Source organism: Mobula hypostoma, chromosome 9 (genome assembly GCF_963921235.1).
Source record: "Mobula hypostoma chromosome 9, sMobHyp1.1, whole genome shotgun sequence".
Taxonomy (NCBI): Eukaryota; Metazoa; Chordata; class Chondrichthyes; order Myliobatiformes; family Myliobatidae; genus Mobula; species Mobula hypostoma.
Window position 1 is genome coordinate 92,155,421 of NC_086105.1, and position 116,006 is coordinate 92,271,426.

Here is a 116,006-nt window from a genome sequence, read left to right on the forward strand (position 1 = left end):
TTCCTGTCAACACGCACGATTGAATAAAATGATTAATCACTTGTTGTTGCGCAACATGCACCGTCATTCTAACAAAGCATTTATTACCGTTGCTAATATTGAATGAAATATACTCATGTGATCTGGTCATGAGACTGATATGTTTGAGAGCAGTATTGATGACGCAGGCTCCAAACAAATCACCCCGTGCCCATTTGCCTGGCATGTAGCACACCATAAACAAACCACGCACAAGAATTTTCTGTTCAACAATATGAGGGTAATGCGCTAGGGAAATTCTAGGCGGTCTCTAGAGTAGGTTACATCGTCAGCACAACATTGTGGGCCGAAGGGCCTTTAATGTGCTGTAAATTTCTATGTTCTGTGAGGCTTTGGACTTGGTAGATCAGAATCGTTGCTGGGGACCTCAGCCTTAAGGCCCCACACTGAGTCATGCCAGGCAGAATATAGCCAGTTTAAAGAACAAAGCAGGTTCACAGAACCATCATCTTCGTGAAATGAGCTTTGCCAGCAGAATGAATTAATCCACTACCTCACCCTTCCCAGCACATGCTGACTGGCCTGAGAAGTATTTCAGTCATTTATATTTACCCTTGCTAATTTCTGTCAATGCATCACAGCGAGCATCCTAACTGGATGTATCACGGCCTGGTATGGCAACTGCGTGGCCCATGACACGGGAAATTCATCACATCACTATATCAAGGAAGTACAAGACAAGAGTATTAACTAAATGTATAATATAATATTGAAACTACAGAGAAAGAGCAGTGCAGGGAGACAATAAGGTACATGACAACGAGGTTATTATTGAAGATAAGAGTCTATTTTAATGTACAAGAAGTCCATTTAGTAGTCTCATAACTGTAAGATAGAAACTGTCTTTGAGCCAGGTGTTATGTGAATCAGGCTTTTATTTCTTCTGCCTGAGAGGAGGAGGAAAGAAGAGAATGTCCAGGGTGAGGGGTCTTTGATTAGGGTGGTTGCTTTACAATGCAGCAAGAGTTGTGAGCAGGGCACTAGGAGGAGGCTGTAAACATATCTGGGTTTCTGGACTGGATGTTTCACCTCCTCTCATGGGAAAAAGAACCACCCAAAAGGCTCTGAAGTGATTGGTTCAGCAAAAGATCCAAATACCAAAAGAATGAATCGAGAAAATACATGTGACTCAGCACACCCTGACAAGGTTCATGTCCCAGTTCAATATTAACAAGGCCTCAATAGCTCCAGTGAAATCGTTAAACTCAGTCAATAATCTACAACCTTGGTGTTCATATCTGGAAAGAGGAGGATAGTCCAGGGACCTAAAAAAAAACCACACTTGTGAATCAGAATCAGGTTATTATCAGGCATGTGTTGTGAAATTTGTTAACTTAGCAGCAGCAGTTCAATGCAATACATAATCTTGAAGAGAAAAAAATAATAATATTAAATAAAATAATAATAATAAATAAACAAGTAAATCAATTACAGTATACGTATTATGAATAGATTTTTAAAAATGCAAAAAAAACAGAAATACTGTACATTAAAAAAAGTGAGGTAGTGTCCAAGGATTCAATGTCCATTTAGGAATCAGGTGGCAGAGGGGAAGAAGCTGTTCCTGAATCGCTGAGTGTGTGCCTTCAGGCTTCTGTATCTCCTACCTGATGGTAACAGTGAGAAAAGTGCATGCCCTGGGTGCTGGAGATCCTTAATAATGGACGCTGCCTTTCTGAGACACCGCTTCCTAAAGATGTCCTGGGTACTTTGTAAGCTAGTATCCACAATGGAGCTAACTAGATTTACAACCTTCTGCAACTTCTTTCAGTCCTGTGCAGTAGCCCCTCCATACCAGACAGTGATGCAGCCTGTCAGAATGCTCTCCACGGTACATCTATAGAAGTTTTTGAGTGTATATCTTGACATGCCAAATCGCTTCAAACTCCTAAGAAAGTATAGCTGCTGTCTTGCCTTCTTTATAACTGCATCGATACGTTGGCACCAGGTTAGATCCTCAGAGATCTTGACACCCAGGAACTTGAAATTGCTCACTCTCTCCACTTCCGATCCCTCTGTGAGGATTGGTATGTGTTCCTTCATCCTACCCTTCCTGAAGTCCACAATCAGCTCTTCATCTTACTGACGTTGAGTGCCAAGTTGTTGCTGTGACACCACTCCACAAGTTGGCATATCTCACTCCTGTACGCCCTCTCGTCACCACCTGAGATTCTACCAACAATGGTTGTACCATCAGCAAATATATAGATGGTATTTGAGCTATGCCTAGCCACACAGTCATGTGTATATAGAGAGTAGAGCAGTGGGCTAAGCACACTTCCCTGAGGTGCGCCAGTGTTGATCGTCAGCGAGGAGGATATGTTATCACCAATCCGCACAGATTGTGGTCTTCTGGTTAGGAAGTTGAGGATCCAGTTGCAAAGGGAGGTACAGAGGCCCAGGTTCTGAGAATCAGGATTGTGGGAATGATGGTATTAAATGCTGAGCTATAGTCGATGAACAGCACCCTGACGTAGGTATTTGTGTTGTCTAGGTGCTCTAAAGCCATGTGGAGAGCCATTGAGATTGCATCTGCCATTGACATATTGTGGCAATAGGCAAATTGCAATGGGTCCAGGTCCTTGCTGAGGCAGGAGTTCAGTCTAGTCATGACCAACCTCTCAAAGCGTTTCATCACTATCAATGCGAATGCTACCACTAAGGCAGCTCACATTATTCTTCTTAGGCACTGGTATAATTGTTGCCTTTTTGAAACAAGTGGGAACTTCCGCCCATAGCAATGAGAGGTTGAATACCCCGACTAGTTGGTTGGCAAATGTTTTCAGAGCCTTACCAGGTACACAATCAGGACCTTCTGCCTTGCAAGGGTTCACTCTCTTTAAAGACAGCCTAACATTGGCCTCTGAGACGGAGATCACAGGGTCATCAGGTGCAGCAGAGATCTTCACAGCTGCAGTTGTGTCCTCTCTTTCAAAGCGGGCGTAGCAGGCGTTGAGTTCATCTGGTAGTGAAGCATCGCTGCTGTTCATGCGATTGGGTTTTGCTTTGTAGGAAGCATTGTCTTGCAAACCCTGCCAGAGTTGTCATGCATCCGATGTCGCCTCCAACCTCATTTGAGGTTGAATTCTTGTTCTTGTCCAAGGGGCAAGAATTGGAGAAGACTTGGCCCAATTGTAGTAAAAAACTTCTATTATCATAGCACTACTGGAATCCCCTGGCAACAGTAAATAACCCTTACTACGATTCATGACCATAATTCAAAATGGAAGTTCATTCAATCTATCCAATAAACAAAAAGATCTCATGCAAAACAGCGTCCCCATATTCCTTCTGCTGTTCTGAGCTTAGCAACAGCAAATGTAAGAATGTCATACACAGAATGCTGGAGAAATGAAGATTTTATGCCCATCCACCCAAAAGTGAAGACGTTGCAAATACAGTGCTCACAACACTCTACTAATGTTGCCAATATTAGATGCCCAACTTTATGTTCTCTTGCGTTAACCGACTAAACCTTTGCTAATGGTAACCTACGTAGATACCTCACACATTTCTACCAGTGATGCTGAAGTTGGGGATGATTTAAAACACCACAACATAATCTCAATGCCTGAGTTTGATCTTTATCCAGAGGATTTAAGACCGCTGGTGAGGCTGACCCATAAGCAACACGCCCACAATCAAAGAAAATTTAAACTCCCACTGATGTCCCCACTCCTCTACTTCATTAATAATGTAGCTGCCTGCATTTTCCTAACTATATAATTAAAAAGGAGTGAGCTACACATATTTCCCTGCGAAATCCCATCCTCTAACTCATACTCCTTAGAAAATAGTGTTCCCACCCTCTTGAATCTTCCTATCACATAAAAAAATCTTAAATCCAATTAAATATGCCACCATCTGTTCCCATCTTTTTCAGTTTAAGTAGCAATCCTTACATCTATAACATATCATAAGCTTACTGTATATCAAAGAAAACTGCTACCAGAGATTCTTTATTAACTTGGGCCTCATGGGTATCAGACTCCAAACTTAACACCAGGTCCATGGTCATCCGCTCTTTATCAAATCCAGGTTGGTGTACAACTAATTTTTCACTACTTTCCACAAAGTAAAAAAAAACTGTGCTATAACCATTCATTCCATATCTTACATACATATGAAGTTAGCAAAATAGGTCTATAACTGGAAGGAATTGATTGATCCTTACCAGGTTTCAATATAGGGATAACAACCGCTAATTTCCAGGAAGCAGGAAGTCGCTGTTCAATCCATATTGTATTAAATAATTTCAAAACCAACAAAGGTTTTGAATCAGATAACCATGTAAATATACTATAACAAATATTATCTTCCCCAGGCGATGTCTGACCAGCACCATTAATAACACTTTTACATACAGATAATATAAATCCAGTATCCAGACAGGAACTGGAACATACTTTCTTGCTCAGCAAACTGAGGATTGCTTGCCAAAACTGTTTCTCTATAAGACCTCTCTTCTTTACTTAAATTCACCCAATAAGCTTTTGCTAATAATTTGACTTATATTTTTGCTAATACTTCTGCAATTTTGTTAGTAACTGCAACTTTTTCTCCACCATGCAAAACCGATAATTCGTCAAGTTTTCTAATAGCCCCCATTTTCTATATCGTACCCCTAACTTCCCCTCTCTGGACCTGTTTCCCAATGCTATCACAGTGCATCCTCCAACAGATTTTCTTTGCCCCCTCACTATTTTTCTAACTAGAGCTTGAGACCTTTAAACTGTATGAAAGATGAACTTAGCACTGCGTAACTTTCCTAGAAGTTTTATTCTGTTCCTTCACAGCACTTTTAGATACGTTATCTGATCCACCTCCATCATAAAACCCTTTTAAATGTTTAGCATTCACAACTTTTCCTCCAACTAAATTATTTTTAATTTGGTTAACCAGAGATTTCTCCCAAAACCACTCTATTTAGTACAATTCCTTAGTGTTACTTTCCTTCCTCCCTCAGCTTTTAACCCCAAAGTTTTCTCACGTTGATTATCATCTTTACAAAGTACTAAGAGTGCCTCATCTCTTAAAGGTTTTGCTTCTACAATATCTCCTAATACTTTTTTCAAATCTTTAGTTGAATCAGATTGATATCAGAAACAGGTCCACATTCAAAACACAACAAAACATAAATTCTTCCTTCCTTCTTTTATTTAAATCCTGTCTACTGCCTTCATCGCTGGATGATAAGCCACTACAATCCTCAATCAAATGCTTATTTTTCCATTTCCCAGAAACCTGCCATTCGCCTTCCTCTATATAACACCCAATACCACCTCCTGTTCGCTACCTTTGTCTTCCCTGGTGCTTCCTGCATTCTAACCTCTTTCCTGCATGAGAGCAACTCCCAAAAGTAGGTTCAGTCCTTTGCTTCAACCAATAACTCATTGAGCGAGCCACCAACCCCAAAGGGGAGTTCCTCTCTCACAGTTTAAAATTTTTATGCACACGATCAAACAACTTCCTGTCACAAGACAAATCTTTTCTGTCACAGAACAAACCAAATTTAATTAAGCTGTTTAATACATTATCACATCAATGGTTTCTAACAGTGTTAGTGGCACATATCACAAAGTGTTATTAAACTATGCATGATGTAAAATATCATTTTAAGCTGATTTTTCTCCTATCACTTTAAACCTATGCCTCAAGGGATGAGTTCCCCTTCTAAGAAAAAAGACTCCGTGTATTCTCCTCTCTACGCTCATTGTAATTTTTTACGCGTCTATAAGATCACCCTTCAATCTCCTATGCTCCAAAGAATAAAGTCCTGGCCTGTCCAAAGCTTCCCCATAACTCAGACCCCTGTCCTGGCAGCATCACTGGAAATTTTCTCTGTGGTCTTTCCAGTTTAATGATGTCCCTCCTGTAACAAGACAACCAAACTGCACCCAATACCCCCAGTGCGGTCTCTCCAATATCTTGTACAACTGTAATGTAAAGTCCCAGCTCCCATTCTCAGTGCCCTGACTGTAGAAGGCCCGTGTACCAAAAGCCTTTTTATGCACCATGCCTATCAATGACACTGCTTTCAGCTATATATTGTACTTATACTTCTAGTTCCCTCTGATTCAAAACACTCCCCAAGGTCCAGCCATTGACTGTTTAAGTCCTGCCCTGATTTACCCCAAGTCTGACTTTTGGTAAATTGGTTTTTGTTGTCACATGAATTGAGGTACAGCAAAAAAGAAAACTTTGACTTGCATACTATCTACACATCACATTTCATCACAACAGTGTCCTGAGCTAGTGCAAGGGAAAACAATAACAGAATGCAGAATAAAGTGTTATTGAAAGGTACAATGCTGGAAGCCAATAAAGTGCAAATCTATAATGAGGTGGATTTTGAAAGCAAGAGCCCATCCTTATGTTAGGGGACCATTGAATATTTGGGACTGATACTGTCTTTGAGCCTGGTGGTATGTGCTTTCTGGCTTTTTTATCTTCTGCCGATGTTAGAGGGTGAAAGAGAGAATGTTCGGGCGAGGGGGGTCTTTGATTATGTTGGCTGCTTTAGAAAGATTCTTGATTAGTCAGGGCATGAAGGGATACGGGGAGAAGGCAGGAGACTGAGGCTGAGAGGGAAAATGGATCAGTCATGAGAAAATCACAGAGCAGACACGATCAGCCAAATGGCCTAATTCTGCTGATATATCTTATGGTCTTTACCAAAGCAATGAGAAGGTTTGACAGATACTTTGGAGCTAGGTTGATTTCAATGATGTGTTGAGCTGAATCCACAACTCTCTGCAGTTTATTGCAGTCTCAGGAAGTCCAGTTGCTGGAATGCATCTAGGTAGGGTGCTTTCAATGGCACATCGTGAAAAATTGATGACGGTCAAAGCGGAGATGCTATACTTCCAACACAGTCATGAATTCATTAAATATATTGTTACTGCCCTGAAAGAAACATTCAGAATCAAATAATGTATATCATCTGGAATAACAAGTGCTAAAATGAAGAGGAAATTTGTCGGTGACGATGAGTGGGATGCATAGAATCACTACGTGCTCCATGGGCCATGTTGTCCTGAACAGTCTTCATCCCATCAGTGTGAAGGTCCTCCTAGAAACCCATCTGCTCTAGAGCACTAGGGATGTAGTTTTCATCGCCTGTCAGATCAAGGAAAATGGCCAGAACAAAACAGTTCTGTGCTTTCATTGACCTGACAAAGTAATTTGACTTTTTAAATTGTGCAACTTTTCAGATCGTCTTCCACGCCTTGGTTGCCGTTGGACCGAAACTTTTGCACGAAGACATCATCACCATTGTCTTCAGACTGAGTACTTTGTTAGTCACTCCTTTTCTGGTAAACAATCACCGCAATCAATAGCCTGTAACTCCCTTTTGGACTTGGAGGCAATTCAATGCGGCAGAACTGAGGTGAGGTGAGGCAGTGCGCCCATCATTAGGTAATATATTTATTTTGATATGTTAATTTGATCAATCAGCAATAACGAAAGAGGCGACCAATTTAATAGTATCCTTTTTACATGATTCAATAGGGTGAGAAAATTTTCTTTAAACAGACACTTATAGTTTTTAGTGATTGTTACACCTAAGTAGGTAAATTGGTTTCTTACAATTTTAAAAGGAAGGTTAGAAATTGGTGGTATCAAATTGTTCAAAGGGAGAAGTTCACTGTTATGTAGGTTTAATTTATAACCTGAGAACTGGCTGAAACAGGAGAGTAAAGAAAGCGCATGGGGTAATGAAGTCTCAACATTAGAAATAAATAGCAACAGGTCATCAGCGTACAGCGAGACTTCATGAATAGTATCTCTCCTTAAAATACTGGTGATATCATTAGATTCTCGAAAGGCAATGGCTAAGGCCAGATCGAAAAGCAAAGGGCTCAACGGACAGCCTTGTCTAGTGCCACGTTGAAGCTTAAATGGTTTGGAATTATGAGAATTAGTGATAACTCTAGCCGAAGGAGCTAGATAAAGTAATTTAATCCATTGAATGAAAACGGGTCCAAAATTGAATTTTTCTAAAGTTTTAAATAACTGATTCCATTCAACTCTGTCCAAAGCTTTCTCAGCATCTAGGGATACCACACATTCCGATATCATGTTAGAAGGAGAATAAATAAGATTTGATAACCGACGAATATTAAAGTGAGAATATCGATTATTGATAAATCCAGTTTGGTTATCCGAAATGACAGATGGTAAAATAGTTTCAATCCAATGGGCCAAAACTTTAGATAGGATCTGAGTATCAACATTAAGTAAAGAAATTGGTCTATAGGAAGAGCATTCTTTTTAAGAATAAGTGAAATGGAAGCCTTATAAAAAGATTGAGCGAATCTGCCTGACTTAAATTAATCCAAAAAAAACTGAACATAAATGAGGTATAAGCAGTGAGGAAAAGGTCTTGTAAAATTCTCCAGAAAATCCATCTGGACCCAGAGCTTTCCTCAAACGTAATGAGCGCACAGCCTCAACAATTTCCTTAAAAGAAATAGGTTGTTCCAACAACTTTCTGTTGAGAGCAGAAATTGTAGGAATGTTTAGTTGATCTAAAAAAAATTGTTCATTACAGTGTTATCCTTAAAAGATCAGAACTATAGAGTTTAGAGTAAAATTCTCTAAAGGTATCATTAATTTCTAAATAATCAGTTGTCCTATCACCATTAGCTTTGCATATTTCTTTAATCTGCTGTTTAACTATAAAGGTTTTAATTTGATTAGCCAATAATTTACCTGCTTTATCTCCATCATTATAAAATTGACTCTTATCTTTTAGAATTTGGGTTTCAATTGGATAAGTTAAAAGGAGATCATATTTAGTTTCAGTATCAACATGTCTTTTATATAAGGCAGGTTCTGGAGCCGAGGCATACTCTTGGTCTAACTGTTTCAGCTGATTGGCTAAATCACTTCTCTTTTTATTAGCTTTTATCTTAATACTTACAGTATAAGAAACAATTTGTCCTCTAATATACGCCTTAAAGGCATCACATCCGATAAGACTAGAATTCTCCTCTAACATATTCTCTTCAAAAAAAAGTAACTTGTCTCTTCATAAACTTTAAAAATTTTTTATCAGAGTTAACAAAGTTAGATTAAATGGCCAAAATCTATTTGTTTGAAGAAGACCAGGGAGATTTAAAGATAGAAACACAGGAGCATGATCTGAAACAGCAATCTCTTTATGCTCACAGGATCAAATTGATGGAATCATTCGGCTATCAATAAAAAAAAATCAATCCTAGAATATGTATGATGGGCATGAGAGAAAAACGAATATTCCTTGTCTATTCGATTTTAAAAATGCCAAGCATCAACAATACCACATTTCATTAAAAAAGATTTAATAAACATAGCTGATTTATTTGGTATCATTGGTTTAGAAGATGAACGATCTAAAACTGGATCTAAGCAACAATTAAAGTCTCCACCCATCACCAATGAGTACAGATTTAGATCTGGCAAAAATGAAAAAAAACGCTCAAAGAAACCTGGGTCATCTATATTCAGAGCATACACATTGGAAAATACCATTAATTTGTTATTTAGTTTCCCCGATACTTTACCAAAATGCCCATTAGTATCAGGAATCACTGTATGTTGAACAAAGGGAACCTTATTAACTATAAGGATCAAAACTTCTCTAGCTTTGGCTTGAAACAAGGAATGGTAATGAGATCCTCTCCACTGATTGAAAAGGCATTAATTGTCACACTTATGGAAATGGGTTTCTTGAAGCAAAACAATTGGTACTTTAAGTTTTTTAATACAGGCAAAAATCTTATTTCTTTTCATGGGGTGATTTAGCCCTTTCATGTTAAAATTAAGTAAATTAATACTTTGATCCTGTCATTGTCCGGATCGAGGTCCCTTTAAATTTACCTTGTTTATGTTACGATCCAGACTGTTGATTCCCTGTTTTCCCGTGTCCCTCGACTTTGGTGATTAGAGGCAATTAACACTCGGATGAACCGGTAGTTTATAGTCTCCGGCTTTCAGCCGTTCAGCACCAGAGCATCTGCAAAGTCATCAAAGGTACGGTGTGCCGATGTCATCTGGCCGGAGCAAGCTTAGTCTCTGCCAAAGTGAATGCCGGTAATTTGCCCTTCCTCACCAGAGCAACCCTGTCCAGTTACCTCGCCAAAGCGAGCCCGCAAAGTTTCCTCACCGAGGCGGGTCCGTTAGTTAACCCGCCGGAGGGAATCAAGAACCACTGTCTACTGTGGCTCCGGTGGCATTCAAGCTCCAAGTCAAGTCCTGTCCCTGGCGGCATTCAAGCACCAAGTCAAGTCCTGGTCCTGGCGGCATTCAAGCACCAGATCAAGTCCTGGCCCTGGCAGCTTCCCAGTTCTGAGTCAAGTCCTGGCCCGGGCGGTCTGTGATTCCTGTCCTACCCCCTGTCTGAATCCCTTCTCTGCCCCTCTCACCTCTAGCCCTCGTCTGCAGCCCCCGCCTGCACTTCGGTCTAGTTCCGTCACCGGAGCTAGATAGGTACTGTCTGGTGTTCATTCGTGTTGATCTTGTCTTGCCTTGTCCTCGCCTCCGTGGGGGTATATCTGCTCGTCTTGTCATTGCCCCGCGGGGGGTCATGTCTTGTCGTGTCTTGTCCTTGCCTCCGTTGGGTAGGTCAGGCTGTCTTGCCGTTGCCCCGCGGGGGGGTCATGTTCTGTCTTGTCTTGTCCTCGCCTCTATGAGGTAAGTCAGGCCGTCTTGCCTTTGCCCCGCAGAGGGTCATAAGTCCCGGCCCTATGTCCTGTTCCCAAGGAGGGGTCCCGGCTCGCTGTTCTGTGTGTGAGTCCTGGCCCTATGTCCTGTACCCAAGGAGGGGTCCCGACTCTCTGTTCTGTGTACGTGTCCATGGTTCCATGTACCTGCTCCCCGAGACCAAGGCTCTGTGTTCCCATGTTCCTCCTCTCCCTAGCCCATGTCATGTCCTTGCCTGGTTCTGGGGTCCGAGCCCGAGGCAAGACCCAGGTACTGGGTCCTTGCCCAGTTTCTGGCTCGGAGTCCATACCCTAGCCTCTTCATGTCTCCTCTAGTTCTGGGAGCCGATTCCGAGTCCAAGCCCAGACCCTTGGTCCCAGTCTAGTCGTAGTCCTGAGTCCTTGTCCAGTTCGCTACTCCTGCTCCTGCTTTCCTCTCCTGGTATCGAACAATAAACTAAATCTAATTAACCTCACAAGATGTGTCTTGCATTTGGGTCCACCCTTGCTCCCAATGCCCTGCCAGTGTGACAGATCCATTTTAAAACTGTTTATAAGAAAGGTTAAAGTAGCAATCAGAAAAAAATGTATATTAAACCCAAATAATAAACCTTGAGATATATTAGCTAAGCAAAAAAATTGACTAGATTCCCAAATCAGCTTCAAGAAAAAAGAACTGCCCATCCCCCTCCTTCTTCCCAAGGAGTGAAACTCGGTCAAAGAACAATCGCTATCGACCTCCCCTGAACACATTCCCTTAGAAAGCCCATTGGAACCGCTCGAAAGAATTCAAGGTTATTTACTGTTCCAACCAAGACTAAATAATATACAGAGAAAAACAGGCTTAGACAGGTTTCTCGAACAGAAGTAGTAATTATTCATACTGAAAAATACTAAACAGTCATTTTTTTAATATTTCTGTTTTTGCAAGATTTTTAATCTATTCAATAAGTATACAGTCATTTTATTGTCTAAAAATTCTTGCGCCTGCTCCTTCGTATGAAACCATTTAAATGATCCATCTTCCATTGTAATTTTCAGTCGAGCCATAGAACGAACAGAGGGTTTAAAATATTGGCTGTATAGCTCTGCCATAACTTTTTTAAACTTAGCATATTCTGCCATAACTTCTGACGAAAATTCTTCAACAATACAAATCTTTTGAACTTGGTAGTCAACCATACCTTTTCCATGGGCAACACAAATCGGACGATCTTTTATTTGAAATCCATGGAAACATATAATGACTGATCTTGGTTTCGATTTTGAAGTCAATCCGTAGATAGGCAACCTGTGCGCATGATCAATTAAAGGCAGAGACTTTTTAATATCAGGGAATAATTCCATCAAAAGGTTTGTGAAGAATTCTTTAGGATTATCTCCTTCTGTTTGTTCTTTAAGTCCCAAGATTCATAAGTTGTTCCTCCTACTTCTGTTTTCCAGTTCAATAATCTTCTGTCTCATTACTTCATTGGACTTGAACTGTTTTTTGTACAGCTTTTGCATATCATCCATTCTCTCGTCTAGTAAAGTAATAACATCTTCATGTTCCTTTATCTTCTTATCATACTCGGTTAGAATTGCTTGAATATCTTCTAGTTTCATACCTATTTGTTTAATTTCAGCGCTGATTTCTTTTCTGAACTGTTGAAACTCCTTGGTAAGTTTCTGAATTGAGCCTGTAATAGCTTCGAAAGCTGCTTTGGTAGTCATAGTAATATAATAACCCATCTAACAATAGCATTTCAAAAGGTTGGAGAGAAAAGTAAGTAAATTAAGAGCACCAGCAGAGAGCTGTTACTCCATCAGCGACCAGCAGGCAAATCCCCTTGTGATCTTTTAATCCTTATCTCACTCCAAAGAGCAGCTGCTCAGACACGCTGCAGCCATTCTCAAACCAGAATACACAGACTCAAACTTAACCGTTATTTACAGGCATCTGAGAATCCCCTTAAAATTTATCATTCCCTCCCTTTTATCATTTGATGATAAACTAAAGTAGTGCTGAGAATGGATCAGAGAGCTTGTTCATACAGGTGTTAAATCAAGTCAGCAATATGCAGCATGTTATGATAATTACTATCAGTATTATTGCTGTGTATAGCAAATAAGATGTCCAAGATCCTCCTAATAACCAGCCTAACCACCCACCCCCTCCAGTGGGTCTTTGTCTTGTTACATACCTCGTGGGTATCTTGTGACTGTCTTATGACCATGATGTAATTGAGTATCTTGTGAGCATGATGAAATGGTCTTGTGATGGTGGGGTGCTGTAATTTTCCCGCCAGTGTGAGGTCACGTGATGACATGTTCTCAACAGGTATATAATGAGAAACCCCTGTTGCTATGCAGTTGATTCGTTGTTTAATTCGTCAGTTACTCTGTTATGCTGCGTATTCATCTCAGGATGCAGATTCATTTTAAAGTGGAGGTTTACTTTCTATTGTAAGTCTAGTATTGGAGAGTGAAGACCTTACTAAAGTACGGGAACCTGAAGGATTGAGTAAATTTCATGTCGTTCGGCGGTTCAATACAGGATCGAACTTATTGAATCTTCATTCAGAAATAGTGGCCTGCATCTGAGATAACCCCCTGTAAGATCCGGAAGGTTTGTGCAGTGTTCATTTGCCAGGGAAAAGGTCAGATCCTTTAAGCTGTTTTATTTCCTTCGTCATGATACCTTTGGACAGAATTGGCAGTAACATGGCGTCTTAGAAGAAATCCATTTCCAGAGAAGTCTCTCCTTATTAACTGTGTAAATCACTTGAAATTTTGAATTTACCATTTTAAGACTGTGTTTGAATTTAATACTTTAAGACTGTGTTCAAATTTACCACCTTAAGAACTGTTCCAGAGTTGCCGTATAGCAGTTAACTTCCAGTTAAGTTAGTCATTTAAATACTTTTCGCTATTGTTGAGCAGAGTTTAATAAATGTTTATGTTTGTTTATAAAACCTGACTCAATTCTATATTCATTGTTGCTGGTCACAAAATTGGGGGCTCATCTGGATTGTTCCGATTTTGAGCTTAAGTGCTTGTTTAATTATCAATCTGATTTGGAAAAGGAAAATACCCTGATTCTTTTGTTTGATTGCTCTGTGGGTGGTATTCGGCAGCAATGAATATTGATGAGTTTATGACAACACCAGACCCGGAGTTATTAGCGAAGGCGAAAAAGGATGATGTATCTGAGATTGCTAGAAGGTTGGGCCATAAAGGCATTTCGAAGGTTACAACAAAGCCAGTAATTCAGAGGAAAATAGTGTAATATTATATAAATTTGGGTGATTATGATAAAGAAGTTTTAGATATGTTTCCAGTGAGTAATCTAGAGATGCAATTACTTATTGAACAGATAAAGCTGGAATTATTTAAAGCAGAGGTGGCCGAAAGAAAAGCCAAGAAGATAAGGGAATTTGAAGCTAGAGAAGCAAATAAACAGAAGGAATTCGCAGCTAGAGAAGCAGATAAAAAGAGGGAATTTGAGCTAATGATGGAGAAATTAAAAATAGAGAATCAGTCCTCTGACCTAGGAAACAGTTTGTTGCTAGTCGGGAAGTTATATTGGCTCCTCCATTTAATGAAACAGAAGTGGACAAATATTGCCAACATTTTGAGACTATTGCTCTGATTTCAGAGTGGCCGAAAGAGAAATGGCCAGTGATGTTACAATGTGTAATTAAAGGTAAGGCACAACAAGTTTATACAGCTTTCACTGCTGACCAAGCACTTGATTATGATATTGTGAAGCAGCATAAACTGAAAGCGTATGAACTGGTTCCAGAAGTTTATAGAGAAAGATTCAGAAATTTGAAGAAATCCGTGGAAAAAACTTACATGGAATTTGCCTATGATAAATCTGTGTGATTTGAGCGATGGATTTCCTCTAAAAATGTGAATGGGGGTATAGTAAATTAAGAGAGTTGATTTTAATGGAGGAATTTAAAAGGAGCATCTCTGTTGAAGCAAGGACATACTTAAATGAGAGGGACACTGCTACATTGCAGGAGTCTGCTAAATTAGTAGATGAGTATGCTTTAATCCACAAGAGTAAATTTCCTCCGGGAAGAACTTTTAAAAGGAAAAATAGCACAGAGAGTCAAGGTAAACCAGAAATTAAATCAGAAGTTAGTGAGAAAGGTAAGGATGAAGGGAACCATGTGAAGGAAAGACATTTTGGTCCTATTTGTAATTATTGTAAGAAACCTGGTCACATAATAGCTAACTGTTTACGATTGAAGAAGAAGGAGAAGGAGGCAGTCCCAGATGCTTGTGTGCAACATATTGAAACACCTGTAAATCCACAGGGTTCGATAAATACAAACGAAGCTTTGTCAGAGTCTGACCAAGTTAAGAGGGGATATTATCATTTTATAACCAAAGGATTTGTATCCTTGAAAGAGGAGTCCACTCTAGTGCCAATAAAAATCCTTAGGGATACTGGAGCTTCTCAGTCACTTATGTTCGACAGTGTTCTAAAGGTTAGTGATAAGTCTGACATTGGTGAGGTAAACTATATACGAGGTGTTGGGAGTGCCCTTATGCCTGTACATTTGCACAGAGTAAATGTAAGGTCAGGGTTAGTTACAGGACCTGTTAAAGTAGGACTACAATCCAGTTTCTCCGTAAATGATGTCTCTCTATTGTTAGGAAATGACTTAGCAGATGGACAAGTTTTTCCTGAAATGCATTTGACAATAAAGCCTATCTCTGAGAAACCAAAGATGGATTCTAACATGGATTCCTCCAGTGTTGTAACCCGAGCTATGGCTAAAAAGATTGATGTGCAGGATGGGTCTGTTACCCATGACTGTTCAGCTTGGGATTCGAATTTTGAGGATGTGTCAGAAACTTTCTTACCTTCATTGTTTGATCAAGATTCTTGTAATAAGTCTGACCATAAAGATTTGTCTCTGTTTCAGAAGGAGATGATAGCAGTGCAGAGTAGAGACCCTGAGATTATCAAATTAAAGGAACAAGCTCTTCCAGATAGTGAAATTGAGAAGGTGCCAGTAGGATATTATTTTGAGAAGGGATGAATGAGGAAGTGGAGATGAATCACAATTCCTTCAACTGAGGAATGGAAGGTTTTTCACCAGGTAGTAGTTCCTAAAGTTTATCGGAATGAGATTTTAACTATGGCTCATAGTATGCCCTTGGGTGGCCATCAAGGTGTGAAAAAACTGTGAACAAGGTTTTTAAACATTTTTACTGGCCTAGTTTAAGAAAAGATATAGCGACATTTTGCAGAACGCGTCATACTTGCCAAATTGTGGGTAAACATAATCAAGTTACTCCAGTGGCCCCACTGCACCCTATTCCTGCATTTGGTGAACTGTTTTCCAAAATTATTGTAGATTGTGTAGGCCCATTGCCAAAAACCAAAACTGGACATCAATATTTGCTGACCATTATGTGCACAGCATTTAGGTTTCCAGAGGCAATACCACTCAGGAATATAACAGCTAAAACTGTAATAAAAGCTCTTACAAAATTCTTCACATACTTTGGGTTGCCTAAGGAAATACAATCTGATCAAGGTAGTAATTTTATGTCTGGATTGTCCAGCAGATAGTTTATAATCTGGGAGTAAAACAGATGACACTCGTTTGCATACCATCCAGAATCGCAAGGAGCCTTGGAGAGGTACCATTCTACCCTCAAAGCTATGAATAGGACGTATTGTGTGGAAAATGAAAATAATTGGGATGAGAGCATACATTTACCTCTATTTGCAGTACAGGAGTCAGTGCAGGAATCCCTAGGTTTTAGTCCTTTTGAACTTGTGTTTGGGCATAGAGGTAGAGGACCTTTGGCCTTGTTAAAACTGTGGATTAATAAAGAGGTGCATACTAGTTTGCTGGATTATGTTTTAAAATTCCAGGAAAGATTGCATAAAGCTTGTAGTTTAGCTAGGGAAAAGTTAAAATCAGTTCAGGAGAAAATGAAAACTTGGTATGATAAGGAAGCTAGAATGAGGTCATTTAAGCCTGGAGATAAGGTGTCGGTTCTTTTCCCGATGCAAACAAACCCTTTTTCAATCTAAATTTCATGGTCCTTATGAGGTTATATCTAAAGTTAATGATGTGGATTATGTGATAAAAACACCAGATCAAAGAAGGCCATCACAGCTTTGTCATATAAATATGATAAAACCATATTATGAGAAACAGTCTGCTATGACTGTTGTAGTCAATAATAATGAGTCTGATCCCACTAGGAACTTAATGGATGATTCATCTGAAACTCATTTTAGACCCAACACTGTTTCTGCCAGGTTACCAAACTCAACAATTCTGGAAAATATTGTTGAGAAATTAGTTCATTTACAGCCAGAGCAGAGGCAGCAGATGAAGCAGTTAATTTTTAAATATAGGTATTTATTTCCAGACATTCCTAAAAGAACCACAGTAGCTTCACATGATGTAGATATTGGAGATACCAAACCCGTAAAGCAACATCCATATTGGATGAACATGGAAAAAAGTGAACTTTCTGAACAAGAAATTAAGTATATGTTAGAGAATAATATTATTAGACCCTCTAATTCAAATTGGAGTTCACCGTGTGTTATGGTGCCTAAGCCAGACAATAGTATTAGGTTTTGTACTGTTTACAGGAAGGTGAATGCTGTGACAAAAACTGATGCATATCCAATCCTTAGAGTGGATGATTGTGTGGATGAAGTGGGAAAAGCAAAGTTCCTTTCAAGGATTGATTTATTAAAAGGTTATTGGTGTGTTCCATTGACGGACAGAGGTAGGGAGATTTCTACATTTGTAACCCCATCTGGGTTATATGAATATAATGTTCTTCCCTTTTGGATGAAGAATGCACCAAGTACTTTCCAGCGCATGATTAATTCTGTGATTCATGGGTTAAAAGATACAGATGCCTATATTGATGATTTAGTTACAGGAAGTGATACTTCGGAAGCACAAATTACTGTGGTGGAGAAACTATTTGAAAGGCTTTCTAAGCTATCTTAACTATTAACTTTGCTAAAAGTGAATTTGGTCATGCCACTGTGACTTACCTTGGTTATATTGTGGGTCAGGGTAAGTTAGCTCCTGTTCAAGCAAAAGTTCGGGCAATTTTAGAGGTACGCACTCCAACTGGTAAAAAGACTCTCAGAAGATTCTTGGGAATGGTAGTATATTACCGTAAATTTTGTAAGAATTTTGCTGACATTGCCCTTCCATTAACTAATCTCTTGAAGAAAAGTGAAAAGTTTGTTTCGACAGAGCCTTGTCAGGAGGCATCTGATAAATTGAAAACTATGCTATGTCAACAACCTGTGCTCAGGTCCCTTACTTTGACAAACCATTTTCATTAGCTGTAGATACTAGTGGTGAGGCTGCAGGAGCAGTGTTACTTCAAAGGGATGAGGATGATCAGGTTGATCGTCCAGTAGCTTACTTTTCTAAGAAATTTAAGCATCAAAGAAATTATTCAACCATAGAAGAGGAATTATTATCTCTTGTTTTGGCTTTACAACATTTTGATATGTATGTTGGTACAACTCAGAAACCACTCATAGTTTACACGGATCATAATCTGTTAGTGTTTTTGAGTAAGATGAAAAACAAATATAGAAGGTTACTGAATTGGAGTTTGATGTTACAGGAGTATAATATTTTGGTAACTCATATTAAAGATACAGGTTTCCCCCGCCATCCGAAGGTAGAGCATTCCTATGAAACGGTTTGTAAGCTGAAATGTCATAAAGCAAAGAAGCAATTACCATTTACTTACATGGGAAAATTTTGTGAGCATTCGCAGACCCAAAAATAACCTACCAAATCATGCCAAATAACACATAAAACCTAAAATAACAGTAACATATAGTAAAAGCAGGAATGATATAAATACACCGCCTATATAAGGTAGAAATACTTTTCCACAATCATTGCCTGCACAGATCTCCGTAGCGAAAATCTCATGCAAGCGCTGTTGGCAAAAACACAGCGCAAGCGCTCTCCAGTAATCTTTAAACTATGAAGCTGCCAAATCATACCAAATAACACGTAAAAATACACAGCCTATATAAAGCAGAAATAATGTATGTACAGCGTAGTATCACTTAAGGGAATCAGGAAGACAGCTAGCACACTGATGATGGTGTGTTCGACTGAGTCGTCGCAGGCTGGGGTGGTACAGTGGCGCCCCGACCCTCCGGGCTGCCGACCGATACATTGCCTCGAAGAACGCAGTGGTCCAGCGGTAGCCGGGAGGTACACAGCACACCTTTAAGAAAGAAGCCGAAACAAACATGCTAATTAAAAAGGTGCCGCCCATAATTGTCGGCCCAGATCAGTGCTGATTTCTGATTGCGTCGCCTCTGATCTAGGCCAACAATTACGTGTCGGTGGCACCTAATTAATTAGCATGTTTATTTCGGCTTTTTTCTTGAAGGTGTGCTGTGTGCCTCCCGGCTACCTTTGCATTCTCCGCGAATCAGTATCTGTCCGTGGCCTGGTGGTTGGGGTGGTGGGACACTGGGGTGTCATCTCGTCGCCTGTTTCCATTAGAGCAGGCAGCTCATCTTCTTCTATCTCTGCCCACCTCGATGTCGAAGGTGGAGGTTCGTCGTCTGCTGTGGCTGATGTGGAAGGCTTGCTTGACTGCTGAGCCTCGCGCATTTTTCTATCACACAGTTCTTTAATAAGGACTCAAACCATCCTGCAAATATCCCCTAAACCGATGTACCCTTTCAAAATTAAAGTCGTACTTTATCATTACTCATTTGGTTTCGATTGTTATCCTTTTTTCTTCCAATTTCATCAGCTCTTCATCTGTCAGTTCTTGGTAATGGGATGCCAAAACCTCTTCAACATCATGTTCGTCAGCTTCCACAAGCCAAACTAACGTTGTCCTTACTTCGTTCACTACGATCAAAACGCTGAATTATGTCTAGTTTTACCGTAAGTGTAACACCCTTTCGAGCTCTTTCAGGCTTTTCCGATACCACAGAACTCATCTTGCAAACGGCTGCTCACAGGCACATGTTAAAGCAAAGCAGTTTCAAATCCGGGGGAGAGCGGCTGCCTTTTTTCGCACGCTGAATTTTTTTTTCGTAACAATGAAAACACCTTCTGAAAGCGAAAATAGGGTACTAATGTAGGTCTTTCATAACAGTGAGGTTTCGTAAAGCGAACGTTCGAAAAATGGGGGACACCTGTAAAGATAATGTGATTGCTGACTGTCTATCTAGATGTTGAATGTACAATGTAAAAAAAAGTTCTTTTTGATGGAGTGATATTTTAACATTTGTAATACTCCTACTGTATATTAGTTTGCAAGGTTCTGTATGATAATACTGTGTATATTGTGTATGTTGTAGATTTTACAAATTTGTATTTGTTTTTGTAAATAGTTGTTAAATTTTTCCTCATAAAAGACCAAATTTTTCCCTTTTTGGTGGGAGGTGTTACATACCTCATGTATATCTTGTGACTGTCTTATGACCATGATGTACTTGAGTATCTTTTGAGCATGATGTAATGGTCTTGTGATGGTGGGGTGATGTAATTTTCCCACCAGTGTGAGGTCACGTGATGACATGTCCTCAACAGGTATATAATGGGAAACCCCCATTGTTATGTAGTTGACTCGTTTAATTTGTCAGTTATTCCATTACGCTGCATATTCGTCTCATGACGCAGTTTTGTTTTAAAGTGGAGTTTTACTTTCTATTGTAAGTCTAGTATTGGAGAGTGAAGACCTTACTAAAGTATGGGAACCTGAAGGATTGAGTAAAGTTGGTGTCGTTCGGTGGTTTAATACAGGATAAACCTTATTGAATCTTATTGAATCTTCATTCAGAAATAGTGACCTGCATCTGAGATAACCCCTGTAAGATCAGGAAGGTTTGTGCAGTGTTCATTCTCCAGGGAAAAGGTCAGATCCTTTAAGCTGTTTTATTTCCTTCGTCATGATTCCTTTGGACAGAATTGGGTAAGGAGGAAGGCCAGCAGAGGGATAACAGGCTGGATAGGTTACCATCTATCCTGTCGTCACAATGTGACACGGATGTAGGGAGAATAAGAACAGCCAGTCCGGTAGAAATAAAGCTGAAAAAGGGAGCAGTTCCACCCAGGAGACCACAATATCCCTTGAAACCAGAGGCAGAAGAGGGAATAGCGCCAACGATACAGGGGCTACTGGAGGCAGGAGTACTCAAAAGGACAGACAGCCCATGTAATAACCCACTGTTACCTGTCCTTAAAGCAGATAAATCTAAATGGAGACTGGTACATGACTTGCGAGCGGTGAATGAGGTAGTGGAGGACTGGCCAGTGGTAGTTCCCAACCCACACACGCTCTTGACTAACGTTCCACCAGAGGCAGACTATTTTTCAGTGATTGATTTGTGTTCGGCCTTTTCAGCATTCCCCTGGTAGATCAGTGTCAGTACCTATTTGCATTTACATACACAGACAACCAGTATACCTACACTAGAATGCCGCAAGGATTTGTACCTTCACCACACGTATTTAATCAAGTGTTAAAGGCGGCCCTAGAGGGCATATCGCTGGAAAGTACATTGATACAGTATGTGAATGATTTGTTGATTTGCTCCGAAACTGAGTGACAGTGTGAACAGGATACCATAACCCTTTTAGAGAGACTGGCACATGGAGGGCATAAGGTATCTGGAAAGAAGCTGCAATTTTGCAAGCGACAGGTAGAATACCTAGGTAGAGTGATATCCAAGGGAGTGAGGGCGATAGCTATAACTAAATTGAGGCTATAACTAAAGCTCCCAAGCCCCAGACAGTGAGACAGATGATGACATTTCTGGGACTGACAGGATATAGTTCAGATTGGATTGGGGAATATGCTGAAATTGTAACGCCACTAAGGAAAATAATGAAGGAAGCAGGACATACAAGCTTGAGGAGTAGTCTACAGTGGAATGAGGAGGCGGAAGTGGCTTTCAATACTATAAAGCAGGAATTGCAGTCAGCCCCAGCATTAGCTTTGCCTGACTACGAGAAGGCCTTTCATCTGTACGTATCCAACCGACAGGAAGGTTATGCCACGGCAGTTCTAACGCAGGAGACTGTCACAGGTAAAGCAAAGCAACCGACAGCATACTACAGTGCGAAACTGGATGAGGTGGCTCAGGGGTACCCACCCTGTTATCAGGGATTAGCAGCACTATACTATGCATATGAAAAGGCATCATCCATAACCATGGGCTATCCTGTGATTCTGTACACACACCACAAGGTAGCAGAACTACTGGAAAGAGGGAAATTCGTGATGACACCAGCCAGGATAGCAGCATATCAGATGCTACTGACATTTCCAGATATAACTATACAGAGATGCACCACCAGTAACATAGCTGATTATGTCCCTTTAGGGTATGAAGGAGAACCCCATGATTGTGTAGGGAAAACAATGACATTCGCTAAATTGAGAGCAGATTTACGACCAGAACCATTAGAGGACGAAGATAAAAAGGTCCTGTTCATAGATGGCTCTTGTTACAGGGATCACGATGGGAATCACGCAGGGTTCTCAGTAGTGCAACAGGATCAGGCAGACTTCAAGGTCATCAGAATAGAGGCACGTCCCCAACAGTGCTCCGCCCAGCTAGCGGAAATCAGAGATTTGACAGCAGCATGTGAAATGATGGAAGGAGAGAAAGTAGATATCTATACAGATTCAGCATATGCTCATGGAGTGTGTCATTTGTTTGGGGCCGTGTGGAAACAGAGAGGTTTTAAAAAGAGCAATGGAGATCCCATACAGCACTGATGAAACCTAAAGCACTGGCTATAGTAAAATGCCAGGCACATGAAAAAGGAAACGATGCAGTAACAAAGGGAAATCAAGCTGCAGATGAAGCAGCCAGGAAAGCGTCCGGGTGTACATCCGCTGTTATCGCACCCCAGGTAAGTCTAGAGCCGGAACCTATGGTAGAGGACCTGATTGAAATACAGGGAAAGGCAACTTTGGCAGAACAAACACTGTGGAGACGAAGGGGGGCCAAGCAGAACCCAGAAGGCCTATGGACCACGGAAGATGGCCTACTGGTAGCTCCCACTCCTTTACTGACTATCCTGATCTCAGAAGCACATGGGATGGATCATTGTGCAAGGGGGGAAGTAATAAGGAAAATAAAAAAGGATGGGTTTTGGTCGCCTTATTTACAGGCTTTAGTAGACCATGTATTGTCATGGTGCGAGGTATGCGCGCAGAATAATGTTCGGAAAGGAATTACAACCCCAATAGGTCATATACCCGTACCTGAAGGGCCATTTGAACACCTAGTGATTGACCACATAGACATGATAAAAACAGTAAAAGGGAAAAGATACATGTTGGTGGTAATCGACAGATTCAGCAGATGGGTAGAGGCAGTACCTGCGAAAGATCAAGGGGCAATAACAGTGGTGAAATTTCTGACAAACCAAGTGATCCCAAGGTTTGGGATACCGACAGAAATTAGCTCAGACAATGGTTCAGCTTTCATCCAAAAAGTGGTCAAGTTAGTACTGCGAGCACTGAGAATAAAGCAAAGATTTGGATGTGTGTATCACCCTCAGTCGCAGGGTATGGTGGAAAGAATTAACGGGACCTTAAAAACCAAACTAAACAAAATCTGTGCAGATACTAAACTCAACTGGGTCGATGCACTACCATTAGCATTAGTGCGTTACCGCATGCAGACTAATCAGATGACATGTCTAACACCGCATGAAATGCTAACCGGAAGGCCCATGCCAGTGCCCCAGTGGAGAGACCATATAAAGGGCCTAGTCTGGAAGAATTGGAATTGGAATTAAAACAATACATACGGCAATTAACTATGATACATAAGTCTATTCATAAACAGGAAAAACAGAAAGAGCCAGAGATCGATCAAGGGGAAGGACCAATCAAGCCAGGCGATCAGGTCTACGTGCAAGCGTTTCAAAGAAGGTGCAACGAACTCAGAAGGGAAGGGCCCTTTACAGTAACCAAAGCATCACCCACCGCAGTTCAAGTAGAAGGATGCTCCACCTGGTATCATCTCAATCACTGCACTAGAGCAATCCCGCAGTCACTTGTAGTGCGTGCTGCAACAAAACGGTTTCCGATGCTCCTGGAAATGATTGGGTCGAGCTCTACGGAGAAAGAAGCACCAATGATGTATTCGTACAGTCTACCAGACACGCAAGATGAACAGGAGAGAGATGAAATATGTGGGGATTAGACTGTGAAGGCTCCTGAGTCTTTTTCCCTGTCTCAGATACGAAGGGATGGGTTTTTGGCTCAGCGGCCTAGGGAGGTAGGGAGAGAACACTTTGAGTCCTAAGTGCAGGAAAGTATAGTTTAACCCAAATTTGGGAGTAAATGCAGGGCTTTATTTGAGCTTTTGTGCATAGACTCTCAGTCCTCTCTCTCTCTCTGTATGAGACCCTCTGGGAATAGAAGGTATTCACTATGTAGCCATGACTTTTGACCTAATCACTATTAATTCATGAAGAGAACTAGAATGAAACCAAGTAGAAAGATAACGGTGGCGAGTAATGTGATGAAATTGTGGCAGTATGTCAATGCAAGACTAATTAAGAAATAACTGTGGTTAGGGATGAGAGGACACCTGGTCTAAAATGTAAACTAGGACATGATTAAGTTGGGGGGTAAATCAATAGCGGAAAGTCGAGAGCAGATATATTGATGATATGTAATCACAGGCCGACTGGATATGATAATGTAGCTAAGATAGGAAATTGCTATAAAAATGCTGTATACAAGCCTCGACGGGCAGTCAGCTACTAGCTTTCTGATTGTCTCAGCTTTGATTTGCAAATTAAAGTTTAAGATGTCTTGACGAGTTTTCGGCGTCTCCTTGTCGTTTGTGAGAAACGAGAAACCACGACACCTTCTGGGCGGAGACAGAGGGCCGTGGGTTGAACTCTCCAGTCCTCCTCCTGCTCAGTCTCGTTATCCTCAAATAGCATGGCCAGTCCAGACAGGTCAAGATGTACCTCAGTTTTACCTTTGCCGGCTTTTTATCCTTTTCTTTCTTATTAGTTTTGTCCTTACTACCTTACCTATAATTCTTCTGCTCTTGATTATCATAATCCTCACATTGACCTTTCAAGGTCTCCCAAGACTTCAGATTCCCTTCGGTATCACATACATTAATCCCCTTGTGACACGCGTGGTGCTTCCAGCTAGTTTGTTCAGATCTATTGATTAATTCTTCAGCCCTTTTTTCTCCAATTAGACATTAAGACTTTTCATTTCTGCCCTGTGTTGTGTTTCCAAATTGCTTCTTCGGCTTTAAGGCATTTATCAACATCCCAAGTTCCCCCCAAATGCCAAATATCGTTACCCAATTTCTTATTTAAGCATGCTGATCTTTTACTGGATCATCTTTACTAATTTAAGTAATGGTGTGTTATTTCCCGATTTATCTAAGGTCTGAACCAGTGTTCCGTACAATTTTATATATTCGTCTGTCAAACACTAATCGGCCACTCTTTTTCTCTCACCCACTTCAGGTTCCTGACCTTCGAGTGGGGGATTTCCCCTCTTAACAACCAGTCTAAGGCAGGGTGTAGATACTCAAGATGTGGCCTCAAACCCAACTCTTTTTGCTTAGCAGAGGACTCAAACCCCGCTCTTTCCCTTTTTGCTTAGCAGAGGGCTCGAACCCCGCTCTAACCGTGGCACTTGGGTGATCCTTAATTAGGATCTGCAGGTGTCCGTTAGAGAGTTGCCCGTGAGACGAATGGATTTTCCATGCGACTGGCCTTGAGAGAGATCAATGTGAATCTTACCTTGTGGGCCCATCCATCTCAGGTCATCGCTGCACAGATTATCGCTGATGCCATCTCACGGGGATCAGTCATTTGGACTCCTGGCTGGCTCGCCAAATTGTCAATGGTTATTAACCGGATGTAATAAAACAAGTACCACAGTTGATTCTTTTGCACCTTTATTAGTAGCAAGCTACGAGAGAGAACTTTCCTTCTGCACTCTCACAGAGTCAGTTGCCGAAGCACAGAGATACAGAGTTTTTATACCATCTTTGTCATGTATGCAGAAAACAATTTTTTGCTACCCCCTACAGTCCCATGCTCAGCAAGTGATAGTCTGAGACAAAGGCCACTTAATCACCTAAAACAGAAGTAAACATACTTGACAAAGAACACTTACTCACATAGAGCAGAGGTAAACAGAGAACAGAGTATAATTAGATTGTCACTTCCTGCATGTAAAACAAGGAAACGCAGCATCTAATTTCTTACATGTTAGCAGGACAAATTGATCCTTTAACTTTTCAACGCAAAAGAACAATCAGTTCAACAGACTTTCCTGCTACTCAAATAGTGCAAATCCTAATAACTTAGGTAAGAGACCCCACCAAAATTAAGAAAGGCACATAAGAGATGTTCTTGTCATGGTCCAGTCCGTAAAGTCCGCATTCTGGTTCACGGTCCGGTCCACCAACACTTATTCCAGGTTTTCCGGTTTTCCCTTGTCCTGTCTTTCCTTGTTTTAACTGAGGCACATGATTTCTCATTTTGGGCTGGCTACATAAACAGCTCTTGGGTTCAGCTTCAGTTGCTGGACTGTTCCCTTCCCTCCCCTTCCCCTTCCTTCTGAAGCCTCGCCTGCTACCTTCGCCTGTGTCCTCACCTGTAACACCATCAGTTTCAACCACCAGGGCGAGATCAGGGCCTTGCTGTGTCTAGATAAGGAACTGTCTTTCGTTGTCTGGAACTGTCTCTTTGTGTCCTAGCCTTCGCTAGGTAAGTCCGGCCGTTTGCCGCTACCTTGAGTTGGGAACCATCTCTGTGTCCATGCCTTCGCTAGGTAGGTCTGGCCAATTGCCGCTACCTTGTGTTGGGAACTATCTCTGTGTCCACAGCTTCGCTAGGTAGGTCTGGCCGTTTGCTGCTACCTTGAGTGAAGATCTGTCTCTCAATGTTCTGTGTTTGAGTCCCGGGCCTACGTCCTGCTCTCTAGGAGGGGTCCTGACTCTGTGTTGAGCCCCAGCCCCAAGTCCTGTAACCAAGGAGGGGTCTCGGCTCTGTGTTCCATGTTCCTGTTCTCTCACAACCAAGGCTCTGCGTTCCTGTCCTCCCTTGATCAAGCCTTGGCTTCGTGTTCTCATCCAGTCCATGTGCCTCGCCCAGCCCAGGAGTACCTCATCCAGCCCGGTGCTGGGTTCCCTCATCCTGTCCAGGAGTATCATGTCCAGTCCTGAAGCCACTCCTCGTCCTGAAGCCACGTCTTGTCCTAATCTGGATCTGGGGCCGAGCCCGAGTCAAGACCCACATTCTGGGTCCCTGTCCAGACTCTGGCTGGGAGTCCTTGTCCAGGTTCCAAGTTCCTAGTTCCTTGTCCTGGTCCTGCTTTCCTAGTCTAGTCCTAGCCCAGGCCCTGTATCCGAGCCTCGACCAGGGCCTGTGTCTTGCCCAGCGTCGGTTCTTCCTCACTTCCCTTGCTTGACACACCTCGTCCTGTTCCTAGTACTTCAGTGTCTATGTCTTGCATTTGGGTCTGCTCCCAGCAACCACCCCCCCGTATGACAGTCCTGTCTTATCTCCATCAGCAACCACCTTTTGTCAAAACCAAAATGTGTGGCAATCAGATGTCTTTTGTGGGTCTGTGTGAGCTTTTAATCCTTATCTCACTCCAAAGAGTAGCTGCTCAGACACGCTGCAGCCATTCTCAAACCAGAATACACAGACTCAACCTTAACCATTATTTACAGGAATCTAAAAATCCCCTTAAAGCTTTTTCATCCCCTCCTTTTCATCATTTGATGATAAACTAACGTAGTGCTGAGAATGGATCAGGGAGCTTATTCATACAGACATTACACCAGGTGTTAAATCAAGTCAACAATAATCAGCATGTTATGATAATTACTATGAGTATTACTGCTACGTGTAGCAAATAAGATGTCCAAGATCTTCCCAGTAACCAGCTTAACCACCCAGCCCCTCCAGTGGGTCTTTGACTAAAACTGTCCAGTTGCTCCTGGATTTCATGGATAGCATAAGATACATGATAGGACTCATCCCTAACATGGGTAACATACTTGTCTCCCACAATTGCACATGCTCCTCCCTGTTGTGCTAACCGGTAATCCACCGCATATCGAGTCTGCTGTGCATAGAGTTGTAGTTCTGCCATCTCCTGGTTGATAGCCCCCAGTCCTTTCATAGTGCTGTTTCTGTCACAAAGGCGGGGCACAGGGAGCAAGGGTGGACCCAAATGCAAGACACATCTTGTGAGGTTACTTAGATTTAGTTTATTGTTCGATACCAGGAGAGCAAGGCAGGAGCAGGAGTAGCGAACTGGACAAGGATTCAGGACTACGACTAGACTGGGACAAGGGTCTGGGCTTGGACTCGGAATCGGCTCCCGGAACTAGAGGAGACATGAAGAGGCTAGGGTATGGACTCCGAGCCAGAGACTGGACAAGTACGCAGTACCTGGGTCTTGCCTCGGGCTCGGTCCCCAGAACCAGGCAAGGACATGACATGGGCTAGAGAGAGGAGGAACATGGGAACACAGAGCCTCAGTCTCGGGGAGCAGGTACATGGAACCATGGACACATACACAGAACACAGAGTCGGAACCCCTCCTTGGGTACAGGACATAGGGCCAGGACTCACACACACAACAGAGAGCCGGGACCCCTCCTTGGGTACAGGACATAGGGCCGGGACTCGCACACACAACAGAGAGCCGGGACCCCTCCTTGTGTATAGGACATAGGGCCGGGACTCATGACCCTCCGCGGGGCAATGGCAAGACGGCCTGACTTACCCCACGGAGGCGAGGACAAGACAAGACAAGTCATGACTCCCCGCGGGGCAACGACAAGACGGCCTGACTTACCCCACGGAGGCGAGGACAAGTAATGGTGTGTTATTTCCTGATTTATCTAAGGTCTCAACCACTGTTCCATACAATTTTATATATTTGTCTGTCAAACACTAATCGGCCACTCTTTTTCTCTCACCCACTTCAGGTTCCTGACCTTCGAGTGGGGGATTTCCCCTCTTAACAACCGGTCTAAGGCAGGGTGTAGATACTCAAGATGTGGCCTCAAACTGGGACTCAAACCCGACTCTTTTTGCTTAGCAGAGGACTCGAACCCCGCTCTTTCCCTTTTTGCTTAGCAGAGGACTCGAACCCCGCTCTTTCCCTTCTTGCTTAGCAGAGGACTCGAACCCTGCTCTAACCGTGGCACTTGGATGATCCTTAATTAGGTTCTGCAAGAGTCCATTACAGAGTTGCCCGTGAGACGAATGGATTTTCCGTGTGACAGTGAGAGAGATCAAGGTGAATCTTACCTTGTGAGCCAATCCACCTCAGGTCATCGCTGCACAGATTATCGCTGAAGCCATCTCACAGGGATCACTCGTTTGGATTCCTGGCTGGCTCGCCAAACTGTTAACGGTGATCAACCCAATGTAATGAAACCAGTACCACAGTTGATTCTTTTGCACCTTTATTAGTAGCAAGCTACGAGAGAGAACCTTCATTCTGCACTCTCACAGAGTCACCTACGGAAGTCTGATAGTCCCACAGAGGGATCAGAAGCAGAGAGAGTGAGAAATTTCAGGTTCTTGGGTGTCAATATCTCTGAGGATGTAACCTCAATGCAACATATTAATGCAACTGTAAAGGAGGCAGGTTTGCAATCTTAGATTGGGTGTTGTGTAATAACCTAGATCTTATTAGGGAGCTTAATGTAAAGGAACCCTTAGGAGGCAGTGATCATAACATAATTGAATTCATACTGCAACTTGAGAGGGAGAAGCATAACTCACATGTATCTGTATCACAATGGAATAGAAGGAATTACAGATGGATGAGAGAGGAGCTTGCCCAGGTGGATTGGAGGGGGATACTGGTGGGGATGACAGCAGAGCCGAGATGGCTGAAGTTTCTGAGAATAGTTCATAAGGTGCAGGTTGGATATGTCCCACAGAGAAAGAAGTTCTCAAATGGCAGGGTAGGCTACCATGGCTGACAAAGGAAGTTAAGGATTGCATAAAAGGCAAGAGAAGGGCATATAAGGTAGCAAAATTGAGTGGGAGGTTGGATGATTGTGAAGCTTTTAAATTCCAACAAAAGGCAACTAAAAAGAGAAAAGATGAAATATGAGGGTAGACTTACCAATAATATAAAGCAGGATACGAAAAGTTTTTTTCAGTTATATAAAGAGAAGGGTGTTGAGAGTTGATACTAGACCACTGGAAAATAATGCTCGTGAGGTAGTAATGGGGGACAAGGAAACGGCAGATGAACTGAATAGGTACTTTGCACCTGTCTTCACTGTAGAAAACACCAGCAGAGTGTCAGGGAGCAGGAGTGAGTGCCATTGCTATTACAAAGGAAAAGGTGCTAGGCAAACTCAAAGGTCTTAAGGTGGTTAGGTCACCTGGGCCAGATGGACGACGTCCCAGAGTTCTGACAGAGGTTGCTGAAGAGATAACGGGTGCATTGGTCATGATCTTCCAAGAATCACATGAGTCTGGCATGGTCCCGGAAGAATGGAAAATTGCCAATGTCGCTCCACTCTTTAAGAAGGAAGAAAGGCAAAAGAAAGGAACTTATAGGCCAGTTAGCCTAACGTCCAGTGGTTGGGAAAGTGTTGGAGTCTATTATTAAGGATGAGATTTCAAGGTACTTGGAGACTTATAATAAAATAAGTCAAAGTCAGCATGATTTCTGTAAAGGGAAATCTTGCCTGACAAATCTGTTGGAGTTCTTTGAGGAAGAAATGAGCAGGACAGACAATGGAGAGGCAGAGGATGTCATTACTTGGATTTTCAGAAGGCACTTGATAAGATGCCTCACATGAGTCTGCTTTACAAGATAAAATCCTATGGTGTTACAGAAAAGATACCGGCATGGATAGTGAAATGGCTGACAGGCAGGAGGCAGCGTATGGGATTAAAAGGGGCCTTTTCTGGTTGGTAGCTGGTGACCAGTAGCATTCCTCTGGGATCAGTATTGGGACTGCTACATTTCACATTTTTGTCAGTGATTTAGATAATGAAATTGACGGCTTTGTGGCAAAGTTTGCAGATGATAGAAAGATAGGTGGAGGGGTAGCTAGTGCTGAGGAAGCAATGTGATTGCAGCAGGACTTAGACAAATTGGAAGAATAGACAAAAAAGTGGCAGATGGAATACAGTGTTGGGAAATGTATGATAAAGCATTTTGGTAAATGGAACAACAGTGTGGACTATTATCTAAATGGGAAGAAGGTTCAAACATCAGAGGTCTACGGGGATTTAGGAGTCCTCGTGCAAGACTCTCAGAAGGTTCAGTCTGTGGGAAAGGCAAATGCAATGTTGGCATTTATTTCAAGGGGAACAGAATATAAAAACAAGGGGATGATGCTGAGCCTTTCTGTAAGTGTATACCTCAGATAAATATTATGTGGAGATTTGTGACAAATATGACTATATGATATATATGTACAGTATCTGAAATACATCTTATGGAAAATTTTGTTTGATGATGAACTTCAATAAAAAATAAATTTAAAAAAATAATAAAACAAAACACTAGTATTTGGAATATTGTCAAAAGTTTGGACCCCATATCTCAAAAAGGATGTATTGTCATTGGAGAGAGTCCCAAGGAGGTTCACAAGGATGATTCCGAGAATGAAGCAGTCACAAGGATGATTCCGAGAATGAAGCAGTAAGGATATGATGAGCATTTGGCAGCTTTGGGCCTGTACTCACTGGAATTTAGAAGAATGCGTGGGGATCTCACTGAAACCTACCGAATGTTGAATGGACTAGGTAAGGTGGACTTGGAGAGGATGTTTCCAATAGTGGGGGTATCCACAACTAGAAGGCACAGCCTCAAAACTGAGGGGCAACCCTTTAGAACAGAGGTAAGGTGGATTTTTTTTTTTAGCCAGCGAGTGGTGAATCTGTTGAATGCTCTACCACAGAGTGTGGTGAAGGCCAATTCTGTACATATGTTTAATGTGGAAGTTGATCATTCCCTGATCTGCCAGGGTATCAAAGATATGGTGAGGAGGCGGGTGTATGGGGTTGAGTGGGGTCCAGATCAGCCAAGATAGAATGGTGGAACAGACTTGATGGGCTGAATGGCCTAATTCTGCTCCTATGTCATATGGTCTTAAGACAGCAGCTATATTTCATAGTTTGTTAACTAAAACACTCAAAAACTCCAACAAGTGTACAGCAGAGAGCATTCTGACTGGCTGCATCACCATCCAGTATGGGGGGGGGGGGCTTCAGCGTAGGATCAAAATAAGTTGCAGAAACTTGAAAATTAGTCAGTTCCATCATGGATACCAGCCTCCGTAATATCGAAGACATCAAGGAGTGGTGCCTTAGGAAGGCAACGCTCATCATTAAAGATCCCCACCACCCAGGACATGCTCTCTTCACTGTTACTGTCAGGAGGGAGGTACAGAAGCCTGAAGGCACACACTCAGTGATGCAGGAACAGCTTCTTCCCCTCTGCCATCCGATTTCTGAATGGACATTGAACCCATGACCACTTCCTCACTAATTTTTTTTGCTCTACTTATTTTATCTTTATTTACCAGGCATATATTTACTTAATGTAACTGAGTGTTTTCTCTATATTTATTTATCGCGTATTTCGTTGTACTGGTGCCATAAGGTTAACAAATTTCACGACATATGCTGGTGATATTTAATTTTTTTCTGATTCTAATTCTGCCGGAGGATGTGGCTGAGGCAGACATATTACCAACATATAAAAATATACGTGAAGAGGTACACGGATAGGAAAGGTTTAAGGGATATGAGCCGAACGTAGGCTCATGGACTATATTAGATGAGCACCTAGGTCAGCATGAACCAATTGGGCGGAATGGCCTGTTTCCAAGCTCTATAACCATTATGACAACCTTAAATTCAGCTGAATTGACAGTTCAGCTTCATTTGGTGCGTGTTTTGCACCATCGGGACAAGCTGACTCTGCTTTGAAAGCGATTCTGTCTGCTCTTTCAGGGTGAAATAAAAGATCCCTTGGCACTAATTTAAATGAAGGCGCAGGAGTTAGCCCTCCATCTCCAAGACTGACGCAAAAAACCTGGTCACCGTGTTTTGTAGGATCTTACTCTGCCCTTATTTTTACATGTGCATCGTGGGGAAACGGGACACAGAATAAACTTTGTTCGAGTCTGACTCGTGATTGGCTGCAGCCATCAGAAAGGGAACGATGATTAGACGACGTGGAGAGTCGGGGCTTCAGCCACTCCGTAACTGGAGTACAGAAACAGCATTTTTACTCTGATTGGCTGCTGGAAAGCAATTCCATCTCTGATTGGTTAGATTTCATTGGACCTACGATTGCCTGGATAAGTTGTGCGCGCTGGCGCGTTGTCTAAGACACGACTGGCCCTGGTAAGTTGGTGTGCTTGTGCAGTTTCGGGTTCAGTGTTTGCAGATGTTGTCTGACTTTATGCCACTAACGCTGGGAATTAAAGTTGCATCACCGGGATTACATTACATTGCGTCTGAGTTGGAGTTACTGGCAGTTTAGAGGAGAAAACTTGGAGGATCTCCCAAGTACAAGGACTCGGCTGCAGGCCAAGTCCTTCGCAACACTTTCTGCATGTGGATATTCTTTTGGAAGTTGCACAGTAGAGTCAACACTAACCTTGTTAATGGCAGCATATGCGAGCTGAGTTTTATTGTTTGCTTGACATTTAATATTGTGATTAGTAATTGCTGAGACGGATTGGCGGGAATTCAGATGTGTGTATCTTGTTTCGGAAACTTCTGGATAGTTCAAGTCACTATCAGGAGCATGCAGATACTGTACAGGAAATCAAGGTTAAATCACTCATACGCCTTGAGAAACTTAGTGGGTCAGGATGAAATCCTTAATCAGGACCGGAAAGGAAGGGGCCAGAAGCCAGAAAAAGAGGAGTGGGAAGCGGGAGAGCAGGAGCTGACAGGCGATGGGATGAATACAGTTGGGAGGGGGAAGCTAGAGGTGCCGGGGATGGTGGGGGTGGGAGGGAGAAGCTGGACTGTGTTGGGTAGGAAAGGCAAAGGGCTGAACAAGAAGGAATCTAATTGGAGAGAACATTGGACCGGAACTAGGGGGGGGGTGGTCGAGGTAAGTGAAGGTGATGGACAGGTGGTGAGGGGGGAAGAGAAAGGGTAATTGGGCCATAGGGATAACAGAAGGGGGAATAAAAGAGAGGGAAGTGGTTTCTGGAAGTCAGAGAAATCGATGTTTGTGCTGTCAGGTTGGAGACCACCAAGAACGAATATGTGTGCCTGGCTTCAATGTGGTAGTGGATAGATGTGCCGGTGTGGGAATGGGAAGTGGAACGAAAATGAGTGGCCCTGGGAGCACCTGGTTGTTGCGAAGGTGCTCCATGAAACAATCCCCAGTCTGCATCAAATCTTACCGATGCAGCAGAGGTTACACCAGAGCACTGGATGCAATAAATGGCACAAGTGGATTTGAATGTGAAACACTGCCTCACCTGGAAAGGCTGTTCAGGCCTGAATGGTGGTAAGGGAGGAAGTGTGGGCACAGGTGTAACACTGCCCCATTGCAAGGTAAGTGCCTGAAGGTTGATTGATGGGGAGGGATGAGCAGACAAAGGAATCAGAGAGTGCGATTCCTATGGAGAGGGGAGGGGAAGGTATGATGTGCCTGGTGGTAAGATCCCACTGGAGATGGCTGACTTTGCGGAGAATGATATATTGGATGCATAGGCCAGTGGGGTGGTAGGTGAGATCAATGGGGATCCTATTCCTGTTATGTCGAGAGGGTGATGGGGTGAGAGTAGACATGTGGAAATTGGAGGAGATTCAGTTGAGGGCTGCATCGATAGCAGTGGAGGGGAAACACTCTTTTTGTGAACCGAAGAGCATCTGATGATGCCCTGGAATGGAAGACCTTATTATGAGAGCAGATGTGCTGGAGATGGAGGAACTGAGAAAAGGGAATGGCATGATTGCAAGTGACGGTGGGAGAAGTGTAGTCAAAGTAACCATGGAGTCAGTGGGTTTGCAAAAGCTTGCTCTAGAGATGGAGACAAAGATCATGAAAGCGGAGAAAGCAACAGGAGATGGACTAAATACATTTGAAGGCAGGAACCAAGTTGTAGACAAAGTTGGTGAAATTGATCAAAACAGTGGTTAATGTAACCGAGAAAGAGTTCAGCAGTGCTGCTGGTATAGGCTTGGAATTCAGACTTTTACACGTAGGTGGCAAAAAAGGCCGGCGTAGTTGGGGCCCATGTGAGTGCCCATGGCTACAACTTAGGTTTGGTGAAAGAGAGAGGAGCCTAAAGAGAAGTTGTTAAAGTTAAGTATAAATTCTAGCAGACAGATGGGTGGTGGTAGAAGGTTAATGGTTGGGTCTGTTGGTCAAGAAAGAATTGGAGAACTTTGAGACCTGATAGAGAATGGAAGTGTCTGGTGACTGGACATCCCTGGTGAAAATGAGGTGGCCAGGGCATGGGAACTGAAGGTTGTTTAAGTGGTTAAGGCATGCAAAATGTCACCAAATCTAATTGAGAAGGGACTGAACCAAGGGAGATAAAAGGGAGTTGAGATAGAGGGACGCAAGTTTAGTGGGCAGAAACAATGGATCTACAGAGCAGTCAGGTTTGTGGAACTTGGGTAGGAGGTAGAACTAGACAGTGCAGGGTAAGGCAACTGAGGTTGGAGGCTGTAGTGGGGAGATCTCCAGAGGTGATGAAGGCAGTGATGGTGAGGGCGACAGCAGGCTGATGCTTCTCAATGGAGTAGTGATTAAGGGGTCAGTAGGAGGAGGTGTCAGAGAGCTGATGTCTGACCTCAGGAAGGTAGAGTGGTCAGTCCACCAGATTACAACAGCAGCACCTTTATGGGTTTGATAGTGATTTTGGGATTAGTACAAGGGGTATTGAGAGCAGTGGACAGTACATTACAAACATGTTAACATAAATTATGCATAACTTACACATGCACAAACATGAGCAACAAAATAAGTATTACAATAAAAAGGAAAGGTACATCGCATCCGGGGTTTCTCCGGTTAGCAGATGATTTCCCTCCACGCCTCTCTGACACGGTGGGGAATCGCGTACGAGGCAAGTTACAGCAGTGGTTTGCCATTGCCTTCTGCCGGGTGAGTTTTCAAAGGGATCACCAGCTCGTAACCCAGCACAGATGGAAAGCGTGCAGGGGAGCCGGCTAGCTGGATTTGAACTTGAGACCTTTCGTCCCGAAGTCCAACTGATGCCACTACGCCACCAGCCGGGTCAAGCATAACAATATTTGTGCAAAATTGAGAAAGGGGAAAAGAAATATGGTCTGAGGTAGTGTTAAGGTTTCTCAGATCGATGGCAGTGGAGAAGAAGCTGCAGGTATGAACAAGACTGGAGTTTTGGATGTCTACAGATTTCTAAAGGTGGCAGATACTGTGATTAAGTGAGAATAAAGGCTGATTTCACTGATAAATTATAAGAGTTGAGCGTTTATGCTAGATCTATAAATGAGTGATCCCTAAAATAATGCAGATTATTTGTAACTTGTGTAGGTGAGTGGTGAAATCTGGGTGGAGTGGCTGAGATTGTAGAGCCAATAGATGGGACTAAAGAAGAACGACTTTAAATGGCTGGTTGATGGTCAGCACAGATTTGTGGGCTGAATGGCCATTGCTGTGTTTGCATCCCCTTATGGCTCAATTTGAGTCACAGGAGACAATTAAATTTCACCCCCCCCCCAGCCCCCCAGGACAAGTAGCTTAATAACCTTCACTGTGTGGATCATTAATGAAGGATAGGTATATGACTTGGCTACTAGGGGATGACTGTCTTGCGTGAGGAACAATAAAATAGCCAACACACTTCCAGTCATCATCCCTCGTGTCTTGTTTTATTTGGCTCCTTTTTGCCTGCTTGTTACAAAAACCTCCCAAGGTGACTTTCATAGTTTGCAGTTGCTCTTTATGGACAGCTGATTGTGGACTGAAGGAGAAAGATATCTTTATGATCTGTACCAGTGTAAAATAATAACTTACCCATGCATTGTATAACCAGACGTGTGTAACACTCGGCTTTCACAAACAAAACGAGTGCCAACAGTTTCTGTGGACTTTTGATTTCTTCCCAGTGCCTCATTCAGACAGGGCTTTGCTCCGGTTGCTCCAGTTGTAGTTGTATTGTGATCAGCACTCATTGGCTCCGTTACTGTACTGGTGGAGAGACGTACCTAATATCTGGATCCAAGCGTTACTGCTAGTCAAGGAAATCTAGTCTGTCTTTAGCATCTCGGATGTATAAAGAAACAATTGTGAAACATTTAGAGTGTTCGTTGGGAAAATAAGCAACCAAACCTCAACTACAGTACATACAGAGAAGTTCGAACAAAAGGTTTCCTCATAAATGTAGATTTTAGAGTTCTAAAAGGGGTGAGTGAGCCAAAGATGTTTTGAGGGGAAGTTCTACTGGGATGGAAGGCCAAGATGGAGTTTAAAAAAAAAACAAAGTCAAGATATAATTTAGACCAGTTTTTAAGCAGTCCTCAAAAGTTTTAACTTCAGGTGAGGAGTGGGGATGACAGCCCCTCTTTCAGTGGGGTGATGAACATGGGTTTAAGATGAGGGGATCTGAGGAACGGGTTTTTGATATGGAAGGCAGTGGGGGTATGGAATGAGCTATCAGAGGAACAGGTAGAGGCAGGTACAAGTACAACATTCAAAAGACATTTGGTGCATGGATAGGAAAAGAAAGGTTTAGAGAGATATTGAATTGGGTCAGGTAGATAATTTGGTCAACATGGATAACATCTGCTATAAGGCCTGTTGTCTATGCTGCATAACTCTGACTCTAAACAAAATACTGGAACTGGAAATGGATGTGGGAGGGGGGAAGGTGGAAGATTTTACTGTGATTGGTTTAGCAGGGAAATGCCAAAGATCTTCTCTATTTTTTGTCAAGTGATTTTGTGAATGTAGCTTGAAATTCAAGTGTGACAAGAACAAGACAAGATTTGATAAAAGTGTCTAAGATTAGTTTTTCATAATATGAATTTGGGAAATAAAAGTTAATTTTGACTTGATGCCCAGTGGAAGACAACAGATAATCACCAAAGGAATGTTGATAAAGGGTAAGAGACTTCATTCCAAGGGGATTGTTAGGATTTTTGGCACTTGAGTTGAAGCAGAAACTGGACATTTTTTTAAGTGGATATGGATAATTATTAAAGAAGACCTTGTTAGTGAATGTACTTCAGCTAACTACCAACTTCAAGATGGGCCAAATGGCCTCTTGATGATTTACGATGGGAAGGGTTTTCTTATTGTTTGTGTTTGACAGCCACAAAAGCAAAGTGCAAACTGTGTATGTTCTGCCAAGTGAATGATTATCCAGGATCGATGAAATTCTGTTTACAGAGGAATTAAACATTTCCACAGCCCCTGTGCAACGAAGCAAACTCTAATCCCGTTAACTTTGGGGTGTTTTTGTATTTAATGCAGCACAAGCCCAGAGAAGAGAGTTTTTGGATCATGGCGGACATCATTACTGAAGACATCTGGGAATCCCACAATGCGCAGCTGGTGGAGCCCCTTTGCACCAATGACCCAGAGGTAGTTAAAGCAAACAGTTGTCAGAACTCTGTTTACGAAAAACATGACTTGTCTTGAACTTTGTAACGGGAACTCAGCATTCAGGCTGAACATCTTGGATACTGGAACTGAGATTACAGCAACTATGAAAGCCTGTTGCCTGTGCTCTTTTCTGTAGAGTTTGCTCGTGATAGCTTGAAGATGATATATATATATATTTTTTTTAAACTTCCTCTTCTTTTAAAATGTGGGAGCTATTCATTCATCAAATTTCGACTAGGTCCTATTCCCTGACTTGTTCCCGTGTAATCTATACTCTCTTAGATGCCCATTAAGTTCCCCTGATCTTTTTCTTTTGCCACTGATCTACACCGGGGCAAGTTACATTGGCCAGATAACCTACTCAGTGAGGGAAATCCATGCAGGCATGGGAAAGGTATAAATTCTACACAGACTGCACTGGAGTTCAGGATCTGGGTTACTGGAGCCATAAGGATGTCTGAAACAAAGTACCATAAATATAAGATGATCATTAAAGTAATGATTTTTTAAAAAATTTCCAGATGAGCCACCTTACCCAGAGCCATGGAAAGGTAATTAACAGTCATACAAAGTAATCCACGTGGAGGCCACAGATAACTGGGTCAACACATGAGGAAGAAAGGACATGGTGATTGGTGAAAGCAGTCTCTGAGAGGTGGAAATACTGGTGAAGGAACATTATCATGGGCGTGTTTCTGCTTTGGGAGAGGTCCCTGGCCTTTGTCCTGTGAAAGAACACTCATGCAGAGTTCTACTCTCCTCCCTGACAGGTGTATGAGATTATTAAGAAGGAGAAGAATCGTCAGAGGCTGGGCTTGGAACTCATCGCCTCAGAGAACTTTGCAAGCCGAGCAGTGCTGGAAGCCCTGGGCTCTTGCATGAACAACAAATATTCAGAAGGATATCCTGGGCAGAGGTAGGGTCCTTTTCCTGAAACATGACTACATTATAGTCAGAGTTAAATTTAGGGAAATGGACTAAAAGATGGAGTTATGCTGCTCACATACTATTAGAGGGAAACATTTAAGTACCAAAATAAAGATATTAACATGTTATTTTTAGGTACATGAATAGGAAAGATTCAGGTGTATATGGGGCAGATATGGGCTAATGGAACAACCTTAGTTGGGAATCTAGATCAACGTGAACCAGTGGGACCTAAGTGCCTGTTCCATGCTGTATGACTAAGAATCTATAACCTGTTAAACTAAAAGTCCAGCATCTAGTTGTTCAGAATCCTGTTCGTCTGATATCCGGATCAATAATTGTCCAGAATGTGAGCCAGGTATCCAGTGTGAGTGCAAGTGGTGTATGAAGCCAGACCAGAGCTCTTGTAAATTTCCCACTCCTTTTATATTCATAATGTTCATTGGAAAAATTATTATACCACTGTGTAATGTCAAATAAAAAGAAAAAGAGTTGTGTTTGTGTGTATTAAGATTAGTAATATCCAATTGTCCAGAACATCTGCTTGCTTAGCACCCCCAAAATCCCAAAGGTGCTGGATTATCGGAGTTTTCTGTGTTTATTATGCTGTCTGCATATATACTGTCTTTAATGTTGTACAGTTTCCAAATTGTTATAATATAAACAATGACTAGGGAAACTTTAACAAAAACAACAGGAATTCTGCAGATGCTGGAAATTCAAGCAACATACATCACAGTTGCTGGTGAACACAGCAGGCCAAGCAGCATCTATAGGAAGAGGCGCAGTCGACGTTTCAGGCCGAGACCCTTCGTCAGGACTAACTGAAGGAAGAGTGAGTAAGGGATTTGAAAGCTGGAGGGGGAGGGGGAGATGCAAAATGATAGGAGAAGACAGGAGGGGGAGGGATAGAGCCGAGAGCTGGACAGGTGATAGGCAAAAGGGGATACGAGAGGATCATGGGACAGGAGGTCCGGGAAGAAAGACAAGGGGGGGGGAGGGTGACCCAGAGGATGGGCAAGAGGTATATTCAGAGGGATAGAGGGAGAAAAAGGAGAGTGAGAGAAAGAATGTGTGCATAAAAATGAGTAACAGATGGGGTACGAGGGGGAGGTGGGGCCTTAGCGGAAGTTAGAGAAGTCGATGTTCATGCCATCAGGTTGGAGGCTACCCAGACGGAATATAAGGTGTTGTTCCTCCAACCTGAGTGTGGCTTCATCTTTACAGTAGAGGAGGCCGTGGATAGACATGTCAGAATGGGAATGGGATGTGGAATTAAAATGTGTGGCCACTGGGAGATCCTGCTTTCTCTGGCAGAGATCAGCAAAGCGGTCTCCCAGTCTGCGTCGGGTCTCACCAATATATAAAAGGCCACATCGGGAGCACCGGACGCAGTATATCACCCCAGTCGACTCACAGGTGAAGTGATGCCTCACCTGGAAGGACTGTTTGGGGCCCTGAATGGTGGTAAGGGAGGAAGTGTAAGGGCATGTGTAGCACTTGTTCCGCTTACACGGATAAGTGCCAGGAGGAAGATCAGTGGGGAGGGATGGGGGGGACGAATGGACAAGGGAGTTGTGTAGGGAGCGATCCCTGCGGAATGCAGAGAGGGGGGGAGGGAAAGATATGCTTAGTGGTGGGATCCCATTGGAGGTGGCGGAAGTTACGGAGAATAATATGTTGGACCCGGAGGCTGGTGGGGTGGTAGGTGAGGACCAGGGGTACCCTATTCCTAGTGGGGTGGTGGGAGGATGGAGTGAGAGCAGATGTACGTGAAATGGGGGAGATGCGTTTAAGAGCAGAGTTGATAGTGGAGGAAGGGAAGCCCCTTTCTTTAAAAAATGAAGACATCTCCCTCGTCCTAGAATGAAAAGCCTCATCCTGAGAGCAGATGCGGCGGAGACGGAGGAATTGCGAGAAGGGGATGGCGTTTTTGCAAGAGACAGGGTGAGAAGAGGAATAGTCCAGATAGCTGTGAGAGTCAGTAGGCTTATAGTAGACATCAGTGGATAAGCTGTCTCCAGAGACAGAGACAGAAAGATCTAGAAAGGGGAGGGAGGTGTCAGAAATGGACCAGGTAAACTTGAGGGCAGGGTGAAAGTTGGAGAAGTTTCATACCTCGCCACTGTTTTATCACCCCTTGTTCAATCCCTTCCGACCTATGTTCGTGACACTTCTCACGCTCTTAAACTTTTCGATGATTTTAAGTTCCCTGGCCCCCAGCGCTTTATTTTCACCATGGATGTCCAGTCTTTATATACTTCCATCCCCCATCAGGAAGGTCTCAAAGCTCTACGCTTCTTTTTGGATTCCAGACCTAATCAGTTCCCCTCTACCACCACTCTGCTCCGTCTAGCGGAATTAGTCCTTACTCTTAATAATTTCTCCTTTTGCTCCTCCCATTTCCTCCAAACTAAAGGTGTAGCTATGGGCACCCGTATGGGTCCTAGCTATGCCTGCCTTTTTGTTGGGTTTGTGGAACAATCTATGTTCCGTGCCTATTCTGGTATCTGTCCCCCACTTTTCCTTCGCTACATCGACGACTGCATTGGCGCTGCTTCCTGCACGCATGCAGAACTCGTTGACTTTATTAACTTTGCCTCCAACTTTCACCCTGCTCTCAAGTTTACCTGGTCCATTTCCGACACCTCCCTCCCCTTTCTAGATCTTTCTGTCTCTGTCTCTGGAGACAGCTTATCCACTGATGTCTACTATAAGCCTACTGACTCTCACAGCTATCTGGACTATTCCTCTTCTCACCCTGTCTCTTGCAAAATCGCCATCCCCTTCTCGCAATTCCTCCATCTCCGCCGCATCTGCTCTCAGGATGAGGCTTTTCATTCTAGGACGAGGGAGATGTCTTCATTTTTTAAAGAAAGGGGCTTCCCTTCCTCCACTATCAACTCTGCTCTTAAACGCATCTCCCCCATTTCACGTACATCTGCTCTCACTCCATCCTCCCACCACCCCACTAGGAATAGGGTTCCCCTGGTCCTCACCTACCACCCCACCAGCCTCCGGGTCCAACATATTATTCTCCGTAACTTCCGCCACCTCCAACGGGATCCCACCACTAAGCACATCTTTCCCTCCCCCCCTCTCTCTGCATTCCGCAGGGATCGCTCCCTGCACAACTCCCTTGTCCATTCGTCCCCCCCATCCCTCCCCACTGATCTCCCTCCTGGCACTTATCCGTGTAAGCGGAACAAGTGCTACACATGCCCTTACACTTCCTCCCTTACCACCATTCAGGGCCCCAAACAGTCCTTCCAGGTGAGGCATCACTTCACCTGTGAGTCGACTGGGGTGATATACTGCGTCCAGTGCTCCCGATGTGGCCTTTTATATATTGGTGAGACCCGACGCAGACTGGGAGACCGCTTTGCTGAACATCTACGCTCTGTCCGCCAGAGAAAGCAGGATCTCCCAGTGGCCACACATTTTAATTCCACATCCCATTCCCATTCTGACATGTCTATCCACGGCCTCCTCTACTGTAAAGATGAAGCCACACTCAGGTTGGAGGAACAACACCTTATATTCCGTCTGGGTAGCCTCCAACCTGATGGCATGAACATCGACTTCTCTAACTTCCGCTAAGGCCCCACCTCCCCCTCGTACCCCATCTGTTACTCATTTTTATGCACACATTCTTTCTCTCACTCTCCTTTTTCTCCCTCTATCCCTCTGAATATACCTCTTGCCCATCCTCTGGGTCACCCTCCCCCCCCCTTGTCTTTCTTCCCGGACCTCCTGTCCCATGATCCTCTCGTATCCCCTTTTGCCTATCACCTGTCCAGCTCTCGGCTCTATCCCTCCCCCTCCTGTCTTCTCCTATCATTTTGCATCTCCCCCTCCCCCTCCAGCTTTCAAATCCCTTACTCATTCTTCCTTCAGTTAGTCCTGACGAAGGGTCTCGGCCTGAAACGTCGACTGCGCCTCTTCCTATCGATGCTGCTTGGCCTGCTGCGTTCACCAGCAACTTTGATGTATGTTACTAGGGAAACTTTGTTGCATTTTCACCTTTAGGCTGGACTTCCTGCAGCTTTCAGTACTTTCATTTGTAATTCTGCACTCAGAAAGAATTATCACTGATTGTGATTTTCTTTTTTGACAGCATGAACTTCTAAAAGATGTTTTAAATGCAGTGTTTTTAGTTTTGCTGCCTAGGATCCTTAACACAAATGGAAGTAGTGATTTCCTTTCCATTAATGTTGGCCTTGTTTGTGTTAAATCTAGTCACTTATCCAATGCCGGTGCTGTCTGGTTGAGTGACTGCAGGAGTTGACTTGGACTGAGATGCAGTAGATATTTTATACTGCACTGAGTGGTGGGGCCCCCTCTTGAGCAGCCAAACTCAACGTGTTGAGAAGCATATGCCTTTTAAAAGCAAGTGGAAAGTTGTTCTGCATGGAGGACCCATGCAGGTTGTTACAACTGTGGTTTACATTGCCACACCCATGCCATTGCTGGAATTTTGCATTGAGTTGTTTACTTCGTGGCAGTGCATCGTCATAGAATTATAGAGCATAGAACTAGGCCCTTTTGCCCAACCTCATTAATCCCATTTGCCCATATCTGTCTGTCACACTGAGCCATGTCTGTCTATGACTAGCTTATTTAACTGTTACTCAAAATACCTCTGATTCCATCACAATATCTGGCAGCCAGTTCCAGATGTCAACCACGCTTTGTGTTTGGTGTGAGGTGAGAAATTAATCCCTCAAATCCCCCTAAAACTTGTTCTCCCCTTAAATGTAGTGCCCTCTTGTTTTTGAGCACCTGTCACAGGAAAAATATTTTGACCATCTACCCTATGTCTGTCTCTCATAATCCGATCTACCTCTGTCAGGTCATTTCTCAGCCTTCCTCGTGCCATGGAAAACAAGACCAACTTCCATGATTTCTGCCCATATCTAAACTCCAGTCCAGCATGTCAGAGTCGGTAATCAAAGCACGGGTGATTTTTATAAGCACTTTTGTATTGAACCAGTATTAACTGATGCACCAGGTTCTAAAAGGGAACGGACCATTGAAACTGGCTGCTGTTCGGGGTTCGCCTGGGTGCACTGGCTGGCGTTCTTGTAGAAGTTGCCAACAGCAGCAGGAGGCTGACGGGGCCCACTGAACTAAATTGTCGCACCAATGGGAGAAAGTGGCAACAAGTCAACATCGTGAGGAAGCCTGTACACCCTATCCCAATGCTGGAAGAACTTGAATGAACTCGCTCAGTTGGAGAAGATCAGTGACCACCCATTGCTATTAGCTCTTCCACACTTGTACACACCAACTTGTAGCTGTGGAGCCACGGCAACCACTTAATTCATTTTGACTAGAAAAGGGTTCGTGGATGTGCATGTCACCTCCTTGAGGCACAGTCTCTTGAAAATGTCCTCATTGACTCTGTTTCTGGGCATTACCAACACCAGGTCTCCATTGTTAACGTCGTCTGGGTAGAGGGTGGAAGGTCATCACTGACCAGAAATTTGTCAGAGCCAGGCAAATAGGGTGGATACAACAGCTGGACAGAGGCTGTCTCTCCTGTGTCAGTCGCTGGACACCCAAGAGCCTTTCCACCATCTATAAGACGCTAATCAGGAGTATGATGAGATATTCTCCACAATGAGTAATAACTCTAGAAGCTCAGTGCCATCCAAGATATGGCAGCTCAAGTGACAGGCATCTTATCCACCATTGATGACTGCAGTGCACCACCCAGACTATTCCAAATCCTACAACCTCTCCCATCAGTGAAGACAAGAACACAAGGGGAACATCGCCATCTGTATGTTCTCCTTCCTGTCTTGGAACCACACCACCAGTCCTTCATTGTCACTGGATCTAAATCCTGGAATTAGATAAAGTTCAATCACACAGTGTTTCTTGGTCTTGTGCAACGTAGTTATACGGACTTAAAAAATAGGAGCAGGAGTAGGCCATCTGGCCCATCGAGCCTGCCCTGCCATTCAATAAAATCAGGGTTGATCTGGCCATGGACTCCTATCCACCCACCTGCCTTTTCTCCATAACTCTTAATTCCCCTACTATGCAAAAATCTGTCTGACCTTGTCTTAAATATATTTACTGGGGTAGCCTCCTCTGCTTCGTTCAGCAGAGAATTCCACAGATTCACCACTCTCCGGAAAAAGCAGTTCCTCCTCATCTCCATCCTAAATTTACTCCCCCAAATCTTGAGGCTATGTCCCCTAATTCTAGTCTCACCTACCAGTGGAAACAACTTTCCTGCCTCTATCTTATCTATCCCTTTCATAATTTTGTTTGTTTCTGTAAAATCACCTCTCATCCTTCTGAATTGAATTCCAATGAGTATAGTCCCAGGGGACTCAATCTCTCCTCATAGTCTAACCCCCTTATCTCTGGAATCAACCTGGTGAATCTCCTCTGCACTGCCTGTGAAGCCAGTATGTCCTTCCTCAAGTATGGAAACCAGAATTGCACACAGTACTCCAGATGCGGCCTCACCAGTACCTTACAATTGCAGCATAACCTCCCTGCTCTTAAATTCAATCCCTCAATGGAGGCCAAAATTCCTTTTACCTTCTTGATAGCCTACTGCACCTGCAAACCAACCTTTTGTGATTCATCCACAAGCACTCCCAGGTCCCTCTGCACAATCTCTGCGCTGCAATCTTTTACTATTTAAATAATAATCTAATCTTCCATTTTTCCTTCCAAAGTGGATGACTGTGCATTTACCAACATTGTACTCCATCTACTAGACTCTTGCCCACTCCCTTAACCTATCTATATCTCTCTACAGACTCTCTGGATCCTCTACACAATTTGCTTTTCCACTCAATTTAGTGTCATCAGCAAACTTAGATACACTACTCTCAATCCCCTTATCCAAATTGTTGATGTGTATCGTAAACAGTTACGGGCCCAGCACTGACCCCTCTGGCACAGCACTCACCACTGATTGCCAACCAGAGAACACCCATGTATCCCAACTCTCTGCTTTCTATTAGTTAACTAGTCCGCTATCCATGCTAATACATCACCCCCCCCCATCTAATTCTATGCATCCTTATCTCAGGGATAAGGCTTTTATGTAGACCCTTATCGAACGTCATCTGAAACTCAAAGTAAATAATGTCCATCTGTTCCCCCCCATCCACTGCGCTTGTTATATCCTCAAGAAACTCCAGTAAGTTTGTCAAACAGGACCTGTTTACTGAATCCATGCTGCATCTGCATGATGGTCTATTTCTTTCCAGATGCCTCACTATTTCTTCATTAATGATAGCTTCAAGCATTTTCCCAACTACAGATGTTAAACTAACTGGCCTATAGTTAGCTGCCTTTTGCCTACATCTTTTTTTTGAACAGTGGTGTGACATTCGCCTTCTTCTAATCTGTCGGAACCTCCCCAGAGTCCAGAGAATTCTGGTAAATTATCACCAAAACCTCAATTATAACCTCTGCCATTTCTTTCAGTACCCTGGGATGCATTCCATCAGGATCAGGGGACTTGTCTATCTTTAGGTCCACAAGTTTGATCAGCACTACCTCATTAGTGATGGCTATTGTATCGAGGTCCTCACTTGAGTCCTGCTGAAGGGTACTCACCTGAAACATCAACTGTACTCTTTTCATAAATTCTGCCTGGCCTGATGAGTTCTTCCAGCATTTTGTGTGTCTAAGCTTATTGTCCACCCTCAGTTGTGGCCTCTGTCTTCCTGTCTGCTGTGGAAACCTTCAGAAGACACCTCAAATCACTGGAGATGTACCGCAAACCTTGTGCCAACAAAATTTGTTGGTGAGATAAGCAAACTAATGCCAGTGTTGTATTTAAGGCTAATAGCCCCAGCAGCCAGATTCTGATTTTCTTCGGCCTACTCCAGTACGTGGTGCACGTCTTTAACACTAGATTTCCAAAACAGGAACTCCGTTTCAGCTCCATCACAGTAGAAATTTCCAGATGAACAGGAAATGTTTCAATTATGTTCTCACCATTGCCTTGAAGTTTAAGAAAATAATAACCTCACTAACCTATGGACTCTGTCCAAAAAATGGCTTAAACTGGAAGATGTAGGAAGCTTGACTCTAGCAGTGTATGGAAACACCGTTTTTTTTTTTAAGAAACAGTAGAGGATTGTACCACCTCCCAAACTACCCTTTCCATCTCCCTTCCTTGAACCCACAGAAGTGACTTGGAGGCAAGAATGCCTTGCTTCTGAGGACACCCCTGGGAAGAAGACAAAAGCATAAGCAAACTAAAGCCTGAGTTTTAAGCAAAAAACTTCTCCGAATGGGTCAAGTACTCTAATTCTGTGTTCCTACCCACCTGCGGGACCCATCTACTTTAAAATATCACTTGACTGAGGCATAGTGATATGTTACAAGGACACTGAAGTCTTTCACTCAAACACCAGCTGTTCCTCTGGACTTCCCCATTAATTATGGTGAATGTCTCTGATGCCAAAGAGCATTTGTTTGTGCTGGTTCCTCTGCCGAGACAGCTAATCTGTAACCAAAGCCTGATTGAGCACAAGGAGGTGCTTTCATAACCTGATTTGGCATTCACATTACACATTAATCACAGTGTCTTAAATGGCAAGATTAAAAAGGAATGAAGCTTTTTAAGTAAATTTACTGTCCTTAATATTGGATTTAAATGATCCTATACTGGTAGGCAATGTTGATATCATGCTGAATAAATGTCCCACCATCTTTCCATTATTAAGTTGGTATTAATTCAAACAAACGCACAATCCTCCTGATCCATCTTACTGGCAGTTACTAGCCTGCAAATGTTACTGTTGCAGACACTTTCATCAGTTGCCACCAGACACTAAGCTATCTAATTTTCTTGAATGCTCAATGGAAGAGCAGATTGGAACAAAGGAAAGCTCTATGTGGTGAAACATGCTTGTCAACATGGGTGCAGAGGGTTAAATTGAATGTACTGAACCACTCTTTTGTTTTAAGAAGTCATCACACATATAAGGATAAAGTTAAACCGCATTCTGGGGATTATCATTCAATAGCTTTTGGAGTAATGTTGAATCCATAATTTCCCATTATTTTTTGTTTTTTTTTAAAAAACTCCTGTAGATCAGCTACCCTTTATATTGGTCCAGAAAACACTTCTCAGTATGAAAGTGAGTTCTCTCTGTGGATTGATTGTGAGGTCAATTGGAACTGAAAAGAAATGTGGCCAAGCCTCGGTGACCGGTTACTTTTCAAATGCAAATACAAGCAAGGATCTCCCAGTGTAAGACTGAAGTTCAAGTCCGCTGGCATCAAAGGAGTGGGGCTTTCAGAAGTTCCCAGATATATTAGGAATTCCAGTTCCCTGAAATGTCCTGAACTTGCTCACAGAGAGGGCCTCCCTTCCACCCGAATTGCTCTGACCCTCTGTTTGTGGCAGCTGCTGTGCCTGATGTTGAAATTCCAGATGTTCCTCCATCTCGTGCTCTGCCTTTAGCTGGAGGGTCTCAAGCCATGGCTCTGTACACCCATTGGTACAGTGCAGAGGGTGCAAGCAGAATCCCATGTGACGCCAGCAGCAGGGTCTCACTGTGAGCAGTACATGCTCCTCCACTTTAGCTCCTGGAGGTTGTGAGGCCGTCACTGGAATGGTACCCAGCTGCATGGACAGGTTTGTTTTGGAGCATCGTGTCCTAATTTCTATTAGCAATGCTCGGCAACTGCACTGTACGAGATATGATCTCTAGGTACGTATCTGAAGTGAGCAAAGGTTCGAGCCCAATTCGGGATTTGAAGGGTTGGAGTGATGGAGGAGGACATTGAAGAGAAAGTGGGGAGAATTAGAAAAAAATGGACTGGTGTTGAAATAATGTTAAATGTGTTGTTGATGGTTGGTGCAGATGCTATAGGCTGAAATGCTTGTTAAAACTCTCCAGAGGAAGGCTTCTTGACACAATATGTAGATAAGCCTACAAGAGGAGAGGCTGTACTTGATCTGGTATTGGGAAATGAACCTGGTCAGGTGTCAGGTCTCTCAGTGGGAGAGCATTTTGGAGATAGTGATCACAATTCTATCTCCTTTACCATGGCATTGCAGAGGGATAGGAACAGACAAGTTAGGAAAGCGTTTAATTGGAATACGGGGAAATATGAGTCTATCAGGCAAGAACTTGGAAGCATAAATTGGGAACAGATGTTTTCAGGGAAATATACGGAAGAAATGTGGCAAATGTTCGGGAGATATTTGCATGGAGTTCTGCGTAGGTATGTTCCAATGAAACAAAGGATGGTAGGGTACAGGAACTGTGGTGTATAAAGGCTGTTGTAAATCTAGTCAAGAAGAAAAGAGCTTATGAAAGGTTCAAAAAAACTAGGTAATGATAGGGATCTAGAAGAATATAAGGCTAGCAGGAAGGAGCTTAAGAAAGAAATTAGGAGAGCCAGAGGGGGCCATGAGAAGGCCTTGGTGAGCAGGATTAAGGAAAACCCCAAGGCATTCTGCAAGTATGTGAAGAGCAAGAGGATAAGATGTAAGAGAATAGGACCAATCAAGTGTGACGGTGGAAAAGTGTGTAGGAACCAGATGAGATAGCAGAGGTACTTAACGAATACTTTGCTTCAGTATTCACTCCGGAAAAGGATCTTGGCAATTGTAGAGATGACTTGCAGTGGACTGAAAAGTTTGAGCATGTAGATATTAAGGAAGAGGATGTGATGGAGCTTTTGGTAAGCATCAATTTGGATAAGTCACCGGGACAGGACGAGATGTATCCTAGGCTACTGTGGGAGGCAAGGGAGGAGATTGCTGAGCCTCTGGCAATGATCTTTGCATCATCAGTGGGGACGGGAGAGGTTCCAGAGGATTGGAGGGTTGCGGATGTTGTTTCATTATTCAAGAAAGAGAGTAGAGATAGCCCAGGAAATTATAGACCAGTGAGTCTTACTTCAGTGATTGGTAAGTTGATGGAGAAGATCCTGAGAGGCAGGACTTATGAACATTTGGAGAGGCATAATATGATTAAGAATATTGAACATAGATTTGTCAAAGGCAGGACGTGCCTTATGAGCCCAACTGAATTTTTTGAGGATGTGACTAAACACATTGATGAGGTTAGAGCAGTAGATGTAGTGTATGTGGATTTTAGCAAGGCATTTGACAAGGTACCCCATGCAAGGCTTATTGAGAAAGTAAGGAGGCACAGGATCCAAGGGGACATTGCTTTGTGGATCCAGAACTGGCTTGCCCACAGAAGGCAAAGAGTAGTTGTAGACGGGTCATATTCTGCATGGAGGTCGGTGACCAATGGTGTGCCTCAGGGATCTGTTCTGGGACCCCTACTGTTCGTGATTTTTATAAATGACCTGGATGAGGAAGTGGAGGGATGGGTTAGTAAATTTGCTGATGACACAAAGGTTGGAGGTGTCCTGGATAGTGTGGAGGGCTGTCAGAGGTTACAGCAGGACATTGATAGGATGCAAAACTGGGCTGAGAAGTGGCAAATGGAGTTCAACCCAGATAAGTGTGAAGTGGTTCATTTTGGTAGGACATGTATGATGGCAGAATATAGTATTAATGGTAAGACTCTTGGCAGTGTGGAGGATCAGAGGGATCTTGGGGTCTGAGTCCATAGGACATTCAAAGCAGCTGCGCAGGTTGACTCTGTGGTTAAGAAGGCATACGGTGTATTGGCCTTCATCAATCGTGGGATTGAGTTTAGGAGCCGAGAGGTAATGTTGCAGCTATATAGGACCCTGGTCAGACCCCAGTTGGAGTACTGTGCTCAGTTCTGGTCGCCTCACTACAGGAAGGATATGGAAACCACAGAAAGGGAGCAGAGGATATTTACAAGGAATTTGCTTGGTTTGGGGAGCATGCCTTATGAGAAAAGATTGAGTGAACTTGGCCTTCTTTACTTGGAGCGATGGAGGATGAGAGGTGACCTGATAGAGGTATATAAGACGATGAGAGTCATTGATCATCTGGATAGTCAAAGGCTTTTTCCCGGGGCTGAAATGGCTAGCACGAGAGGGCACAGTTTTAAGGTGCTTGGAAGTAGGTACAGAGGAGATGTCAGGGGTAAGTTTTTTACGCAGAGAGTGGTGAGTGCGTGGAATGGACTGCCAGCAACGGTGGTGGAGGTGGATACGATAGAGTCTTTTAAGAGCCTCCTAGATAGCTACATGGAGCTCCGAAAAGTAGAAGGCTATGGGTAACCCTAGGTAATTTCCAAGGTAAGGACATGTTCGGCACAGCTTTGTGGGCCGAAGGGCCTGTATTGTGCTATAGGCTTTCTATGTTTCTGTGAAACCACTAATCCATTTAGTTGGTTAAGAATATTGCCCTCAGTGAAGGAGTGAGGTGTTTTTGTAAGTTGAGTGTGAGGTCAATTAGAATTGAAGGAAAGTCACAAAACCTCATTAATCTATTGCCATGAGTTCTTGCCCAAAGGGAATATGTACACAAGTCCCCCAGTGTGAGACGTGGGGTTCAAGGGAGCAGACCTCCAAGGAGTGGGGTTTTAAGATCTTTACAATACCAATTGGTCCTGGGCTCACTTCAAAGAGGGCCGTAATTCCACTTCTGTTTCTCTGTCCGACCCTATCATTGTATGGCGTTGGGGAGCAGATTTCTGGAAGCTTTGAACTCTGAGCCTTTTGGTTTCTTTGCAGGTTCCTCTCTTATCTGAGGTGAGGTGTAACTACCCATTGTTCAGCCTGTGCTCTGTGTTCTCTCTGACACTGACTGCTCCTCCAGTACAGCTCACTGTCCCCTTTAACAAAGAAATCTGGCATGCAACTCAATCCCTAACAAATGTGCAAGTGGTTAACGATGCCTTAAACAGCATCTTTATAGGGCAATGACTGCTGTTAAGTCCTGCATTCCTCTGTGAGCTTCACCCTGAATGTTAATTATATCTCCTTGAATGAAATGCCTTGGTGTTCTGTTCCATCGGCTCACCCCTCGCCCCCGAACGTGAACGTTGCCAGATTTTAGTGACATGAGAAGTTGCAAAAATCATCCCATCTCTTGACAGAAGTTTTTCACAGTATTCCCATCCAGGCCCTGTGGTGTCCGATGCCCAATAATTTAAGAGTACCCACTTGCATTGTGCAATTCAGAGCTGGGTAGATATGTGGGTCACTTCTCTTTCTGCCCTGTGTCAGCAGAAGGGTCCAGTGAGGGCTGAAACATCTATGCTCCACGTGTCCACATCACTCGCAGGATGTGGACAAGGCTGAGAATTCTGACATTTATCCGTTGTCACTAATTGCCTGTGAACTCGGGACCCAATTAATAGTCATCCACGTGTCTGGGAAGCATCAGATGGGTTGGGTGTTTGGATTTGGTCAAGTGGTCACTGACAGGGGGCATATTTTTGGGTGATTGGTGGGTTGGAGTTGGCTTGCGTTTGTAATAAATGGGTTGTGGAGGTGCTATATTTACATGGCCGGGAATGGCAAGAGCCAGGTGAATGTTGGATGGCAGTAATGTTGCCTGGTGATCAGTGCAAGTTGACATTTAGTTTTTCGGACTGGGTGTAGGACTGGAACTGAAGGCGAGTACCTGAAGCTGGGATGGGGACAGATTAGGTAGATTGGGGATGTATTCTTAAAAGAAATTGAGGTGGTTTAGAATCATTATCGCTGGTATGTCATAAAATTTGTTGTTTTATGGCAGTAGTGTTGTGCAAGATCTAAATTTACTATGATTTACAAATATACAGTGCCTATAAAAACTATTTCCCCCCCCCCCCCCAGAAGTTTTCATGTTTTATTGCTTTACAACATTGAAATTCAGTGGATTTAATTTGGCTTTTTTGACTCTGATTAACAGAAAAGACTTTTTCATGTCAAGGTGAAAACAAGTTTCTGCAAATTGGTCTAAATCTATTACAATTATTAAACAATAATTGATTGCATAATTAATCACTCCTTTCAAGTCAGCATTTAGTAGATGCACCTTTGACAGCAAACAGAGCCTTGAGTCTGTGTGGATAGCTCTCTATATCAGCTTTATCTCTATCTGGACACTGCAGTTTTCCCCATTCTTTATAAAACTGCTCAAGCTCAGTCAGATTGCATGGGGATCATGAGTGAACAGCGCTTTTCAAGTCCAGCCACAAATTCTCAATTGGATTGAGGTCTGGACTCTGACTTGGCCACTCCAGGACATTAACTTTGTTGTTTTTAAGCCATTCCCGTGTAGCTTTGGTTTTGTGCTTGGGGTCGTTGTCTTGCTGGAAAATAAATCTCCCAAGTCACAGTTCTCTTGCAGACTCCTCAGGTTTTCCTCCAGGATTTCTCTGTATTTTGCTGCATTCATTTTACCCTCTACCTCCACAAGCCTTCCAGGGCCTGCTGCAGTGAAGCATCCCCACAGCATGATGCAGCTGTCACTGTGCTTCACAGTAGGGGAGGTATGTTTTTTGATGATGTGCGGTGTTGGGCTCACTGATCATAGCACTTAGTCTGATGGCCAAAAAGCTCAAGTTTGGCTTCATCAGACACAAAACCTTCCTCCAGCTGACTTCAGAGTCTCCCACATGCCTTCTGGCAAACTCTAGCCAAGATTTCATGCGAGTTTTTTTTTCAACGGTGGCTTTCTCTTTATCACTCTCCCATAAAGCTGTGACTGGTGAGGCAACTGGGCAACAGTTGTATGCACAGTCTCTCCCATCTCAACCACTGAAGCTTGTAACTCTTCCAGGATTGTGACCTCCATCACTAGACCCCTTCTTGCATGGTCACTCAGTTTTTGAGGATGACCTACTCTAGGCAGATTTACAGCTATGCCATATTCTTTGCATTTCTTGAGTTATTGACTCAACTGTACTCAAAGGGGTATTCAGTGACTTGGAAATTTTCTTGTATCCATCACCTGACTTGTGCTTTTCAATAACCTTTTCGTGGAGTTACTCGGTGTGTTCTTTTGTCTTCATGGTGTAGTTTTTGCCAGGATACTGACTCACCAGCAGTTGGCTCTTCCAGATACCGTGTATTTTTACTACAATTAATTGAAACACCTTGACTACACAGGTGATCACCATTTAACTAGTTATGTGACTTCTAAAACCAATTGGCTTCACCGATGATGACTTGTTATGTCATACTTATGCAATCAATTACTTTGTGTTTTATATTTGTAATTGATTTAGATCACTTTGTAGAAATCTGTTTTCATTTTGACATGAAAGAGACTTTTTCTGTTTATCTGCATCAAAAAAAGCCAAATTAAATCCAGTCCCCAGTATGATTCAATGTTGTAAAACAATAAAACATGAAAACTTCTGGGGGTGGGGCGGGGGGGGGGTGGTTGGAATACTTTGTATCGGCACTGTAAATACAATGGATTGGCCTATTGGTTAATTGGAGCAACTGCTTATTTTGGACAGCTCTTGAAGGACAAAAACTAATTGAGAAAATAGGCAGGATTCTTGTTTATTTAGCGCACTATGCTGCTTTATTGGGACAGGAGACTTGCCAAGCAGTTGGTAACTAGCGTGGCCATTAGACACTACAGCATGCTTGGAGTGAACATTTTTAGATTGCATCAGTTGTGTGTGCTTGTATTCAAAAAGCAAAGTTTTTTTTTGTCACTGATAGTTGGCAAGAAATAATCAGCAAGACAATTCAGAATTATTTTGCTCACTGGTTTCAGACATTGAAGCCTGGAGATGCTAGAAATGTCTGGGAGTGAAAATGAAACGACTTCAGTACTTCAGAAGTTAGTAGCAACAAAGAATTGAACGTATTGACAATCATCTTGGATGTTACAATATAAATGAAGATTTGAAGGATGCTGTTATCAAAAGCATTGTATGAAGGCAGTCCCATTATTTGCATTGAATGCGCTGGTTTTGTTCATTTACAGTTAATCAAAAGAACACAGCAGTGTACACTGGAGAGACTGGGGTCATTATCTGGGATACCAGAGTATTGGACACATAGTGTACTCCACACATCACTGCTTGTACACTGGTGCTAGAAAGGGCAGAAATTTAGACCACTCTTGCAGTATTATGTGCGGTCGTGGTCACTCCATTTTAGGAAGGATGTGGAAACTGGAGAGGGTGCAGAAGAGGTTTACCGGGAGGCTGGATTAGAAGGTATGAACTATTAGGACAGGTTGGAGAAACTTGGTTGCACCCCCTACATTGTCAGAGGCTGAGGGGAGATCTGATAGAGGTTTTTAAAATTTTAAAAGCATGGGTAGAGTAGACAGTCATAATCTTTTCCCCATGGTGAGGTGCTTTTTTAAGGTTTAGGGGGAGGGGAGTTTTTTTTTGTGTAGAAAGTGGCAGGTGCTTGGAATGAGTTACCAAGGGTAGTGATGGGGCATGCAGTTTGGTGGAGTTTGAGGCTTTTAGTTAGACACGTGAAAATGAAGGAAATAGATGAATACGATAGGAAGAGGACATTTAGTATAAATTGGCATCAAGATTGACACAATATCTTGGGCTGAATGGTCTGTTCCGTGCTGTTCTACTCGATGTTCACAGCACAATATCTAGGCACCCATTTTGCTGACCTGGCTCAGTTTGTGTTCTTCTTTACCATTGTGGTTATAAGACAGGAGCAGAAATAATTTTTGCATTTTGGATCATTCAGTTAGATCATTGCTGTGCTCTGGAACCGAAGTCCCATATCCATCGATCCTCAAACCCAGAACAATCTTACAGTTGAGAGATCGATAGATCACCACTCGGTAGATTCCCCAAAGACTGTTCCAGATTTCATGTGACCATTGTGTGGAAGATGAGGGAATTGAGCTGCTTACATAACTTGGTGCTAATTCACAGGCTCAAAGAGAAGTTATTACTTTTACATTTTATTGTTAGTTGTAGCTGTTTTTACTGCAACCTGCCTTGCGTCTCCAGGTACTATGGTGGCACCGAATTTGTGGATGAAATGGAGCGATTGTGCCAGAAACGAGCATTGGATCTATATTCGCTTGATCCAGAGAAATGGGGCGTCAATGTCCAGCCATATTCAGGTAACCACTCTACCGATCACCCAACAGCTTCTGTCTAACTCCTGCCATTCAATTCTGTGTACCAGCTATATTCCCTCTACAGATGCTGCTTAACCCACAGAGTTCCTCCAGGAGTTTGTTGTTTTGCTTCTTATGCAGGTAACCTTGTGTTTGTCCTCCATTTCTGTTCCACTTTTTCTTCCTTTAACAAATCAGGCTTTATGTCCTCTGGTTTATCCCCTTTGTTAATTTGCTTTAGTGTTGAGTGTTGGCAAGTTTTCTAGCATAGATGGAGATGGGACTTTGCTCTCTGCAGCTGGGCTGCTCACATCAGCTTAGAGCAAGACCAATAACAGCATCCCTGTGTGTGTAGTCGGCTTTCTTTGGTGCAGGCTGCGTTTTTGGAAGAGCTGGCCAGATGAAAGGCTATTTTGTATTGCGATTGGAGATTTTTAACAACGTTATTAATCAGTGTCTTTCTCTGCTGCCATTTGTATTCGGCAGGCTCGCCGGCAAACTTTGCCGTGTACACAGCTCTGGTAGAGCCACACGGGAGGATCATGGGATTGGATCTACCTGACGGTGGGCATCTGACACACGGCTTCATGACAGAGAAAAAGAAAATCTCCGCCACATCCATCTTTTTTGAGTCCATGCCGTACAAGGTAAGAACTAATGGAAGCATCCCTCATCACTGTCAATCCTCAGTGAAGCCATTTTTGTAAACTTGCAGAAGAGCTATAAGCAGTGAGGAACTTGAATCAACTGGAGATGAGGCTAAGTTTCTTTGAGGTTAGGGTAATAAATGAAAACGAGTAGTTATAGTGCATTCCAATTGCTGGAAGATGATCAGATAGGTGTTACATAAACTGCAAAGAGCACACAGGGTTGGAGGTAATGTTGAGGCATGGATGGGGGAGTGGCTAACAGGAAACAGTCTGAATTAAATGAATCGTTTTCAGTTGGTAACTGGCTGTTTGTTTTGTCTAGGTGAACCGAGAAACAGGCTACATTGATTATGACAGACTTGCAGAAAATGCTCGTCTCTTCCACCCGAAACTCATCATTTCAGGTAACTGCCCTCTGTGAAAGTTAGTGATAGAATTTTGCTGATTAAAGCAACGAAGGGGATTGAAACATTGAATGTGGAATATGAGCGCCAGCTGCCTGCCACTGTGCCTGGAGAATATTACCCAGGTTTTCTGCGTTTTAGATGTGGACTTGGAGTATAGACTTTTTTTTTCAGTCTTGCAGTTTCTTAAATTCAGTGTTTTTCACCCAATCTTTCCTGTTTTGTTTTGTTTGGTGGAGGAGGGGTTTTGGGGTCATTGTGCCTGTTCTGATTTTGTTCAATTTTTTTGTGCGGTGGGGCGGGGGGAGCGCAAGATTTGGGATTTGACGATCGTGCTGGATGTTCAAGCCTGGTTTTGTAGATGGGTCGTGTTGCATGGTCAGCACAGCAAGCAGAGCCACTACCTGACAGCGTCAGAGATTCAACTTCAATCCTGACCTTGGGTGGTGTTTATATGTTCTCTTGGGTTTCCCCCATGGGCTCCAGTTTCCTCCCACTTTCTCGACATATGCAGGTCGGTAGATTAATCAGCAGCTATAAATTGCCTGTAGTGTGTGGGCAAGTGCGAGGATCTTGGGGAGAATTAAAAAAACTGGGTCTTGTTATAAATGGATGGTTAGTAGTGTGTGTTGACTCATTGGGCTAAAATGTCTGTGCTGCACCTCCCTCTGGTTCACTTCAACCATTTGTGAATCCAGTCTCATATAAAGTGGATATGGACTTTGAGGTAAAGAGATCGGGGGGAGGGGTAGAAAAATCCCCAGGGGGATCTCAGAAGCTGGCTTGTGGCATCTTGGTAGGGGAAGTTTCTATCTGGCAGTCTAAGGCCTGAAATGTCAACCCTTGTTTCTCCCTCCACAGATGCTGCCTGACCTGCTGAGTGTTGTCCTTTGTTTCAGAAGGTCAACTTTTGCAGTTCTTGTTTCAATTTCTGAGCAATGTTCTCTCAGTGGACTGACCTGCACTGTTGGTGTTATTAGGTGTTAGCTGCTATTCCCGGAACCTGGATTATGCCAGGATGCGGCAGATTGCGGACGAGAACGGAGCCTACCTGATGGCGGACATGGCACACATCAGCGGCCTGGTGGCAGCTGGTGAAGTACCCTCCCCTTTCGAGTACTGTGACGTAGTCTCCACCACAACGCACAAGACTCTCCGTGGCTGCAGATCTGGTATGATCTTCTACAGGAAAGGTGAGGATAAAATGAAGAATATCCCAGACCCACCTCTTGGGTCACGTGCCAGTACCGAGGTGTTTATGTTGATGGAAGAGGAATGCAGTCTTGTTTGTGTGTCAGTATCAGGTTAAACTGTCCAATCCCAAATATTTCATTTTGTCTTTTCATTCGTGGAAAGTGGATAGAACTGACAAGGCTAGCAGCCATTACTCATTCTTCAATCCCCCATTGAAGATGGTGCCGAGAAGCTGCTGTCCTGCCGGTGGTGCTTCCCCACCGTTGATTGGAAGTGAGCTCCAGGGTTTAAACCCAATGCCACTGAAGGAGTTGCAATGTACTTCCAAATCAGGAGAGGAACCTGCTTTTGGTGGTGGTTGCACGCACTGGATACTCTCGACCATGGTGCTCGAGGTTGCAGGTCAGAGGGCTGCTCTGGGTGAAGCCTGGACGAGTATTTGCAGTGCATTTTGTAAATGGTGCGCACAGCAGTCATTGAGTGAGTGGTATGGCCGAAATATTTAGGCTGGTGGTAGGTGCCGGTTAATACAACTGCTTTGTATCTAATGGGTAATGTGTCTTGAATTGGCTTGGAGGCTAGACATCTTTGGAGAATGGTCAGCACCTGAGAAATTACATTGTATGAGAGCCATAACCCAAAGAGGCAGGAGTTCCGAACATACAGCTTAGAATGATGCAGTATTTGACAACGGGAAGCTCATGACTCTTACTGTCTTTTTTTCCCTTGGTTTTTACGCGGTTATTTCAAACGTTGGGAATCTTTATTGCCTCAGGTGAAATACTTCCATGGAATCTGAGGAACCTCTTCATTCAGAGGGTGGTACAACTGTGACGAGTGCCAGCGGAAATGGTAAATGCAATTTCAATTGCAGCAGTTAGAAGTTTAGATAGGTACATGGAAAGGAAGTCTGTGGAGGGCTTTGGTCCAGATGCAGGGAGATGACACTAGGTAAAAGACCAGACTGCCATGAACTTCCCTTTGCTGTAGTGTACTCTTTCTGTGCTGTAGTGATGACTCGGTCTCTGGCTTATCAGTGGTTTTACTGGGTCTGTTGGGGATGGACAGTAAATGTAGGGTTGGCAGTGACACCCTGTAAGTAAAATTTTCACCTGAAATATCTCCTTGAAAATGGATCATTAAACAAACATCATCCATGCACATCTGCTCTCACCCCATCCTCCCGCCACCCCACTAGGGATAGGGTTCCCCTTGTCCTCACCTACCACCCCACCAGCCTGCGCGTCCAACCTATTCTCCATAACTTCCGCCACCTCCAATGGGATCCCACCACCAAGCACATCTTTCCCTCTCCCCCTCTCTCTGCTTTCCACAGGGATCGCTCCCTATGCGACTCCCTTGTCCATTCGTCCCCCATCCCTCCCCACTGATCTCCCTCCTGGTACTTATCCTTGTAAGCGGAACAAGTGCTACAGCTGCCCTTACACTTCCTCCCTTACCACCATTCAGGGCCCCAGACAGTCCTTCCAGGTGAGGCAACAATTCACCTGTGAGTCGGCTGGGGTGATATACTGCGTCCGGTGCTCCCGAAGTGGCCTTTTATATATTGGCGAGACCTGACGCAGGCTGGGAGACCATTTTGCTGAACACCTATGCTCCGTCTGCCAGAGAAAGCAGGATCTCCCGGTGGCCACACATTTTAATTCCACGTCCCGTTCCCATTCTGACATGTCTATCCACTGCCTCCTCTACTGTAAAGATGAAGCCACACTCAGGTTGGAGGAACAACACCTTATATTCCGTCTGGGTAGCCTTCAACCTGATGGCATGAACGTTGACTTCTCCAACTTCCATTAATGCCCCTTCTCCCCTTCTTACCCCATTCCTTATTTATTTATTATTTTTAATTTTTTCCCTTTTTTTCTCCCTCTGTCCCTCTCACTATAACTCCATGCCTGCTCTCCATCTTCCTCTGGGCTCCCCTCCCCCTTTCTTTCTCCCTAGGCCTCCCGTCCCATGATCCTCTCCCTTCTCCAGCCTTGTTTCCCTTTTGCCAATCACCTGTCTAGCTCTTGGCTCCATCCCTCCACCTCCTGTCTTCTCCTATCATTTCGGATCTCCACCTCCCCCTCCCACTTTCAAACCTCTTACTAACTCTTCTTTCAGTTAGTCCTGACGAAGGGTCTCAGCTCGAAACATCGACTGTACCTCTTCCTAGAGATGCTGCCTTGCCTGCTGCGTTCACTGGCATTTTGTGGGTGTTGCTTGAATTTCCAGCATATTTCCTCGTGTTCGTGGTTTCATTAAACACCACTGTTTGCATCTGCTTTGTTCCCTCTTCAGGAATCCGCAGTGTCGACCCAAAGACAGGCAAGGAGATTATGTACAACTTGGAAGCTCCCCTCAACCAGGCAGTCTTCCCTGGACTGCAAGGTGGGCCTCACAACCACGCCATCGCAGGTAAAGCATGATGCTGGTTTAGTCTTCAATAAATCCTCTGCTTCTGTTCCACAGCTCTACTCTCTTTTCATGCTCCTTGATCTAGATGTCTTTTGCAATCAAAAATCTATTTCCTTCCTTGTCTTCTATAGTAGAAAATCCCATAGGTTCACGGCCCTTGGATGAAAATATTACGTCAGACCTAAACGCTTCAGCTGGTACCCTGAAACTAATCCCTGGTTCCAGACTATTCAGTCCATGGAAACTATCCTCCCTGCATCCAGTCTCTTGTATGTTATAACCCCTCTCATTCTTTTAAATTCTGGTAAATACATGCCTATTCAATTCAATCCCTGCACAACACTGCTCCAGCATCCCAGAAATCAGAATGATGAACATTTATGGCTAGCATATCCTTGGGTAAGGTGACAAAAATGAATACTGTTCCCCAGATGTGGTTTCACCAGGGTCCAGTATAACTATGGTATTCTGTGCTTGACTCCATTAAAGGCAAGCTGTTGAGAAGTAAACAAGAGCTCTGTAGGTGGTAAACTGGGTGGGAGTGGTGCCATACGCAGGTAGTGCAGGAGTTCCCCATGGTCAGCCGCCTTCAACCAGATACGCCATATTGGATGCTGTTATAGGATCACATTGATAGCACAGGATCAGAAGATGTAGAATCCACGTGAGTAGAGTTAAGGAAATACAAGAGTAAAATGACCTTGATGGGAGTTGTATCCAGGCCTCTGAACAGCAGCCATGATGTGGGCTACAAATTACAATGGGAGATAGAAACCACTCGTCAAAAGGGCAATGAGTAATGAACAAGATTTGAGGCATTGATCGTAATATGATAGAATTCACCCTGCAGTTTGAAAGGGGGAAACTGAAGTCACATGCATCAGGAAAGGGAATTGGAGAGGCATAAGACAACCTGGCCAAAGTTGATTGGAAGGGTCACTAACAGGGATGTCAACAGAGCAGCAATGCCTGGAGTTTCTGAGAGTAATTTGGAAGGCACGGGATAGATACACCCCAAGGAAGTATGCTAAAGGTGGGATGACACACTTGTGGCTGACAAGGGAAGTCAAAGAGAGGGCATGTAACAGCAAAAATTTGTGGGCAGTTAGATTGGGAAGCTTTTAAAAACCAACAGAAGGCAACTGGAAAAGGTCAAGGAGGGGAAAGATGAAATATGAAGGTAAGCTATCCAATAATATCAAAGAGGATACCAAAAGCTTTTCTCAAGTATATAAAGAGTAAAAGAGAGGCGAGTATAGATATTGGACTGCTGGAAAATGGCTCTGGAGAGGTAGTAATAAAGGACCAGGAAATGGCAGATGATCTGAATCAGTATTATGTCAAAGACAGTAGCAGTATTCCGGAAGTAACAGTGCTTGGGAAGCTGGAAGGTCTGAAGGTAGATGAGTCGCCTGGACCAGATAGTTTACACCCCAGGTTTCTGAAAGAGGTGGTTAAAGAGATTCTGGAGGCATTAGTAATGATGTTCCAAGAATCACCAGATTCTGACATGGTTCTGGAAGACTGGAAAATTGCAAATATCACTCCTCTTTTTGAGATGGGGCAGAAGAAAGGAAATAATAGGCCAGTTGGTCTGACCTCGGTGGCTGGGAAGACATTGGAATCGACTGTTAAGGATGAGTAGTCTGGGTACCTGGAGTCACATGGTAAAATAGGCCATAGTCAGCATGGTTTCCTTAAGGGAAAATCTTGCCTGACAAATCAGTTGGAATTGTTTGAAGAAATAACAAGCAGGATGGAAAAAGAATCAGTGGAGGTTGTGTACTTGGATATTCAGAAGGTTTTTGACAAGGTGTTGCACATGAGGCTGCGAAACATGATAAGAGCCTATATTATTACGGGAAAGATACTAGAATGGGTAGAGCGATGGCTGATTGGCAGGCAGCAAAGAGTGGGAATAAAGAGAACATTTTCTGGTTGGCTGCTGGTGACTAGTGGTGTTCCACTGGGGTCAGTTTTGGGTCTGTTTCTTTTTATATTCTATGTCAGTGATTTGGATGATGGAATTGATGACTTTGTGGCCAAGTCTACGGATAATACGAAGATAAGTGGAGGGGAAGATACTGTTGAGGAAGCAGGAAAGCTGCATAAGGACTTGGACAGATTAGGACACGAGTATAAAAAAAAAGTGGCAATTTCAGGAAGTGTAAAGTCATGCACTTTGGTAGAAGGAATAAAAGCAGAGACTATTTTCTAAACTAGAAAATTCAAAAATCCAAGGTGCAAAGAGACTTGGGAGTCATGGTGCAGGATTCCTCAAAGGTTAACTTTCAGGTTAAGTCTGGTGAGGAAGGGAAATGCAATGTTAGCATTCATTTTGAGAGGACTAGAATATAAAAGCAAGGACATAACGCTGAGGCTTGTTAAGACGCTGGTGAGGCCTCATTTGAAGTATTGTGAGCAGTTTTGAGCCCCTTATCTAAGAAAGGATGTGCTGACATTGAGGGGGTTCAGAGGTGGTTCACGAGAATGACTGTGGGAATGAAAGGTTTATTGTATGAGGAGCATTTGGCTCTGGGCCTGTACTGGCTGGAATGGGTGGAGAATCTCCAAGAAATCAATCGACTGTTGAAAGATCTCAATAGATGGATGTGGAGAGGATGTTTCCTGTAATGGGGGAGTCTAGGACCGGAGGGCACACCCTCAGAATAGAGGGATGTCCACTTGGAACAGAGATGAGGAGGAATTTCTTCAGCCAGAGAGTTGTGAATTTGTGGAATTCATCGGCAGGGAGGGCTGGAGCCAAAATCATTGGTTGTACTTGAGGCAGAGGCTGATGGGTTCTAGTTTTGTTAAAAGGGTTAAGGGTTGCAGGGAGAAGGTAGCAGAATGAAGTTGGGAAAATGGACCAGCCATGATTAAATGGCAGAACAGACTTGATGCACCAAATGGCCCAATTCTGCTCCTATCGCTTGTGGATCAGGCAGCATCTATGGAGGGAAATGGGCGTTGAGGTTTCAGGTTGAGCTGTTTCTGAACTCCTCTCCTTGTACCTTGACTCTCCAATCTTGTCCCTCCAATCCAGACCAAAGAGTCTCCTGTGTGGCACATTGACAGGATGACAAATTGTAGCAGGTTAGGCAATTGTAGAGCCGGTGGTCATGGCTGATTTTTACACTGCTAGAATTTTGAGATTTTGTATTTGCATTTATTTTATTTCTTGCATCCAAGGGAGTGAAAATCATTTCCATTGCAATGTACAAGCAATAAAGAGGAGAATGTGGGCGGATATTGCCCAAACATAACTGGTTTGTACATGTATGTACAGTCAGATATACAATCGGATCAGTGTGTATTGATGAATCTGATGGCCCGGTGAAAGAAGCCTGTTCCTGGCCTTAATGCAGCAGTGCCTGCCATTTGCCAGACAGTAGCAGCTGAAGCAGTGTGTGGTTGGTGTGGCTGGAGTCCCCAGTGATCCTCCGAGCCCTTTTTATGCACCTGTTGCTGTAAATATCCTGAATAGAGGAAAGTTCACATCCACCGATGTGCTGGACAGTCTACACCACTCTCTGCAGTGCCCCGCAACTGAGGGTAGTACAGTTCCCATACCGGGTGGTGACGCAGCCTCAAGATGCTCTCGGTGGTGCCTAGCTGAAGCTGTCTAATGGGAACCTTTGACGTCTCAGAGGTAGCACCCACAACGGAGGAGATCCCCTCTGTGCCTGGGGTTACAGTTATCCTCAACTAGCACCAAACCATTGTAAAACTGCCATTGGCGTCTCGGGTTTCACATGCAGCACAAATAGTAACTAGGATTAGCAAGTACTCACAACTTTAAAGTGTTTCTGGACACCGAGATGGTGAAAAATATATAAACAGAATACAGCGAGCACTCAGGTCGGGTAGCATCTGTGGGGAGGGAAACAGGTCTAAGAAAGGGTCTTTGAACGGGAATATTACCTATTGTTTCTCTTTCCATTGACGCTGCCCAACCGGCTGAGTGTTTCTGGTATTTTTCCATTTTTATTTCAGATTTCCTATAGTTTATTTTAAAGCTAGCTCGTTTTACATCTTGTTACATACACCTGTTAGGGTGCATTCTCCAGTTACCTTCTAAGGTAACTGTAGCCTTCAGCCAGGAGCAGATATCATCAGGTGGTTCCCAACCTTCACCGAGTGTTTTGGCCCTTAACCACAACACTCTCCAGTTGGTGGGTCGGCAGTGGTAGCCAAATCATTGCCCATCTGCTCCTGGCTTCCAGCTTCCCTGCTCTCGCCTACTCCAAATCCAACAAGAGGCTCGTTCTGCCTCTTCCCCCATCCTACGAGTTCTCTCACTTTGTTCTCCTTTCACTCTCTCCCCCTTTTGCCTCTCAGCATATTTCTCCCCTTCTGCTGATTATAAGCTATGTTTTGAGCTGAGCAGATCTGGTTGCTTCTGCAGTGAACATAATTGCTCATCACTGAGCCTCATCTTTGTGCTGTTCCATGTGTCTGTCTGGCCAGGGGTTGCTGTGGCACTCAAGCAGGCAATGACTCCAGAGTTCAAGGTCTACCAGAAGCAAGTTCTGTCTAACTGCAAGGCTCTTTTGACTGCATTGGTGGATCTGGGATACAAGATTGTTACCGGTGAGAGCACTGAGGGGAGCTGGGGAGGGACAAGGCTTGCTGGCAGTGGAGGCTCATCTGAGGATGGGTGGGTTTGTGTTATAAACTAGACTCTAAGTTAGAAAGTCAAAATGCAGCATTATGTGCAGAGAGAAACAGTTAAAGTTTTAGTTTGAAGTTTCCCTCTTCATGGAAGCTGACTTGCTGAGTGCTTCCAACGCTTTTTATTTTTAATTCAGCTTTTCCTGTGGTTTGTTTTTGATTTTCATCTAATTTGGTAATTGCGTTTAAATACATGTGATAATAACAAACCAATGAGAAAGGTTTGTTTTTCATGCCCTCCGGACAGATCGTGCCATACAGAATTACATGGAGATAGTAAAATGATGCTAAGTATAGTGTTACAATTACAGAGAGCGTGCCATTCCTGTAGATAAATAAAGAGCATGGGCCACAACGAGATTGAGAGGATGAGAGCTCTTCTTTAACATATGGAAAGTCCATTCAAGAGTCTTTTAGCAGCAGAATGGAAGCTGTCTTTGGCCTAGGTGGTACATGCTATTAGGTTTTTATATCTTCTGTCTGATGGTGGGAGGGGGAGGTGGGGAGAAAAGAGAGAAAGATTAGGGTGGGAGGGTGTTCAATTGCTTTCCTGACGTAGCAGAAGTGGAGGCAAGAGTCAGTGGAAGGGACGGGCTGAGGGGCTGTGTTGTGTTGACAACTCTTTGCAATTAACACTTATTTAAACTTGTCTGAAATTTCAATAAATAAAGAATTTAAAATATTTGCTGTGAGCTTTTAACAAAGGATTTGTGTTAATGAGCATGCTAAATGTGGGGCTATAGTTACAGTTGCCATCAAGGGGGTGGGGGAACGTCGACTCAGACTATGAGAGGCCTGCGTTGGGCATTTTCATGGCGCAGATTGGAAGTCTGTGTGGGGCGCCGCTCCTCGCACAGACTAGAGCAATGTGTGGTTAAGTGCCTTGCTCAAGGGCCAAACACGCTGCCACAGCTGAGGCTCGAACTAGTGACCTTCAAATCACTAGACGAACGCCTTAACCACTTGGCCACGTGCCCAACACGGGCCATTGAGGGGGTGGGGGGTAAAGACTGAGGGAGAGGGGCATTGCTACATTCAGGTGTATGACTGTTGATTAATCCTTGATACCTCCCCTGTACTCCCTCTGGGTAATATTCCCACCAAAATAAATATACTGTAGGTTCAGCAGTTACTATTGGCATTTATGTTGTTCCTTCAGTCCAGGAGAACGTCCCCGGGGGTTGCAATGAATCCATTCAAATCAAAGTTGATGCTAACTCATTTAAAAAGTGTCGGGGTGGTTGTCCAAGAGCTTGGTCGCAGGGAAACTAAGGAAGTATTTAGTCAAGTCATTTTTTTTTATTGTCATTTCGACCATAACTGCTGGTACAGTACACAGTAAAAATGAGATGACATTTTTCAGGACCATGGTGCTACATGAAACAATACAAAAACTACACTGAACTACATAAAACAACACAAAAACTACACTAGACTACCTACCTACCCAGGACTGCATAAAGTGCACAAAACAGTGCAGGCATTATAATAAATAATAAACAAGACAATAGGCACAGTAGAGGGCAGTAGGTTGGTGTCAGTCCAGGCTCTGGGTATTGAGGAGTCTGATGGCTTGGGGGAAGAAACTGTTACTGAGTCTGGTTATGAGAGCCTGAATACTTCAGTGCCTTTTGCCAGATGGCAGGAGGGAGAAGAGTTTGTATGAGGGGTGCATGGGGTCCTTCAAAATGCTTTTTGCTTTACGGATGCAGCGTGTGGTGTAAGTGATGTAAAAGAGGAAATGAGATGGATAAACACAGGCAGGATTACAGAGGGAATTCTGGAGTTTAGGACTTTGGCAGCCAGAAGCACAACTGCTTCTAAAGGAATGATTCCAATCAGCGCTGTTGAAGGAGTGGGGATTGGAGATCTAGATTGGTTGCAGGGCTGGAGGAGATCATGGGGTAGGGGTTATTAGAGGAACTTAAGCTCCCATAGCCTTTAGTCTTCCCATCCACAGCTCAAAGGTCTTGACACTGTCTCTACCTCTAACACTCCCATAACCTGTGGACCTAAAATTGGGGTTTGGTGTGTCAATAATGGTAGCTTAGCAGTTAGCATGACCCTATTACAGCTCAAAGTTCAATCCTGGCGACCTCCGTAAGGAGGTCTATCCTACGGTGTGATGGAATGTGCGGGCATTCTCTTGATGCTCCAGTTTCCTCCCACAATCCAAAGATGTACTTGTTAGTATGTTAATTGGTCATTGTGTGAATTGTCTTGTGATTAGGCTAATTGGATGTTGCTGTGCGCTGTGGCTTGAAGGTCTGGAAGGGCCTATTCTCTGCTGTATCTCTGAATAATAAGAAACTAAATAAATGATGCTCAGAGAGGGGAGTATTGGACATTTGAAGAAAGTGGCCAGTGAGATGTTTGCCTCAGCAACTCCGATCCCTAGGTGTGTCTTGGGAGGGAGGAGGTAATAAACCTGGACACAGTAGCTATTCCACCACAACTTATAAAAAGTGCATAGGCAATGAAAGCAACAACCCACGGGGGGTTGAGGTAGACTCCTGCTCCTTTGCTCCAATACCTTCAGTTTAGCAGGGGAGGCCCCAGGGTTTCTTGTGCACGAAGTCCACTTTTTGCTTTAGTAGGTCATCAATGGAGACTTGTTTGCTGGTTAACCTTTCCTTTAAATTCTGCTTCAGTTTAAACTCTTCAAAATAGCCAGTGAAAGCTGAACCTTCATATTTACCTAAGTATATGGTGCCATTATCACAAAGGGTCTTTCCAGATGTTGCCCATCAGCCTTTCTACTTTGTAGTGAACCACACTACACCTCATTTCCTCTTTTACACCATTTACACCACACGCTGCATCCGTAAAGCAAAAACCACACTGTATGTATCAGAATACTTAAAGCTGTTGTGTGAAATCACTGCTTTCAGCTTTGTACTCCTCATGCAGGCGGTTCAGATAATCACCTAATCCTGCTCGATCTGCGTAACCAAGGAACTGACGGGGGCAGAGCTGAGAAGGTTCTGGAACAGTGTGCCATTGCTTGCAATAAGAACACTTGTCCAGGTAGGCTGCTCCTTTTGTTACCACGGTACAGCATGATAAAGCACGTCACAGGAGAGGAATCTGATCTGATCAGGAACAGATCCACAGAGAATGGTCAAGGCAGCAGTCTATGATCATTGAGAATCTTAATGGGAAGTGTAGAGATGATTCTTTTTGGGAGGGATGGCCTAGAGAGCTCTAAGATTAGAATTGAGGGAGTGTGAAGTTGGATGGTTTGGGATGGATTAACAAAACTGAGATTACGTTTTGAACACAAGTGCTTAATAAACTATGAACGTGGATGTAAGATTAAAGGGAGACACCACAAAGTTTGAATAGCCATTCCCTGATCCAGTAAGGTGCATCCTCAATTGAATGTTGGTACATCTGTGTTTCTCTCCGTTTATCAGAACTGGAAGAAATTTGGGAGATTCCAAGACAATGGAGAAGTGAAATGAAGGAGGGATTGTGATCACACTGAAGGCAGATTACATTAACAACTGTGAAGGCAGATTACATTAACAACTGTGAAGGCAGATTACATTAACAACTGTGAAGGCAAAAGTTGAGGTGGGGGCAACAAGGAAGGGTGAGCAACCAGGTGCATCAGAGAACAGTGGAATTGTTAGTAACTACTGCCATTTAGTTATGGTTTTAAAAGGGTTAAGAGGGTAAAAGGAATTGGGGGGTGGTATTTCCTTTCGCCAGGATAAGGAGGGTGATATTTAAAATCAGGTGCCAGCTGCTGAGGTATTGGAGAGCAGCACCAGGTGTGCCCACACAGGCTCAGTTGTCAGACACCAAAAAGGTACTTGTCAGATGTCATACAGCAAAGGGATGGAGAGTAGTGCAGTAAAAAGGGATTGATGGGGGTAAGGTGCAGAATCTTTGATGGAAAAAGCTCAGTAGTTTATCCAGGTTGAATTAAAAGATGCATAAGAGCCAGATATATATTTGACACTATGTGCGAATGAGATGAAGGGCTGTGGAGAGAAAGTCTGTCAACTTTAACCTGCTGTCGGCTGACAGGTGACAAGAGTGCCTTACGGCCCAGCGGCCTGAGACTGGGGACGCCAGCCCTCACTTCCCGCGGGCTACTAGAGGAGGACTTCAGGATGGTGGCGGCCTTCATTCACAGAGGTAACGTACCTTTGGTTGGCGTTGGTCCATTCTGAAATATTGCAGGGTTCTCTGCAGATCGTCTGGATTCTCCAGAGGATGACTGTATTTGTTTGGGGCTCTGGAGGGTTGTGTGATTCTCAGTAACATATCTGGATTTTCTGGGACTCTTCACACGGTGACGGGCTCAGTTTATGATGGACGGGGGCCAACAGACCTGCACTCGTTGTCTGATTCACTGGCCAATCCCAGAAGGCAGGGTTTGTAGCATGGGTTGGGGTCTATCCAAACGAAAACTGCAATGAAGGGTTGAACCTCACTAGAAATTGGAATGAGCTGGAGGAGCTGGAAACACATTGCCAGCCAGTTAAATTGCAATAAGTGGGGTGAGGTGCCAGTCCCAGAACAGATTGGTGTCAGTGTCAATCCCAGCAAAGTTGGTCATCATGGCTGTACTACTGGAAATATGGGGAATTAAAATGGGTGATATTAGTCAGTGTAGACATGTTGCATGATCAATGTCTGTCCATCTGAGGATATGATTCTCTACAATCCAGTGATGAGGAATCAGAGCCAGTTCTGAATACTGAAATCCGGGGCACTCTCTGTCTCTGCAGGGATTGAAATAACACTGGAGATCCAGAGGGACGTCGGAGCAAAGGCTCCCCTCAAGGAATTCAAGGAGAAAATGCTGACTGACAAGAACTATCAGAACAAGATCGCTCAGCTGAGGGATGCTGTGGAAGCATTTGCATCCAAGTTCCCAATTCCTGGATTGCCTGATATTTAAGTGTGTTGGCCATCAAGGAAACAAATCATCTGTCCGAAAGAGTTTTTTAAAATAAAAATTCCAACAGGGCCACTGATTTTGGCACTTCCTGTAGGAATGCTGTTCTGTCCTTTAATTCTCCAGTAATTATAGAGTTCTACAGCATGGAATCTGCTCACTCAGCCTACTGCGTCTGTGCTGACCAATGGCCATCCATTATTGTTAACGCCATTTTCCAGCACTTGACCTCCCCATAACCTGTTGTGCCTCAGTGATTCAGGTGCTTGTCCAAAGACTTGTTAAATACTGTATTGACTCTGCTTCTGCCATTTTCTCAGGCAGGACATTTCAGTCTCCTGGGGCCAGCACCTTGGGCTATCTCTTCAAGTCAACTTCTGCCTTGTAGAAGCAATAATGTTGATCACTGCCCATCCCCAATGTCCTTTGCTCAACTATTAGCAATAGTGTCTTTATCTGCCATGGACCTGGCCTCCTGTACATGGAACTCAAAAGACTGCAGTTGCTGGAAACACTCAGCAGGTCAGGCAGTGTAGATGGAAACAGACCTGGAGTTAACGTTTCAGGTCAAGGACCCTTGGTCAGAAGAGTTAACACCATTTATCTTTCTACAGGTGCTGCTTAACCTGCTGAGCATTTCTAGCTACCTTTCTTCTTCATACCTGATCTATCAAATCCTTTCTGTAACCTATTTGCCTCTTAACATGCATTCTTCATTTTAGACATCCCTTTCTCTTCAACCAAGTACGCAACTAACCACATTTGGGCTCAAAACTGCAGTGAAATCATGTGTATCATCAGAGGATAAGGGCTTTGGATGGGTTTTGAGTGGTTGGAAGGAAGGGAGGAGCATGGGAAGACCTTACCAATTCTGAGGAGGCTGCATTGGGAGCAGTGGATACAGAAGGTGACCCCAACAGATTTGCAAGTGAAGTGTTGCCTCACCTGGAAAGACCATTTGGGGAAGGGATTTTTACTGCACTTTTAAACGTGGTTGAAGAATAGCTACAAGGATCTCAACAGATACCAAAGTCCAGTTTTCCTAGCACAGCGCACTGTTGAACTTGAACATAGGGTTGCCAGCTGTCCCGTATTTACCGGGACATCCCGTATATTGGGCTAAATTGGTTTGTCCCATATTCCCCCGCCACTAAGGTAGAGCATTCCTATGAAACCTTTCGTGCCGAAATGGTGTAAAGTGAAGAAGCAATTACCTTTAATTTATGAGAATTTTTGAGCATTCCCAGACCCAAAAAATAACCTAATAAATCATACCAAATAACACATAAAACCGAAAATAAATAACACTAACATATAGTAAAAGCAGGAATTATATGATAAATACACAGCCTATATAAAGTAGAAATAATGTATGTACAGTATAGTCGGGAAGATGAAGGAAAACCAATTTGTGGGGGGAGAAATTGGCACGTATGCGCAGGTGCAAACCACATACACACATCACGCATGCGCACACAGGTGCCCGCGCAAGGTTCCATGTTCATGGTAGTCTTTCCTGGGGTAAAGTGTCCCGGGATTTGACTGCTACTTTTGCCCCTTATTTCGGAGTGAGAAAGTTGGCAACTCTAACTGTAAAAGACATGTTGAGGTGAGTTTAACCCTACTTCAACACCTGTCCCCCCGGTCGGCTGGTCCGTAAGAATATTGTCAATATTAAACCGGTCCACGGTGCAAAAAAGGTTGGGGACCCCGGTCCTAGCAGATCCCAACAACTGGAGCTTCCAGGACAATGTCCCCTGTACGATGCTCCGAAAGGAATGTTGGACATTGTCCCTATATTTTGATGACTTGCACTGTATGAAGTGCCTGGAGTTTCCTGAGTGATGCAAAGTGTCTGGAAATGCTGTAACCACATTCCCCTCAGGGAGGATTACATGACTGAAAACTTACTTTTCTTCAGAATGAACAGTGCAGACCAGGGTGGTCATTGAATCTGATCTTAATAGATCTACTAGATTTAAAGATCTGTTTTGTTTTCTCAATATTCAATCATCATCCTTGTTTATTTTGTTTTTTATATTTATAAATGATTTAGATCACTTTGTAGAAATCTGTTTTCACTTTGCCACAAGAGTCTTTTTCTGTTTATCAGTTTCCCAAAAAAAAGCCAAATTAAATCCATTGTGCTTCAATGTTGTAAAACACCTAAAATATTAAAACTTCGAAGGAGGGGGTGAATACTTTTTTATAGGCACTGTAGATCAATCCTGGAATAAGTATACTGCAGATGGTCAGTGTCTGCAAACAGAAGAGGGAAAAGTTTAAGAGGAATTTTTGAATGCAATGGAATGGAAATTATCTGATAATTCTATGTGGAAATGTTTAAGAGGAACAATTGTGCCAACAAGCAGATCTGTGGTTTGCAACATCAGAGACCTGGGTTCAGTCCTGACCCTGGTGCTGCCTCTGCATGGTACTTATACATTCTCCCTGTGATGGTGTGGGGTTCCTCTCTCATCCCAAGGATGAGTGGTTGGTGTTAAACTAACTACTGCAAATTACCCTGAATATGTAGGGGTTGCTGGATGTAGTGTAAATCAGAGGTTGATAGCACAACTTGATGGGCTGAAGGGCCTGTTTCTGTTTTGCATCTGTGTGCCTCTGATTTATGCAGAGTGATCAAAATGCTGGCAGGATGCAGTCTGTGGTGTCAGGGTAATTGTAGAGCAGAGCAGCAGGATAACAAAGTCTTCTCTGATCTTCTATACACAGTACTGCTGTCACCTTACTGCTTGATCCTTGGGCTGGAAGTCAAGCCATCTCCTCCTCAGATATACTCAGTGTCATGATCTTCACCATCTTCTGTGGCAGAGTATTCCAGAGCTCTTGCATCCCAAGCTAAATCCCTCAGTGAGCCCTAGTTTCAAAACACCACAGCCAGGGAAACATACTCCCTGCACACAGCCTCTGAAGCCCAGTCAGATATTTGTACAGGAGAGAAATAGAGAAACGAATTAAAGTCCAACACAGCCAACATAATGCAGTTTGCTAGAAATTTATTGCTTTCTTTGTAAAACTAAAGACTAAATAATTGAATTCTCTGCATAAAAGATACATAAAGGTATGAAATAACACTCAGAAAAAGTTTATATTGGAAAGGTCATCTCCCCACGGAGAACGTTATTTAGTATCAACACTGTGCAAGATGTAAGTGGAAAGCTGGGATAGGGAATTTTTGGACATTTCTGAAGAGTGGGCTGCAGTACTCCTCCTGAGCTGTTCCTTAACCTCAAGTATCCATTCTGTTTTCAAGTCTTTGATACTTGTAACTAGCTCTCAGTCTGGAATTCTGTCCCCATTGCCCCTTCAGATGGAGAGGCTTACCAATTTCCAATTCCAGCTTTTAACGCATACTTCCATTCTAGCTTGGCAAAGCCGAAAAACTCATCAGAAATCTGAAAGAAAAGCAGAAAAGGCTGGAAGCACCCAGCAGGCCAGATAGTATCTGGAGTGAGAGAGTGAGAGAGTCAACTCTTTGTCAAATGGCAATTGGTTCAAATGCTGCGAACAAATGTTTCTTACTTTGGCGGCAAATGTTTGAAGTTCAGAAACTTGAATACAAAGGGGGAAATCATTCCTGTAACCGGCTAGTCTGCTGGCAAGCTGAAGCCTATACGTTTGTCCCCCCCAGCTTGTTTTTTCATGACACTAAATGAAGAATTTAGCAGGGGAAGCACTGCATATCTCATTGAGTTGACTATCACTCGGTGAAGCTCTCTCTAATGCGAGATATTTTGTTAATCAGATCAAATGAATGAGCCTCAGATAAACTCTGCTATCTATATCTATGCAATTTTTATCCTTATTCTTTGATGGCTTCGACTGAGTAAAATACTGCTTCTGTTCCTATCCTGTCAGCGTTTGAGAGTCTGCAAGATTAACATTTCCTTCCTAGAACAAAAAAGGACAAAACGGAACTATAAACTCCTTAAGATAATGCATCTGTCTCCTCATGGTCATCAGCCCACATCAAGCAGTTCAGCGTTAAAAGCTTGAAGAGCTAGAATAAATTGGTGGTTAACTTTTCTTTGCCTGGGTACTATTAGGATGTGAGGGGAGGGAGGAATCAGACCATATTGCATTTAACATCAACAGCTTGTAGTAATGTGCATCCACTCTTTTAATACCAAACTTTATTGTGTTTATTTGGGGTGAGGGAATATTGTTTGCCTTCAAGCTGAAGGCACATGTCACACTTGAGCACACAGGCTGGCATATACATGGGGGCATGCTCTTGTTCCTACAGCTGCCAGCTTCACTGGCAAGTTGAGCCCTATACATTTGTTGATCAAGAGGATAAAAATTTACATACATGGTAAATCCCAGAAATGAGATGGCCATCATTAATTGAAGTTTGCTTTAGTGAGAAGTATTTCAGTTACCAAGTAAATAAGAACAGATTCAGTTAACTATCTGGGTTAACGGGGTTTACCTAACGAAAGCAGCCATGCCAGTTAATTCATGGCATCCATGTTTCTTTTAATAATTAGTTGCACAGCAGCTGGAGACTAAAAAATAGCCAGCTCCTTAGCACAATGTAATTAAACATGCAAATGCCAGATGGGTGGGTCCTCCGTGCCTGGTATTGTTCAATAAATTTAATTTCTACGGTTAAAGTTTCAATAAAGTCAATGTTTAATTGAAGCAACTTTCACAATCTGAATGATTGGAAATTCTTTTGCAAACGAGTTAGTCTGGTAATGTCGGAATTATGGCAGCCAGTGTGCACAGAGCAAATTCCCATGAGCTAGAGTATGATAATGTCTTAATCATTTGCTTTAGCAAAGTCAGATAGAAGGATAAATATTGGCCAGAAATCTGGAGGGAACTCCCTGTTGTTCCTTAATGAGCCCAAGAGAGCAGAGGGACTTATTAAAGAGCATACCTTCAGTGTGGTAAGATCTGGTCTCCTACCTTGAAGCTGCTCATGAGGGCTTGCCATGTGGAAATTGGCTGTTTCAGCTATCCATTTCACAACACAAAGGTAATTGATTGGTCAAGAATACTCTGCAGGGTCCAGAGGTTATGAAAGTAGGATTTAAAATCGAGTTCTCTCTTTAAATGGCCTGTTTTAATCAGCTTGTCTCAGGAGAGAAAATATATTAGTAGTGGTCAGCCAAGGACAACTGGACATCTGATATCCTGCTTCTGAAAAGCAACTTATGAGGTGTTCCTGCACGGCACAAACAGAACAGTTAATATCACTGGTCTTCTCAAACCCAACCTGCTGCCTCCATGGGATCTGGATCAAAGTATTTTATCTTGTGGTTGAGAGAGAGCTTGGGGTTTAGGAAAGATGTTGTTCCTCCAGCTCTACATTCAAGTACTCCCTCTTTGCCCCAAGATTGTTTTCTCCTTCATTCTGTGGCTTCAGCCCACATAGGACAGGATTGTCCTCACAGCACGAACACTGAACCAAACACCCTCCTCCACAGCCAAAGGGGGCCTTCTACTCCCTTCCCTTCACTCGTGATTCCATTCTTTCTATAGACTCTGCTATGTTATTCTGTTAATTACTTTTGTGTATATGGTATTATTTGATATATCTGTCCAGTTGCTTCCCTTCACTCAGACCCATTGTATACGTGCCTCTCAGACACTTCAGGCCCCTTTCTTGCACGGTGATCAAAAGTCCCCACAGCCCATCTCTCCATTCTCACCCAGTTTCCTCAATCCTCCCTCCCACCATTCACCTACATTTATTCCCTCAGCTCAGTCTCTGCATGTCATCTCTCTCCACAACTTCATTGGGCAAGGTATGGAAGATAATAATTCCTCATTAATAATGACATTGGAACCTACAATTGAGTAAAATCCTTACCAATAAAAGATCTCACTATGGAAGGAACTCTAGTCCATCTGAGGTTAAGGGTCCACCAAAGCCTGAACATTAGACATCCCACACAATAAAAATTAGGGCTCAAAAATGTTACCTGCAGTCCCCCACTCAAAGATATTTTTGCATTTTTAATTGCACAGCCAATAATAATACAACACCCAACACCCTCATCTCCCCACCCACCAAAAGAAAGGAAAGGTCAAGTACGTAACAGTTCTCCCTGTGAACAGGACCCCCGGATTCTAGCGGAGGTGAAAATCCAAGGGTGCCCGCTGTTGTATCCGTTCCATGTAGTGAGGCAGTGGGTTTTCTTTTACGTACTTCTGGAGGTACCAACAGGTCAGATGAGCACGCAGATCTTCCTCAACCACGAAGTCCAGGGCAGCCTGGGTACAGAGGAGCACAGCCATAATGAGCTGGAGAAAGTACATGAGACCAAGAAGGTGGGCAGTAGTGGGGGGGGGGTTAGGAGAAGGAAAATAGTCCAAGAAGGAGGAATACTGGAAAAAAATTAAGCAAGCAATAAAGAGAAAGAATTAAAATTTCAGGTCTGACACCCTTCATCAGAACTCGGAAAGAGAAAGATGTTACATAGTTTTCAGTGAGAGAATTTTGGAAAAGAAATGCGCAGAACAAAGGGAATGGTTGCGATAGGATGCATCAAAATGGTTTAATATTGGTCAGATGTCCAAGAAGAGTTCCCCTGCTGTTCTTTGGAGAGTGTTACAGAGGTTTTTATGTTCATCTGAAAAAGCAGAGAAACCTCATTCTATCATCTCAAAGTTCAAAGTAAATTTATTATCAAAGTACATATATGTGTCACCATTACAACCCTGAGATTTGTTGTCTTGCGGGCATACTCAGTAAATCCAAGAACCATAGTAGAATCACAGGGCGGCCAAACAACCAAAGTGAAAAGACAATCTATGCAAATACAAAATATAAATAAAATAATAATGAATAAATAGCGAGAGCATGAGATGAAGAGTCCCTGAAAGTGAATCCGTAGGTTGATGGGGCAAGAGAATTTGAATGAAATTATCTGCACTGATTCAAGAGCCTGATGGTTGAGGGGTAATAACTATTCTTGAACCTGGCAGTGAGAGCCCTGAGGCTCCTGTACTTCTTCCTGATCACAGCAGTGAAAAGAGAGCATGTCCTAGATGGTGGGGGTCCTTGATGATGGATGCTGCTTTCCTGCAACAATGCTCTGTGTAGCTTGATCGGTGGTGGGGAGGGTGTTACCCGTGATGGACTGAGCTGTATCCACTACTTTTTGTAGGATTTTCTGTTCAAGAGCATTGGTGTTTCCATACCAGGCTGTGTTGCAGCCAGTCAATATACTCTCCATCACACATCTACAAAAGTTTGTCAAAGTTTTAGACGTCATGGTGAATTTATGCAAACTCCTAAGGAAATAAGAGCCACTGTATGCTTTCTTCATAATTGTACCTGCGTGCTAGGCCCAGGGGCAGGTACTCTGAAATAATATCACTGAGGTATTTAAAGTAGCTGACCCTCTCCACCTCTGATCCTCCGAAGGGGATTGGCTCAAGGATCTCTGGTCTCCTCCTGAAGTCAATAATCAGCTCCTTGACCTTGCTGACATTGAGTAAGAGGTTGTTGTTCAGGGGCCACTCAGCCAGATTTTCAATCTCCTTTCTATATACTGATTCATCACCACCTTTGAGTCAGCCAACCTCAGTGGTGTCGTCAGCAAACTTAAATATGACATTGGACCTTGACATATGACCAGTTTAAGTCTCCATCGAACTCAATATATAAGTTTGCTGATGACACAACAATTGTAGGCCATATCTCAGGTAATGATGAGTTTGAGTACAGTGAGGAAATTAAGAATCTGGTGGCTTGATGCGAAGACAATAACCTATCCCTCAACGTCAGCAAGACGAAGGAATTGTTGTTGACTTCAGGAGTAGCGGACCGCACGACCCCATTTACATCGGTGGTGCGCAAGTGGAACAGGTCAAAAGCTTTAAGATCCTCTGAGTCAATATCACAAATGACCTGACTTGGTCCAACCAAGTAGAGTCCACTGCCAAGAAGGCCCACCAGTGCCTTTACTTCCTGAGAAAACTAAAGAAATTTGACCTGTCCCCTAAAACCCTCACTAATTTTTATAGGTGCACCGTAGAAAGCATTCTTCTAGGGTGCATCACAATCTGGTATGGAAGTTGTCCTGTCCAAGACCGGAAGAAGCTGCAGAAGATCGTGAAAAAAGCACATCACACAAGCCAATCTTCTGTCCTTGGACTCACTTTACACCGCATGCTGCCGGAGCATTGCTGCCAGGATAATCAAGGACACTACCCACCCAGCCAACACACTTTTTGTCCCTCTTCCCTCTGGGAGAAGGCTCAGGAGCTTGAAGACTCGTACGGTCAGATTCGGGAATGGCTTCTTTCCAACTGTGATAAGACTGCTGAACGGATCCTGACCCGGATCTGGGATGTACCCACCAAATATCCAGACCTGTCTCTTGGTTTTTTTTTTGCACTACCTTACTTTCCCTTTTCTATTTATGATTTATAATTTAATTTTTTAATATTTACTATCGATTTGTACTCCAGGGAATGCAAAGCACAGAATCAAATATTGCTGTGATGATTGTATGTTCTAGTATCAATTGTTTGGCGACAGTAAAGTAAAGGACCTGTGTTTAGGCACACAGTCATAAGTATAAAGCAAGTAGAGCGGGGGGCTAAGCACACGGCTGTGTGGTACACCTGTGCTGTTGGAGATTGTGATCAGTGCAGACTGTGGTCTCACCTGTAGATCAGATTAACAATGTATTAAACAGACAAACATCCTTTATGGTGAGGTTGTGGTACACATCTAGCAGGCTAGTCAAGCAAAGCAGAAAGAAATTGAAGAATCTATGGATACCCAAGCCTCTCATGGGAAATGAAGTACTCTGAAGCAGAGCCGCAGAGCCCCTGTTGTGATGCAGAAAGCACAACAGTGAGGTACACAGGAAACTCAGCAGACAGCAGGATAATAACAACTATTTTTACTTTAGTGATATTATTGATGGGTAAACATGTCCCAGAAAGGCCTCAGACAGTGCAGTGGATTCACTGTTTGCAAGACAGCAGAGGGAGGACACAGTAGTGAAAGATGGAGATACTTTGTGACTGGATACGTACAGTTTGGGGTTACAAGATGTGCCATAACATGAGGGAGGGAGGAAGTAGACTCAATGTCTCAATTAATTGGGTCAAATGACCTGTTTCTGTATACATCCAGCATTCCCATGATACCATGTTCACAATCAATCACAATCAGATTTATATTATTGGTATGTGTCGTGAAATTTGTTAACTTAGTCGCAGTAGTTCAATGCAATACATGATAATATAGAAAGAATAAATAAATTACAGTAAGTATATATGCATATTGAAAATTAAAAATAGTGCAAAAACAGAAATAAAATTTATTTTTAAAAAAGGCGAGGCAGTGTTCATGGGTTCAATGTCCATTTAGGAATCGGATGGCAGAGGGGAAGAAGCTGTTCCTGAATCGCAGAGTGTCTCCATCCCAATGTAACAGTGAGAAGACAGCATGTCCTGGGTGATGGGCTTCCTTAATAATCTGCGTCGCCTTTCTGAGGCATTGCTCCTTAAAGATGCCTTGGGTACTACGGAGGCTAGTGCCTATGATGGAGCTGACTAATTTTATGAATTTCTGTAGCTTCTTTTGGTCCTGTGCAGCACCTCCCCCCCCCCACACCCCAAACCAGACAATGATGCAGCCTTTCAGAATGTTCTCCATAGTACATTTACAGAAGTTTTCGGGTGTTTTAGTTGATAAACCAAATCCCTTCAAGCTCCTAATGAAATAAAGCTACTGTCTTGCCTTCTATATAGCTGCATCAATATTCTGGGACCAGGTTAGATCCTCAATGATCCTGCCACCAAGGAACCTGAAGCTGCTCACTCTCTCCACTTCTGATCCCTCTACGTTCCCTCGTTTTACCCTTCCTGAAGTTCACAATCAGCTCTTTTGTCTCACCGACATTGAGTGCAAGGTTATTGCTGTGACACCACTCTAACTAGTTGGCATATCTCACTACTGTACGCCCTCTCATCTCCATCTGAGATTCTACCAACAATCGTTGTATCATCAGCAAATTTATAGTTAGTATTTGAGCTATACTTAGCTACACAGTCATGGGTAAAGAGAAAACAGAGCAGTGGGCTAAGCACATACCCCTGAGGTGCACCAGTGCTGATCGTCATCCAGGAGGAGATACACCAACCCGCACAGATTTTGGTCTTCCATTTAGGAAGTCAAGGATCCAATTGCAGAGGGAAGTACAAAGGCCCAGGTTCTATAACTTATTGATTAGGATTGTGGGAATGAAAGTGTTAAATGCTGAGCTATAGTAAATGATATCAGTGTTTGTATTGTCCAAGTGACCTAAAGCTGTGTGTAGAGCTACTGAGATTGCATCTGCTGTAGGCCTATTGTGGCAATGGGCAAATTTCAGAGGGTCTAGGTCCTTGCTGAGGGAGTTCATTCTAGCCATGAGCAATCTTCCAAAGCATTTCATCACCGTAGATATGAGTGCTACTGGGTGATAGTCATTAAGGCAGTTGGTTGGCACAGGTTTTCACAGCCTTACCAGGTACTCCATCGGGGCCTGCCACCTTGCAAGGGTTAACCCTCCTTAAAGGTAGCCTAACATCAGCCTCCGAGACAGAGATCATAGAGTCAGCAGGTGCAGCTGGGATCTTCACAGCTGTAGCTATATTCTCCCTTTCAAAGCGTGCATAGAAGGCGCTCAGCTCATCTGGTAGTGAAACATTGCTACCATTCATGCTTTTGGGTTTCACTTTGTAGGAAGTAATGTCTTGAAAACCCTGCCAGAGTTGTTGTGTGACTAATGTCACCTCCAAACTTGCTCAGAATTGTCTCTTTGCCTTTGAAGTAGCCCACCACAAGTCATACCTGCTTTTCTTGTATAGACCCAATCACCAGATTTAAATGCTACAAATCTAACCCTCAGCAGGCAATGTACCTCCTGGTCATCCACGGCTTTTGGGAATGTACAGCAAGTTTTCATAGGCACACACTCATCCACACAGACTTTAATAAAATCGGTAACAACGGGTGCATAGTCAACCAGATTGGAAGATGAATCCCTGTTGTAGATGTTGCAGTGGTTCAGTATTGTGGTTAAGTTGCTGGACTGGCAGCCAGAGTCTGGAGCAGAGGTTCCCAACCTGGAGTCCACAGCTCCCTCAGCTCAACAGCATAAAAAAAAGGTCAGGAACCCCTGGTTAGACCATTGATCCAAAGACGTTTTGAAATATAACATCAGCTGGAATATAGTTAAGAAAATCTAGCACTTCTTAAGTGTGGCACAGTGCTGCAACTGATTATGCTGCCATCTCACAGCTCCTATGATCCAAGTACAATCCTGACCTCAGGGTGCTCTGAGTGGAGTTTGCATGTTTTTCCAGCGATTGCATAGATTTTTCCTCAGCTGTTCCAATTCTCTCCCACATCTGGCTGGTAGCTTAACTGGCCACTGTTTATTTCTGCCAGTTTGTGGGCAAGTGATATAATCTGGGGGTAAAATGGGAATGAGGGGAGAAAGGATTAGTGTGAAAAGAAATGGATTCTTGATTGTTGGCACAGACTCAGGGCTGAAGGGCTCGTTTCTGGGCTGTACCTCTCGATCGCTCCCTGTATCCCACTTAGTCAGCACCATCCGCCTGACTGACAAGTGTCTAATTTGTAAGTACCTAATCTCATATATTCAAATCCAGCCTCCCCTTAAACAATGAGGACAACTCCCTGTGAGAGCAGGTTCCTCATTCCAATCAGCCTCTGGCTAAAGACATTTCTCCTGAATTATTTATAGATTAATTAATAGGACTGTTGAGTGATTAAAGCAAATATGTAGTATTAGTTGTAGATCCAATCTCATTGTTCAACAATAATAACAACAATATTTTGGGGGTTAAAGGAACAAGTAATACCTTTGATTTTTTGAATGTGGTTTAACTATCTCTAACGACACTGTAAGATTTCCATTGTTTTCAAAGTCTGGCCCCACCTTGAAGTTCTTCCAGTGTTACAACCCTCAGACCACATTAGGCTTCACACACACAGCCAGTTTCTTCTCTCATCTGCAGACAGCCCCATGGTACACAGTCAAAAGGACTGGGATACTGAGATGGTGGGGGGAGGGGACAGACAGAATTCCATCGTTCCTAGTGCAGAAACAATGAACAGTCTGCTGCAGCAGCTCGGTGAGTTGAGTAGCATCTGTAGGAAGAAAGGAATTGTTAACTGCATCAGGGTCTCAACACAAAATGTTGACAATTTCTTTCCTCTCTCAGATGCTGCTCAACCTGCTGAGATCCTCGATTCTGCACCAGATTGGCCGTTGCTCCTGATTCCAGCATCTGCAGTTTCTTTGGCCTCCAGGTTGGAAAGAGCTGCCTCCTCACCCAATCTCCCCTTTTCTCTTTCTACACATTCTCTGTCCTCACTCCATTCTGTTTCCTTTCACCCACCTCTCAAATTCCCCTTACCTTCTCTTCCTTCTTCCTTTCACCACTTCTCCATTCCCTCTCTCCCTTTCTCCACAATATCACACCACCACTCTGTCTCCTCTTTCTACTTAGCCCTCCCTCTTTCATCCCTTTTACCCTCTGTTATTTCTCTTTCATCCCTCTACTTCCTTCCTCTCCTCTCCGTCCCCACATTCCAAGGCATTCACTCATTCTCGGTGAGTCTGTATACTTGCATCTCTCTCATTGGTAGTGACTACCTCATCTGCTCGGATTGCTGATTGGATGGATGCTTTGCACGATCCTGCACTGACAATAGCATGCCATTTTACACCCATGGCATGCCCATGGACCTCTCTATCTCTCTGACTTCTCCTTCACTGTTACTTTGGAGCTCAAAGTAAACCAATGTATCAGCATCTTATCTCTGACTGGTCACACCCCAGCAGTCCAGCCTCAACACAAAGTTCAAGCAAAAGTTTCAGATGGCAATTATGATATTTACATCTTCTCCAGATTCATATCCTGTGTTATTTCTTGACTGTTAGCCTGCTTCATCACTGCTTTAGTTACTTAATCTCTCCTGCCCTTCATCCTAGTACAGATCATCACATATTAGTTGGCTTTTCCCATCCTCCCCTTGTGTTCATTTCTGTTTCACTTCCAATGAAAGATCAACACAGCCTTTGTCTTCACTGGGGCTGCCTGATCTATCAAGATTTGCCCTGTTTTATTCACATCCATTCCGTTGACTGATTCTCCAACTACCCAAGGTGCGGCTATTCCTTAATGGTGATCAGGTGCCTTTTGGAATCTCAGTGGAGCGTTCATTCATCACACAAGAGGTCAGACCATAATGGGCTGTTTGACTTAATGAGGTTCCACAATGACCCAGTCCATTTTAGCTCCCACGTTTTTGTTGCACTGGAATGCATTCAGTTGCTAGGAGTGGGATCTCTCCTTCGATCGCCCAAAAACAAGGGATGGTTCCCAGCTTTCGACAGCAGCCGCACAAGGCAGAAGTGGAACTGGGGCCCTCTGCAACCTCAGAGACTCACTTCCACACTGGATGATACACCTCCGTTGCTGTGCCTGTAAGCCAGGGTGGCTGTCGCTCGGCAACCATTATCTTGCAGGATACAGTGCCACTGGACTGTACATCCACAACAGATGCTTGGAGACCAGCCCAGGATGTGGACTTGATGGCAGCTCTCCACATAATCATCACTATGTTCAGGACTCCTCTGTACAAGGCTTGTTGATCATTCCATGCCAGTAATGGAATCAGTTTCCTGACTGCTTACATCATGGTCCGGTACATCAATTTAAGAGCACAAGAACACAAGGAGCTCCAGAGAGTAGTGGACTCAGGCCAATACATCACAACACAATGAAGAGGAGGAGGAGATGGTGGTGTGACGCAGTGCACGCGGCCTCTCCAGTGATGAATATCTGTTATTTGTCAAGTAGGATGCCGTGCACAATTCTGATTTGATGGAGGCAGACGTGAGAGCACGGAGGAGCATCTGGTGAAACTGCTGAAATGCCTGTTTCTCTGCCGCTGCTACTGTGTGATCCGAAATCTCCGGAGGGGAAGGCCCCGAATCCTCGGCTTTGCATGTTGCTTGGCGGTCAGAGCAGGGTCGAAGCACTCGGCAGAGATGGTGCTCGGTGCTTGGTGTCGGAGGGCTGGTCGGAGGCTCGAAGTTTTCCGACGGACTCAGAGTTGGACTGTGGTCGGGTGCTTCCAAGATGCTGCATCGGCAAGTTTGCGACTCTGGAGGCTCATGGCAGGGAGAGTTTCTCCTTTCTACCATCCACGTGAGATGTTGGGGCTATCGGGACTTTGAGACTTCTTTTTAACCGTGCCCATGGTCTGCGCTTATCAAATTACGGTATTGCTTTGCACTGTTGTAACTATATGTTATAATTATGCGGTTTTTGTCAGTTTTAGTCTTGGTCTGTTTTGTGTTTCTGTGATATTATACCGGAGGAACATTGTATCATTTTTTAATGCATGCATTTCTAAATGACAATAAACAAGGACTGAGTGTCCTCATAATCTAATCTAATTCTTCCCACCATCAGGAGTAACTACATGAGGCTGTCTCATCAGCCAAGATTCCTCGTGCTATACTCTTGCAGCAACAATCAATCAGGAAGTACACAAGTCTTTAGTCCCACACCACCAGGTTCAGGATCATCTATTTCCCTTCAATCATCCAGTGCCTGAACCAACCCGCACCACCCTAATCACTATTTCAGTAGGGACACTTTGTACTATAACAGGTTGTTTTTCTTTTATTCGAATTGTGTTGTTTCTTGTATAATTTATATTTTCTTGTGAAAGTTGCGTATCTGATACTCCACACCTGTGATGCTGCTGCAGACAAGGTTTTCATCACAGCTGTGCAAATGACAATAAATTCAATTTTGACCTTGACTTAACTTCACACAAGCCCTTTTATATTGGGCATCAGACACTGGGAATTCTGCCTGAACCTACAGGCAGAGAGTCCAAATATGAGACAGCAAATCCATCCTTGAGAATGAGATGGAATGGCTGTGAGGTTCATGTATAAGAGAGCTTATGTTTTCAATTAATTGTGTTCTATTAAACACTTTAAATGGTTAATTTTGTTTTTAGTTAACACTTAAGGTATTTTGTTGTTTGGTTTGAATTATCATTGAATAGAATCAGAGCCGCAGGCCAAAGCAACTGGCCACTTGGCCCACCATGTACACACTAACCATACTAGTTACCAGCAGTTAGAATTCAGATACTCAGCTAAATGCTTTTTCACTGTGCTGAGAGTGTAGGCTTCCACAACTCCCTCATGCAGAGTATTCCAGACTGCAGCCATCCTCAAACCCCTCTAAACTTTCTACTGTTGACTCTACACCCATGCCCTCTAGTTCTACATACATCAGCTATTAAGGAAAATGTTTCCTACCATTGCCCCATCTGTACCCTACATAATTTTTCACACCAATATCAGGTTTGCAATTCCATATGTCCATGCAGATGATTGTCTAGGAACATGACCCCTCCATGCCATGTATATCCACATTCCATTATCCACTTAGAGCCAGTCTATTCAGTCCACACATCTATGTACACTCATTAGCCACATTATTAGGTACAGGAGTGGAATCTGGTGTGATCTGCTGCTGTAGCCTATCTAGTTCGAGGTTCGACGTGTTGTGCTCTCCTGCATACCACCATTGTAAAGAGTAGTTATTTGAATTACTGTCACCTTCTGGTCAGCTTAAAACAGTCTGGCTATTCTCTCACTTCTCTCATTAACAAGGTGTTTTCACCCACAGAACGGCCACTCACTGGATGTTTTTTTGCACCATTCTCCGTAAACTCTAGAGATTGTTGTGTGTGAAAATCTCAGAGGTCAGCTGTTTTTGAGATATCTATCCACCCGTTTGACACCAATAATCATTCCCTGGTCACAGTCGCGTAGTTCACATTTTTTCCCTATTCTGATGTTTGATCTGAACAAAACATGAGCCTCTTGACCATGCCTGCATCGAGTTGCTGCCACATGATTGGCTGATTAGGTATTCGTATTAACAAGTGTACCTATTAAAGTGGCCACTGTGTATCTCTCACACACACACACACACACACACACACACATACCCCCCCTTCCCCTCCCCCCCCCCAAGTATTTTGGACCAGTCCTTCACTGAAGAGACATTTTTCAATAAATAAACCTGAACTCAAATGCGAGTGGAAAGTTGGTGTGGGGTTTGCAAGGGAACCAAGCGCTTCAACGAGTGAGTAGCAAGAAATCAAAGAGTTTCAACTGGATAAATGAAGATGAGTTTAACTATAAGAGTTTCAATGATATTTTTGGACTTTTTCCAAACCACTCCTGAATATTTTCCTTTGTCTAGTGGTTGCCAAGAATTTTTCTTGCACCCCCCCACCACCTCAGGGATTTATCTGTTTTAACCCGAGATTGTTATATAACCAACGTGTGTCAAGATGATGGTGAAATGTTGCAAGGGGTACTCACATTCAATGTTTTGGATCCAATGGATAGAAAACAGCCCAAAGCACCTTTAATAAGTAAAATGGTTGCGTAGGTGCAGGGAGAAAACTATCAGACTTAGAATGAGGCTAAAATATGATCAAAGAAACTGCTTTTATGAAGCATGTTAATAGGAGGAATGAGAGTTAGAGAGGTTTAGGGAAGGAATTCAAGGCTCTAAACCAGACAAACTATCAGCTCCATTAACTCACTGCTTTTCATAGGAGCTTGCTGAGCTGCTATCACATCTCCTCAAGTGCAACATTCCAAAAGTCAAACTTACTGAGGGTGCACAAACGTTTCTGCCCATGTCCAAGCCTCTCCCATTGTCTCCTCCTCCAAAATCTCAATCCTTGGCTGCATTCCCTTTGTGCAGATGGAGTTTCAAATTCAGTATGCCATGTATTGCGCACTATTTATTAAACGTCCCTCTTTACAGCTCTGGCACTGCATGCTCCTGCTTTCATTCTTTCACTAAGGAAGGGAAGGATGGCTGAGGTGTGCTGGAGGTGCAGAAGGACATATTGTACCCCAGTGTTGCTTTTAGTTGACACACATTCAGTTAAATGGTTTTGCTCATTCTACTCTAGAAAGTAAATGGTTAAACTGGAGAGTGCAGAGATTTATGATGATGTTGCCAGGACGGCCTGGGTTATAGGGAGAAGTTGGGCAGGCTAGGTCTTTATTGGCAAAGGACAATGAGCAAAGAAGTGGCAAATGGAATCCAGTGTAGCTAAGTGTATGGTCATGCACTTCGTTAGAAGGAATAAAGGCATAGACTATTTTCTAAATGGGGAGAAAATTCAGAAATCAGAGGTGCAAAGAGATTTAGGAGCCCTCACACAGGATTACCTAAAGGTTAATTTGCAGGTTGAGTCAGTAGTGAGGAATTCACATTCATTTTGAGAGGACTAGAATATAAAAACAAGGATGTGATGCTATGGCTTTATAAAGCATTGGTCAGACCACATTTGGAGTATTGTGAGCAATGCTGGGTCCCTTATCTAAGAAAGGATGCGTTGGTATTGCAGAGGGTCCAGAGGAGATACACGAGAATAATCCCAGGAATAAAAGGGTTAATGTATGAGGAGTGTTTATAACTCTGGGTGAGTATGCACTGGAGTTTAGAAGATTGAGGGGAAGGTCTCATTGAAACCTATGGAATTCATTGCCATAGAGGCCAAGCCATTGGGTATATTTAAAGCGTAGATTGATAGGTTCTTGATTATTAAGGGCATCAAAAGTTTTTCTGAAAGCAGGAAAATGACGTTGAGAGGGATAATAAATCAGCCAGAAGGAATAGTCGACAGACTAGATGGGCCAATTGGCCTAATGCTGCATCTTGTCTTCTTCCTTGGAACATATGAGAATGAGGAGTGACCTTATGGAAATGTTCAAGATATGAGAGGCATAGGTAAACTGTTTGGAATCTGTCTTCTCCCACAGGGCAGAGGTCCAAATCTGGGGGGCATAAAAGGAAAAATACTTAAAAGGGAATTTAGGGCCAACTTTTTCCACGCAGGTAGCGGCATCTATATGGAATGAGCTATCAGAGCAAGTGGTTGAGGCAGGTACATGAGTATTGTTTTAGAAGCACTTAGATAGGTGTATGGAAGGGTGAAGCTTGAAGGGATATGCAGGAAATTGGGACAAGCTGGGTGGACACCATGGTTGGCAAGGACTCGATGGGCCGAAGGGCCTGTATCCCTGTTATATTGTTCTATTTAACCAATATTCTACAAAAGTGAATGTAAACAGATCTTGTCTTGTGTTACTATTGGAGACAGGTGGAGCCACTCTCCACAGGTAACTTTATAAAGCATTGGTCAGACCACATTTGGAGTATTGTGAGCAGTGTTGGGTCCCTTATCTAAGAAAGGATGTGTTGGTATTGCAGAGGGTCCAGAGGAGATACACGAGAATAACCCCAGGAATAAAAAGGTTAATGTTGTTCACTCCTTGTTCAATCACTGCTACCAGCTGTAATTGGCCATGAACTCTACCTTCACTGGATGGTTAATTACAATGGTGCTCACTTGCAAATCAAGTTATTGATGGCAAAGAGCTGTGCAGTATAATATCCTGATAAAACACTAAATACTGACAAATCTTGCCTTCTAAATAAAGACAAAGTGACAGAAAATGGGGATGAAGGGTCTTGTCCTAAGATGTGAACTGTCCATTTCCCTCCACAGTTGAGGCCTGGCCGGCTGAGTCCTCTAGCATCTTACTTTCTTGTATCTCTAAAAACAGAGGTAATACTGATAGACTTTTCAGATGCTGAGACTATAAAATAATGTTTAAAAATCTCGCCTCAGTACAACTCCATCCCCGACTTTGGGCATACGGCCCTCACCTTTAGCTGGCTTTGAGCCTTACTTCCCCAGGATGGGAATTTTATTTGGAAAATGTTAGCTGTGTGCAGGGACGTCTTGACAAGTGATATTACTCAAGACTCAAGCACAAAGATTCAGGTGGATGCCTCCAGTGCAATTAGGCAGGTGAGATGGTTAACTGAAGGCAGACATCCCACCTCTCCCGGAAGTTCCGGGAGTCTCCCGCATGTGAATAGTGGCCCCCGATGCCCGCAAATTATATACCATATCACGGAAATCAAGTTTTTTGAGAACGAGCGAGCGAGAGCGAGAGAGAGAACGAGAGAGAGAGAGAGAGAGAGAGAGAGAGAAAGCAAGCAAGAGCGTGCAAGTGAGCAACCACGAGAGAGAGAGAGAGAGAGAGAGCGCGCGCCATGGCAGAGTGTTCCAAAAAAAAAAGAAAATATAAAACGTACGTCACCCCAGACTACACTAAAGTGTACCCCTGCTTAATAGGGGTCAAAAATAATGACAGTGTTGCTCGCTGCGCTGTTTGCAACAGTGACTTTTCTATTGCCCATGGTGGGTTAAGGCTGTAAAAGACATGTTGAGGTGAGTTTAACAGGTGTCATTCGTTCATTAGTATAGCTAACGTTATTTAAACTAGCTGGCTAGCTGCTAAGGAGCTACTCTACTGCAGACATCCCACCTCTCCTGGGAGTCTCCTGCAAATTGATGGTGCTACCTCCCTGAAATCAGTTTTTGCAGGGTGGGATGTCTGTGAAGGCCATTTTCAAGTGGTCAGTGACGTCCCAAGGGTTCATTCAAACAAGGCCAGTGAGATTCTGTTGACCATGATATAGAGTGGAGCTGGTTAGAGAGGGAGCCAGGGTTAAACTGTGACCACTGCCCTAAAGGACAATGAATAATAAAATCCACTAGATGCCCTGAGGTAGAGGCAGGCCTTCCAAGTCAGACTCAGACACAAACCATATATAACACCCGCCTCGAAATCACTGAGCCAAAGCAAACATAGTAGGTTATAGGAAGAGCACGCTGAATTTCCACCACCTGGGTTTAGTGTGAGTGAGTAGTGACACATTGTCTTTGCAGGTGACAATCAGAATCAGCTTTATTATCACTGACATATTGCGAAAGTTGTCATTTTGTGGTAGTAGTATACAGTGCAAGGCATAAAACTAGCTATAGGTTACAAAAAATCTGTGTAAAAGAGGAATAGCGAGGAAGTGCTCATGGAACAATCAAGAAATTTGATGGCAGAGGGGAAGAAGCAATTCCTAAGATGTTGCATGTGGTTCTTCAGATTCTTGTACTTCCTCCCCAATGATGATGATGAGACCATATTTCAAATATTATGTTCAGTTTTGGTCACTCTGCTATAGGAAAGATCCCATTAAGCTGTAAAGAGTGCAGAGATTTAAAAGGACAATACTATGACCCAATGGACTGAATATGGAGAAATACTGAGCAGGTTGGGACATCTTTCACTGAAGTGTTAGAGCATGATGAGTGATCAAACAGAGGTGTATAAAATCATAAGTCATATAGATAGGGTTAATGCACACAACCTATTTCCATTCTCGGGGAATCTAGAATCAGAGGGCATAGGTTTAATGTAAGGGGGAAGAGGTTTAATAAACTTCAAAGTAAATTTTATTATCAAAGTACATGTACGTCACCATATACAACCCCGAGATTCATTTTCTTGTGTTATCAAGGTTTCTGTGCTATGGATTTCGGATGATGGAGTTTTTCTCACTCTTACGGTTTTTATATTCTGTGTTTTTGCTGTTCTTCCTTACTATTTTGTGTGGGGGGGGGAGGGAGAGAGAGGGATTTGGGGGTCAATGTTCTTGTGACGTTTTGTGAAGGAGCGGGGGTGGGTTTGGGGATTATCTACCTGTTTTGTTTTTGTGTGGGGAGAGGGTGATTTGGAGGCTGATGTTCTTGATGCGCTTTGTGCGGGGGAGGGGGTTTGGGAGACAATGTTCTTGTTCGATTTTTGTTAGTTTTTTTTTGTGTTCAGGGAATGGGGATTTGGGGCCCAATATCTTTGTTATGTTTCATTCGGGCGGTTGATGATGGTGTTGACATTCTTCTTTTGTGCCGGGAAGGTGTGTTTGCTGTTTCTCTCTGAAATGGCACCCATGGTGTTTCTTGGTTTCATGGCTACCTGGAGAAGAAGAGTCTCAGAGTTGTATACATACTTTGATCATAAACGAACCTTTGAACTCAACAAATCTATAACAGGATCAATGAAAGTTCAAACGGAGTGCAGAAGACATGCAAACGCAAATAAATAGCGAGAACATAAGATGAAGAGTTCTTGAAAGTGAGCTTGTTGGTTGTGGGAACACTTAAAAGATGGGGCAAGTGAAGTTGAATGTAGTTATCCGCTTTTGTTCAAGAGCCTGATGGTTGAGGGGTAGAAACTCTTCTTGAACCTGGTGGTGTGAGTCCTGAGGCTCTTTCACCTTCGACCTGATGGCAGCAGTGAGAGGAGAGCATGATCTGGGTGCTGAGGATCCCTGATGATGAATGCTGCTTTCCTACGACAACGTTTCATATCGATGTGCTCAATGGGAGGGCTTAGCACATGATGTACCGGGCTGAATCTACTACTTTTTGTAGGATTTAACATTTTAAAAGCATTGTGATGCAGCCAGTCAATATACTCTCCACTACACATCTATGAAAGTTTGTCAAAGTTTTAGATGTCAGGCTAGATGCAATCCACTCTATGTTTCCCTACAGCCATACAACAGTCTCTGATGCTGGGGATGATTGTCGCCAAAAGACTTACCTTGAGGGAATGGAAATCACCCTCTCCCCCTTCCTTTCGGAGATGGATGGCTGACATGATCTCAGTCATACAGACGGAGAGACTTAGGTTCTTGAGAACCAATTCAATTATAAAATTTTCAGCTATCTGGGATCCATTTCTTGCCTACCTAGACGAGGCCGGGGGCAGATGAATAATTTCCCCCCAGCTGATTTCTCACAGCCCTCATTTGAGATTTAATGTTTAGCACTTTTGAGCACCTTTGCAATAGGCATCCCTCTAATGTTGTGTCCCTTTTTTTTCTTATTTTATTGATACACATGTCTGAGCTTATATGTTCTTGTTGATTTCATTGTTTTTTGAAAATTTTGAAAATAAAGCATTAAAAAAAATCTCCACAAACTCCTAAGGAAGTACAGACACTGCCATGCTTTCTTTGCAATTGCACTTACATGCTGGGCCCAGGCCAGGTCCTCTGAACTAGTAACACCAATGAATTTAAAGTTGCTAACCCTCTCTACCTCTGATCCTCTGAAGAGGGCTCGTTCATGGACATCTGGTTTCCCTCTCCCAAAGTCCAGAATAGTTCCTTGGTCTTGCTGACAGTGACTGAGAGGTTGTTGTTGTGGCATCACTCAGCCAGAATTTCAATCTCCCTCCTACACGCTGATTCATCACCACCCTTGATTCCGTCCAGACAGTGGTGTCATCAGCAAACTTGAACATGGCATTGGAGTGTGCTTAGTCAGACAGTCATGAGCGTAAAGCAAGTAGAGCAGGGGGCTAAGCACACAGCCTTGCCGTGCACCTGTACTGATGGAGATTGTGGAGGAGATGCTGTCGCCAATCTGAACAGACTGGGGTATACAAGTGAGGAAATCCACGATCCAAATGCACAAGGAGATATTGAGGTCAAGGTCTCTGAGTGGTTCACTGGGCCATTGAAAATTAGCCACATTGATGGAACTGGGGTTACATGTTGGCTAGCTTGGATACAGATGGCAGATTTCTTAAGTACTACACATCCACTAATTAGATGGATTTTTTTTTACAAAATTTCAGTAGCTCACCTTTTCATTTAAATTCATTGAAATATTTGAATTTCACTTTAAATTTCCCACTGCTGTTAAGGGATTCAAAGTTAGATTTTGGATCAATAATCCAGTAATTTAATCTCTAACCTACTGAATCATAAAATGGTTATTTAATGGGATTTAGGACATAAATGAAAGAAGTCTAATTTATATCTGGGTTTAAATAACAGGTTCTTGACCTGGAGGTGTAGTTTTGAGTTATAGGGTAGGGAAATAGTCCCTTTGCTCCTCCATGTCTGCACTGCCCATCAACCACCCATTTTACAGTAATCCCATTTTATTCTACCCCCAGATTTCCACTGGACCATAAGACAGAGGAGCAGAATGAGGCCACTCGGTCCATCGAGTCTGCTCCGCCAATTTTCATCTCAGCCCCGGTCTGTTGCCTTCTCCCCGTATCCCTTCTTGCTCTGACCAATCAAGAATCTATCAACCACTGCCTTAAACATACATAAAGATTTGGCCTCCACAGCTGCGTGTGGCAATGAATTCCACAGATACTCCACTCTTTGGCTAAAGGAATTCCTCCACATCTCCGTTCTAAAAGGATGCCCCTCTATTTTGAGGCTGTGTCCTCTGGTCTTAGACCCTCCCACCATTGGAAACAACCGCTCCACATCCACTCTATCAAGCCCTTTCACCATTCAATAGGTTTGGTCATCCCCGATTTTTCTGCATTCTAGTGAATACAGGCCCAAAGCCATCAAAACACTCTTCATATGACAAGCCATTCAATCCTGGAATCATTTTCGTGAGCCTCCTTTGAACTCTATCCAGTTTCAGCACATCCTTTCTAAGATAAGCAGCCCAAAACTGCTCACAATACTCCAAGTGAGGCCTCACCAGTACTTCATAAAGTATTAACATTGCATCCTTGATTTTATATTATAGACCTCTTGAAATTACTACTAATATCGCATTTGCCTTCCTCACCACACACTCAATCTGCAAATTTACATCAGGGAATCCTGCACAATGACTCCCAAGTCCCCTTGCACCTCAGTTTTTTTGTATTTCCTCTTCATTTTGAAAACAGTCAACCCTTTAATTTCTTCTACCAAAATGCATGACCATACACTTTTCGACACTGTATTCAATCCGCCACTTCTTTGGCCATTCTCCTCATATCTCTACGTCTTTCTGTAGCCTTTTTACTTCCTCAGATATACCTGCCCCTCCACCTATCTACTATCATCTGCTAACTTTGCAACAAAGCCATCAATTCCATCATCCAAACCGTTGACATATAATGTAAAAAAGAAGTGGTCCCAACACAAACCCCTGTGGAATGCCACTAATTATCAGCAGCCAAACAGACAAGACTCCCTTTGTTCCCACTTTTTAACCTTCTGCCAATCAGCCATTGCTTTATCTATGTTAGTGTAGTTTCCTAATGCCATGGGCTTGTAGCTTGCTAAGCAGCCTCATGCATGGAACCTTGATAAAGCCCTTCTGAAAATCCAAGTACATAACATCAACTGATTCTCCTTTGTCTAACCCACTTGTTATTTCTTCAAAGAATTCCAATAGATTTGTCAGGCAAAATTTTCCCTTGAGGAAACCATGCTGACTATGGCCTATTTTATCCTGTGCCTCCAAGTACCCTGAGACCTCATCCTTCATAAGAGACTCCAACATCTTCCCAACTACTGAGGTCAGACTAATACCCCTAGTGGCCTCAAACACAAGTTGCTCTAAAAAGCCATCTTGTAGGCATTCTAGAAAATCCCCCTCCGGGAATCCAGCACCAACCTGATTTTCCAATCTACCTGCATACTGAAGTCCTCTGTGACTATTGTAACATTGCCCTTTTGGCATGCATTTTCTATCTTCCATGGTAATTTGTAGGCCAAATTGTTATTACTGTTTGGGGGTCGGTATACACCTCCCAACAAGGTCTTTTTACCCTTGCAGTTCCGTAGCTCAATCCACAATGCACTTCTCTCCCTATGTCACCTCTTTCTAATTATCTGATTTCATTTTTTAACCAACAGAGCACCACCTCCCCCTCTGCCTTCCTGCCTGTCCTTTTGATATAATATGTAACCTTAGACATTAAGCTCTCGGCTATAATCTTCTTTCAGCCATGATTCAGTCATGCCTACATCATTTCTGCCAACCTGCAACTGTGCTACAAGTTCATCTGCCTTATTCCATATACTGCGCTTTCAAATATAACACCTTCAGTCCTGTTTTCACCCTTTTCGATTTTGTCCGCCTTTTGCATTGCAAGTATCCTATTGACTGCAATTTTGCCCCATCAACAGCCTTTCTTCACTATGCATTACTTCTGTTTGTAAACCAGCTACCTCATCTTAAGCACTATCATCCATTTTCCCACGATACTTGCATTGAAATATATGCATCTCAGGACATTAGTCACATCCCACTCAACCTTTTGATTCCTAACACTGGCTGAGGTCTTACCAACATCTGCCTCCACAAGCTCTCCACTAACTATTCTGACATTCTAGTTCCTATTCCCCTGCAACTCTAGTTTAAATCCCACTGTGCAGCATTAACAAACTTTCCTGCTAGGATATTAGTTCCCCTCCAGTTCAGGTGCAAACCATTCTTTCTGTACAGGTCCCACCTTCCCTCAAAGAGAGACTAAAGCTCCAAACACCTTATGCTCTCCCTGCCCCCACACCAACTCCTTAGTCACATATTGAATTGAATGATCTTCCTAGTTCTGGCCTCACTAGCCCATGGCATGGATAGCAATCCCGAGATCACAACTCTGGACGTCCTGCCCTTTAACTTAGCACCTAACTCCCTGTATTCCTTATGCAGAGCCTCATCACTCGTCCTACCTATATTATTAGTACCTACATGGACCATGAGTTCTGTTCACCTGGACCTTGACACCCAGGAAGCAACATACCATCCAGGAAGCTCATTCTCGCCCACAAACCCTCCTGCCATTCCCCTAGCTAACAAATTCCCTATCTCCCGAGTCACAGAGGCAGTCTCAGTGACAGAGACCCAACCACTGATTTTCCCCTGTTAGGTCAACACCCCCAAAAGTCTCCGGAGTGATATATCTGTTGTTGAGGGGCATGGCCACAGGGGTACTTGGCACTGGCTCCTTAACCACTTTCCCCTTTCTGACTGTCACCCAGTTTCCTGTGTCCTGCACCTTGGGTGTAACTACCTCTCTATGTGTCCTATCTATCACCCCATCAGCAACCACACTCCTACACAGAAGGGGCAAGTTACATTCGCCAAATAACTTAACAACCCCCCAAGCCTAGGTCAAAAATGCAAACTCCAAAAAAAAACACAATAGAGGTCAGAGTTGAATGTGAGTCTCTGGAGCTGTGAGGCTATGCCTCTATACCAGTTCCCTCCTGACTAAAGCTGCTTGACCTCGGGAACATCTCCAGCAGTTTCTTGCTTTTACATTGACTTCCATAACGCCCTTGACCTCAGGATTTTCCAGTGACTTGTTTTTGAAAAGTTGCTACTGGTGTGTTAAAAATTGTGAAATTTGAATGGGGCACACCCGTGTCCCCAATAGCAGTGATATAATGAGTATGTAATCAGTTTTAGTGGGAAGAATACTGGGCCGAAATAAATGAGGAGGAGGAATTCTCTTCCTAATCAACTTAGGTAGCACAATGTAAACTCTCTGCTCTGATGAATATGCCCTTTCATGGAAAAGCAGAATGACTAAGTGATCTCAACAGCACAATATGTTGTCTTGTGATGTCTACTCAGTCAGCAAATCATAATTTACATGGAACTGTTTCATTTCCTCAGGCACAAAACAGATGCTTTGCTTCAAGCTATGTGCTGCAGAAAACCCTCACACTGAATACCAAGGGTTACCTTTTCTGCCAACAATTGACAGGCGCTTCAACTGGCCAATTGCAATGGTTAATATAGATATGACTATAAGAAAAGCACAAATGAATTTTTGCATAACAGTTTGACAAAAGATCTTCTTTGTTCTGACATCTTTACAAATGACTGCTGCAAATCTAATTATCCTAGAGATGAATACTTTCTCATTTTTGGATGGAATTCAGTGACCTATGAACATTGGTTAGTTGAGCAAAACCAGATATCCCAGAATCCTACAACACAGAATGAGGCTATTCATCCCATTCTAACTATGCTGGCTCTTTGAGAAGGCTTGTTCAGTACTTCCACTACACTGCACTTTCCCCATATTTTAACAACTGCTCTTTTCCAAATACTTATCCGATGGACTTTTCAAAGTGAAGATTCATTAAAGTTCACTGGCCTTTCAAAAGTGCATTCTGCACACAATGCAGCGAGCCAATACTCAGACACTTTCCCCCACCCCACCCCCAATAATTTTGCTGGTTGTCTTAAACCCGTCCCCACTGGCTAGTGACATTCTAGCCACAGGCATACTTTGACCTTACCACATTTAACAAATTCTGTTAATTTTGAAACTTTAATTCTTCCTTAACCTGTCTTCTAGTTGAGTCATCCCATTTTCCCCAGTCTCTTCACATTAAATACCCTTGATATTTGGTATCAATTATGTACAGTACCTCTGAGCAAGGACTTCAGCATCCTTCTAAGTATACTGCCCTGAATAGACAGATCTAACCAATGACTTACAAGCTTTAGCAAGATGTCCTCTTGCTATATTCGTGAAGATCAAGGATTCTAGCTTTATTTTTTTAAAGCAGTTCCATTAGTATTCTGATACAGGGGGATGAACTTGTTGGCATTCCCAGAGATGCCCATGTAAACCTGTAACAGCCGGATGCTAGTCATCAGATGTCATACCTTAGCCATGAGCTTTGCTATTCCTCTTCCTCTGTAGGCATCAGGGACTTCAGTATGCTGCAGGTCAATGGTTTTCTTTCCCACATACTCATACAAAAGCACTGCCCGCTCGTGTGAATCTGCAAAAAAAACATTGGAAATGGTCACTATTGTAAGAAGATGGATGCCGATTAGACCAGAGTCCAAAGTCAATGCAGTTCAATTAACTTTGTTTTTTCCTGTTATTAACCCACCAACTCCAAATACTCTAAGGTGAGGAGAACTAGTTCCTTTGGTATTAAACAGGCACAGCTTTGTTTTGTAACACCAGAAACTACATGAAAGAAAACACAAGCACTGGAGTATTCTTATCTTCTTTTTAGTACGGCGATCGCATGTGACGTGATAGCATAATGACATATGCCATTCATGTACTCTTACATATAACCCATAATAGACAATAGACAATAGGTGCAGGAGTAGGCCATTCAGCCCGTTGAGCCAGCACCACCATTCACTGTGATCATGGCTGATCATCCACAATCAGTACCCTTTTCCTGCCTTCTCCCCATATCCCTTGACTCCACTATCTTTAAGAGCTCTATCTAACTCTTTCTTGAAAGAATCCAGAGAATTGGCCTCCACTGCCTTCTGAGGCAGAGTATTCCACAGAACCACAATCCTCTGTGTGAAAAAGTTTTTCCTCAACTCCGTTCTAAATGGTCTACCCCTTATTCTTAAACTGTGGCCTCTGATTCTGGACTCCCCCAACATCGGGAACGTTTCCTGCCTCTAGCGTGTCCAATCCCTTAATAATCTTATATGTTTCAATCAGATCTCCTCTCATCCTTCTAAATTCCAGAGTATACAAGCCCAGTCATTCCAATCTTTCAACATATGACAGTCCCGCCATCCCGGGAATTAACCTCATGAATGTACGCTGCACTCCCTCAATAGCTAGAATGTCCTTCCTCAAATTTGGAGACCAAAACTGTACACAATACTCCAGGTGTGGTCTCACCAGGGCCCTGTACAACTGCAGAAGGACCTCCTTGCTCCTATACTCAACTCCCCTTGTTATGAAGGCCAACATGCCATTAGCTTTCTTCACTGCCTGCTGTACCTGCATGCTTACTTTCAGTGACTGATGAACAAGGACACCTAGATCTCATTGTACTTCCCCTTTTCCTAACTTGACACCATTCAGATAGTAATCTGCCTTCCTGTTCTTGCCACCAAAGTGGATAACCTCACATCTATCCACATTAAACTGCATCTACCCACTCACCCAACCTGTCCAACTCACCCTGCATTCTTATAACATCCTCCTCGCATTTCACACTGCCACCCAGCTTTGTGTCATCTGCAAATTTGCTCATGTTACTTTTAATCCCTTTATCTAAATCATTAATGTATATTGTAAGTAGCTGCGGTCCCAGCACCGAGCCTTGCAGTACCCCACTAGTCACTGCCTGCCATTCTGAAAGGGACCCGTTAATCCCTACTCTTTGTTTCCTGTCTGCCAACCAATTTTCTATCCATGTCAGTACCCTAGCCCCAATACCATTTGCTCTAATTTTGCCCACTAACCTCCTATGTGGGAACTTATCAAAGGCTTTCTGGAAGTCCAGGTACACTACATCTACTGGCTTTCCCATGTCCATTTTCATAGTTACATTCTCAAAAAAATTCCAGAAGATTAGTCAAGCATGATTTCCCCCTCGTAAATCCATGCTGACTCAGACCTATCCTGCTATTGCTATCCAAATATGCCGCTATTTCATCTTTTATAATTGATTCCAGCATTATCCCTACTACTGATGTCAGACTAACTGGTCTGTAAGTGCCTGTTTTCTCTCTCCCTCCTTTCTTAAAAAGTGGGATAACATTAGCTACCCTCTAATGAATTATAAAAAAATATTTACAATATTACTGAAATAACGAATATACTACACTCCACACTACTTAGCTATAAACTCCAATTCAATATAGAATGCATCTCAACTCTAAGCTGTACGTACTGTTCTGTAGTGTGTGTGTGCGTGTATGTGCTTGTGTATGTAATGCCCTGGTTAAGATTTCTATTGCTCTACTGTGAGGTACTTTATTTTTCAGTCCACAGAAGGGTGTGCACTAACAGCAGCAGCACAAATGTAGGGATGGGCTCTGTTTCTTGGAGGACACAATTACAAGATCACGTTCATAGAAATGCTGAGGATTGTCTTGTTTAACATTGGGAAAGGAAATACCTGAAATATTTGCAATAGAGGACACTCCTCTTGACGTATTCTCATAATGCTTGTAGAGTGTTTTGGTTTCGGCCAAAAATGAGCCACGTTGTTTAATTTAAGAATGTTGTATCAGCCAATCAGGATGGTGGGATGGAAAGATGGTTCTAGAGAGAGATTTCTGACAGAAAGTGGTTGGGTTTGTGGCCTTCTGGCAGAAGGTGCAGAGAGGATAGGACCAGGGAAGACACCTGGATGATCCTATCTGAGGGGAAGGCCTGAAAGCTAGGAGTGCTTCGGAAGATGATTGTGTCCAAGGAGGAAGTTCTACTTATGATTGGTAATGAGAATTCAGCGCCATGAGTAAAGTGGTACACCCGATCACCACAGACACACACACACACACACTCACTCACACACCCACGCACAAGCACACATACACATCACTACCACACACATACCCACACACATCACTACCACACACACACACACTCACTCACACACACACGCACACGCACACACATGCACACGCACACATCACTACCACACACACACCCACACACACATCACTACCACACACACACACACACTCACACACACACGCACACATACACATCACTACCACACACACACCCACACACATCACTACCACACACACACCCACACACACATCACTACCACACACACACACACATCACTACCACACACACACACACATCACTACCACACACACACACACACACACACAGTGTATTACAAATACTATATAGACATCCACAACATAGGAAAATTTAAATTGTCCCATTCAGGCCTGAAGATTTCATTGCTGTGGCAGATCTCTTACTCTTGTGGGATAATGTCTTTCCTGACAAGAGGGGGAAGGGTCACTCTGCTTGGCAAGGAGGCTTGTGGCTGTGAAACAATCTCAGGTTCTGGGACCTCCTCCGTGGTGCTTGTAGGAGTTGACTCTGACACTGCAGGAGGTAGTTCTGACAGCTCTGCACATTTTTCTTCTCTAACAATTGACTCTGCTCTCCTCAACTGATCAATGTGTCATCTCCAAATGGCATCAGATGCAATCTCCACTGTGTAGAAGAGTGGTCCAGTTCTGTCCTTAATCTTTCCAAGAACTCACTGCTGATCACCTCTGTAGTCTCTCAATAGAACTGATGTCCAGGAGTGAAACAACAGCTTCTTTGTTTGAGGACCCCTCAGTTTGTCTCAGTTGTATGTCCTGCATACTCCTTCTGAGAGTGGGTTTGAGAGGATCCAAGTGAGAATGTAAAGGATGAGCCAGAAACAGCATAGCTGGTGAATTGTTGGTTGTAGAGTATGTGCATTGTGATATATGCAAGGAGGAAATTGGTGAGCTTTGGATTCAGTGTCAGTGTAGTGTGTTTTGCTGACATTGCTCACAGTGTATTCTTTAGACTCTGGACAAACCTTTCCAACAAGCCATTTGTAGCTGGGTGGCATGGTGCAGATGTATATGACTTATTCCACTCATTTTCAGGAAGACTGAAACTGTTCTGCAGCAAACTGTGATCCATTGTCACTGACTAAGTGTTCTGGAATGCCAGATCTTGAGAGAAGAGGCTTCTCAACACATGAACAGTGTGCAAGATTGTAGTAGAAGCTATTGAGAACACTTCTGGCCACTTTGTAGTTCCATCCACTACTAGCAAGAAATTTGTGCTCATGAATGGCCCAGCAAAATCCACATTAATCCTCTGCCAGGGCTATGCAGGCCATTCCCAGGGATGGTGAGGTGCTGCCTTTAGCATCTTCTGGGCATGTTGGCATCCCAAACAGTACCCGGCAAGCTGCTTGATCTGCTGATATATTCGAGGCCTCCAAAGAAAGCTTCAAGCTAACACCTTCATTTTAATCATGCCTAGGTGACCAGCATATAGCTCCTCCAACACATCTCAATCCCCACATGACACAACCCCCATAAAGGGAAAGTTGATAGCAGCACTGGTAAAAATGAGGGAGCTGGAATTCCTGCAGCACATTTCAGCCATTTTGGGTGGCCATGAAGACCTGAGACAGAGTGGGGGATTTTATAGTTTCACTTTGGATCATTCTGCTGTAACAGGGAGACTTTTCATTTGTACTATGAGAACACATCAAGAGGATTATTCCCTTTTGCAATGTTAAACAGGACAATCCTCAGCATTTGCATGAACTTGATCTTGGAATTGTGTCCTCCAAGAAAGAGAGCCTATCTCTGCATTTGTGCTGCTGCTGTCAGCCGACACCCTTCTGTGGACTGAAAATGGACACTAGTGATTGATGATCAGTAATGAGGGTAAACTGTCTCCCATGTTGAAACATTTCACACCCCAAATCAGACTCAAGGCCTCTCTGTCAATCTGTGTGAATTTTTTTGCAGCGGCATGGGAATGTGATGCAAAGGCTATGGGCCGTTCACTTCCATCACTCATAAGATGTGACAAGACTGCACCTGTACCATAAGGTGAGGCATCACAGGCAAGATTCACTGGGTAATGTGAATCATAATGTCTGAGTACAGTGTCTAACTTCACTATTTCCTTTGCCTTTTGGAAAGCCACCTCATACTGCTTTGTCCATAGCCATTTCTTCCTGGTTTGAAGTAAAGATTTCAACCAGTGGAACACATTAGCCAGGTTTGACAGGAACTTGTTATAGTAATTGACAAATCCCAAAATGGACCATAATTGTGACACGTCCTTTAGTCTTGGGGTATCCACCACTGCTTGAATTTTCTCAGCGCACACATAATGCTTGTGCGTCAATGGTGAGACAACAGTAGGTGATGCTTGGTTTAAGGAATTAACATTCATTGCGTTGTCCTCTGAGCCCATAATCTTCTAATCTTTTTAACACATGCTCCTTGTCATCATTACTGGTCAGAATGAGTGTCCAGGCAGGTTTGCTGCACCTGGTCAATAGCTTTCTGCTGGAGTGCAGGTGCAGATTCCACTCCAATAATAAGCCTGTTATAGCAACAAGGCCCTTTGTGAGTGCTTATGGTGAGAAACATTTGGACTCCTCTCCCATCTCCGTCTGTAGTTCGGTCTCAGGTAAGTCTACTTTGCTGAAGGGTTTCCCTCCAGAAATGTTTGCAAAGATATCCTCCATTCTGGGCAGAGGATATTGATCTGCTTTCAGTACTGGGTTGATAATGGCCTTAAAAACACTTCAGATCCTGACAGACTGATCCTTCTTGGTTACTAAGACCACTGGCATTGCCCCTGGGCTTCACTCAACCTTGGAAAGAATTTCTTCAGCCTCCATGTGATCTAGCTCACTGGCTACTTTATCATCAATGGTATAAGGAACCAGATGAGCTTTGTAAACCTTGGGTCTGACATTTTCATTTCATATTATTTTACCCCTGATATGTTTGAGTTTTCCAGTGCCATCCTTGAACACTGTCGTGGCATCATCCAGTACCTTTCTTAATTCACTTTTAGTTGACTCTGTTGCAGGGGACGTGGCATGCAAATAGTGGATGGATCTTCAATCAAGTTGTAGTTGTCTCAGTCAAACATGGCTCCACAATTCTGGTCCTCCTGTTTTTACCAAACACAAGCCCAGTGTGGCTTGTTGATTGTAGCATTTCACGGATACGAATGTCATTCCTACAGGAGTAACCTTTTCTTCAGTACAAGTTCTCAGCTGGATATCTGCAGCCTTCAGTTCAGTATCTTTGAAATGCCATTCAAACTCACTTTGTAGAATGACTGAAACAGCCAAGCCAGTGTCCAAATCTATTTTAATTAATTGGCTGTTCTCTTCTAGTGTAAGCCATATTGCTAGTCTCCTGTTAGTTTTCACACTTCAAATCTCAAGGCTACTTAGTCCTGTATTACTCTCATCATTATCAGAGTTTTCATAGCATGCAGATCAGCGCTTATTTTGAAACTGCAACTTGACTTTTTGTGTAGTCCATTTATTTTTGTTTGCCTGACATGCTTTTTGTATGTGTCCTACTTTGTTGCATTTTCTGTAAGTTTCGTCTTTAACCTGCATTGCTCTGGTGCTTGTGAGACCCGGCCACAACTTGTTCAGCTATGCAGGTTTCTGCTTAGAGTCTAAACTTTAGACATTGCAATTTTGTTCATGCTCATTTTCATTCCTGACTGCAGCTCAATTATGTTTCTCGCTGCTGTTTCCATTGATGCAGCAATTTCAACTGCTCTTCGAAATGTGAATTGTGCTTCAGTTAAGAGCAGTCTCTGAATGTTTTCTTGTAAGATTCCACAAACTAAATGATTTCTCCTTGCATCATTAAGCCCGTCACTGAACTGATAAGCTCAGAAAATTTCTTCAATTCAGCTGCATAAGCTGAAATAGATTCCCCTTCCTTCTGGTTCAGCTTATGAAACTAAAGTGTTCTGCAAACAAAAAAATGGTTTCAGGTGTAAATGTTCCTGCATTACTTGTATGATATCAGCAAATTTTGGCTGGTTTGGTTGGAGCAGTTCAACTTCTAAGCAAGCTGTATGCCGTCCCACCCACTGCGCCCAGCAACACTGGCAATAGTTTTACATCGGCTATTTCATTTTCTTCAAATACTGCTCAATTTGTTCAGTATACATCATCCAGTTATCTGCTGTGCAATCAAACAAGTCTCTCCTTCTGATGTAGCCAGGCATTTCTGCTTTTTTAAAATGTATTATTATTATCATGCAGCAATCACTGTTCATAAACCTGTGGCTGTACTTGCTGCTTGTTAATTTCATCCATTTTCTGCCTTTTGTTTAACTTGAACATCTCTCCCCTTCCAAAGAAAACTGTCCTGTGTTTTTTTTTTGAAACTTGATCATCTCTCTCCCTTTCTGAAGAAAAACATGCTACACTTCAACATGTAGGTATTCGTCTTGGGTTTATTTTAATACTCCCTTGTCATTACTGTTATGTTTTGCAACTCCAAAAATTAATTGAAAGAAAACACAAGAGGCAGGATATTCTTCCCCTTTTTTTAGTGAGATGATTGTATATGACGTGGTGGCATACGTAAGCCATTTACGTATTTCCTATATGCAACCCATAATGAATTAAGTAAGCAAGCAAAGAATGCTTAACCAAATAATATATTTATAACATTACTCAAATATTACTGAAATATTGAATACACAACATCAACCTACAATAGTTCATTCAGGTATTTTTCGATAATTCAAGTGGATGCTCTCTACACTTTTTGCTGCCTCAATGAAACAGAGAACATGATCAAGGGACTCACCAACCCTGAACGTCCTCTCTTCTCCCCTCTCTCACTGGGAAATACAAAAGTCTGAAAGTACATACCAGCAGGCTCAAGGACAGCTTCTGCCCCACTGTTGTAAAACTATTGAACAGTTCCCTGATATGATAAGATAGACTCTTGACCTCACAATCTACCTCATTATGACTTTGCACCTTATTGTCTACCCGCACTGCCCTTTCTCTATATATCTATGACACGTTATTCGACATTTTAATGTTTTCCCCTGTACTATCTCAAGGTACTTACGTGATGAAATGATCTGTATGGATGGCATGAAAAACAAAGATTTTTCACTGACAATAAACCGGTTCACCAACAATCATTCTTCTGTTATTCTTCCTCAAATGTGGGCAATGTTGGAAGAATCAGAGTACCTCGTGTACCCCCATCACCTGCAGAAAGTGACATTCCCTTTCACTGCAACTTTGGTGTGGCAAAGGTGCCACCTCCATGCAGGATGCTGGCCCAATGAGTAAGAGATAGAAAACACCTTCCATGGCTCCGGGACATCCAAAAGCACTCGTAAATCAGGTAGTACTTCTATATTCTTTGAGTCTTTTGACACCGAATCAGGCCTTTAGTCCCACCATGCCCAGGCCAACCACTGTTATTCTCCCCACAACAATGACAAGAACCATTACACTACACATTGCTAGATCTTGCAGTGGCCTTCATTATCACTCTGTAATTCACACAGAGATCATTATGCGGGAGTTACTTACATTAATATGTTTAATTAACTACAATTTCATTTAGATTGATTTACTTTTCAGCATCTCGGCACAATAGGTGAACCCAACACATCATAGCCTGCAACTGCTCTGCTGGGGTCCACAGGAAACGAGGTGTAAGCACAGCCTAGTCCATTGCGCAAGCCAACCTCCCCCTCCACTAACTCCCTCTACACTTCCTGCTGCCCCCGGGAAGCAGTGAACATGATCAAGGATCACTCTCACCCCTCGTCATTCTCCCTTCCTCCTGCTGCCACCAGACAGAAGATACAAAACCTGAGAACACTTACCACCAGGCTCAAGGCTGGCTTCTATCCCACTGTTACCATGCTCAAGGCTGGCTCTATCCAACTGTTACCAGGCTCAAGGCTGGCTCTATCCCACTGTTACCAGGCTCAAGGCTGGCTTCTATCCCACTCTTACCAGGCTCTTGAACAGGCCTTCTATATGCTATGTCCTGTGTAAATAAGATTCTTGAACGAACCTTATATATGATAAAGATGAACTCTTGATCTCCTTATTGATCTCTCTCTAGCCCTTGCATTTTTCTCCCCCTGTTACACTTGCACCTCCTCTGTAGCTATAATGCCATACACTGCACTGTTTTCTTATTACTGCCTTGATGTACTTAAGTATTAGATGACTTGTCTGGATGGCATGCAAACAAAAGCTGTTACCTTATCTTGGTATATTTGACAGTAACAAGCCAACACCAATACACCCTTGTGAAGGTGGTGATGAGATGACGGAGAACACTGATGAAGGTAACAATTTGACTTGCTTGGCCACTACAGAGACCTCATGAATCGGTCTGGTCAAAAGTGAGCAACAGCAGGTCAGGGTGGCAGATTTCCTTCTCTAAGAACACATGAATCAGTTGGATCTTTACAACAATCCCATGATATTTGTTGTAATCATCACCCAGTTGCTTTTGTTCTTCCAAATTCCAGACTACTAACTCAATTTAAATTCCATCACTATCATGGTTGGATTTGAACTCAAGTCAGTGCATTCTCACTTCATGCTTCTGGATTACTGTTTGGGTAACTTATCGGCTGAACCACCACCATACTACAAAACAATGGCAACCAAAAATGATAGCAGACCCTCATAATCCATATTAACTAATCACTTGAGCTATTCTCTTGTAACTGTTTTGCAATTAAGTCCCTGGTGGACTGCCACCAAGTGGGTAAAAGGCTGCTCCCTTACAGATGGCTGCATTGCTAACAGTATTGATGGATGTCCAAGGATATCTCTGGTGCTGGAAGAGCCAGCAGGTGACCATAAGAGACCAGTATGGGTAGCTGGTCAAAAGGTTGAGAAGCCACGATGGGAGGAGACATGCTAGAGAACAGCTTCCTTTCTCATTCCAAAGGCATCCATCTTCCACCTCTGTAACATCACTCATCTCTGATGCAGCCTCATGCATTCTGCTAATGAAACCCTCATCCACATAATCAATTCTGAAGCTCACCAACTTAAGAAATAAAAATCACTGGAGCTTCTGAAAATCTGAATTAAAACAGAAAATGCTGGAAATCTCTGAGGAGGTCAGTCAGCATCTGTGGAAAGAGACTATTTCAAATCTGAAGCATCACCTTTGTTTCTCTCTCCACAGAGGCTGTCTGATATCAGTGTTTCAAGCACTTCCTGTTTTCGTTTCAGTTATTCTTAAGTTCTCCTCCACATCCTCTGATCTATCTTCTTCCATAAACTTGAGCTCATTCACATATCCTAACTTGTCCTAATTCTTCAGAGGCTCAGAGAGAATGTACCACACAGGAGGTGAACATTCTGCTTGTGCTGATCATGAAAGAACTCTTCAGCCCAATCCCAGCAGCATTATGCTCTTATAGCCTCCTCCAGCCTTCGAAATATTTGATGCCCCTAAAATCTGCAACATTGTCTTCATCTTTACCTCCTGTACCTTTAGGTTTCAAAAGGCTAAACATTGGAACTCCTACCACAGAGTCCTCCATGCTGTTCTTTCTTAAAATGACACTTTAATCATAATTTTAATTCACCTATGTTTACTATCACTTCCTTCGCTTTGGTTTCTTGGTGGTTTGGTAATTCCTACAAAGCAAAACCAAACATCGTGAATAGTTGTGATGCTTCACTCCAAGATTAGCTCAGTGCCTTTTATGCACACTTTGAAAGGGAGAATAAAACCACACCTATGCTAATCCCTGCAGCATCCAGTGACCCTGTGACCTCTGTCTCAGAAGCCAACATCTGAACATTTTTCAAAAGGGTGACACCTCACAAGGCATCAGGTCCCGATGGTGTACCTGGTAGGGCACTGAAGATCTGTGCCAACTGACTGGCGGGTGAGTTCAAGGACATCTTCAATCTTAGACTGCCGCTGTTGGAGGTTCCCTCCAGCATCAAAAGGACGACAATCATACCAAGGGTGATCTGCCTCAATGACTATCAGCCAGTACACTCACATCTACTGTGATGAAGTGTGTTGCGAGTTGATCAAGGCTAGAATCAACGCCTGCCTCAACAAGGACATGGTCCTGCTGCAATTTGCTTATCACCACAATAGGTGAATGCAATATCACTGGGTCTTCACTTTGGCCTTGGATCACCTGGACAATACTAATACTTATGTCAGGTTGCTGCTTATTGATGACAGCTCAGAGTTTAACACAACCATTCCTACGGTTCTGATCAAAAAACTCCAAAACCTGGGCCTCTGTACCTCCCTCTGCAACTGGATCCCAGACTTCAACAGGAGACCACAGTTAACATCTCCCCTTCACTGACAATCAGCACTGGTGCACCTCAAGGATACGTGCTTTTAGCCCACTGGTTTACTCTCTTTTGATCTATGGCTGTGTAGCTAGGCACAGGTCAAATGCCATCCATAAATTTGTTGATGACACAACTATTGTTGGCAAAAGTTCAGATGCTGACAGGGAGGCATACTTGATAGATAGCTAGATAGGACAGCTGGTTGAGTGGTATCGCAGCAACAACCTTGCACTTGATGTCAGGAAGACCAAGAATTTGATTGTGCTTTTCAGGAAGGGTAGAGTGAGGGAACACACACCAGTCCTCATCGAGGGATCAGCAGTGGAAAGAGTGAACAGCTTCAAGCTCTTGGGTGTCAGCATCTCTGAGGATCTATCCTGGGCTGAATATATCGATGCAATTACGAAGAAAGCACGATAGCGGCTATATTTCATTAGGAGTTTGAGGAGATCTGGTATGTCACCAAAGGCACTTGAAAATTTCTACGGATGTACCGTGGAGAACATTGTAACTGATTGCATCACTGTCTGGTATTGAGGGGCCACTGCACAGGATCGAAAAAGCTGCAGAAAGTTGCAAACTCAGCCAACTCCATCATGGGCATTAGCTTCCCCAACATCTAGGACACATTCAAAGCTGATGCCCCAACAAGGTGGCATCCATCATTAAAGACCCTCATCACCCAGGACATGCCCTCTTCTCATCAGGGAGGAGGTACGGGAGCCTGAAGACACACACTCATCATTTCAGGAACAACTTCTTCCCCTCTACCATCAGATTTCTGAATGGATAATGAACCCATGAACACTTCCTCAGTACTTTTTCTCTTTTTCGCACTAATTATTCTTATATATATTATTGTAATTTATAGTTTTTATTACGATGTATGCACTGTACAGCTGCCACAAAAACAATACATTTCACAACAGGTTTGGCTCTGGTTATTTTAAGAGGGCTCTCTGAGTGAAATGTTGTCCAATCCTAAACGTCCTCAGGGTTAGAACCATTGAACACTACAGCACAGAAAACAGGCCATTTGGCCCTTCTAGTCTATGCCAAAACTTTATTCCACTAGTCCCATTGACCTGCACCCAGTCCATAATCCTGCAGACCTCTCCCATCCATGTACCTATCCAATTTATTCTTAAAATTTAAGAGTGAGCCTGCATTTACCACATCAGATGGCAGCTCGTTCCACACTCCCACCACTCTCTGAGTGAAGAAGTTCCCCCTAATGTTCCCCCTAAACCTTTCCCCTTTCACCCTAAAGCCATGTCATCTCATATTTATCTCTCCTAATCGAAGTGGAAAGAGCCTACTCGCAGTTATTCTGTCTATACCCCTCATAATTTTGTAAACCTCTATCAAATCCCCCCTCATTCTTTTACGCTCAAGGAATAAAGTCCTAACCTGTTCAATCTTTCCCTGTAACTCAACTCCTGAAGACCCGGCAGCATCCTAGTAATTCTTCTCTGCACTCTTTCAATTATACTGATATCCTTCCTATAGTTAGTTGACTAGAACCGTACACAATACTCCAAATTTGGCCTCACCAACCTCATACAACCTCACCATAACATTCCAACTCCTATATTCAATACTTTAATTTATGAATGCCAGGATGCCAAAAGCCTTCTTTACAACCCTGTATACCTGTGACACCATTTTCAGGAAATTATGTATCTGAACTCCCAGATCCCTTTGTTCCTCCACACTCCTCAGTGCCCGACCATTTACTGTGCATGTCCTACCTTGATTTGTCCTTCCAATATACAACACCTCACACTTGGTCTAGATTAAATACCATCTGCCATTTTCTGGCCCATTTTTCCAGTTGGTCCAGATCCCTCTGCAAGCTTTGAAAGCCTTCCTCGCTGTCCACAACACCTCCAATCTTAGTGTCATCAGCAAACTTGCTGATCCAATTTACCACATTATCATCTAGATCATTGATATAGACAACAAACAGCAATGGTCCCAGCACAGATCCCTGAGGCACACCACTAGTCACAGGCCTCCAGTCTGATAAGCTATCATCCACTACCACTCTCTGTCTTCTTCCACACAGCCAATTTCAAATCCAGTTTACAACCTCTCCATGGATACCTAGTGTCTGAACCTTCTGAACTAACCTCCCATGTGGGATCTTGTCAAAGGCCTTACTAAAGTCCATGTAGACAACATCTACTTCCTCTACTTTCTTGGTAACCTCCTCGAAAAACTCTAGAAGATTCATTAAACACGATCTACCACGCACAAAGCCATGATGACTATCCTTAATCTGCCCTTGGCTGTCCAAATACTTTTATATCCGATCTCTCAGAACACCTTCCAATAATTTACCTACTCCTAATGCCAGGCTCACCGGCCTGTAATTACCTGGTTTACTTTTGGAGCCTTTTTTAAACAACAGAACAACATGAGCTACCTTCCAATCTTCCGGCACCGCACCCGTGGCTAAGGAGGTTTTAAATATTTCTGCCAGGGCCCCTGCAATTTCTACACTCGTGTCTCTCAAGGTCAGAGGAAATATCATGTCAGGCCCGGGGGACTTAGCTACCTTTATTCGCCGTAAGGCTGCAAGCACCTCCTCCTCTTTAATCTCTATTTGTTCCATGACACTACTGCTTGTTTCCCTTCCTTCCATATACGCTATGCTATTTTCCTGAGTAAATACTAATGCAAAAAGCTGTTTAAGATCTCCCCCATCTCATGAGGCTCCACACGTAGACAACCATTCTGATCTTCTAGGGGAACAATTTTGTCCCTTACTATCCTTTTATTCTCAATATACTTGTAGAAACCCTTCGGGTTTACCTTCACATTATCTGCCAAAGCAACCTCATGTCTTCTTTTTGCCTTCCTGATTTCCTTCTTTAGTATTTTCTTACATTTTCTATACTCTTCAAGTACCTCATTTGTTCTTTGTTCCCTATACCTGCTATCCACTTCTCTCTATTTCTTAACCAGATCACCAATATCCCTTGAAAACCAAGGTTCCCTATGCCTGTAATCTTGGCAGGAACATGCAAACTCTGCACTCTCAAAAATTTGCCTTTGAAGGCCTTCCACTTACTGAACACATTCTTGCCAGAAAACAACTTATCCCAATCCACTCTTCCTTGATCCTTTCTTATTTCTACAAAATTGGCCCTTCTCCAATTTAGAACCTCAACTCGAGGACCAGACCTATCCTTATCCATAATTAACTTGAAAGTAATGACATTATGGTCACTGGACCCAAAATGCTCGCCTACATATACTTCTGTCACCTGACCAGTCTGGTTCCCTAAAGTGAATATGTGGAAAGTTAAAATCCCCTACTATTACAACTTTCTGTTTCTTACATCAGTCTACTATCCCTCTACAGATTTGCTCCTCCAATTCTCTCTGACTATTGGGCGGTCTATAATACAACCCTATTAGTGTGGTCACACCTTTCCCGTTCCTCAGCTCCATCCATATGGCCTCTGTAGACCAGCCCTCTGGGCTGTTCTGTCTATGCACAGCTGTGATATTCTCCCTGACTAGTAATGCCACTCCTCCCCCTTTCATCCCTCCCCCCTGTCACATCTGAAACAACAGAACCCCAGAGCATTAAGCTGCCAGTCCTGCCCCTCCTGCCACCAAGTTTCACAGGTAGCAATAATGTCGTAATCCCACGTGTCAATCCACGCCCTAAACTCATCTGCCTTACCTACAATACTCCTTACATTGAAATAGATGCACCTGAGAACATTTCTATCACATACAAACCTTTGATTTCTGCCTATACATGCAGTCCTTGCATGACCTTTATCCTCCTTCACCTCACTATCTGCTCTAACCCTCTGGTTCCCCTCCCCCTGCAAATCTAGTTTAACCCCCCCAGAGCAGCACTAGCAAACCCTCCCGCAAGGATATTAGTCCCCCTCCAGTTCAGGTGCAAACTATCCTGTCGGAACAGGTCCCACCTTCTCTGGAACAAAGCCCAATTGTCCAGAAATATGAAGCCCTCCGCCCTGCACCATCTCCTAAGCCACGTATTTAGCTGCATTATCTTCCTATTTCTATCCTCACTAGCACATGGCATGGGTAGTAATACTGAGATTGCAACCCTGGAGGTCCTGTCCTTGCACCTAACTCCCTATACTCTCTTTGCAGGACCTCCTCCTCCTTCCTATCCATATCATCGGTCACTACATGGACCACGACATCTGGCTGCTCCCCCTCCCTCCTGAGAATACTGAGTACTTGATCTGAGATATCACGGACCCTGGCACCAGGGAGGCAACAGACCATCCGGGATTCTCGATCTCTCCCACAGAACCTCTTATCTGTCCCCCTAACTATCGAGTCCCCTATCACTACTGCTCTCCTCTCTTCCCTCCTTCCCTTCTGAGCTGAGGGTCCAGTCTGGGTGTCAGAGACGTGACCACTACAACTTGTCCCTGGTAGGTCGTCCCCACCAGCAGTATCCAAAATGGTATACTTATTGTTGATGGGAACAGCCACAGGGGTGTTCTGCTCTTTCTGTCTATTCCCCTTCTCTCTCCTGACAGTCACCCGGCTACCTGCCTCCTGACTTTTAGGGGTGACTGTCTCTCTGTAACCCCTGTTTATTTCTGCCTCTGCTTCCCGAATGATCCAAAGTTCATCCAGCTCCAGCTCCAGCTCCAGTTCCCTAACTCAGTTTGTCAGGTGCTGCAGCTGGATGCACCTTTTACAGGTGTAGCCATCAGGGACAATTGTGCCCACCCTGACTTCCCACATACTGCATGCGGAGCACTCGACTGCCCTAACTGCTGCCTCCATTACCCACTCCTAAGTTAATTAAATTAATTAAAGGAACTTACCCGGCCTTACCTCACTGGGAGCAGGCTCGTCCTCAGCCTCTGCTCGCCGAAGCCTCAAAGCTGCACTCCTACCCTGAGTCACTCACACACTGAATCAGGCTGAAAGTTTAATGTGCTGCATCCAGAGATTCAAACTCACCTCTCACGCATGGTCAGCACAATGGGATAGATGGCAGAGAGCACAGGTTCAATCCTGAGCTTGGGTGCTGTCCATGTGGAGTCTGCATGTTCTCACTGTGACCATGTGGGTTTCTCTCCTTTCCTCCCACACCCCAAAGACGTGCAGTTTGGCGTCTAGGCTGCTGTAAATTATCCCTAGTGTGTGGGTGACTGGTAGAATCCAGGGGGCGGGCTGGAGTTGTGGAGCAGAAACAGTTGGGATTAGTGTAAATGTGCAGTTCATAGTCAGAGTGGACTTGCTGAGTTGGGGTGGTGTTTTGTTCCACCTGGACTCTCAACAAAACAGCAATCGGATGAGCAGTACTTGGGGCAAGTTGCAGTGGCCATGGAAATTCAGAATCAGGTTTAATATCACCAGCATATGTTGTGATTACATGGGAAAGAGGCAGAAAACTGATACTGAGAGCAGCCATCGAACCTTTTAATCTGAGCAGAAATAGACACTAAGCTAGGTTTCTCTCACGATGCAGTAGTATATTAAAGAGGCCGAAACGGGTAGTACCCCTTACTTAGCACGAAGGGAGAACTGTGTAATCTTTCGTTGAAACTGCTCGACACTTTTCATTTGTCCGTTAAACGCGGTGTGACGTTCTGAGGAGCAGGTGACAGGCATTAATAAAATGCCAGACTTTAACTATTTGTTTACTCGGGTCACCCTAGTAAACTCCTCAGGTGTTTCAATGGTGGCGCTCTCCAAATAAACAAAACAAACAATCGGCCGGACAATGCAAGGAACACAGGCTGAAGCAAATCCAGCAGGGTCAACAACAATTCACCCAATTGCCGATAAGCTGTCCGCTTTTTTTAAAGGCGGGAGTGCCCAACTTCCCGAGGGGAAAATAACTTAAAGCGAGCGGGAATCAGGAAATGACACACACCGGGCCAACAATGAGTTAACCATTCGACCGGTGGTGTTATAAATAGATTGTTAAAATAAGATGTTTAACTTTACATATGCACACATACAACGATCTATAACGCATACATATAATGACTTTGAGGCGTTGAATTTAGTGCTGGAGGGGATAAGAATGTTTATCACGAAGACGTTTGCCCTTTTAAGGAGTATAATCTATCTTTGAGCGAAAACAAAGGTAAGAACCGGGAGGATCTCTCAGCTCACCGTTCAGCCGGACCTGGAATTGCCTTCTCTTGCGGTCGTGGACCACTTTAATTGGACAGTTGTTTTCGTCCTGGATTGGGATCGAGCTGGGTTCGGCCATCTCGGCTTGGAGCCGCCGTTCTCCGCTCACTCTTTAGGGGTTCATATTCTCCGATCGCCTCGAGAAACTGACATAAACATTGCCACAGGAAATCATCTGTGATACCACGTGAGGCAACGGGAGCCAATCCCCCTGCTGCAAAGCGCTACGGATACATTTCACGCCTAGCCTTTAAAGAGCTGAGCCTGTGGGGCCACTCACGCTCGCACATTATTGTAGACTTCCTACACTTGAGCAAATACACCACACGCCCAGTGAGCTGTCACGCAGAACAAGCCTGATAGAGTGTCTCTTTTACAGAGAGCACAGGTGATGTGGTATGGGATCTCGATCAACAACCGTCCCATTAAAGTGGTCCACGACCGCAGGAGAAGATAGTTCCAAGTCCTGCTGAACGTTGAGAAGGGAATAGAAGTGCTGGTTTGTATTATTTCCAGTCTCTGGATTTAAGACACTTTATTGCGTAGCGCGTTAGTGAGATTTTCAGGAAAAAACAATTTATAAGGGAAATAAAAGCTGTAAGAAATAAAATAGTTGTTAACTTTCAATGGATAAACGTTCTTTAGAAACGAAGTAATTATCATGTAAACAGACTTGGATGCATTAAACTAAATTGAATTAGCACGGTAAGGGATGAAGCAGTTTGTGGAGACCAGTGTCTTAGCAACCAGAACGCATTTTATACTGGTACTGAAGGAAATCATTCCACCCTGTATCGACACTGACTGATCAAAACAGTCTGATCAGTTTTATATTCCCTCTGGCCTTGCTATTTATTTTCCCTCTCATGCGGTCACATCACCGTGGGTTCACACCATCAAAGAACTCCCAAGGATTTGTCAAACCTGATTTCGTCTTCATAACCCAAAGACAAGTTTGTTGTCACACACAGGTACAAAGAAAAA

The 116,006-nt window shown here is 43.4% G+C and overlaps 2 protein-coding genes across 7 annotated transcripts; one reads left to right on the forward strand and one right to left on the reverse strand.

The window, feature by feature from the left end:
• The first annotated feature begins 13,298 nt into the window (after nucleotides 1–13,298).
• On the forward strand, nucleotides 13,299–72,757 carry shmt1 (serine hydroxymethyltransferase 1 (soluble)). Of its 5 annotated transcripts, none has more exons than XM_063058680.1 (12): nucleotides 13,299–13,318; nucleotides 38,214–38,324; nucleotides 39,116–39,261; nucleotides 56,105–56,220; nucleotides 56,704–56,864; nucleotides 57,190–57,271; nucleotides 58,252–58,464; nucleotides 60,770–60,886; nucleotides 65,357–65,479; nucleotides 68,471–68,587; nucleotides 69,596–69,706; nucleotides 70,303–72,757. In XM_063058680.1, the coding sequence occupies exons 2-12, from the start codon at nucleotides 38,244–38,246 to the stop codon at nucleotides 70,473–70,475; spliced, it is 1,440 nt and encodes a 479-aa protein (XP_062914750.1). In that variant the 5' UTR covers nucleotides 13,299–13,318; nucleotides 38,214–38,243; the 3' UTR covers nucleotides 70,476–72,757. The 5 variants fall into 5 exon arrangements, with proteins under 5 accessions (XP_062914750.1, XP_062914748.1, XP_062914746.1 ...); XM_063058678.1 differs by lacking the exon at nucleotides 13,299–13,318 and adding an exon at nucleotides 13,382–13,479; XM_063058676.1 differs by lacking the exon at nucleotides 13,299–13,318 and adding an exon at nucleotides 32,995–33,127 and having other exon boundaries at nucleotides 70,303–72,756.
• Nucleotides 72,758–76,570: 3,813 nt separating this feature from the next.
• Nucleotides 76,571–115,220, reverse strand: LOC134351860 (protein NATD1-like). 2 transcript variants are annotated; one of them, XM_063058689.1, is made up of 3 exons: nucleotides 115,002–115,209; nucleotides 97,903–98,021; nucleotides 76,571–76,718 (listed from the first exon to the last, which is right to left on the reverse strand). In XM_063058689.1, the coding sequence occupies exons 1-3, from the start codon at nucleotides 115,099–115,101 to the stop codon at nucleotides 76,575–76,577; spliced, it is 363 nt and encodes a 120-aa protein (XP_062914759.1). In that variant the 5' UTR covers nucleotides 115,102–115,209; the 3' UTR covers nucleotides 76,571–76,574. The 2 variants fall into 2 exon arrangements, with proteins under 2 accessions (XP_062914759.1, XP_062914760.1); XM_063058690.1 differs by lacking the exon at nucleotides 76,571–76,718 and adding an exon at nucleotides 91,107–91,432 and having other exon boundaries at nucleotides 115,002–115,220.
• Nucleotides 115,221–116,006: the final 786 nt, after the last annotated feature.

What these genes read in the sequence shown, in the direction of transcription:
- shmt1 (XM_063058680.1), top strand. Translation starts at nt 38,244, where the DNA reads ATGGCGGACATCATTACTGAAGACATCTGGGAATCCCACAATGCGCAG. An exon ending in TCACAACCACGCCATCGCAG is followed by an intron (nt 60,887 to 65,356) that starts GTAAAGCATGAT and finishes CTGTCTGGCCAG; the next exon opens with GGGTTGCTGTGGCACTCAAG. An exon ending in GGGATACAAGATTGTTACCG is followed by an intron (nt 65,480 to 68,470) that starts GTGAGAGCACTG and finishes CTCCTCATGCAG; the next exon opens with GCGGTTCAGATAATCACCTA.
- LOC134351860 (XM_063058689.1), bottom strand. Translation starts at nt 115,101, where the DNA reads ATGGCCGAACCCAGCTCGATCCCAATCCAGGACGAAAACAACTGTCCA. An exon ending in ATTCCAGGTCCGGCTGAACG is followed by an intron (nt 98,022 to 115,001) that starts GTGAGCTGAGAG and finishes TTTTTTTTGCAG; the next exon opens with ATTCACACGAGCGGGCAGTG. An exon ending in TAGCAAAGCTCATGGCTAAG is followed by an intron (nt 76,719 to 97,902) that starts GTATGACATCTG and finishes CTCTGTACCCAG; the next exon opens with GCTGCCCTGGACTTCGTGGT.